Source organism: Dendrobates tinctorius, unplaced genomic scaffold (assembly GCF_039654945.1).
Source record: "Dendrobates tinctorius isolate UK_male_01 unplaced genomic scaffold, ASM3965494v1 ptg000103l, whole genome shotgun sequence".
Lineage (NCBI taxonomy): Eukaryota > Metazoa > Chordata > Amphibia > Anura > Dendrobatidae > Dendrobates > Dendrobates tinctorius.
Window position 1 is genome coordinate 5,353,937 of NW_027361771.1, and position 144,179 is coordinate 5,498,115.

The 144,179-nt window shown below is 43.9% G+C and overlaps 1 protein-coding gene across 1 annotated transcript; it reads left to right on the top strand.

Annotated features, from left to right (window-relative positions):
- Positions 1-30,127: 30,127 nt before the first annotated feature.
- On the top strand, positions 30,128-89,532 carry FDXR (ferredoxin reductase). The gene is made up of 12 exons (XM_073587987.1): positions 30,128-30,546; positions 30,786-30,883; positions 42,086-42,181; positions 62,668-62,790; positions 64,135-64,248; positions 65,353-65,454; positions 67,830-67,937; positions 84,930-85,014; positions 87,408-87,607; positions 87,683-87,854; positions 87,931-88,104; positions 88,813-89,532. The coding sequence occupies exons 1-12, from the start codon at positions 30,306-30,308 to the stop codon at positions 88,941-88,943; spliced, it is 1,644 nt and encodes a 547-aa protein (XP_073444088.1). The 5' UTR covers positions 30,128-30,305; the 3' UTR covers positions 88,944-89,532.
- The last annotated feature ends 54,647 nt before the right edge of the window (positions 89,533-144,179 follow it).

Consider the following 144,179-nt stretch of genomic DNA (forward strand, 5'->3'; position numbering starts at 1 on the left):
GATGCAGTAACTGATGCAAAAGGAGCCCCGACCAAGTATTGAGTGCATTTACTGAACATACATTTCAGTAGGCCAACATTTCGGATTGTAAGCTGGTGTTATAAAGTATTCTATCTTACTGAGATAATGACTTTTGGGTTTTCATTAACATCATCAACAATCATCAACATTAACAGAAATAAACACTAGAAATAGATCACTCTGTTTGTAATGACTCTATATATGAGTTTCACTTTTTGTATTGAAGAACTGAAATAAATTAACTTTTCGATGATATTCTAATTTTGTGAGAATCGCCTGTAATTCCATGTCAATCAATTTGTATCCTATTTGGCATGTGATTATAAAAAACCCATCATTGTGCAGTTGTAACAGAACAACAAGCAGCAGGAGGGGGGGTTGATAGTCAAAGGTCTGTGAGTGACAGAACTCACGCCTTGAACAGCTCAGAGCAGAACAAAGGGCTTGCTGCCATATGTAGACCATGCATTCAAAATTGATTTGTTAAGTCAGCTATGTTTCCATAATGAGTTAAGGAGATACTATACATTCTAGCCGTATATCGTGCATATTTTCATGATCTCTGTACCGGACTGAATGCCTTCCATTGTCTCAATATGTTCTCGCACCCAGGGGTATGGAGATACATAGAACAGCTACTAGAAGCCAGGTTGTAAAGTTGTGTTTGGTCTTAATGCATAGCAGGAGCCTGGCCAGATTCCATGGTGCCAGAACCGCCGCCCTAGGACCTTCCAGAAAGGAGTTATGATCTTTTATAGGTTTGGACAGTTAGCTTCAATCTTTCAATGGAAGGGCATAATGACCATCCTGTGGGTGGAAAAGAGTGTGACCAACCAAGGTATTAAATCCTTCTGCAAAGCATGAACTAGTGTTTTTTCTCTGGGAAGGTCATGACGACATATCATGTGGGGAGAAGTCAAGCAACAGATGGGACCATAAGCCTCCCATGTGGTAGCCCACTTCCTCGCAAGCCAGGCCTTTCATCTGACTGGTAACTGACTCTTAATATCTGCTTATATCTATTTTACTTCACCTGTATTTGCATATTTGACCATTATATATGTACCAGCTGAAGAGCCGGCGTTGCCCGGGCATAGTAACTAACTGTGGTTAGTTATAACAAATTACAATTTTAAATACTGCCCCTGCACATTTAATATTGTGGTCTTCAAAAAAGAAAAATTTTGCTTCAACAAAACGGTGCTGGCACATGAGCAATAACATCTGTACATGCGCAGCCCACTGTGTTCCGAGGACCTGTATGGGAACAGGCACAAGAAAAAGAAATGTTGCTGAGGAACATAGCAATGCTCCCACACTGATACAGGAAACACAACCAGCGCCATTTTGTTGAAGCAAAATTTTTTTTAACACAATATTAACAACTGCCGATAGAACTTTAAAAGGTGGTAGTTAAGGGGCCTTATTCCTCCTGCACCTCAGGCGCCTTCTTTTTACACAACATGCATTTTTCTGCAGCACAGCTTTTCTCCTTTATAGTCGCCTCCTCTGGCAGCACCTCACACTCCTCTTCCATATACAATTGGAAACAATTGATCCTGAGAGAAATTGCACTAATTGCAATAAAGCATATCGTATAGACAGCCTACTTCTGCTGCACCACACTTTTCTCCTTTAGACCTCTTTCACACATTATTTGGGCAGTAATTTTACCTCAGTATTTGCAAGTTAAAACTTGTAATAAAACAATCATAGGAAAAGTATATTAGAAACACGTCACCACTTCTGTATTTTTCTCCCACTCGTGGTTTTGGCTTATAAATACAGAGGTAAAATACTGACCAATACTGAACGTGTGAATGTGGCCTTATACACAGCCTCCACCTGCAGTGCCTCACTCTTCTGTATACAGTCTCATATAGCAGCAGCACCTCACTTCTCTCATTTTCCCATCACATCTCTCATTTTCCCCCTCACAGCTCTCATTTTCCCATCACTCCTCTCACTTTCCCCCTCACACCTCTCATTGTCTCCCTCACTCCTCTCTTTTTCCCCCCTAACACCTGTCATTTTGACCTCACACCTGTCATTTTCCGATCACTCCACTATTTTCTCCTCACTCATCTCTTCCCCTCACATGTGCACAGCAACTTCCTGTTATGAGCACAGAGGTGTAATCCATGAGGCTCCTCCCTTTCCATTGACGTCATGCTTCACAGGAGCAACTCCATTCTAGACACGATGGAGCTAGATGTGGCCTGTGCACTAATACTCTGAAGGCGACAGTCCTGATTGTAGCTCGCAGTGGCTGGGACGTCACAGCCGGTGAGTTTTGCCTGGTAGCTTTCGAGGTGAAAGTGTCTCCGCCCGTGTGTGCTAACAACGTGGACCGTGTGGACAGAGCTTTGCGTGTGGAGTGAGTGTGGTAAGGGGAGTGGGAGTGGCTTGATGCACGCACACACACACACACACACACACACACACACACACACACACACACACACACACACACACACACACACACACACACACACACACACACACACACACACACACACACACACACCTTTATATATATATAGATAACCATTTGTGAATATAGTGTATTGTCTAGTGTGCCCTTAAGGTGATTAAATATATAACTTAAATTTGTGCTGCTCTTGTATCTCTATCCAAGAATCCACATGTCCGTTTCTCTGATTAATTCTCCATGCTACTGGGGCTGGTTTCTGGCCTGATATTATCTTATATGGAACGAGGAACTGGTGGCAGTTCTATCGGGCTGATAAGGATCTGTTTCACTGGGGCTAGTAAAATGGGCCTCTCAGCCTGTCAGGGTTGTAAGTGAGTATAATACCACGTCAGTGACTATGTGGGCCACCTCCTCTCGCTCCCTGCACCTTTCTGAGCCTGTGTGGACAGGGTGTGTCTGTGTAAAACTGTACCAATCTGACCTTACTTGCCAGGAGGTAAGAAGAAAGTTTTTATTTTTGAAAGGGGCAATATGTATCCCTGGCACAATGGAGACACGGGGGCAGGATTAGAGACAGGGGGCAGGATTGGAGTCACACAGGGGCAAATATGGAGACAGGGGGCAGGATTGGAGTCACACAGGGGCAAATATGGAGACGGGGCAGGATTGGAGTCACACAGGGGCAAATATGGAGACGGGGCAGGATTGGAGTCACACAGGGGCAAATGTGGAGACGGGGCAGGATTGGAGTCACACAGGGGCAAATGTGGAGACGGGGCAGGATTGGAGTCACACAGGGGCAAATGTGGAGAAGGGGCAGGATTGGAGTCACACAGGGGCAAGTGTGGAGATGGGGCAGGATTGGAGACACACAGGGGCAAATATGGAGACAGGGGGCAGGATTGGAGACATACAGGGGCAAATATGGAGACAGGGGGCAGGATTGGAGACATACAGGGGCAAATATGGAGACGGGGCAGGATTGGAGTCACACAGGGGCAAATGTGGAGACGGGGCTGGATTGGAGTCACACGGGGCAAATGTGGAGACAGGGGGCAGGATTGGAGTCACACAGGGGCAAATGTGGAGACGGGGCAGGATTGGAGTCACACAGGGGCAAATGTGGAGACAGGGGGCAGGATTGGAGATACACAGGGGCAAATATGGAGACAGGGCGCAGGATTGGAGGCACACAGGGGCAAATATGGAGACGGGGCAGGATTAGAGACACACATGGCCAAATATGTAGACACAGGGGCAGAATGCAAGACATGGAGGCAGAATGCAAGACATGGAGGCAGAATGCAAGACATGGAGGCAGAATGCAAGACATGGGGGCAGAATGCAGACATGGGGGCAGAATACAGACATGGGTGCAGAATGCACACATGATGGGAGCAGAATGCAAGACATGGGGGCAGAATGCAAGACATGGCAGAATGCAGACATGGGTGCAGAATGCACACATGATGGGGGCAGAATGCAGACATGGGGGCAGAATGCAAGACATGGGGGCAGGCAGAATATGACAGTGAGACACAGGAGGGGGCTGAATGTGATAGTGAGACATGGGGGCAGAATGTGAGACATGGGGGCAGAATGTGAGACATGGGGGCAGAATGCAGACATGGGGGCAGAATGTGACAGTAAGACACTGGAGGGGCAGAATGTGAGACATGGGGCAGAATGTGACAGTGAGACACAGGAGGGGCAGAATGTGACAGCGAGACACAGGAGGGGCAGAATGTGACAGTGAGACACAGAAGGGGGCAGAATGACCATGGGGCAGAATGTGAGACACGGGGTCAGAATGGACATGGGGGCATAATGTGACAGTGAGACACAGGAGGGTGCAGAATGTGACAGTGAAACACAGGAGGGGACAGAATGTGAGGCACGGGGGCAGAATGTGACAGAGACACAGGAGGGGGCAGAATGTGACAGTGAGACACAGGAGGGGGCAGAATGTGACAGTGAGACACAGGAGGGGCAGAATGTGAGACACATGGTGCAGGATCATGGGGCAGGATGGATACGATGTAGACAGATGGGGCAGGATCTGGAGATCATGTGGGGGCAGAATGGATACTCATGAGGGCAGGATGAAAGAAAATATGGCTGGAGCCAGGATGGGGGATATTATTACCATAGGGGCTAATTAAGGGATATTATTACTGCAGTGATGTATTTATTTTATTTTTTTGAGGATACTGTTTTAAATGGGGGGAGGTCCTGTTACTGTGCAGAGCGACAATATGTCGCCTTTTTTTCTTCATCTGGTGTAGTGTAGAAGTTGGAAAAAAATTAAATGTGTTCTGCAAGTGGAGCTCTAGATAACTGTGTTATTTCCTGTAGAGACAAGCCCTGGCTGGAAGACGTGATGGCGATCTGTGCTGGATGAAAGATGAAAAGCAAAGATGAAGGACTTCACCTAGAGACATCACTGGTGAGTTTGTGTTACCTGTACAATGACACTATACACTATATACAGAGTGCCTTTGTACAATGTCACCAGTGATCACTGTATTACCTGTACACTGACACTATATACAGAGGTCCTGTGCATAATGTCACCAGTGATCACTGTATTACCTGTACTGTACACTGACACTATATACAGAGTTCCTGTGTATAATGTCACTGGTGATCACTGTATTACCTGTACACAGACACTACATACTAAGTACAGATCTCCTGTGTATAATGGCACTTATGGTGATAGTAATATGTTTTTTTATTAATGATCAGTATTGTAGTATTCAGTCACCATGTGCTGGTAATATGTGGTCTGGTCATGGTGCGGTGGTATTTCTCCCTTGTATGTGCTATTATTCTGTCACTGGTGGTAATATGTGGCCTGGACATGGTATGGCTGTATTTGTTCCCTGTATGTGGTAATATTGGTCACCATGTGGTGGTAATATGGTGTCTGGGCATGGTGTGGTGGTATTTGTCCCTTTGGATGTGATATTATTGGTCATTTTAAAAATTGAAAAATAAATAAAAAAACATACCTAAATTGTATTGGATATTTTAGCAAATGTTTAATAGGTTAGAGTAGAATAGGGCTCAGCCAAAAGAGTCTACCTAGTGGTGGCAGATTTAAAAAATCTTTTGGTCATAACAAGAGCTGCTGGCTATGTGTGTGATCTGGAGATGGGAACTGTTAATGTGGGATTGGTGAGAAGTGGAATTTTTCTAAGAGAGAGCGGTGGGGCTGTGGACAGTTTGAGGGGTGGAGGGCGGGTGTTGTGAGTTCATTTTCCCCTTCGTCACTGGGGTCTGGTGAACTCCCTATTCTGGTAAAGGAAGGTAATGAGCCTGATTATCAGGCACCTGAGTCTAATGAGGATGACTGGCTGAGTGGAGTCACGGACTGGATATAAGGCTGCCGACGCCCTTCTGCCCTGCGGGTGGTTTCTCTGTGGACTTCTAGGACACCAGTCTGATTCCTGCTCCTCTAAAGCTAAGTTTCTGTTTTGCCTGTTAGCTTTTTGTTTTGTTTTTTTGTTTTCCTTGCTTTTCAGTATTCTGCCATTCCCTGCTGGGGTGAGCTGAATCTCCTTTTGCCTGTAGCTCTGTCTTCAGTATATTCCTGAGTACTGACATAGCTTTTTTGAAGCCTAGCGTCTTCAGGGCCTTTTTCACTGTCAGTCTGTTGGCTCTTATTTTCATAGGGTTTTTCACGGATTGCAGACAGCAGCCTTCCTGTCCTTTTCTATTTAGTTAGCTTGGGCCCCTCTTTGCTCAGTCTATCTTTCTGTCTGTGTTAGTATTTTCATCTTGCTTCACCGTCATTATATGTTGGGGGCTGCCTATTGCTTTGGGGTCTGCTCTGGGGCAGTTTAGATTTCCCCTTTCTTTCTTTAGGCCTATTTATTTCTCCGGCTGTAATTGAGGGGTCTAGGGCATCGTAGGAACCCCCCACGGCTACTGCTAGTTGTGTTGATAGGTTCAGGGGTCTGCAATCCGATAGCTGCCAACTTCTCTGGTTTTCTGGACTTAGCTAGCATTTCTGTTTTTGCCTCCTACGGTGACTCAATCATAACAGAATCACCCGCCATACCGCAGATCCTAGGGTACTCAATAGCAGGAAAGAATTGTGTTTAAAAAAAAAAAAAAAAGGTGTGTGTATATTCTTTCCTCTATATCTCTGAGGCCGTAGGGGGAATTTTGGAATTTTTTTTTCTCTCTCAATGGAGATAAAGCAATTGTCTGATCGTGTGGAGCAGCTCGCTGCGGAAGTGCGGGGAATTTTCGCCTACCTTGCTCGTTCGCATGCTGTTGAACCAAAGATCCCTACACATGATATGTTTTTTGGGGATCGATCTAAATTTTTGAGTTTCAAAAATAATTGTAAATTATTTTTTGCCTTGAAGCCTAACTCGTCAGGGAGCTCCGCGCAGCAGGTTAAAATTGTCATCTCTTTGCTGCGTGGCGATCCCCAGGATTGGGCGTTTTCTTTGAAACCAGATGATCCTATTCTGACTAATATGAACGCATTCTTTCAAGCTTTGGGGTTGTTGTATGACGAACCTAATGCTATTGATCAGGCTGAAAAGACCCTGTTAGCATTGAACCAGGGTCGAGATTCTGCAGAGTTGTACTGTCAAAAGTTCCGAAAGTGGGCGGTCCTTACTACCTGGAATGATAATGCCTTGGCTGCTCTCTTTCGGAAGGGTTTGTCAGAAGCCGTAAAAGATACCATGGTGGGATTTCCTGTTCCCTCTGGTCTGGACGATTCTATGTCATTAGCCATTCAGGTTGATCGGCGTTTACGTGAACGCAGGATTGCACGAGAGGTGTTGCCACCGGTTGAACAGACGTCTGAACCTATGCAATGTGATAGAGTTTTGTCTAAGGCGCAACGTCAGGAGTTCAGAAGGCGTAATAAGCTGTGTTTTTTCTGTGGAGATGCCTCGCATATTATTTGTTTGTCCTAAACGAGAGAAACGCTTTGCACACACGTTTTCTGTTGGTGGTGTTCAACCTAAGTTTCTTCTGGCAATTACTCTGATCTGCTCCCTGTCCACATTTTCCGCCAAGGCTTTTGTGGATTCGGGAGCAGCGCTAAACCTAATGGACTTGGATTTTGCTAAACGTTGTGGATTTCCGATGACACCTCTGCAGACGCCTATCCCTTTGAGGGGGATTGATGCTACTCCTTTGGCTAAAAATAAACCTCAGTTTTGGACCCAGGTGGTCATGCGGGTCGCCCCAGACCATCAAGAAAATTGCAGATTTTTGGTATTGCATGGTCTGCATGATGCCGTTGTTCTGGGGTTTCCCTGGTTGCAAATTCATAATCCAGTTTTGGATTGGAAATCTGTGTCTGTGGTGAGTTGGGGTTGTCGGTGTGCCTTTAGTGAGGCTCCGGTTTTTTCCACCTCTCCTCAGTCGCATGATGTTCCTGACTATTTGGCGGACTTTTATGATGTATTTAGTGAGAATGAGTCTGCGTCCTTGCCTCCTCATAGGAGTTATGACTGTGCAATTGAACTAAGCTCGGGGTGTAAATTTCCCAAGGGTCGGCTCTTCAATTTATCTGTACCCGAGCACGAGGCTATGCGGTCCTATATTAAGGAGGCGTTGGAGAAGGGTCATATTAGACCATCCTCTTCACCCTTAGGTGCCGGTTTTTTTTTGTGGCCAAAAAGGATGGTTCTTTAAGGCCTTGTATTGATTATCGTGCCCTCAATAAAATTACTATTAAATATCAGTATCCGTTACCCCTGATTTCGGATCTATTCTCTAGAGTTAGAGGTGCTTGCTGGTTTACCAAGCTTGACCTCAGGGGGGTGTATAATCTTATCCGCATTAAGCAGGGGGATGAATGGAAGACGGCGTTTAATACTCCAGAGGGACATTTTGAGTACCTGGTGATGCCTTTTGGGATCACTAATGCCCCTTCTGATTTCCAGTGCTTCATGAACGATATTTTCCGAGACTTTGTCGATAAATTTTTGATTATCTATCTGGATGATATTTTGATCTTCTCCAAAGATTGGGATTCTCATGTGGAACATATTCGGACTGTGTTCCGGATCTTGAGGGAGAATTCCCTGTATTTCAAAGGATCGAAATGCCTTTTTGGAGTACAGAGGATTTCATTTTTGGGATTTATTTTGTCTCCGTCAACTATTGAAATGGACCCGGCCAAGGTACAGGCCATTTATGATTGGGTTCAGCCCACTTCTTTGAAGGCCCTCCAGAAGTATTTGGGTTTTGCTAATTTTTATCGGAAATTTATAGCAAAATTTTCTAGTATTGCCAAGCCATTGACTGATCTGACTAAGAAGGGTGCTGATGTGTTGAATTGGTCTCCTCAGGCTGTTGCTTCCTTTCAGGAGCTGAAGCAAAGATTTACCTCCGCCCCGGTTTTGCGGCAACCTGATGTCTCACTCCCGTTCCAGGTAGAGGTGGATGCTTCTGAGATTGGTGCAGGAGCTGTTTTGTCCCAAAAGGATACTGTAACATCTAAAATGAATCCCTGTGCTTTCTTTTCCCGAAAGTTCTCTCCATCTGAACGTAACTATGATGTGGGGAATCGGGAACTGTTGGCCATGAAATGGGCATTTGAGGAGTGGAGACATTGGTTGGAGGGAGCTAAACATCAAGTTGTGGTCCTCACTGACCACAAGAATTTGATTTACCTAGAGTCGGCTAAACGCTTGAACCCTAGACAGGCTAGGTGGGCCTTGTTTTTTACACGTTTTGATTTTGTGGTCTCTTTTCTTCCTGGAATTAAGAATGTCAAGGCAAACGCCCTCTCTATTAGTTTCTTTGCTGATTCTCCTGTGGTGACCAAGCCTGCTACCATCTTAGGTGAAGGGGTAGTTCTTTCTGCCATCTCGCCCGATTTGAGACTTGCTCTGCAAGAGTTCCAGGAGGACAAACCTGAGCGTTGTCCCAGTGGAAAGTTGTATGTTCCTGACCAGTGGAAGAAGAGAGTGATGTCTGAAGTTCATTGCTCTGCATTGGCTGGTCATCCAGGTATTTTTGGTACTAGAGATCTGGTGAGTCACTCTTTTTGGTGGCCCACCTTGTCTCATGATGTCAGGAATTTTGTGCAGTCCTGTGGGACTTGCTCCCGGTCTAAATCTTGTTCTCGCTCTAGTGGGTTGTTGATGCCTTTGCCGGTCCCCAGGAGGCCATGGACCCATATTTCAATGGATTTCATCTCTGATATGCCGGTCTCTCAAAGAATGACTGTTATTTGGGTGATTTGTGATAGGTTCTCTAAGATGGTTCATCTTGTACCACTCCCTAAGTTGCCATCTTCCTCTGAGTTGGTGCCCCTGTTTTTGCAACAGGTGGTTCGCTTACATGGGATTCCTGAGAGCATTGTATCTGACAGAGGAGTTCAGTTTGTGTCTAGATTTTGGAGGACTTTCTGTTCCAAGCTGGGAATTCAGTTGTCCTTCTCCTCTGCTTTTCACCCTCAGACCAATGGGCAGACAGAGAGAACAAACCAGACCTTGGAGTCGTATTTGAGATGTTTTATTTCCGCTGACCAGGATGATTGGGTTTCATTTTTGCCCTTGGCCGAATTTGCTTTAAATAATAGAGCTAGTTCTGCCACTTTGATGTCACCTTTTTTTTGCAACTTTGGGTTTCATCCTCGATTTTCTTCAGGGCAGGTGGAGCCTTCTGCCTGCCCAGGTGTTGACACTGTGGTGGAGAGAATGCACCAGATCTGGGACCAAGTGGTGGATAAGTTATCTCTCTCCCAGGAAAAGGCCCAGCGGTTTTCCAATCGACATAGGACCATTGGTCCCCAGTTTAAGATTGGTGATATGGTGTGGTTATCATCAAAAAATATTGCTATGAAGGTGGCTTCTCCTAAGTTTAAGCCTAGATTTATTGGACCTTACAAGATTTTGGAGATTATTAATCCGGTCTCTTTTCGTTTGGCTCTTCCTGTCACATTTAAAATCCATAATGTGTTCCATAAGTCCTTGTTGAAGAGGTTTGTTGAACCAGTTGTTCCTGGGGTGGCACCTCCAGACCCTGTATTGGTTGAAGGTAACATGGAATATGAGGTAGAGAAAATTCTGGATTCCCGTCTGGCTAGACGGAGACTCCAGTATTTGGTTAAGTGGAAGGGTTATGGTCAGGAGGATAATTCCTGGGTCTCTGCCTCTGATATTCATGCCAAAAGATTGGTGCGTGCCTTTCATCGGGCTCACCCTGATCGCCCTGGTGGCGTGGTTGAGGGTTCGGTGACCCCTCCTCAAGGGGGAGGTACTGTTGTGAGTTCATTTTCCCCTTCGTCACTGGGGTCTGGTGAACTCCCTATTCTGGTAAAGGAAGGTAATGAGCCTGATTATCAGGCACCTGAGTCTAATGAGGATGACTGGCTGAGTGGAGTCACGGACTGGATATAAGGCTGCTGACGCCCTTCTGCCCTGCGGGTGGTTTCTCTGTGGACTTCTAGGACACCAGTCTGATTCCTGCTCCTCTAAAGCTAAGTTTCTGTTTTGCCTGTTAGCTTTTTGTTTTGTTTTTTGTTTTCCTTGCTTTTCAGTATTCTGCCATTCCCTGCTGGGGTGAGCTGAATCTCCTTTTGCCTGTAGCTCTGTCTTCAGTATATTCCTGAGTACTGACATAGCTTTTTTGAAGCCTAGCGTCTTCAGGGCCTTTTTCACTGTCAGTCTGTTGGCTCTTATTTTCATAGGGTTTTTCACGGATTGCAGACAGCAGCCTTCCTGTCCTTTTCTATTTAGCTAGCTTGGGCCCCTCTTTGCTCAGTCTATCTTTCTGTCTGTGTTAGTATTTTCATCTTGCTTCACCGTCATTATATGTTGGGGGCTGCCTATTGCTTTGGGGTCTGCTCTGGGGCAGTTTAGATTTCCCCTTTCTTTCTTTAGGCCTATTTATTTCTCCGGCTGTGATCGAGGGGTCTAGGGCATCGTAGGAACCCCCCACGGCTACTGCTAGTTGTGTTGATAGGTTCAGGGGTCTGCAATCCGATAGCTGCCAACTTCTCTGGTTTTCTGGACTTAGCTAGCATTTCTGTTTTTGCCTCCTACGGTGACTCAATCATAACAGGCGGGGCTGGGGTGGAGCCTGGGTGGAGTCTCAAGGGGGCCCAAAAAATTTTGCCAGTATGGGGCCCCAAAATTCCTAGTGGCAGCCCTGCATAATATTGACGTCAGGCGGGATGGTAAGGTACAGATCCTTTACAAGTGGTGGCAGCAATGGGATTCTGTGTGATCTTTCTGGTGTCATCCTTCACACCACCTTTAGTGCCATCTGTGTGTTAAACAGGCTTTTAAGCAACTGTTGATAGGTAAATAATTACCAGTTGGTGCTCCTTTAGTTCCGAAGGTCCATTCATGTAACTTGATCTATTTTCCATGCTGCTGGACACTGGAACCAGTTATCTGTATCAGTAGGATGTGGCTGTCATATCAGCCATGTCTTTCTGAAATATCTAGACAAAAACTGAACTTGACCTATGTACGGTATATACCAATGGTAAGAGCCACACAGAGTGACATTACAAGATGAAGATTTTACATCACTGATTTACATCCTGTTGCAATAAAGGGCTCTCCTACATAGACAACATCTTTCTTTATGTTCAAGAGCCATCTCTATAAACCAGAGATTAAATCTGCTTACAAAGATTGGTTCTTGCTCTGATTGATGAACCTACCACATTTTACATTATTAACTGTCTAGCCACTTTGTCTGATTGAGACATGTTACATAATCTCTTTTTTATAATAATAATAATAATAATAATAATGTATTTATAGAACAGTAGAAAATGGGAAATTTTACCATTTTTATAATTTCTTTCTTTTTGAATAATCCGTGGGGTCACTTACATTTAGAGGTCAATGATCTCCCCCCCTCTCATTCCCACATTTAATTCTGTGTTTTAGATTGATTGGGTTTGGTTATCTCATAACCCTCGGGGCACGCTTTGTTACATATACTGGAAATTACTTTGACCTTAATTAAACACTGGAGTCAAAATACACTTTAATATTGATATAGCACAAAGCGCAGCATACAGTGTAGCACATTACATTACTACATAGCTGCAGTCAGTATTTAATTGGAACATAAGATGAATTGCTCCGGATAAGAACTAGAATATAGCCTTCAATAGCTGACAAACCATTCTACCATTCTCCTGCCCAAGTCATACTTTTTGAAAGGTCATTTGCCTCTAAATTTGGTTTGATCCCAGGCAAAACAGCAGTCCTAGTATAGAGAGAGGGGTGCCTAATCTGGCTATTAGGATTGGACCTCCTGCAACCCTGTTTATGCTGGGATTACTTGTTTACCTGCTAGCACTGAATTAACTCAATGATAATTTCATGAGCAGCGGACCAGTAGCAAAAGAAGGTAACCTGTCAGCAGGATTGTGCTTAGTAACCTACAGACATTGTCAGGTCGGTGCCATTATACTGATTAAAATGATTCTTTGGTTGATGAAATCCATCTTGTGGTTGTTGTTTAATCTTTATTTTCAGTAACCGAAAGGTTGTCTGAGTTCAAGCCACTGGGTCTCACAGTAGCTCCAGTGCTGGACTGTTGGATTCTGGAGTGCTGTTCATCCATCTGGCACTGGTATCTGCAGAGCAAGAGAAACAGCTGCTATAAACTCAGGTGACCTTACAGTTCTTGTTGACAATTAAAAAAGAAATTGAAATAAAAAATGTGTGGGGGTTCCCCTGTACTTTATCTGCAGAGGGAAAGCCGAGGGCTGGGGGCTGATGTTAATATACTGGGGAAGACACAATATTCATAAAGGTTCCCAGGCTATTAATATCAGCCCACAGCTGTCATGATCCATGCTGGATCATGACAGATAAAATGCACTAGTAACCTTTTTTTTCTTGCACTGTGGTGGTTTCAGTTCTAGTTTTGCCCCCGGTGGCCATTAGGGTCATTGCACTTGATGTTTTCTTTGCTTTGCCTTTTGCCCCCGGTGGTCACTGGGATTATAGCAACCTTTAGCTCCTGATTAGAGTTGAGCGAAACGGGTCGAAAAAATTCAAAAGTCGCCGACTTTTGGCAAAGTCGGGTTTCATGAAACGAAACCCGACCCTAGGATGAGGTCGGCCACGAGGTCGGCGACTTACGCGCCAAAGTCGCGTTTCAAAAGTTTGTTTTGCGCTCTTTTTCAGCCAATCAGGATCCACGGACACTGTGGGCAACGTGATGACATAGGCACGGGTCACCACCATCTTTCAGAAGGGCATGCAAGTGATTGGCTTGCTTTGGTGGGCATCACAGGGGGTATAAAAGGGCGTGCACGCCGACCGCCATCTTACCTCTGCCGATCTTAGTATAGGGAGAGGTTGCTGCTGATTCTGTAGGGAGAGCGTTAGGCAGGGAAGAAGACAAAAAAACTGCTTCTGCTGCTAGCGATTTGGCCTGCACAACACACAAGTCACTGTGTGTGCAGTGCAAGGGGAGGCTATATTGTGGTGTATCAGTGGTGTTGGTTGTTGGGCTGCCTTTTAAGGCTTCCTGACACGCTGGCATTGCTGTTTACCCACTGCTCCGCAAACTGCTTTTTTAAAAGCAATCCAATCTCCCTTATCCTCTCGTCACTTTGGTCACAGGCAGCTGTGCCATCGAGCGTGTCACATAGCGCTCAGATATCAGTGGGCCTCACACCATCCACAAGTGTCCCGTGTCCAAAAGTGTACGCAGAGATTCAAAATCTCCATTATCCTCTCGTCACTTTGGTCACAGGCAGCTGTGCCATCGAGCGTGTCACATAGCGCTCAGATATCAGTGGGCCTCACACCATCCACAAGTGTCCAGTGTCCAAAAGTGTACGCAGAGATTCAAAATCTCCATTATCCTCTCGTCACTTTGGTCACAGGCAGCTGTGCCATCGAGTGTGTCACATAGCGCTCAGATATCAGTGGGCCTCACACCATCCACAAGTGTCCAGTGTCCAAAAGTGTACGCAGAGATTCAAAATCTCCATTATCCTCTCGTCACTTTGGTCACAGGCAGCTGTGCCATCGAGCGTGTCACATAGCGCTCAGATATCAGTGGGCCTCACACCATCCACAAGTGTCCAGTGTCCAAAAGTGTACGCAGAGATTCAAAATCTCCATTATCCTCTCGTCACTTTGGTCACAGGCAGCTGTGCCATCGAGCGTGTCACATAGCGCTCAGATATCAGTGGGCCTCACACAATCCACAAGTGTCCAAAAGTGTATGCAGAGATTCAAAATCTCCATTATCCTCTCGTCACTTTGGTCACAGGCAGCTGTGCCATCGAGCGTGTCACATAGCGCTCAGATATCAGTGGGCCTCACACAATCCACAAGTGTCCACTGTCCACAAGTGTGTGCAGAAATTCTAAAACTCCCCTGTCCTATAGACACCTTGTACCTTGTTTTACATTACTATATAGTTTGTTGGATTTTGTCTACATTTCTACCAAAAATGAGGAAGGCTGGTGGAATTGGGCGGGGGTTGGCAGCTGGTAATGATGGTGTTGGTGGTGGATCTGATGGTAGTGGCAAGAGCAAAATAGGACCGAATGCAGGAGGTGCTGACCCTGCGTCATCGTCTGGCTACATAAGGCCTCGAACGCTTAGTTTTCTAGGAGTTGGCAAACCGCTTTTAAAGGCAGAGCATCAGGAAAAAGTTTTGTCTTACATTGCTGACTCAGCCTCCAGCTCTATCGCCTCCTCTTCTTCAGTTGTAAAAAGTAAAAGCACTGAGTCGTCATTGGAGGCTCATGTTCATGAACCACACCTTTCCTTGTGTCCTTCACCCCAACCAAGATTGAAGGATGACGCAGGCCATACTACTGATTACTCCATGGAGCTGTTTTCACATACCATGCCTGGATTATCAAGTGAAATGGTGAATTACCCAGGCCAAGATGAATCTGACATGGAGTGCACTGATGCACAGCCGCTGATGGATGATTCTGCTGGTACATTCACTCAGAGCACTACATTGTCCTCGCAGTGTACAGAGCCAGATTCTGACCCTGATGAGACTCAGGTGCCCCTTCCCGCACACTATACCACCATACACGGTGACACAGAGGAAGGTGCACATGACATAGAAGAGGAGGTGATGGATGACCCAGTTGTTGACCCAGATTGGCATCCATTGGGGGAAGAGGGTGCTGCTTCCAATAGCTCAGATGAGGAGCATCCACAGCAGACATCGACATCGCAACAGCTGTTATCTGGCAGGCCCGGAGCACTCCAAAGACAGGTTCCAAACATCAAAAGAGTTGCTGGACAGCTTGTCCAGAGGGTCAAAAGATCACAGCGTGCTAGGCCGCAAAATGTCTGCCAAAGTAGGAAGAGTGCAGTGTGGCACTTTTTTGACCAAAATCCTCATGATCAGGCCAAGGTTATCTGTAAGAAGTGTGCAAAGACCTTTAGCCGAGGGAAAAATCTGAAAAATTTGAATACCAGTTGCATGCTTAGACATTTAACCAGCATGCACTTGCAAGCGTGGACACAACACCAAACCTCAAGTGCCACATGTGCAACTGATCACAACGAAGGTAGTCAGCAACGCTACATTGTTTCCCCCACTGTAAGCCCACCGGTTAGCACAGCAGCAAATGTTGAGGTGTCGTTGCAAGGCCACAGCAGTCAGGGAATCCCACTGTTATATCAACGAAAGACTGATTCTAGGCCATCAGAAAGAACACCAACTCCATCACCATCATCAACCCTCTCTCAGTCCGCCCTGTCCACCGCTACTTCCACCATATGCAGCTCTCAAGTCCAGCTCACCCTCCCAGACACTATGAGTAGGTCAAGAAAGTACTCAGTCTCTCATCCGCGTACACTGGGTTTGAACGCCCACATTGCCAAACTAATCTCGTTTGAGATGATGCCCTTTCGGTTGGTGGAAAGCACAGCTTTCCGCGAACTCATGGCCTATGCAGTACCACGCTATGACCTACCCAGTCGCCACTTCTTCTCTCGCAAAGCCATCCCAGCCCTCCACCATCATGTGAAAGACCGCATTGTCCATGCACTCAAGCAGTCAGTGAGCGGAAAGGTGCACCTCACAACTGATGCATGGTCCAGTCGGCATGGCCAGGGCCGTTACGTGTCCATCACTGCGCACTGGGTTAATGTGGTGGATGCAGGGTCCACAGGGGACATCGGTGGTGGGACAGTGCTGCCTAGCCCACGGTATAGGAAACAGTTGGCTGTAGGCGTTCGACCCTCCTCCTCCTCCTCCAGAAGCGAAAGCTCGTCCACAGAGCGCAGTCGTACGAGCACTCCATCTGCAGCTGCCACTGTTGCACACGATGTGTCCCCCTATCGAGCAGCTAGTGGAAAGCGTCAGCAGGCTGTGTTGCAGATGATGTGTTTGGGCGACAGACACACCGCCGAGGTGCTGGCCGAGTTCTTGAAGCGACAAACTGAGTCATGGCTGGGCAGTGTACATCTTGAGGCAGGCAAGGTAGTTAGTGATAACGGCCGTAATTTTGTGGCAGCCATAGCCCTTTCAAAACTCAGCCACATACCTTGCTTGGCTCACACCTTGAACCTGGTGGTGCAGTGCTTCCTCAGAAATTATCCGGAGTTAACAGCCCTGCTCCAGAAGGTGCGAAGACTGTGCGCGCACATCCGCCGGTCGCCTGTACACTCCGTTCGTATGCAGAAGCTGCAGCGATTGCTCCACCTTCCTAACCACCGCCTCATTATCGACATTGCAACAAGGTGGAACTCCACCCTGCACATGGTGGAGCGGCTGTGCGAGCAGAGGCAGGCCATAATGCATTTGTGGGAGGATACACGGCCAGGCACTTTGAGAGCAGACATGGAGTTGACAGGCGTGCAGTGGTCGAAGCTGAAAGACCTTTGTAAAGTCCTTCAGTGTTTTGAGGAATGCACACGGCTGGTAAGCGCAGACGACGCCATCCTAAGCATGAGCATCCCACTTATGCGTCTGCTCATGCAAACTTTGACGCACCTTAAGGAGCAGGCGTCTGCAGCCAATGTTGATGAGGAGGAAGAGGAGGAGGGAATCCTTGATGACATTCAGCCATTGTCTGCTCAGGGACCTCTCCTGGACGAGGTGGAGGAGGAGGAGGAGGAGGATGATGGGGATGATTACTTAGGGGAGGAGGATGCATCTCGTGGGGCAAGTGAAAATGTTGGCGTGGCAAGGTCTGGTACAGGGTTTGTGCGTGACTGGAGGGATGTGGATTTGCAGAAAGTGCTCCTCCACCCAGCACTCGCAGTGCATCATTGATACCGGGAACATTGGCCCATATGTCAGATTATGCCTTGCGGATCCTAAAAAGGGACCCCCGCATTGCCAAAATGATGAACGATGACGACTACTGGTTGGCCAGCATCCTGGATCCACGCTATAAAGGCAAATTACAAAACATCATGCCACAGGAGAACCTTGACCTAATATTGGCTAATAAACAAGCAACTCTGGTAAATCGGTTGCTTGAGGCATTCCCAGCACACAGCAGCGGTGATGGTTCTCACAAGAGCCGTACGGGCCGGGGGCAGCTTGGCAGAGGTGTTCGTGGTGCACACAGCAGAAGTGGCGTTGGAGACAGGGGTTTCATGACAATGTTGTGGACTGATTTTTCAAATACCGCTCACACAACTGGTAATACTGCATCGATGGAAAGTGACAGACAGCAGTTGTCAACTATGGTTACAAACTACTTTTCCTCCCATATCGATGTTCTCCCACACAGGTCATTCCCCTTTGACTATTGGGCCGCTAAACTGGACACCTGGCCTGAATTGGCCCAATATGCCTTACAGGAGCTCGCTTGCCCAGCTGCAAGTGTGCTATCGGAAAGAGTCTTCAGTGCAGCTGGATCAATCCTGACAGAAAAAAGGACCCGTCTGTCAACCCAAAATGTGGATGATCTAACCTTCATTAAAATGAACCACGCATGGGTTTCCAAGGATTTTGTCCCACCTTCCCCTGATGACACATAGGGTGACAGAAAAATGGCTTGCTTTGGTCCACCTCTTCCTGGTACTTCACCTATTTCGCCTTTTGCATCAGCTGAATGTCCAACATCAACATATGCCACTTTCTAAAACTCCATAACTGTGCTGCCTCCCCCCCCCATGGCCGGGGTCACCACCTACCGCACGACACCGTGCGAGTGCCGTTGCCCTGGACAGGTGGGTAGGCCGACTCTTGGGCGCGGGCACTGGCACAGGGTTCCTCATAGTGCAATCAAGTGTCTCTGACGGTGGTGGTGCACACCCGCCGTCAGACACACCGCTGTACTATGAGGGGCCCAGTGCCAGTACCGACGCCCACGAGTGGGCCCCCCTTGCTTGGCCAGGGCCCCAGCATTTGCAATCTTTACCTCTCCCTGCTCCTCCGCTGTGTAATCTGGGCCGTCAAATCCATACTGTGCCTGACACCGTCTGAGCCTGCCTCCTGAGACATATATTTTGAATGTGTACGCTATCCATACATGTTATCCAGGGATACGGTACCCTTTCTAACCTTTGTGCAATGACGTGCAATCCATACTGGGCCTAACACCATCTGAGCCTGCCTCATGCTGTATAGACATATATTTTGAATGTGTACGCTATCCATACATGTTATCCGGGGATACGGTACCCCTTCTAACCTTTGTGCAATGACGTGCAATCCATACTGGGCCTAACACCGTCTGAGCCTGCCTCATGCTGTATAGACATATATTTTGAATGTGTACGCTATCCATACATGTTATCCGGGGATACGGTACCCTTTCTAACCTTTGTGCAATGACGTGCAATCCATACTGGGCCTAACACCGTCTGAGCCTGCCTCATGCTGTATAGACATATATTTTGAATGTGTACGCTATCCATACATGTTATCCGGGGATACGGTACCCCTTCTAACCTTTGTGCAATGACGTGCAATCCATACTGGGCCTAACACCGTCTGAGCCTGCCTCATGCTGTATAGACATATATTTTGAATGTGTACGCTATCCATACATGTTATCCGGGGATACGGTACCCCTTCTAACCTTTGTGCAATGACGTGCAATCCATACTGGGCCTAACACCGTCTGAGCCTGCCTCATGCTGTATAGACATATATTTTGAATGTGTACGCTATCCATACATGTTATCCGGGGATACGGTACCCTTTCTAACCTTTGTGCAATGACGTGCAATCCATACTGGGCCTAACACCGTCTGAGCCTGCCTCATGCTGTATAGACATATATTTTGAATGTGTACGCTATCCATACATGTTATCCGGGGATACGGTACCCTTTCAACCTTTGTGCAATGACGTGCAATCCATACTGGGCCTAACACCGTCTGAGCCTGCCTCATGCTGTATAGACATATATTTTGAATGTGTACGCTATACATACATGTTATCCGGGGATACTGTACCCTTTCTAACCTTTGTGCAATGACGTGCAATCCATACTGGGCCTAACACCGTCTGAGCCTGCCTCATGCTGTATAGACATATATTTTGAATGTGTACGCCATCCATACATGTTATCCAGGGATACGGTACCCTTTCTAACCTTTGTGCAATCACGTGCAATCCATACTGGGCGTCAGAACGGCTGGCGAGCTGTTAAGCAAGCTACAGCACCTGTCCAGACAAGTACAGGGATTCCCTAGCGAGGAGACTTATTTGATTGTTTTCAATGTTGGGACAGCAATTTTTGGGGAGCACTATACTCTGGAGAATGATAGATGGGGCCCACCATACACTGGAACATTCCAAAGGTGGACATCAGACACTGGAGCAGCATTTACAGGGCCCATTATACACTAGAGCATTAGAAATGGGGCCCATTATGTTTGGAGCATTATTTGGGCCCATAAGACAGTGGAGCTTCATCCATGGGGACCAACATATACTGTAGCATTATGTGGAGCTCATCATATACTGTTTCAAACATTATATGGGACCAATGATTTTGTATGGAGAAATAGATGGGCCTCGTCATGAGATGTAAAAAGTGAGGTATTTTTCATTGTACTATACCGCTATTTCTCTGCCGTATCGGAGCATGATGAGTTGTGGTATGTGTTAAAGGGGCGCTCTTTCGCCCAGGGCACATTAAAACCTGCAGCCAGCCCTCCCCCCCACAAATTTAGCCAAATAACCCCCATTTTTCAGTGCGTAACTTGTATTATGAAGTTAATTAAGGTTGACAAGCTTAAGTAAGAAGAATTGATGCTTTTGGCATTCAAATGGGCACTGTAGGTGTGTTTCCTGTCCTCCTCTCACTGCCGACTTTTATTCCCCATTGACTTACATTGGGTTTCGTGTTTCGGGACGACCCCGACTTTTCCCTATAATCGGATGATCTTGCTCGACCCGACTTTTGGAAAAGGCGGGTTTCGCGAAACGAAACGCGACCCTAAAAAACCAAAAGTCGCTCAACTCTACTCCTGATCATTTGACCATTCCCTTTTCCTATATAGGGTCACATGGTCAATGAGCAGCTGTTGGTGATATTATTAGTCTTTTCCAACCATCCTGGTGAAGAAAGGAGCTGGAGGAGAGTCTCGGGCAGCTCAGTCTGTGTCCTGGAGTGGCAGCTATGGTGTCAGTGAGGATGTCTTGCAAAGCTTGGTGGAGTGGCAGCTATGGTGTAGAGCTGCACTCAGTTGCTGGAAAGCTTCACTCAGGTGCTGGACTCTGTTGCTGGACAGCTGCACTCAGGTGCTGGACTCTGTTGCTCCAAGGCGGTACTCGGGTTCTGGACGCTGTTGCTGTAAAGCTGCACTCAGGTGTTGGACACGGTCGGAGGAAGATGCTCTCAGGTGTTGGACTCTGTTGCTGGGAGCATTAGCAACAGAGCTAAGCTAAGTGGTGTTTCCCTGTTTGTCACTTTCCCTTATGTGTGTTTCAGTGGAGTGGTGGGATTAGTGTCTGCACCGTCCACTTCACTAGAAAGGGCTAGGTGCAGGGCGAGCTAGGGATATTAGGTATCCTGATCGGCGCCCGGTGCGGAACCGGCCTAGGAGTTAGGAGTGGAGGGACACTGACTCAGGGGAGTGCAGGAGGTCTCCACATCCCCGTTCCCTATCGCAGGGCCCACTGTTGTAACTGTTGCCCCTTTCTCCTTGTCTTGTTGTTTTAGTTACCTACCTACGGGTCGCGTCACACAGGACGGGGACCATGACCTTATCACCAACCATACATTTTTCTCTTGTGAGCCATGGGCCAAGTTCAGACCAGTGAGCAGTTGCTGCTGGCCCTCACTGAGGTTAGTGAGGATCTGTATGATGTGTTTCAGCAGCACCTGCAGCGGAATTATGGGTCTGAGGCTTATCTTCTGCCTCAACTAGAGGGGCCATATACGGCTTTGGTGAGGATGTGCCATCGAGTCCCTGCTGGGGAGCAGGACTTGATTATACAGGCGGACATACCCAGGCAGGTGGGTGGAGTCGGTGTCCCCATGGTGCTGCCTGGTGTTCCCCAAGCTGAAGTGGTACGTCCCTGTAGTGAGCAGACTAATGATTTAGTCCTTGGCACTGACGCCAAAACTTCTGTACTGTCAGAGAAACCGTGTTCCCCTGGTTGTGTGGAGGAAGATGACCTGGGAGTGTATATTTCCTCCTCGCCCTCAGAAGGTACTATGACAACAGAGGTGATGGTTGACAAGGTACCTGAGGGCATACCGGTGCTTGTGGACAGTGGAGCAGAAGTCAGTCTGGTGGATGCTCAGGTTGTCCAGACTCATATTCTGAGGTGTAAGACGCTGGACAAACCCATAAGCGTCCAGGCCATTAACTCTGTGTCATGTCCGCCATGTCTGTTATGTGCCATGTCCGCCATGTCTGTTATGCTGCAAGTTGCCTGGAGCAGTGTGCACGCGCGCCTTACCTCATGGCTGCACGCTGTTGCTGGGTAACCATCCGTCTCTGTCTGACTCTGCGATCCGCTGTATTCCTGGAAACCCCTGATCATGTGACCTTTCCTATGTTTCAGCTCTGCTCTGGTTCTGCAATCCGTTGTATTCCTGGAAACCCCTGATCATGTGACCTTTCCTATGTTCCAGCCCAGCTCTGGTTCTGCAATCCGCTGTGTTCTTGGAAACCCCTGATCATGTGACATTCTCTATGGTTCTACCCAGGCTGTTCTAGCGATGCTCTCTATGATCCTGGTGGATCTGAACCGGAAGTTCTTCCATGATCCTGACCTGGAACTACAGGTGCTATATCAGACCGCCCCTCCCTATGGTCAGGGCCTGATTACTGTGTTGCTTCCCTGCATGGAAATTGGTCTGCTCGGTCGCTCCCTGTATTCTGTGCCCCTGCACTCTGCCCTTTTGTGCGTCTCTGCACACGCTCTGTGCTTGTACTCTGCCTCTTGTCTCATGCCATGTCTTGTGTTGTCTCTCGTGCCATGTTTGTCCTTGCCTTGCCTTGTAGTACTTCCGCTGTTCTCTGCCTTAGCCTGTTTTGCTATGTCTCGCCTTAGCTATTCTTTGACTTGTAGTCCTTCTTCTGTTCTCTGCCTTGCCTGTTTTGCCATGTCTGGCCTTTGCTATTAATAATAATAATAATAATAATAATAATAATAATAATAATAATAATAATAATAATAATAATAATAATAATAATAATTATTATTATTTGTATTTATATAGCGCCAACATATTCCGCAGCACTTTACAATTAAGCGGGGACATGTACAGACAATAAATTCAATACAAGTTAAGACAATTCAAACAGTGACATTAGGAGTGAGGTCCCTGCTCGCAAGCTTACAATCTACAAGGAAATGGGGGGACACAGTAGGTGAGAAGTGCTTGTTAATTCAGGTCTGGCAATTATAATAAATAGGGATTTTCATATAAAGCTGCATGATCCGGTCATCAGCCCATGTGTTTAAGTGCAATAGACAAGTATCAAGTGCAGTTATCGTGTGCATGGAGGGTGTGGAGACAGATGAATAGTAGGGTGCAGATTCAGAATAATATTTGGAAGGAGGGAACAGGGCAAAGTTAGTTTGCTGAGTAGTTGATGTGGTAGGCTTGTTTGAAGAGATGGGTTTTCAAAGCGCGCTTGAATAGGTCAGGGCTAGGTATCAGTCTGATCGTCTGGGGAAGTGCATTCCAGAGAGCTGGAGCAGCACGAGAGAAGTCTTGGAGACGGAGGTGCGAGGTTCGGATTACGGGGGATGTTAGTCTTAGGTCATTTGTAGAACGGAGGGCACGTGTAGGGCGATAGACAGAGATGAGAGAGGAGATATAAGGCGGTGCAGAACAGTGGAGAGCTTTGTGGGTGAGAGAGATGAGTTTATACTGGACCCTGTAGCGAATAGGTAGCCAGTGTAATGACTGGCACAAGATGGAGGCATCGGTGAAGCGGCTGGACAGAAATATGACCCTGGCTGCCGCGTTCAAGATGGATTGGAGAGGAGAAAGTTTGGTAAGAGGGAGACCGATCAGAAGAGAGTTGCAGTAGTCCAGACAAGAATGAATAAGAGCGACAGTAAGAGTCTTAGCAGTTTCAAAGGTGAGAAAAGGTCGGATTCTGGAGATCTTTTTAAGATGCAGGTTACATGAGCGACTCTGAGCCTTGTAGTACTTCCACGTTCTTTGTCTCTGCCTGGTTTTCCGTACTCTGTCCTCTGGTGCTCTCTAGCACACTCCTGACTAGTCCCAAGGCTCTGCCTTGGCCCGGCTCTGGGCTTCGGCCTACGCTCCGCTGCTAGCTCTGTTCTCTCTCTGACCTGACTCTGTGTTTCTGTCTATGTTCCTTTTCAGGTTCCGCTCCTTGCTTTGTCTTTTCCTTGCCCTGTTGGTTTTCCTTCCCTCTTGTCTTGTTGTTTCAGTACCGACCTGTTGGTCGTGTCACACAGGACAGGGTCACTAGTCAGTCCTGTTGTTTTAGTTACCGACCTTTGAGTCGTGTCACACAGGACAGGCATACGTGACAAATTGCTCTTGCCCGCCTCCTGTGCCTTAGTCGTGTCGCGTGCTTGTCTCAGCCGTGTGCGCTGGCCAGTGAGGCGTGTCTCCTGCCTTGAACCCTGGCGTGGCTCCTAGCACGCACCCTGCCTCGAACGCTGGCGTGGCTCCCAGCACGCACCCTGCCTCGAATGCTGGCGTGGCTCCTAGCACGCACCCTGCCTTGAACCCTGGCGTGGCTCCTAGCACGCACCCTGTCTTGAACCCTGGTGTGGCTCCTGGCACACACCCTGCTTTGAACCCTGGCTTGGCTCCTAGCACGCACCCTGCCTTGAACCCTGGCGTGGCTCCTAGCACGCACCCTGCCTTGAACCCTGACCCTGGCGTGCCCCTCTGCATGCGCAGGACCCTGTCTTGTATGTTGAACCTGACTCTGTCTTGTATGTTGAACCTGACCCTGGCGTGCCCCTTGGCGCGCGCAGGACTCTGCCTTGTACCTTGTGCCTCGGCGTGTCTCTATACACGCACCCTGTCTTGCTTGTTGAACTTTGTGCCTAGGCGTGTCTCTACACATGCACCCTGTCTAGTTTGTTGCTGTGAACCCTGGCGTGTCCCCTACACACGCACCTTGCCTTGCACCTTGCTTTGAACCCTGGCGTGTCCCCTACACACGCACCTTGCCCTGGACCCTGGTGTGCCCCTAGCACGCACCCTGCCTGGAATCCTGCTTGGACCTCGGCGTGTTCCCTAACACGCACCATGCCTGGATATCTGTTGTGCCACCTTGCCTGAACCCTGGTTTGCCTGCCGGATGCCCGGAACCTGCCGATCGCTGCTAGAGATCGTAAGCCTGATGACTGTGGCCTAATGTCCGGAGCTAATGTCCGCAGCCTGATGCCCTGATCATGTCGATTGTTGCCAGCTGTCCGGAGTCCGATGCCATTGTGCTTTTGCCTGTACCCAGGCGTGCCTCCTGGCACGTACTATGCTATGGACCTTGGCGTGCCCACGCACGCACCTTACCGTGTTTGCTTGTTCTCACGTTTTTGCACTGAATGTTCCTGCAGTTGTCTAAATGAAGATACCTTGAACTTGCGTCTTGTCTTGTTTCCTGCTTGTCCCTGGTCGTCAGACACTCAGTGTCCCCCTGAGCCGGCCGTCTGGTCCCAGCAGTCGTGGTGGCTCATCCCCTTGTTCTTGCCCCTGACACTCCCTGTATAGGAGGTGGTTCCTCACAAAGTCATCTCACCCTCGGTGGGTGGGTGCCACAACCCAGAGGGTCCACTCAAAAAATGGGCTCAGCAGAAGCTGAGTCCATCACACTCTGTCCTACTGAGCCATGGGGGGTTAAACCAAGTCATAGAAGACATTGAGCTGCATAGCGGACATCAGGATGTGTCCCAGCCATACTACGTCTTGGAGTGAAATCCAGCACCTATCGTTGTGGGCCCCCCTTGGTCTAAAAAACACAATCCGGTCTTAGATTGGCGGACTAGGGAAGTAGTCAGCTGGGAGCAGTCGTGTGAGGGCTGCTGCCTAGGGGCTACTGTCTCTGCCGTCTCTACAAACATCCCCTTTCTCTTCAGTGGTAGCAGCTGAGGTGCTGCAGGAGTGTAGGGGCAAGGCTCAACCCTCGCCATTATCCAACCCTGAGAGGCGCAGACCTCGTAGTTGGAGGGTGGTGTTTCCCTCTGTGAATTGCGGGGGGTGTGAGTGTGGTGACACAGGGGGACGCCTCTGTTGTCAGTTCCAGAGAGAGTTCACCGTGTTGTGACAGACGAATGTGTGGCGGTGGACGTTCAGGTCCGGACCTGTGTGTAAGTGAGCGTGTATGTGTGGCCACCGAAGGAAGGCATCCAGTGGAGGTGTGTTGTGGGGGTCTGGAATTCTCAGGTGATCGGGCCGTATCTTATGTCGGCTATCCAGGGCCCGGAGACTTACCAGCTGGAGTTGCCCATACATCTCTCGTTCCCCAGATCGTCGCTTTGGAGATGGGTGGTGCCTCTGGAGCATACATTGCCAATACCAGCGGTGCTCGTTTGTCGTAAACCTGAGGTGCAAGTAGTTGCTGGGGTGAACTCTGGACCTGGGCGTCCCCGCTGTAGGTGGTTCCCTGATGAAGAGCGGTCTTGAGGGTCCAGAGGCCCCTCATTAAGGGGAGGGTACTGTCATGATGCTGGATCATGACAGATAAAATGCACTAGTAACCTTTTTTTTCTTGCACTGTGGTGGTTTCAGTTCTAGTTTTGCCCCCGGTGGCCATTTGAGTCATTGCACTTGATGTTTTCTTTGCTTTGCCTTTTGGCCCCGGTGGTCACTGGGATTATAGCAGCCTTTAGCCCCTGATCATTTGACCATTCCCTTTTCCTATATAGGGTCACATGGTCTATGAGCAGCTGTTGGTGATATTATTGGTCTTTTCCAACCATCCTTGGTGAAGAAAGGAGCTGGAGGAGAGTCCCGGGCAGCTCAGTCAGAGTCCTGGAGTGGCAGCTATGGTGTCAGTGAGGAGGTCTTGCATAGCTTGGTGGAGTGGCAGCTATGGTGTCAGTGAGGAGTTCCTGCAAAGCTTGGTGGAGTGGCAGCTATGATGTAGAGCTGCATTCAGTTGCTGGACAGCTGCACTCAGGTGCTGGACTCTGTTGCTCCAAGGCGGCACTCGGGTGCTGGACGCTGTTGCTGTAAAGCTGCACTCAGGTGTTGGACACGGTCGGAGGAAGATGCACTCAGGTGTTGGACTCTGTTGCTGGGAGCATTAGCAACAGAGCTAAGCTAAGTGGTGTTTCCATGTTTGTCACTTTCCCTTATGTGTGTTTCAGTGCAGTGGTGGGATTGGTGTCTGCACCGTCCACTTCACTAGAAAGGGCTAGGTGCAGGGCAAGCTAGGGATATTAGGTATCCTGATCGACGCCAGGTGCGGAACCGGCCTAGGGATTGTTAGGAGTGGAGGGACACTGACTCAGGGGTGTGCAGGAGGTCTCCCCGTCCCCGTTCCCTATCGCAGGGCCCACCGTTGTAACTGTTGCCCCTTTCCCCGTGTCTTGCTGTTTCAGTTACCGGCCTGCAGGTCGCGTCACACAGGACAGTTACACGTTCCTTGTCTTGTTGTTTTAGTACCGGCCTGCGGGCCGTGTCACACAGGATGGGTCCACGTGACAACAGCTTTATACTTAGCCTTTCCTGAATATTAAAATGGAGGACCCCCCAAAAAAATGGTGTGGGGTTCTTCTGTATTTTTGATAACCAGCCAGGCAAAACTGACAGCTGCCGGCTGCAACCCTCAGCTGTCAGTATTAGCAAGGTTGGTTGTCAATAATAAAGGGGTCAGCATGCCGTATTTATAAATTATTTAAAAAAATAATTTCGAAAAATGGCATGGGATCCCCCCATTTTTGACAACCAGCCAAGCTAAAGCTGACAGCTGGGCGCTGGTACTCGCAGGCTGGTAATGAGTCATGGATATTGGTCCCCCAGCCCAAAAATAGCAGCCCACAGCCAATTCTGGTGCTTTTCCCATCTCTTCCCACTTGCCCTGGGGCGGAGGCAAGTGGGGTTCATATTTGTGGGTTCGATGTCACCTTTGTATTGTCCTGTGACACCAAGTGCACAACTTAGTAACGGAGAGGCATCTATAAGACGCTTATCCATTGCTAATCCTATAGTTATATTGTAAGTAAACACACAGCCAAAAACAAGTCCTTTAATTGAAAGAATGACACAGCCTCCTTTAATGAATCTAAATTAAACAATACTCACGTCATCGCCCATTCCACGGAAGCCATGAAATAACCATATCCCTCACCTGTTTGTGATTCTGTCCCACGCCATAATCTATGTTTGGGGATAAACAGTTTTCTACCAGGACAGTGCCAACATGCAACCGTCCAGGCTGAGAACCACTGAGGGATGAGCTGCTGCGAGTGCAGCATCAGTGAATAGTGGTGACATCATTGAGGTTTCCGCCAGTCACTGGGGTCGGGTCGCTATGGACGCGGGGATACCAAATATGTGTACTTTTATTGTTTTGAAACTGGACAGATTCGTAGTGGAAAAACCCGCGCTGCTGTACAAATCACGATCCAACAGTAAAGATGAAAATGATGGTTTATTTTCTTCCTCAACGCGTTTCAAAGTCTCAAGGACTTCTTCAGGAGATACCTTTTATTGTTTAGAATTTTATTTAATTCAAATATTTATTTATTGCTGGAATAAATATTGATTTTTTTAATATTTTTACAATTATTAAATTTTTTTTTGTCTTTCTTTCTTACTTTTACACTGTGTCCCACTATGGGACACTCATTTTGTGCACGCTGATCGCTTCTATAGCATGCATAACTGCATGCTATAGAAGATGTCAGCGCTGCAGCTTCTGTGCACTGACCTAGTGACCTGTGAGACTTCCTGACATGCACTGCGCATGACAGGAAGTCTCTGAGCTCTGGTAATCTTGATGTTGTCATGACGACATCAGATTACCATGGGAACGCGATCGGGACCCTGCGTCATGCCACAGGGTTTTTGATCCAAAGGCAGAGGGGCTGTCACAGCCGACAGCCCTTCTGCCTGCTCCCGGAGCACCAAGATCATGTTTGACGTACTATTCCGACCATGGGAATTAAGTCCCAGGGCACATGGACAGAGTTTGTCTAATGGCAGAAAGGGGGTAAAAAGGTTCAAGGAAGGACCTTCTGTTTGGTCGATTGAAAGGGCTTTGGTGCTGAGGAGAGATCTTGGTAGGCTGCTAAGAACATCTGCGCCTTCATCATTCTTGAAAGGTTTCTTTGTCGGTCTGGTCAAAAAAGGAGAGGGCTGAGTCGCATCTTGCAGTACTCTCAGCATCTTCCTGCTGTCGCCACCTGGCTGTAATTAGGTGCAGCCAGACTCTGCAGGAATTTAACCCGCTGTGTCCAGCAGAGTTTTCATTCTCTGGATATGTTAGGCAGCTCCTCCCTCCAATCCCGGCCAGAATTTAGGTTCCTTGTTGCATTTGGTTCTCTTGTATACCATATAGTTGCATCACAGTTTCTGTCTCTACTGTTACTGACCCGGCTTGTTTTTGTCTTACCTATCCGCTCCTGACCCCATCTTCGTATATTGATCCTGTGCTTCCTGACCACGTCACGGTCTGTATACCCTGTGCTTGGCATCTGTGCCACTGACCCTTCGGTCAGCTGCTGCCTGGGTGGCTTCCCTAATGGCCAAAGCCTATCCTCACCGACCTCTAGTGAAGACCAGATAGCCACTTAGTCACACCCCTTCAGGGTAAGCCTGGCTCCACAACCACCGCCATCACAAAAGCTGGTGGCCTGTACTGAGGTATCCAGGTGTATGGGACATCAATCATCCACATAGTGCACGTTTTGGGACCAGTCAGCAGGTGAGTAGCACGACCTCTAATTGTTGGTAATTTCCCTGCAGCATGTTGGTTGTACCGCCTTATTTACTGCCTTTCTACGAGCTATGCAATAATTCAGGGACACAACTACAGCCATAGAAACCATAGCAGGCAGAGGGACAGCAGAAAATTAATTTTTGGAGTCTGATCTGTGATATCAAATAATTTAGGGGTCTGGGATAATATTGGTGTTTGTTCAGGGAAATTATTGTTGCTGGGTCTCGCTTCTTTATGTGGTCTGGAATTCATTATTGCGGCCTTATCTGCACAGTATAGCAGGCACATATGGCAACACATGGTGGTCACAGTATGGCGGGGGGGGATTTGTGCCCGATCCTTTCACATGGAGCTACTACTGTACGTGATTTAGACTCCAGCCATAAATGTCAGTTTGGGAGGAGCCCCACCTATGGCACCCCCAGCCCCCTCCTCTTCTGCGCATGTGTGGGGAGTTCACTTTAGTCTGGCTGCTGGAGCTTCAGAAACATTGCGCATTAAATGTGACAGGATATGGCACACGTCCACGCGAGACTCCCTGCACGCTGGTAACATTGCAGGGGTGACACTAGAGTTCCGGGCCATAGGAACTAATGTCCAAGGCCGCCGGCACTGCACATGCGCCCAGAAGACTGGGGAGAGCCGTCTCCATGGAAACTGAACGCCATCTGTCAGCGTTCAGCCTTGCCGGCAGGGAGGAGAGTGGGCGGGGCGGAACTTCTACCACAGTCCCTGGCTGCAGTGTGGCCTGGCTGGCAGTCGGCATGGCTCCCCCGTGCAGCTGGATGTGGCGCCTTCCTCGCTGCCCGCTGCTTGGCACAACTAGACGTCTGGGTAAGACTCTTGTATTGATAATGAAGCAGCTAGGTGTAGGAACAGCAGGGGATGGCACTACAAGTGCCAGCATGTTCAGTAAAAGCAGTATGTGCCAGGCTCACACTGTGTATTGTGGCAATGCCCCTCGTTGGCATGGATGGTACAGTGCACCAGGGCCATGTGATTATGTACCTTTCTGCCCGGATCTACATGTTGTGCACACAGAACTGGTGTAATCTGATGTCTCTGATGTTCAGGTGCAGAACGAAGCCTTTCTACCAGGTGCCAGCCTCCCCGGATCTGTATCGTGGGCAGCGGCCCTGCAGGATTCTACACGGCTCAGCACCTGCTAAAGGTAAATCCCACTCTCCCCTCCCCATCACCCACCTGAGGACACAGCACCTAGTGAGAGTCCAGCACCATGTACTCATCGGGGAGATGTGGCGGAGCGTCTCGTCATTCTCTGTGGGGCTGTCGGTAATCCAGTATATCCGTGAGTCCTGTGGTTTGAGTACAGCAGTGTGTGACCACCAAGCCACAGATCACCCCCAACTCTCATGATCGGTGCTAGTATGGGTGGCGGATTGTCCTAAATGCAGTGATTACATGGAGCAGCACCAACCTATGTGAGTTGGAAGGAGTAAGTGCAAACGGCAACATGTCTGCCATTCGGCGGGCGTTAAATACCCTGTTTCGTATTAGGTCGCTCAGTACACATAAGCTGCGTTTGTTCTCAGCAGCACATATCATGTTTATACAGGACAATGTGCTGCCGAGAACGATGATTTTTTATATAAGCAATAAGTCATTTCACCTGACGCGAGCGTTTTGCTCATTCATTGGGCAAACTGCAGCCGCTGATACTCCCCTGATTATCGGGAAATGAGTGTGTCTATTATACTTTTCCTCTGATCATCCCACTCCTGGTTTTCACTTACAAATACTGATGTAAAAAACTCACTAAATACTCAATATGTGCATGTGGCCTTAGGGTATGTGCACACGCTGCGGTTTCCGCAGCGTTTTTGGCCGCTGCGGACCCGCAGCAGTTTTAGCTGCGGTGTACAGTACCATTCAAATGAATGGTAAAAAAAAACGCTGTGTAGACGATGCGGAAAAATCCGCGCGGATTTGCTGCGGTTTTGAAACCGCAGAAAGAAGTGACATGTCAATTCTTTCTGCGGAATCCGCAGCGGGTTCCTATCTCCACCATTGTGGAGATGGTGAATCCGCAGGACAAAACCGCAGATAATCCGCAGGTCTTTTGACCTGCGGTTTATCGCAAAATCCGTGCGGATTAATCCGCAGCGGATTCCGCAGCGTCTGCACACACCCTTAGGGTGTTAAGGGGGCTTCCTAGTTTACTTTCAGAAGCATGCCCCCTGGCATAGCACAAGGGCAAATCGATTAGACTGACGATAGCCACAGGTAACTGGATATCAAGGGGGAAAATCTAATTAAAATAGGAAGCGTGATGAAGTTTTTATATTTTATGGCTATTAAAATTTTTAAAAAATTGGTGTTTTTTTTCACACAATTAAGTCACCTTTTTATTCAATTTTTTTGTAATGTGGCTAAAAAAAGCAATTTTTTTTTTTTTTTAAAGCATTCGCTAAATGCAGTAATTTTTCATTACAAAGAACATTTTTAAGGATGCGACAAACCTAAATATACTTGTTTTTTTTTTTTTAAATGGAAATCAAGGTGATTTGAAATCCTAGATTTTTAAAAACAAATTTTTCAAAATATATGAATGTTTTTCCAAATTTTAATTTTGTGTAATTTCCCCTCCTCATCCAGAAACCTGTGGTTGGCCGAGATCACACATGCAAGAAACATGGCCGAGTCTCGCATGTTAATACTCGGATCGGAGCGTGAGGCCACATAGCAATACATGCATCTGAACGCTCTGCTCCTGAGTGCCGGTGGCAGTTCCGGGTATTTACATGCGAGACTCGGCCGTGTTTCTCGCATGTGTGATCCAGCCGTTGTGTGATATTTGATGAATCTCGTCCACAGGCAGGGCGTCATAGGTGTATCATTATTCAAGCCATATGGGTCTTCAGTAATCCGCCCCCACTGCCATGACCACACATCCACTAACTAGCTCTGACAACCATTGTTGGAGGCTGTGTAAGGCAGCCTGAGGGCTCCTGTTGTGGAGTGTGTCCAGCCCAGTATACTTGCACCTAGCATGCTAGGAAAGGGTTAAAAATCAGCAGCTGGCCCTGAATTCTACAGAATGTCCCGCTACTTATGGATTTGATTTTAAAAACTCCGTTCCCATACAATGTACTGCACGTTCAGTACGTAATCTGCTACCGATATCAACAACAATGCCCCCATGTCTGCACCCACCCTAAGGCTGGGGTCAGTAGGGCATATTTAATGGTCTGTATAGAGAACACAGTGCACCCTTCACATAGTCCCATTTTCACAACAACATGCCTAGGGTATCATCAGGTGTGAGGTGCGCTACTCCCAACGCGTTTCCTCTGTGAAAAGATTGTTCAGGGGAGTCTTATTCACTCAGTGGGAATTTCTCCCACCATCACAGCACCATGTCACCGCTGGTCATTACCTCAATACCAACATGTGGTGGTAACCGGCATCGCGCTGTGTTATCTTGAAACCACCACGCTTTATGCCTGCATAATTTCGGTGAATGGACCACATCACCCGGCGGTGACACTCAAACGTGGCGCATCCATGCTCACAACATTGTGTGAGGTAAACATATGAGGCGAGGCTATTTTAATGCCATACCGCCCCTTGTCAGTGCTCCTATGCCGCAACACTCAAAATTATGCGTTCTTTTTGCTAACTCCTTACATCATAGGACCATGAGGGGCGTCCCCATCCATGGACTCCCTTACATTCAAAAAGGCCCCAGAAAGGGGCGAGGCAGGAAAATAGTTGCGGTAAGAACAGGTGCTTCTCACTAAATTAGAATATCATCAAAAATGTAAGTTATTTCAGTTCTTTAACACAAATAATGAAACTCGTATATTAGATAGATCACTTTGTTTGTAATGACTCTATTTCAAGTGTTTATTTCTGTTAATGTTGATGATTATGGCTTACAGCCAATGCAAACACAAAAGTCATTATCTCAGTAAATTAGAATACTTTATAACACCAGCTTGAAAAATGATTTTAAAATCCGAAATGTTGGCCTACTGAAATGTATGTTCAGTAAATGCACTCAGTACTTGGTCGGGCTCCTTTGGCATCAATTACTGCATCAATGCGGCGTGGCATGGAGGTGATCAGCCTGTGGCACTGCTGAGGTGTAATGGAAGCCCAGGTTGCTTTGGTAGCAGCCTTCAGCTCATCTGCATTGTGGGGTCTGGTGTCTCTCATCTTCCGCTTGACAATACCCCATAGATTCTTTATGGGGTTAAGGTCAGGCGAGTTTGCTGGCCAATCAAGCACAGCGATGCTGTTGTTTGGAAATCAGGTATTGGTACTTTTGGCAGTGTGGACAGGGGCCAAGTCCTGCTGGAGAATGAAATTCCCATCTCCAAAAAGCTTGTTGGCAGAGGGAACCATGAAGTGCTCTAAAATTTCCTGGTAGACGGCTGCGCTGACTTTGGTCTTGATAAAACACAGTGGACCTACACCAGCAGATGACATGGCTCCCCAGCCATCACTTATTGTGGAATTTTCACACAAGACCTCAGTCAGCTTGGATTGTGCCTCTCCACTCTTCCTCCAGACTCTGGGATCTTGATTTCCAAATGAAATGGAAAATTTACTCTCCTCTGAAAACATCACCTTGGACCACTGAGTAAGGCTAGTTTCACACTAGTGTATGGCAGAGCTGCGGAGGGATGCGGACTTCCTCCATGAAGCTCTGCCCACTGCCGAGCCTCCTCCGTTCAGCTCCACCTACTTTGGCATGCGGCCTGCGTACAATATCTTTAGCATTGGGTATGCAGGCCATGCCGATGTATGCGGATGCCTCCGCATGCGTTGTTTTGACGGTGCAACGACTGCAACAACATCCAACACGTTGCGTTTGGCGCAGGTCGCCGTACCGTCAAAACAACGCATATGGAGGCATCTGCATACATCAGCATGGCCTGCGTACCCATAGGGTATGCATGCCGACGTAGGCGGAGCTGAACAGAGGAGGCATGGCAGTGGGCGGAACTTCATGGAGGAAGTCCACGTCCCTCCGCAGCTCTGCCATACGCTAGTGTGAAACTAGCCTAACAGTCCAATTCTTTTTCTCCTTGACGCTTCTGGGGTTGTCTATTGGTCATGAGTGGCTTGACACAAGGAATGAGACACTTGTAGCTCATATCCTCGATATGTCTGTGTGTGGTGGCTCTTGAAGCAATGACTCCAGCAGCAGTCCACTCCTTGTGAATCTCCCCCCAAGTTTTTAAATGGCCTTTTCTTAACAATCCTTTCAAGGCTGCGGTTATCTCGTGTGCTTGTGCACCTTTTTCTACAACATTTTTTCCTTCCACCCAACTTTCCATTAATATGCTTGAATACAGCACTCAGAACAGCCAGCTTCTTTAACAATGACCTTTTGTGGCTTACCCTCCTTGTGGAGTGTGTCAGTGACTGCCTTCTGGACATCTGTCAAGTCAGCAGTCTTCCCCCATGATTGTGGAGCCTACTGAAACAGACTAAGGGACCTTTGTAAACACGTAGAAAGCCTTTGCAGCTGTTTTTGTTAATTATTTTAATTTACTGTGATAATGACTTTTGACTTTTCATAGAATCGTAGAGTTGGAAGGGACCTCCTGGGCCATCTGGTCCAACCCCCTGCTCAAAGCAGAATTCGCTCAGTCATTCCCAGTCAGATATCTGTCCAGCCTCTGTTTGAAGACTTCCATTGAAGGAGAACTCACCACTTCTCGTGGCAGCCTGTTCCACTCATTGATCACTCTGTCAAAAAATTTTTTCTAATATCTAATCTGTGTCTCCTCCCATTCAGTTTCATCCCATTGCTTCTAGTCTTTCCTTGTGCAAATGAGAATAAAGTTGATCCTTCTACAATGTGACAGCCCTTTAGATATTTGTAGACAGCTATTAAGTCTCCTCTTAGTCTTCTCTTTTGCAAACTAAACATTCCCAAATCCTGCAACCTTTCCTCATAAGACAGGGTTTGCAGACCGGTCACCATTCTGGTCGCTCTTTTCTGAACTTGCTCCAGTTTGTTGATGTCTTTTTTAAAATGTGGTGCCCAAAACTGGACACAATATTCCAGATGAGGTCTGACCAAAGAGGAGTAGAGGGAAATAATGACTTCACGTGATCTAGACTGTATGCTTCTGTTAATACATCCTAGAATTGCATTTGCCTTTTTTGCTGCTGCATCACACTGACTCATATTCAGGCTGTGATCTATTAGTATACCCAAGTCTTTTTCACATGTGCTGTCACTTAGCCCTATTCCTCCCATTCTGTATATGCTTTTTTCATTTTTATTGCCCAGATGTAGTACTTTGCATTTCTCCCTGTTAAAAACCATTCTGTTAGTTGCTGCCCACTTCTCCAGTTTATTTATATCTTTTTGAATCCTCTCTCTCCTCTCTAGTATTAGCTATCCCTCCTAGCTTTGTGTCATCAGCAAATTTAATCAGTTTATCCTCAATTCCTTCATCTAAATCGTTGATAAAGATGTTGAACAATACAGGGCCCAGGACAGAGCCCTGTGGTACCCCACTTGAGACATTCTTCCAACTGGATGTGCAGCCATTTACGACCACTCTTTGGGTCCGATCACTAAGCCAGTTATGAATCCACCTAACAGTTGCCTTGTCCATTCCATACTTAGTCATTTTTTCAATAAGGATTGTATGAGAGACTTTGTCAAATGCTTTGCTGAAGTCAAGATATACTATATCTACAGCATTTCCTTGATCCACCCAATCAGTGATTCCGTCATAGAAGGAAATTAAGTTAGTCTGACATGACTTATTAGTTAAAAACCCATGCTGACTCTGTTTAATCACTTCATTCTTATCCAGGTACTGACATACATGTTTAATAATTTGTTCAAAGATCTTTCCTGGTATAGAAGTCAGACTCACCGGCCTATAGTTGCCTGGGTCCACCTTCTTCCCCTTTTTGAAGATAGGAACAACATTTGCTCTTCTCCAGTCTTCTGGCACTTCTCCTGTTCTCCAAGAATTTTCAAAGATTATGGAGAGGGGTTCAAAAATTTCTTCTGCTATCTCCTTCAGTACTCTGGGGTGTAATTCATCTGGACCTGGAGACTTGAATTCATTTAGGTTAGCTAGGTGTTTCCTCACTATCTTTCTGTTTATAGATATCCTGGATTCTTCTATTCCCTTAATAGGACAGTGAATAACAGTTGATGTTACATTTCCTTTCTGAGAAAACAGATGCAAAATAGGAATTTAAAAGTTCAGCCTTCTCAACATCCTGTCTTACCATTTCATAATTTTCATCCTGTAAAAATCCTATAGCATCTTTGACTTTTCTTTTACTTTTGACATATCCCCAAAATCCTTTATTATTGCTTTTGACATCTCTTGCAAGCCTCAATTCATTTTCAGCTTTAGCTAATCTGATTTGTGCCCTGCAGGTTCTGCAGACAGCATTATATTCTTCTTTAGATATGCCTCCCACTTTCCATTTTATAAACATTTTTTCTTCCTTTTTAGCATGTGCTTAGGTTCTGTGTTCATCCAACCTGGTTTCCTTAAATGCTTCCTATTCTTCCCTCTTTTCGGAATTGTTAACAACTGTACTTTGAGAATTTCATTTTTCAAGATTTCTCATCCTTCCTGGACATTTTTGTCTTTAAGGATATCCAGCCATTGGATCCCTCCAAATCTCTTTCTGAATCCCTTAAAATCTGCCTTTCTGAAATCTAACCTTGACGTCTGAGTCTTCACAGGTCTTCCTCCTCTAGTTATCCAAAATTCTAAAATAGCATGGTCGCTACCTCCTAGGGTCCCAGCCACTTTTACCTCCTCAACCATTTCCTCCCTGTTTATAAGGATTAGATCCAAGGTAGCAGTTCCCCTTGTTTTCTCCCTTACCTTTTGGAAGATAAAGTTGTCAGCAAGAGAGGATAAGAATTTCCTTGACCTGTTAGTTTTGCCTGAGAGAGATTCCCAACAAATGTCTGGATAGTTGAAATCTCCCATGACAACTATGTCATATTTTTTGGAGAACTTGGCCATTTGATGCATAAAGAGTTCATCCATGTCTTCAGCTTGCACAGGCAGCCTGTAGTAAATGCCTACAATGGTGTCCTTTCCATTGTTCTGTCCTTGTATTCTTACCCAAACAGTTTCCACAGAACTCCCAGTCTCTGAAGCTTCAATCTCTGTGCAGATATACGCGTTTCTAACATACAATGCGACACCTCCTCCTCGTTTATCAAGTCTGTTTCTTGCAAATAAGTTGTATCCTTCTAGTCTTGTATTCCAATCATGTGTAGAGTTGAGCGATACCGTCCGATACTTCAAAGTATCGTATCGGATGGTATCGGCCGATCTTTAAAAAAAGTATCGGTATCGCCGATTCCGATACCGGAAGTCCCATTCAAGTCTATGGGACTTCCGGTATCGGAATAAGAAAAACCCTTTCCTGCCCTTGTACAGCCTTTCGGGGGTCTGTACGGGCCTTTCGGGGGTCTGTGCCGGCCTGCCAGGGGGTCTGTGCCGGCCTGCCGGTGGTCTGTGCCGGCCTGCCGGTGGTCTGTGCCGGCCTGCCGGTGGTCTGTGCAGGCTCCGGCGGGGCTGTGCCGGCCTGCCGGGGGGGCTGTGCCGGCCTGCCGGGGGGGCTGTGCCGGCCTGCCGGGGGGCTGTGCCGGCCTGCCGGTGGTCTGTGCAGGCTCCGGGGGTCTGTGCAGGCATCGTCCGATGGGACTACAAGTCCCATCGGGCGATGCCTGCTACCATGACAGTGATTGACACATTAGCCAATGATGGGACAGTAGTAGTCCCATCATCCAGCTAATGTGTTAAATGTAAAAAAAAAAAATAAATAAAAAAAATACTACATACATACTACATGCATGCTACATACATACTACATGCTACATACATACTACATACATACTACATGCTACATACATACTACATACATACTACATGCTACATACATACTACATATATACTACATACATACTACATACATACTACATGCATGCTACATACATACCACATACATAACACATATATGCTACATGCATGCTACATACATACTACATGCTACATACATACCATATACATACTACATGCATGCTACATACATACTACATGCTACATACATACTACATATATACTACATGCATGCTACATACATACTACATATATACTACATGCATGCTACATACATACTACATGCTACATACTACATATATACTACATGCATGCTACATACATACTACATATATGCTACATGCATGCTACATACATACTACATGCATGCTACATACATACTACATGCTACATACATACCACATACATACTACATATATACTACATGCATGCTACATACATACTGCATGCTACATGCATGCTACATACATACTACATACATACTACATGCTACATACATACCACATATATACTACATACATACAATACATTCATACAATACATACATAGACATACAGTACATATAACATAGAGTAACATACTTACCAATACTTGTCACATTGTTCCCCGAAGCCATTGTCTTTTCCGGAATAAATATTAACATAACAAACCACAAAAATACTCACCCACGATCCGAAGCAGTCCACGAGTGTGTCCCACGACGATCTTGGGTAGAGAACTGCAGCATCAGCTGATGCTGCCGTTCTCTACGGGCTGCAGGAATCCAATGACGGAAGGTAGGTATCCTTCCGCACTGTATTCCTCCGCCACTTAAAAAAAAAAAAAAAGTCCCTAGTCTCACTTTATGCCATTGCTGTGTGGGAAATTCCCACGCAGCAATGGCATAAAGTGAGACTAGGGACTTTTTTTTTTTTAAGTGGCGGAGGAATACAGTGCGGAAGGATACCTACCTTCCGTCATTGGATTCCTGCAGCCCGTAGAGAACGGCAGCATCATCTGATGCTGCAGTTCTCTACCCAAGATCGTCGTGGGACACACTCGTGGACTGCTTCGGATCGTGGGTGAGTATTTTTGTGGTTTGTTATGTTAATATTTATTCCGGAAAAGACAATGGCTTCGGGGAACAATGTGACAAGTATTGGTAAGTATGTTACTCTATGTTATATGTACTGTATGTCTATGTATGTATTGTATGAATGTATTGTATGTATGTAGTATATATGTGGTATGTATGTAGCATGTAGTATGTATGTAGTATGCATGTAGCATGTAGCATGCATGTAGTATGTATGTAGCATGCATGTGGTATGTATGTATGTAGTATGTATGTAGTATGTATGTGGTATGTATGTGGTATGTATGTAGCATGTAGTATGTATGTAGCATGCATGTAGTATGTATGTAGCATGCAGCATGCATGTAGCATGCATGTAGCATGCATGTAGTATATATGTAGTATGTATGTAGCATGTAGTATGTATGTAGCATGCATGTAGCATGTATGTAGTATATATGTAGTATGTATGTAGCATGTAGTATGTATGTAGCATGCATGTAGTATGTATGTATTATATATTTTTTTTTTTTTTAACATTTAACACATTAGCCGGATGATGGGACTACTACTGTCCCATCATTGGCTAATGTGTCAATCACTGTCATGGTAGCAGGCATCGCCCGATGGGACTTGTAGTCCCATCGGACGATGCTTGCACAGACCCCCGGACATCAGCACAGCCCCCCGGCAGGCCGGTACAGACCCCCACAGGGTGCACAGCCCCCCGGCAGGCCGGTACAGACCCCGGGCAGTCCACACAGCCCCCCGGCAGGCCGGCAGAGACCCCCGGAAGGCCCGAAATGACGGCGCATCATGATGCGCACACACCGCGCATCATGATGACGTCAGGCCGTCAATCAACTAAACTTCCGATTCCGATGCCGAATTCCGATATTGAAAAAATATCGGAAGTCGGTATCGGAATTCCGATACAGCAAGTATCGGCCGATACCCGATACTTGCGGTATCGGAATGCTCAACACTAATCATGTGTATTGTCCCACCAAGTTTCAGTGATTCCAATGACATCATATTTCTTTTCCTGTGTTAGTAGTTCCAATTCTCCTTGTTTGTTGCCCATGCTTTGTGCATTAGTATAGAAACATTTTAGTTTGTGATTGGTTTCTCTTTCTCCAATATTTTTATTAATTAGATTCTTTTGTCTTTGTTCTTCCTTTCCACTTCTAATAGCAGAGTTCTCAATAGCATTTGTCAGGTGTATGGCTTTTTCTGGTCTTTTGCTTCCCTTCCCATGTTGTTCTAGTTTAAAGCTCTCCTTACAAGTGTAGCAAGGCGACTTCCAAATACATGTTTTCCAGTCTTCGTAAGGTGCACCCCATCTCTAGCAAGTAGTCCATCGTATAGGTAATTCACTCCGTGATCCAGAAATCCAAATCTTTGCTGACGGCACCATCGACGTAGCCAGTTGTTCACCTGCAGAATCTAATTTTCATTGGATGTAAGCCAAAATCATCAACATAAGCAGAAATAAAGTTGAATGCCACTTTTGATTTGGTGCACTTAGTGCCTGTATGTCATCATTTTTCACATATACTTACCGTAACTATTTTCCTGCCTTGCCCCTTTCTTGGGCCTTTTTGACCATGAGGGAGTCCACAGATGAGGATATGTTTGCTAGCCTTTATGGTGCTATGGTTTAAGGAGACCTCAAGTAAGGGCTGGCAAAAAAAAAGCACACTCAGTTGAGTAGGAGCATTGACAAGGAGTGGTATCACATTAAAATATTTACCTCACACAATGTTGTGAGTATGGATGCGCCATCCGGAAATGACATTTGCGTATCACAGCGCTCCATTCACCAGATATGATGCAGGTATTCCCGGAAGTGACGCCGCTGCAGGCATAAAGCGCGGCTGTTTCAAGATAAGACAGCACGTTGCCTGATACCACCACATAATGGTCTTCAGGTAATGACCAATGGTGACATGGTGCTGTGATGGTGCGAGGACTTCCCAATGAATGAATAAGACTCCCCTGAAGAATCTCTTTACAGAGGAAACGCATTGGGAGTAGCGCACCTCACACTTGATGATACCCTAGGCATGTCATTGTGAAAATGGGTCTATGTGAAGGGCTAAATCAGACCCAGTAATCTGATTCCTGAGCCTCATTTCGGGTGAGAGTGTTCCAATCTAGTACTGGCAGATAGAATCCTTCCTAAATGTTGGTCAGTGTAAGAGACGTGGCATTTATGTTTTGATGTGTGTTTTGTTTTTTGTTTTTTTTTTTTTTTTTTTGCACTGTTTTTGCACTTTAGGTCCAGCTGGACTAACTTTATATACATGTTTTATTTGAATGTAGATTAAAACCTTAAGTTTTAGGCTCCCAAACATTGCTACAGCGTATTCGCGTTCAGTGGTTTCAGAACATGATCCATGCTATTACTACAGCCATAGTGAGGAGCTTTTTATCTCCGCAGCACCACACACAAGCTGTCGTTGATATTTATGAGAAACTGCCGGTACCCTTCGGCTTGGTCCGTTTTGGTGTGGCACCAGATCATCCCGAAGTAAAAGTAAGTGTTTATAAGGATGATAATTTATACTACTAATGTCCATCTTTTGGTTGCATTTACCTATGTTCTTCAAGCTTATTAACAGTTTCCTGCTGCAGCCAATTTTAGATTTGCACTTTTTTTCTCCTCTGTTCTGAGCTATAACTTTTTAAATATTCTGTGGGGGACTTGTGTTTGTTTGTTTTTTCAGGACATAGAGAACTTTTGAATGATACCCAAAAGGTTACCATACAATACACTGAAATACGGGATCACGGCGAAATTGTGAAAAAAGCACAATTCTGCCATTGTAATTAGAGATTTATTTCTATGGCCTCTAGTGTGTGGTCAAATAACCAGACGTCCTTACTCTCCAGGTCATTATGATTATGGCGATGCCAAGCACGTATAGTTTATTTTATGTTTTAGTGGTTTAAAAAAAAAAAGTTGCCATTTTCTGAGGCTCGTAACTTTTTTTTTTTCTATCAATAGTTTTGTACGGGCTTCATTTTTGTGTAGTAAGCTGATGTTTTTATTGCTATCATTTTGGGGTACGTACAATTTTATGATCGCTCTCTATTATTTATTTTTTTTGGATAGGAGCAGCATCCATAAGGCTATATGCACGTTGTGGATTTGTTGCGGATCCGCAGCGGTTTTTCTGCTCGGAATTGCATCAAATCTGCAAATGATTGCTTAAGCAAAGTTAATCAATGGGAATCCAAAATTGCTGTGCACATGCTGCGGAAAATTCCGTTCTGATTTGCAGCGTTTTATTTTCCGCAGCATGTCAATTGTTTGTGCGGACCTGCAGCGTTTCTGCACCCATTGACTTCCATGGAGGCACTCAAATCCACAACAAATCTGCAGGTGTAAAAATGTTTGCGGATTTGCTGCAAATTTCATGCGGATTTGGCTAAAAAATCACAGTGAATTTTTAAAATGCAAATATATCAGAAGGAGGGCAAGTGTGTGGGTGGAGAATCAAAAATAAAGCCACTCTTGATTGAAACAAATCAACAATGTAGGTAGGACTTGAAAAAGGCAATTTTGCAAATATATATATTTTTTTTTTTTTTACAGTAGTACAACTTTATTGAGCTAAGAAATCCGCAGACAAAGCCATATCCAAATCCGCATCAAAACCGCATGAAATTCGCACAAAAAACACGCGGAATTTACACTGCGTTTTCTGCCTAGAGATGCAGAATCCACCCAGAAATTTCCATAGGCAAATCCACAATATGTACACATAGCCTAAAAGTGCAATTTTGATATATTGATTTTGTATACTTTACTCCCCCTGGAGGTCCTTTACCTATAATTTGCAATGGATCACTATAAGGGCTCAATCAGGCGACCGAGATCAGAACGCAATGCATGGACTGGCCGGCGGTTCTCCCGACCTGAGTGTGACAGCTTCGGGTATTTCTATATGCTCGATTCGTGAGACCCATTGAGCATTGCGTTAAGATTGTGGTATGATTTATACGACCGTCTGACTGCATGCACCCTTACACTGCGTAGTGAAATTAACAAACTCCTGTTAAGCACTGCCATAGACTGGGCTTTATAAGTATACAAAATGGGGACAATCGGGGCTTTCAGTACACCCCCTCGCTGTCATTGCAACATATCGGCACCTCATGATCTGGCTGTGGCGGGGGCAGATGGGAACCGGAACGTACCCCTGCTCCGGATAGGGGAACTTATTGGCCACTGTCAGAAATTCCAGGGTCACTTTGGTCAAACAGCAGAAAACAGAGCCAGCTCCGATCACTGCTGTATCACGGTATCGCTGCTGCTGTCACCTGCCATGTATGGTATGGACTCCGCTACTAAGACCACTCCATACAAACACACTGGATATCTGCCGTGCATGTTAGGAAGGGGTTAAACCCAGTTAATGTGGTTTCATCATTGTTTTGCGAGGCGCTATCACAATTCTGTTTTCCCAAGTAACTCTAGGAACGTTTTCCCAGATCTGCAGGGAACACAAGGTTCTCTCTGTGACTACATCAGGTCACACAGGATAATGAAGAAAACCAGTCAAAACAACTCAGACATTGTTTTCAGGGCAGAGTGCTGATGACCAGCATCTCCTTTTATTATGTTGGAAAGTGTAAGTTAACCCTTTTATATATCATGACTTCAAATGTTTGCTGCGAGAAGAATATAAGCAATAACATTTTGAGGATAATGTGGTATGGAATTAAAGGGACCCAGACAGCAGGATTTTCCCCTCTAATGTATTAGGTGAGCTTCTTCAGTCTCCTAATATCATGTTAATTATCAGTGTTGTGCCTAAATGTTAAGTGTATGTTTAAAAACTCTCCTTGCCTGTGGTTAGTGGACTAGTCAACGACTGGCGTCAAACCTTGCAACAGCGACGAGACAGAGATCCCGGCATATTCAGTGTGCAAGAAGGAAAAGAGAGACTGTGAGCCTGATCCCAGAGCGCAGGAGCAATTATTGACAGCAGTCCCTGTCTAGTGCACTAAGACCAGGCAGGGAGCAAGAAGGACTTAACATAGCTTCTTTTTTTTTTTTTTTTTTTTTTAAACACACATTACAGCATTTCTTAGGAGACTAATGATATGGTAATTCTTATATTTCCTTAGGGGTGAATTCTGCTGCTGGGAGCTTTTTAAAGAGATTATACCAATTTTGTAAGTCCCTATTGATCGAGGATAACCTACTGATTCCTGGGTGTCCCGACTGCTTGGACCTCATCAATCTCGAGAACGGTGCCCTGTAGAGCTCCATCTGCATAGACTGGAGGTTGAGCGTGTGCTCCTCCACTCCATTCATTATCTATGGAGGCAGATGAGCTGCAGTTCCATAGGAAATGAATAGAACAAAGGTGCACATGCTCAACCTTTACTCTATTCAGATGGGGCTCTACAAAGCACTGTTCTCGAGATTGATGGGAGTCTGCAATGATGAGCATAGATATGCCCTGTGCACAGGACTAATCTATAATATAACTCTGGATGTGTCCTTCTGTCCAAAGCCAGTATAGTCTGCGCATTGTGGCCGGAGTCAGGAGGACGCATTCAGCGTTAATACACTGACGGTCCAGTGTCTCGAGGAGTGTGGTGCCAGAGTCAGCGCCTGTGCGTACCGCAATCTCTGGTAACATTTTATTGAAGACAAATTCGCACACAGTGTCTTCAACAAAATTTTATTTAAATACTTAATGCAGGCGACACACTGCAGGGAAGTGGGGGAAAGGTGCGTAGGAGTGCTTTTTTATTATTTATTTGTGTGTATGCATTGAACAACAGCAGCACAAGCAGGCTGGGGAGCATATTGTAATATGGGGGAACCAGGGTGGGGGAGCATATAATAGGATGGGGGACCAGGCTGGGGAGGCATATACCAGGCTGGGGGAGCATATAGTGATATTGGGGACCAGGGTGAGGGAGCATATAATAGGATGGGGGACCAGGCTGGGGAGGCATATACCAGGCTAGGGGAGCATATAGTTATATGGGGGACCAGGGTGGGGGAGCATATACCAGGATGAGGGAGCATATAATAGGATGGGGGACCAGGCTGGGGAGGCATATACCAGGCTGGGGGAGCATATGGTGATATTGGGGACCAGGGTGAGGGAGCATATAGTAATTCTAGCTGCTGGTCCGATTCTAAAGCATCAGGTACTCTAGAATATGGCCAGCAGGAGATTAAAATAGAAAAAGTGATATGCTCACCATCCGACGGCCCCCGGACTGTGTCCCTCCTCTCCACAATCCGGGCATCTTCTGTTCCCAGTAATGCTTTGCACCAAAGACCGCTGCTGACGTCACTCTCGCGAGAGCGCGGCGTCATCAGCGGTCTTTGGCGCAAAGCCTTACTGGGAACGGAAAATGCCGGGAGCGTGGAGAGGAGAGAAAAAGTCCGGAGGCCGTCGGAAGATGAGTATATCACTCTTTTTTTTATTGTAATTCTATTTTTTTACACGTTTATGGTGCCCAGGGTCCGGAGGAGTCTCCTCTCCTCTGGACCCTGGGTACCGCTAGCCGGTCATCTCCCGGCTGCGTCGCTGCTGACTCTCGTGCGCACGGAGATGACCCGCGGCAACCGTCAGGAGATCAGCTGCTAGTGCCACTGATCTCCCGACGGTAGCGGTGGCATGGGTCCTTCTAATTGAGGCCTGCACCTGTTGCTAATTGGTCGTGGCCTAGTGGCCGCGACCAATCAGCAACGCAGGATTTCGGTTACAGACAGACACCATAAGACGAATGAATATATATATATATATATATATATATATATATATATATATATATATATATATATATATATTATGACCAGGGTGGGGGAACATATACCAAGAGGAGGGAGCATATAATAGGATGGGGGACCAGGCTGGGGGAGCATATAGTAATATGGGGGACCAGGGTGGGGGAGCATATAGTAATATGGGGGACCAGGGTGGGGGAGCATATAGTAATATGGGGGACCAGGGTGGGGGAGCATATAGTAATATGGGGGACCAGGGTGGGGGAGCATATACCGAGATGAGCAAGCATATAATAGGATGGGGGATCAGGCTGGGGAGGCATATACCAGTCTGGGGGAGCATATAATAATATGGAGGACCAGGGTGAGGGAGCATATAGTAGGATGGGGGAGCTTATAATAGGATGGGGAATCAGCCTGGGTGAGCATATACAAGGCTGGGGGATCATATACCAGGACTAGCTATTGAATTTGTTCTACTCCCGGGTGGCGAGCATTTTTATTGGTACATTTTTGTGCAATGTAATAGGGAACCTGTCACAAGAAATAACGATATTAACTTGCAGATATGCAGTTAATCTGCAGATAAACAGCATTATTATGCTGCTTGGCACCTGCACGCAGCCGAATGCAGTGGGAAGAAAATTAACTTTATTCTCCCCGCCAGCATTCAGCTTCAGTCATGAGGTCAGGGCTCATGGGTGGGCTTACTCATTGTTGTGAGAATACAGACCCCCAACTGTAACAATGCCCCCAACCTGACTGACAGTCGGACTCAATGTAGAGGGAGTGTGAGTCAGGGCCGGGGGCGAGGTTACAGTGGCTGCTCTGTATATTGAGAGGGGTGAGAATGCTAGCGGGAAGAATAAAGTTAATTTTAAGTGTTATTTCAGGTGACCGGTTCCCTTTAATTTTGGAGTATAATATTTCAGTATAAGTATCCGACCCCATTTAGTGAAAACACTGTATGTGTGAATTCACTGACACAGTGTCTTTGCCAGAAATGTACCAATAAAAATGCTTGCCACCTGGGCGTATAACTGGTTCAATAGCTAGTAACTTAAGCTATGTTGATGGGATGAGATTTCTATAAATTCTATCCACTTTGCTGGAACTTTAAGATTCTGCGTTTTTGACACAGCAGATATACGCAGCATCAAAAACTCATCGGGGAAGACAGCCTTAAAGTCCATAATGTTCTCTTTTGAAATCTTATTAGAATCTAGTTCTACATACAGTCTTTGTGGTGCAACAGTTGTGTGAAGTTGGGGCGAATAATACAAAGTTTTAACATGTAGGGAAGTGGGTGACAGGAATCTACAAGTGACATTAACAGGACAGATTGTCACAGGACAGATTCTAGATTTGTTTATTAGGCTGTGTGCTGTTGTTTCAATAAAATCAGTGTTATACCAGAGGGAGATTATCACTTCATGACTAGGAGTCTCTTGCCTACTCATGTACAGCTCTGTATAAAGCCCCCGTTACACACTGCGATATCGCTGTAAAGTCACCGATTTTGTGACGTTATAGCGATATTGCTAGCGATATCGCTGTGTGTGATACTTACCTCCGACCGGCTCCCCCGCTGGTTATCGCTGATCGCGCGAGAAGCTCCTGGACCATTCCTCGTCGGTCACTTCCTGCGGCGCTTCCTGTGGCGCCGACGAGCGACGCGTGGAACCGGACGGGAGGACGCAGGATCGCAGCGTCTGACAGGTAAGTAGCGATCCCCGACGACTTCAATGTCGCTGGTGAGATCTGCCTGTGTGGCAGCTCACTAGCGACGCACCAGCGATCCTGACCGCGTCATATCGCTAGTCGGGATCGCTGGTGCATCGCTAGGTGTAACGGTACCCTAACTCTGCCCCCACCATTGATTAGCAGTTATGTGGCCGCTTTCTGTGTGCACTGTATATTGACAATCAGTGGTGTGGGCAGAGTTATACCCAGCTCAGCATTCTGAGCAGATAAAACTGTGATTTATCACAAATGCTGCATCCAGTAAGCGAAGTGACACATTGCTGGAATCAGGGTCTCTCCTTTACATCATGCTGCTCTCAGGTAGCAAAAACCTGCTGACAGATTCCCTTTAAATTAAAGATTGCTGACAACTTCATTGGAAACAGACGACCATACAATGACTTGATTCGACAGATGATGTCAATGAAGACAATGATCTGAGAGTTCATATACAAATGTCCCATCCTTTTATTCTCCCAGTAAATAAGCAGCTGCCGGAGGTTTCTGGTTAATGTGTAATCCACTCTACCCATAGAGAACACAAACACTCCGCCGATCCCAGAAATCCATAACTAACCATTGCTCGACATATATCTCTAACTGAAATCGCTCTCCTTTTTGAGGGTGTCACTAGTGGTGTTTGCGGATAACAGTGCTGTTCATTTCATCATTTAGGGTGTGTGCACACGCTGCTGATTCTGCTGCGGATTGATCCGCTCGGATTTTGCAAAATCCGCGGGTAAATCCGCAGGTCAAAAGACCTGCGGATTAGCCTGCGGTTTTGCCCTGCGGTTTATCACCTCTACAATGGAGGAGATGGTAAACCGCAGCGGAATCCGCTTTCTGCGGATTTGAAACCGCAGTAAATGCGCGCGGAAATATCCGCACCGTCTGCACTGCGGTTTCCATTTCCCATAGGATATTATGGTACGGTTCCGCAGGGCCAAAACCGCTGCGGATCCGCAGCAGAATCCGCAGCGTGTGCACACTTATATTCATCTCATTTCATTCTTACACTAAAAAGATGTTGAGAAATGTCCTAATGCACATGACATAATGACGGGGCACAGAGAGCTGCCTGAAGAACTGTGTGAAATTTGCATGATATGTACATCAAATCTCCAGCAGAACTGGTGTGGTGTGTATCACCTTGAGCTGTCCAGAGATCTGATCTGATTCCTCTCGGGTATTTTGGGAGCTGGAGGGTTTGAAGCTGATATGAAAGGCTGTATGTGTGAGATAAGAGGAGCCCTTGAACAGCCTGTGGAGATAGACCGGCCTTGCAGATAACAGACCTCTCGCAAGGACTCACGTGTGGTACCGAGGTGTCTCATTATGTCATACAGCCCACTCGGGGACTATGTCCTGAAGGTTGAGCAAATTTTAGGCAGACATGTCAATGTTACGCATACATCTGCTAGATTAAAAAATTCCATGTGTCAAATTATTATTTTTGTGATCTCTGGATGTTATTGATGGCCTTTTACCAATTCCACTGTTATCTACAATGTATGAATTTACACAAAGTGCTTTAAAAGTAGCAAAAAGCTCACTTCACTGACAAAAAGCTGCTAATCAGTGGTGTGGGCGGGGTTGAAGGTTGGACCAAGAGGCACAGTACATCTAGTCCGGTAGTGATAATCTCTTGCTGATAAAACACTGATTTTATTGAAACAGCAACGCACAGCCTAAAAAGTGACAAATTGCTGGAAAATCAGCTTTTCAGGCCCTACATCATTCTTTTCTCAGATTGCATAGTAAAAGCCTGCTGATCGATTCCCTTTAAAGGGTTATTCCAGTCTTCTTAGATGGGTAAACTTGCAGAGTATACCTTTCGTTTAAGTTTTGGCATGTCAAATATTGGGGAAGGTTTATTTTGACTCCTTTATTCTAGCGATGAGTTGGGGTCTCATCATACAATCAGTGACTGTGTGGCCAAATAGAAAGCCTTTAGATGCAATCTTAAAGGAGGCATCCCCTCTTAGAAAGTCCTGGTTGCAGTTTGTTATTAAAAAAACAAACATACCGTATCTTACTCACTCTGCTCAGATCCAGCTCTGAGTCTGCACTGCTGTTGCTGGTGTCACTTATTGGCTGTAGAACTGACATCACGTTGATAACGTGGCGGCTAAATCAGTTAGCTCTGCCTCTTCGCCCGTGTAGCCGAGCCCTTGAGCTCACAGATTGGCTGTTGACATGACATGAATGCTGCAGCTAATGACAAACACTGGGAGCAGAGGAGACTGATGAACCTGGGAATGGTGAGTACATTACAGTGTTTTTTCTTTGTTTTTTTGTTTATAATAACAAACCGTGCCCGGTAATTTGGACTTTCTGAAAGGGTGCAACCCCTTTAACTATCGAATATGGCCTAAAGGGCTGCCTGTCAGAATAACAATGGTAGTCATAACACAAGGCTGAACAGATAATCCATACATGGTCGAGTAGGATTAAAACTTTCTCATGGTAAATAGCATAAAAAAACAACAATCATGCCAGACATGGGTTTGTCTTGTCTTTTTTTCTGTCCCCTCTCCCCAAAAAGTGATATAAAGTTGTATGCACCAAAAAATGTTCCAATGAGAATGTCAAATCTTCCTGCAAATAATAAGCCCACTGAAGGCTATGGTGATAAATTCTCCCTCAAAAATAATACAATTTATACAGTACTTTGTGTGCCAAAAATGGTGCCAACTCGTCCTGCAAAGAACAAGTGCCCATATAGCTCTGATTTGACTTTTGAAGTGAAAGCGACATGAAAAACTAAAATTCCTGCATCCTCATTGTACAATTTATGCTGTTTCTCCAAGGGTTTATTGCAAACAATAAAATCTTGGTATAGTTGTTTGACGGTTTTAATAAAATTAGGATTCTCACTTCGAAAAAATAAACGCTTGCATATTGTATTTTCCTTTGTCTGGTTGAGTTAATGATGTTTACCTGATCCATGAAAATTCTCTCACCTTCTATGCGGTGTCAGGATGGAAGGACATTTTTTTTCCCCCTATGAAGCTATGTTCACAAGTTGTGTTTTTGTTATTCAAATTTTAAGCTGTGTCTTAAGCCCCCTTCTCACATAGAGATCTCTCTTTGTGTGACACGTACCTGCGACCGGATCAAATCCCCCCCCCCCCCCGCGTTGGATATCGCTGATCGCGCTCGAACATCCTGGGCCATTTCTTCCTTGTTGGCGTCCCGCTGGCGCCGACTAGCGGCGCATGGACGCAGGCGGAAGTCATCATCGCTGCCGTGTGACAGGTAAGAGAGACCGCCAATGGATCGCTTATCGCTGCTGCGTCGCTCGTGAGATCTTCCTATGTGGCAGCTCACTAGCGACCATTTAGCGATGCACCAGCGATCCTGACCGGGTCGTATCGTTGTCGGGATTGCTGGTGCATCGCTAAATGTAGCAGGACCCTTACAGTACCAACAAAAGCTCTGAGATTTCAGAAATCTCATGCACACACTATTTTTTTTTTCTTCTGACTGAATTGAAAAACTCCTGCATTTTTGAAAACTGCAGCATGTCCCTTTGTTTCAGCATTTTCACAGCGTTTTTTCACTCATAGAAAGCAGTGAGTAAGTGCAAAAACGCAGGAATCAGGTTTTGCTGCGTTTTTACTGGAAAAAAAAAATAGCAGGTACAGCAGTATGTGAAACCTATCTATTTTTGTGATTTTCTCCCCCCCCCCCCCCCACCATAATGTCTTGGTCTCCTCGCCTGAGAATGCTAGTTAGGATTAGTACAGTTTAATTAAATTATTGATGTGTGTAAAATAAACATTGGTGGACCAAGGTGTGAGATTGAATAATGCCTGACCAACTCAAGCACTGACCAAAGTGTAAAAGTAAACTGTGCCCTACAAACGCAATACTTTGCCAATGTCTTAGGCCTGTTTCACACATCCGTTTTTTGACGTCCGCCAAAGTGTGAAAAAACGGATCCGTTTCAGTTTTGCCACAAACGGATGCTACCGGATCCGTTTTTTGGACGGATCCGCTTTAGCCACTAGTGCAAGTCTATGGGAAAAAAAACGGATCTGCCAAAAAAAATGGCGGATCCGTTTTTTTTCTAAAATGGCGGGTTTTGATTGACGTCAAAAAACGGTTGTGTGAAACAGGCCTTAGGTAAACTATTCCCTACCAATTCAATTCCCTCCTATGTGATTGTGTATTTTTTAATGAACTCATATGAGCTTTTTTGTTCAGAATAGTCACTATTTTTTCAGGCATGAAAATCTTTTTCCACTAAATGATTTGATTAAATTGCCCTTTTTTCCCACAATGGTTTTATGGTATCATATATGTCTTGCATTGGTGACCTGACACTTTGTATTGTTCATGCATCTATGTTGGAAGCAGAGCTGAACTTTGGAATCCTGAAAAACGCAGCAAAAAAAAATGCATCGAACGCAGCAAAATCTGCTTTTTTTGTAAGCAGCTTCTTTACTGGCAAGACAGCAGATTTTGCCTGAAGAAAAAAAGCACAACATGTGAACTTTGCCTAAAGCACAGTTATGTAAATTTGACTGGCGGGATAGTTTTACCTTCCTCCGGATACATATAATATTATTATTATTATTATTTATTATTATAGCACCGTTTATTCCATGGCGCTTTACATGTGAGGAGGGATATACATAATAAAAACAAGTACAATAATCTTAATACAAGTCACGACTGGTACAGGAGGAGAGAGATATGAGTATACAGATTTGGACAGTGAGGAAAAACCCACAATGGTTGCTGAAATCACTTGAAATAGACAAAAGCAATATTCAATTTAAATTTACTGAATATCTACTAGTGATAATATAATCAGACATTGCTTTTAAATCGTGGTGCTAGCTGCGGGTGGCGCTTTATCAGATTGATCTCGCAGTGGGTTCAGTAAATTAGCTCCGGCAGATTGAGACCTCGGCTCGTCATTTAGATGTGATCTTAAACTGCACGTGCACCAGTGCCATTTTCATGAAGACTTGCAACATCAATCATTCTGCGCAAGCGCCTTCCACAGCAAGGATGGCGCCGGTGCAAAATTTTAAATAAGGAAGAGGATAAAGACACTGGAGGCAGTGGAGTAGCCTGGCAGAGCTGAAGACACTACCCACAGGGCCACCCCACAAGCTCCCCTTCATAAATGGAGACCAAAACTTCGAATGATTTTTAAAACAACCAACCTGCGAATTTCTTCACTGAATGTATGTATCACTCTAACAGCACCATTATGAACATACCTTCAGTTTTATATGACTAACCCAGATCAGAGGTTCTCTTTAACAGGAAAAAAAACCCTAGTGAAAATGTAATGTGCCAAAACAGTTGCCCTTAACGTAATATTTTATTGCACAACCTTTTGATGCAATCACTGCATACAAACAATTTCTGTAACTCTCAATGAGACTTCTGCACCTGTCCACAGACTTAGTAGCTAAGTGCTCCTGCTGCCTCAGGTATAAAGGTTCCTTCTCAAGACTGCATGTTTCATCTCCTTCCACGGATATTCAATAGGAGTTAGGTTAGGGCTCATTAAAGGCACTTCACAATAGTCCAATGCTTTGCTCTTAGCCATTTTTGCATGTTTTTATCTGTGTGCTTTTGGGTCATTATCCTGTTGGAGAAGCCATGGCCTGCAACTCTGACCAAGCTTTTTGTCACAGGGCGACACATTTCGCTCCATGATGCCTTGATAGTCTTGATATTTCAATGTACTATGCACAGATTCAAGGCACTGTGTATAGCAGGGTGGGCACCACATAATATCAAAGATATTATGATAGTGCTGAATGTCTATGGAGAAAGACCCGCACACCAGAAGACTTCATCCACTTCAAATTTATGTTAAAAACCTATAACACTGCCCTTCACCTCGCCAAACAGACCTACTTCACCACCCTGATCTCCTCACTAGCCAACAACCCCAAGAAACTTTTCAACACTTTTCACTCCCTCCTCAGGCCAAAAGCACAAGCCCCTATCACAGACATTTGTGCTGATGACCTGGCCTCCCACTTCACAGAAAAAATAGATAATATCCGTCAGGAAATCTGCTCCCAACCACCAAGTGCTGTGACTCCCATCCCTTCCTGCATCTCCCATGGCTCACTTTCCACATTTGATCCCATCACAGAAGAAGTCTCCAGACTCCTCTCTTCTCGTCCGACCACATGCACTACCGACCCCATTCCCTCACATCTTCCCCAGTCTCTCTCTCCAGTCGTCACAACTCACCTAACTACAATCTTTAATCTCTCCCTCTCGGGCATTTTCTCATCCTCCTTCAAACACGGCATCGTTACTCCATTACTAAAGAAACCCACTCTCGACCCATCCTGCGCAAACAACTACAGACCAGTCTTCAATCTCCCCTTCATCTCTAAACTTTTGGAGCGCCTAGTTTACGCCCGCCTTACCCGTTACCTCTCTACTCACTCCCTTCTAGACCCTTGACAGACCGGCTTCCGCCCCCTACATTCGACTGAAACTGCACTGACTAAAGTGACCAATGACCACCTGACAGCAAAACGTAACGGTGACCACTCTCTGCTCTTTCTTCTTGACCTATCTGCAGCTTTCGACACTGTTGACCACCATCTCCTACTCTCTAGGCTCCAGTCACTAGGCATTAAGGACACTGCTCTCTCCTGGTTCTCTTCCTATCTTTCCGACCGCTCCTTCAGTGTTTTGTTCTCTGGCTCCACGTCATCTCCTCTTCCTCTCGCTGTCGGGGTACCTCAGGGCTCAGTCCTTGGCCCCCTTCTCTTCTCTCTCTACATGGCCCCAATTGGACAGACCATCAGCAGATTTGGCTTTCAGTACATCTCTCTATCTGAAACTCAACCTCTCCAAAACTGAACTTCTGCTCCTGCCGTCTACTAACCTCCCTAAATCTGACATTTCCCTCTCCGTAGGTGGCACTAAACTGTGTTCCAAATTATTATGCAAAAAGAGTTTAGGAGTGATAAGGTTAGAATTTTTTTTTGTTTGTCATTTAAACTCATTGATGGTGATGTGTGTCAGGGCTCTTTACTGAAAGCAATTGCAGATACCTGTGCAAATTAGTTTGGCAGGTGTGTCCAAATAAAGGCAAGACTACTTAAGAAGGCTGTTCCACATTATTAAGCATCCTACATTTTTTGCCGAAATGGGAAAGAAAAGGGATGTGTCGGCTGCTGAGAAGCAACAAATTGTCGAGTATTTAGGTCAAGGCATGACTACAATCAACATTGCCAAGACACTTCATCGTGATCATCGAACAATCAAGAAGTATGTAGCTGATTCCCAGCACACACGTGTGCGTGCTGATAAGGAAAAATTGAGGACTCTTTCCAACAGGCAATTGCGTCAGGTTAAAAGAGCAGCTGCAAAAATGCCTTGACATAGCAGCAGACAAGTTTTTGTAGCTGCTGGTGCCGCCAATGTCCCCCGAACAACAAGATGCAGGGTCCTTCAGAGGTTTGCAGCTGTGCGTAAGCCATCCTGTCGACAACCTCTATCCACTGCACACAAGCAGAAACGGCTCAAGTGGGCCAAACGATACATGAAATACATGAAGACTGACTTCCAAACTGTTTTGTTCACCGATGAGTGCCATGCAACGCTTGATGGTCCAGATGGATGGAGTGGAGGATGGCTGGTTGATGGACACCCCATGAAAACACGGCTAAGGCGCCAACAAGGAGGAGGTGGAGTAATGTTTTCGGGTGGAATCATGGGAGAGAGATTGTCGGCCCCTTTAGGATCCCTGAAGGGGTAAAGATGAACTCCATAATCTATGTGGAGTTTCTAAAACAGCACTTCCTGCCATGGTTCAAGAGGAAGAACCGTGCTTTCCACAGCAAGATCATTTTCATGCATGATAGTGCACCGTCTCATGCTGCAAATAACACATCTGCATCTCTGGCTGCTATGGGCATAAAAGAGGACAAACTTATGGTGTGGCCACCATCTTCCCCTGACCTCAACCCCATTGAGAACCTCTGGAGCATCATCTAAAGGAGTGTCTATGATGGTGGGAGGCAGTTCACATCTAAGCAACAGCTCTGTGAGGGTATTCTGTCCACATGCAAAACAATTGAAGCACAAACCATCCAAAAACTGACAAATTCAATGGACGAGAGAGTTCAGAAGCTTCTTTCGAACAAGGGGTCCTATGTGCAAATGTAACATCACCTAGAATAAAGTTTTGACTTGAACTGTTTGATTTAATTTTGTAATAAGCTGATAATGCTTATAATTTCACAATTGACCATTTTTTTTGATCAAAATAAAATTAAAAAGGTTGAAAACTGCTGTGCATAATAATTTGGAACATGCATTTTGAGAGTTTATTTTTAAAAATATACTGTTTTCATAGGCAGTTTGTTCAAAAACATTGCAATTTTCCTAGAATATTAGATGACTGGAAAATAACAATGACTGCAATTCATATTGGTAATTTAGAGAAAATATGAGGAAATATTTTTTGCATAATAATTTGGAACAGAGTGTATAATAACACCCTTGCAGCAGGCGTGCTGTCTGGGTGTTACAGTATATTTGACACTAATCTCTCCTTCACATCCCATATACAATCTCTTGCCCGCTCTTGCCGCTTACACCTAAAGAACATCTCTGGAATCCGCCCTTTTCTCACCATGGAAACAACAAAAACCCTCACTGTAGCATTGATCCACTCCCGCCTGAATTACTGCAACGCTCGATTAATTGGCCTCCCCGTTACTTGACTATCCCCTTTCCAGTCCATACTTAATGCAGCAGCCAGGGTCATCTATCTGGCTAATCGGTACTCGGACGCGTCCGCTCTTCGCCAGTCCTTACACTGGCTGCCCATTCATTATAGGATCCAATTCAAAGTACTTGTTCTCACCCACAAAGCTCTCCACAGTGCAGCACCCCCCTACATTTCCTCCCTCATTTCTGTCTATCGGCTAACCGACCGCTGCGCTCTGCAAACGACTTTCGACTAACCTCTGCACTAATCCGTACCTCCCACTCCCGACGCCAAGACTTCTCCTACGCTGCGCCAATCCTCTGGAATGCTCTACCCCAAGAAATTAGGACTATCCACAATTTGCATAGTTTTCGGCGCTCCCTCAAAACACATTTGTTCAGAGCGGCCTATCACGTTCATTAATCAAAATCATTCTATGTGTAAGTGTGCATGAGTAGCCCATCCATCCCTCACTCCCTCAAGATGGCTGGACCATTATTGTAAATACACCATTGTAAATACACACCTGTACTTTGTATCTCCCCCACCTCATTGTAGATTGTAAGCTCTCACAAGCAGGGTCATCTTATTTTGTGTTAATTATTGTATTGTTAATGTTGTTACTTATGACTTGTGTTTTGAAACTGTTAAACTGTAAAGCGCTGCGGAATATGTTTGCGCTATATAAATAAATATTATTATTATTAAAGATAATAAATCACATAGCCGGGTGCAACTTAATGCGCTAGCAAGAATGTGAACTGGAACCAAGAAAAAAAGAGCGCAAATGATAGTGCACATACCATGAATAAACATTATTCATGATATATGCTATGTGTGCACTATCATTTGTGTCCTTTTTTTCTTGGTTCCAGTTCAGATTCAAGGCACCTTGTGTCAGATGCAGCAAAGCAGCCCAAAAAAACCTCTTCCATGTTTCACAGTAGGTACAATGCTCTTTTATTTGTACACTTCATTTTTGCTTCTGTGAACGTAGAGCTGAAGTGACTTGACAAAAAATTCTAGTTTTGTCTCATCTGTTCAAAGGACATTCTCATTCTCCCAGAAGCTTTGTGGCTTGTCAATATGCATTTTGGAAAATTCCAGTCTCCTTTTTTGAACCAAAAAAGCTGTAGGAGAGATCGACGCAAATAGGGTCTTATCTGAGAAATACAGTGAGCTTTACGATCAAATTAAACTTGCCTGTTTAATCTGTGAAAACAGCATATAAAGTGAGGTCATCTGCAGCAGATCCACGGGTCAGCAAGTGACCGTCAGACATCAAAAGGTAATGAGAGTTAGTGGATAACCTCCACGTTGCCAACAAGATTAAGACATACAGTATATCCCAGTGTAGTAAAGTAAGATGATGGTTTATTTAAACGCGTTTTGAAGTACAAAGTTACTTCTTCAGGAAAAACCATCTATACATGGTTTTTCCTGAAGAAGTAACTTTGTACTTCGAAACGCATTACTTTACTACACTGGGATATATGTCTTAATCTTGTCGGCAGTGCGGAGATTATCCACAAACTCCTTTTACCTTCTAAAGTCTCCCTTTTTGTGATTTGCTTTCATCAGTGGTTTCCTCTGTCGTCCTCCATGAAATCCCCCCAACTGCTGCACTCAGAAACCCCTCTAATCTTATTAACGTTCCCTGCATGCCATTTGTCTCTCTTAATTGTGCCCTTTGGAATTCTCGCTCAGTGTGTAACAAACTCTCCTTCATCCATGACTTCTTCCTTTCTAATTCTCTTAACCTTCTGGCTCTTACTGAAACCTGGATCTAGCAGTCAGACACTACCGCTGCTGCTGCTCTTTCATATGGTGGACTACACTTCTCTCATACCCCAAGATCTGACAATAGAGCAGGTGGAGGCGTTGGTCTGCTCCTATCACCCAAATGTACCTTTCAGGTTATCCCTCAAGTACTCTCATTTGTTTTCCCTTCTTTTGAGGTCCAAGCCGCCAGACTCTACACCCCCTTCTCCATGCGAGTGGCAGTGGTATATCGTCCTCCCGGCCCCTCCCATCAGTTCCTGGATCATTTTGCCACTTGGCTTCCACATTTTCTCTTCTGTGACATCCCTACCCTCATCATGGGCGATTTCAACATCCCCATTGCTCTTCCCTCCTCCCCATCTGCTACTCACCTTTTATCTCTAACCTCCTCGTTTGGCCTTTCGCAGCTTACTAATTCTCCAAAGCATGAAGACGGAAACTCCCTCGACTTGGTCTTCTCTCGGCTTTGTGCAGTGGATGATTTTGCAAATTCCCCTCTCCCGCTCTCTGACCACAACCTTCTTTCATTTTCTATCAAGAACTGCCAGGCTGCTCAGTTCACCCCCACTGTCCATATTTATAGAAACATACAGGCCATTAACACCCAGAAACTTATGAAGAACTTGCAGTCTTCATTGGCCCCTATCTCCTCCCTCTTATGTCCTCATTCTGCATTGAAGCATTACAATGAAACACTTCAAAGTGCCTTGGATGAATTTGCACCTCCTATAGATAGAACACTACAACACAGACAGCGACAACCCTGGCACACCCTGCAAATATGTTTCCTGCAGCGGTGCTCCAAGTGCGCCGAACGTCTGTGGAGAAAATCCAACCTACCCGAAGATTTCATCCATTATAAGGTTATGCTTCGAACATACAACACTTCCCTTCACCTCTCAAAACAAACCTATTTCAACACCCTCATCACCTCACTGTCCAATAACCCTAAATGTCTCTTTGACACTTTTCATTCTCTACTCAACCCAAGAGTACAGACCCCAACCACGGAGCTTCGAGCTGACGATCTGGCCAATTACTTCAAAGAAAAAATTGACCAGATCCGACAAGAAATTATTTACCAATCACCTCATACTATGCACTGTCCTCCCTCCCTCACTGCATCTAGCTCACTCTCTGATTTTGAACCAGTCACAGAAGAAGCAGGCTCCTTGCATCTTCTTGCCCAACTGCCCAACCACTTGCACCAGTGACCCATTTCCGTCACATCTCCTCCAGTCCCTTTCCCCTGCTATAACCACTCACCTAACTAGAATATTTAACCTCTCTCTCTCTTCTGGTATCTTTCCCTCCTCATTCAAGCATGCCATCATACATCCACTACTTAAAAACCATCCCTCGACCAAAACTGCCGCTAACTATAGACCTGTCTCTAATCTTCCCTTCATCTCTAAACTTCTGGAATGCCTGGTCCACTCCCGTCTTATCCGCTATCTCTTTGATAACTCTCTTCTCGACCCTCTCAAATCCGGTTTCCGCTCTTTACACTCTACTGAAACTGCCCTCACTAAAGTCTCTATTGATCTAACCGCTAAATCAAATGGTCATTACTCCATGTTAATTCTCTTGGATCTCTCTGCAGCATTCGACACTGTGGATCATCAGCTCCTCCTCACTATGCTCCGTTCCATTGGCCTCAAGGACACCGTACTCTCCTGGTTCTCCTATCTCTCTGACCACTCCTTTACTGTATCTTTTGCTGGTTTCTCCTCTCATCTTCCCCTTACTGTTGGGGTTCCACAAGGATCAGTCCTAGGCCCCCTCCTCTTCTCTTTGTACACTGCCCCTATTGGTCAAACAATCAGTACATTTGGTTTCCAGTACCATCTCTATCCAGATGACACCCAATTATACGCTTCTTCTCCTGACTTCACGCCAGCCTTTCTAGAAAACACCAGCGATTGTCTAAACGCTGTGTCTAACATCATGTCCTCACTATATCTGAAACTGAACCTGTCAAAGACTGAACTCCTTGTGTTTCCTCCCGCTACTAATGTACCTATACCCGACATTGCCATTTCCGTGTGTGGTTCCACTATTACTCCCCAGCAACATGCCCGCTGTCTTGGGGTCATACTTGACTCCGAGCTTTCCTTTGCCCCCCACATCCGATCACTGGCTGGCTGGCACCTCAAAAACATTTCTAGAATTAGACCTTTTCTTACATTTTACTCTGCAAAAACTCTTACTGTTTCTCTTATTCATTCTCATCTCGACTATTGTAACTCTCTTCTAATCGGTCTCCCTCTTACCAAACTCTCCCCCCTCCAATCTGTCTTGAATGCTGCAGCCAGGATCATATTCCTCGCCAATCGTTACACAGATGCCTCTACCTTGTGCCAGTCATTACACTGGCTACCCATCCACTCCAGAATCCAGTGCAAACTTATTACCCTCACCCACAAAGCGCTCAATGGCTCAGCACCACCCTACATCTCCCTTGTTTCAGTATACCACCCTACCCATGCCCTCCGTTCTGCTGATGACCTGAGGTTGGCATCCTCAATAATCAGAACCTCCCATTCCCGTCTCCAAGACTGTACAGGTGCTGCGCCAATTCTTTGGAATGAACTTCCCAGGTCAATACGATTAGTCTCCAATTCCTACAATTTTAAGCGTGTCCTGAAAATGCATTCATTCAGACTGGCCTACCGCCTCAACACATTAACCTAATCTATCCCTGTGTGGCACAGTCAAAAGTTTTACCATAACCAGGTTACCCGCATCATGTTCCCACATGCTTTATGCATCCATTAGCCCTCTGTGTCTGTACTGTTACACACTTAACATTATGGCTGGTCCAAACAGGGCAATTGTTACCACCCACCTTTCGTGTCTACCTTTTTCCTTATAGATTGTAAGCTTGTGAGCAGGGCCATCATTCCTCTTGGTACTTGTTATAATCTATGTGATTGTTATGCTGTAATGTCTATTGTCTGTACAAATCCCCGCTGAAATGTAAAGTGCTGCGGAATATGTCGGCACTATAGAAATAAAATTTATTAATATTTATTTATATAGCACCATTGATTCCATGGTACTGTACATGAGAAGGGGTTACATACAAATTACAGATATCACTTACAGTAAACAAACTAACAATCACAGACTGATACAGAGGGGAGAGGACCCTGCCATTTCGGGATTACATTCTACAAGATGGTGGGGAAGGAGACAGTAGGTTGGGGGGTTGCAGTAGGTCCGGTGTTGGTGAGGCGGTAGCGGGGTCATTGCAGGCTGTAAGCTTTCTTGAAGAGATGGGTTTTCAGGTTCCGTCAGAAAGCTCCGAATGTGGTTGATAATTGGACGTGTTGGGGCACAGAATTCCAGAGGATGGGAGAAGTCTTGGAAGCGATTAGGTGAGAAGAGAAGGAGGTCTTGGGAGGACCGGAGATTACGTGAGAGAAGATATCGGGAGATTAGTTCAGAGAGATATGGGGGAGACAGGTTATGAATGGCTTTGTGAGTATTAGTAATTTGAATTGGATACCCTGTGGGAATGGGAGCCAGTGAAGAGATTTGCAGAGAGGTAAAGCTGAGGAGTAGCGAGGAGAGAGATGAATTAGTCGGGCAGCAGAGTTAAGGATGGACTGGAGAGGTGCGAGAGTGTTAGCAGGGAGATCACAAAGGAGGATGTTGCAGTAGTCGAGTTGGGAGATGATGAGGGCAGGCACAAGCATTTTAGTAGATTGAGGGTTGAGGAAAGGACGGATTCTGGAAATATTTTTGAGCTGAAGGCGACAAGAGGTGGAAAGAGCTTGGATGTGCGGTTTGAAGGACAGGGCAGAGTCAAAGGTTACTCCAAGGCAGAAGACTTTTGGTACGGGGGAAGGCGTGATGTAATTTACTGTAATAGATAGATCAGGTAAGGAAGATCTGTGAGATGGAGAAAAGATGATGATTTAATCCATATTGTAAGAGAGAAAAGATTATTGGGAAAGAATACATCATCAGTACTAAATGCATTAATACCGTCACATTTCTTTTTCTCTCCATACAGAATGTTATCAACACTTTTACACAAACTGCCCTCTCTGAACGCTGCAGCTTCTTTGGAAATGTGACTGTGGGGAGAGATGTTACTGTAGAGGAGCTGCAAGAAGCCTATCATGCTGTAGTGTTGGTAAGTGCTGAAGGACCATAAAAGGGTACCTCAAATGCTGTTTGGTCTCTCATTAGAGGTTTAAAGGCAGAAGACATGGTTGACACATCATTCACTACCGATGCCAGTCCAAATGTACCATGCTTCTCCTGAAAAGATCACATCTTGTAAGTTGCCGTCAAACAGGAGATGAGCTTGGCAGCACCATTCTCTAAGAAGCATCTGTCACCAGAGAACTGAAGGCGTAGATGCACCTGTTTGGGGTGAAGGGGGCATATGGTTACCTGTGCAGAAGCCGCGTGAGCTATTCTTGATGACAAATAACCTGCTTTTATATATGACTTATAAAACAACATTCTGCTTTTAGTGGCCTCACTCTGCCTGCTAATTGCCTTGGCATCAGTGTCTTTGATTTGTGGGATCTAGCATACAGCCTAAGTGACTGCTGGTAATCAAGAGTAATAAAGGAAAATCTCATACTGTGACGTGTATACCTTCGGCAATTCTCGTAGACTGTCAGAACTGTAGGACAATGCAAGAGTCTCTCAGGACCAGAGGTTGAAGTCTGTTGAGCTAGATGGCGCTTCTGATATAGTGATGGCGGCTTACTTTATTATTTTTTAGGTTCCCTGGAGCATCTCTGTCTTATTTGAGCTTCACAGTCCAGGATTCTTTAAAATCCAGTACTGTTGAGTGTCATTGTTATTGGGGTCAGGAGAATGATACACTACTAGTCTCTCAACTAAGTAACATATTTACAGATATCTAAGTTAATTCTGAAAAGGCAATGGTGATTAGTAAAAGACTGCAACCTTTGCAGATGTCACTTATTTATTTACATAGGTAACATGAAATTAGAAAAAACGTCTTCCCCTTTCTTACAGAATCAGCATCATTGACCAATTTAAACTCCGTTGTGTGACCGTAAATTGAATCAGTAAGGATAGGACATAATTATTCTGTTAGTGGTGTGAATAGTGTCTCTTCATTATGTTAGAGCAGCCCTAACTTCAACTTAGTGTATCGCCGGTGAGAATAAAAATACACAGGCTTGTGATTTCCAACAATCTCCAAGGAGGAGTGTTTGCTATTTTATACCTTTTGTGAATGTAGGTGTTTTGTTAAAAAATGTCAGCTTTTTATGTATAATAGCAAATGGTAGAATTCGTAGTTGCATAATAAGTAAAAGACACTCCCTGTGTCCACCCAGCGTAGTCGCTCCCCTGAATAGTTCTTTGTTCTAAATTCTTGTATGAACGTCCACAGTCTGTGAGATTTGATAGAACTGAAGACATTAACCACTTTTTTAGGCTTACTACTATATAAAATGCAGGTTTACAGTAATTTGACATCATTTTCCTACAGAGCTACGGAGCAGAAGAAAAGCGGGAACTAGGGATACCGGGAGAACAGCTTCCAGGCGTATATTCCGCCAGAGACTTTGTGGGCTGGTACAATGGACTTCCAGACAATAGATATGTGAGTTTCTTTCATGTAGAGCAGCACAGGAGAAATAATCTACGGGGCCTTCTTTTTTTTTTTGCTTACTTACTAGAGGACATCATTTACAAACCAAACTGTGGGATGTAAATAAGGCTACTTTTACACTAACCGCATTTTTTGCGGGCCGTATCGTCGCAATTTTTACATGCCACCGCAATAACGGGCCGCAAAAAAGCTTGCAGATCACCGTTTTTTATTTTTCCAATACTTTTGAAATAGTATTGGGAAAAAAAAAAAAATGGCGTTCTGCAAAACCGGAAGTGATTGTTTTTCAATGGGAGCCGTGTCCGTATGCTGTATAAAAAAATCGAGCAGGCTCTATCTTTATCACGGCCACAAATATGGCCATACGGCGCATCGTGCCGTTTTTGCCGGCGATTTTGCAGCCCCATAGGAATCTATTGGGGCCGCAAAATTGGCCCGCAAAAACACGGTAAGTGTAAAAGCAGCCTTAATGTAGTCATTTCTTCTGGGCTATCTGAGTGTTGTGGAGTTGGGTGCATGAATGTAGTGTGATGTAGAAGGTGTCAGTAAATTCTGAAGATTTTAATACCGTTAAGTTTCACATCAATTATATCATCCTTCGAGTAGATTTATATGTGCGCTCTCTTATCAACATGAATGTTGCAAAGGAAATCTAAGGTCATGTAAAATCCAAGGTCTTTAAATGGAAATTTGCCTGGGCTATTATGGGCTTTTGTGAATATATGTTAGTGCTTGCTAATCCAGACCATATTATAATGATTAATATCTGATATAATAAAGTTGATGCCAAGCACTGATCTCAGGATGCCCAAACTATTACATATGCTCTTTATTACAGTGGAATATATCAATAAGGGTGTGCTGTGTGTACAGATCCTGTGCCTATAGAAGCTAATGTAAGCTAACTGCCTCATCCCTGCAGCAGTGGCACCTGATATTGGAGTCTGGGGACTATTTTGCACACTCCTATATCCTGTTAGTTTAGCTTATTTTTGTAACATACAGGATCTTTATAACTTAAACCCTCCAGCCTTTACACATATTGCAAAAGATCATACAGCCTGCAGAAAATCTGAGTGATGTTCTTTGTTCCAGTTATCGCCAGACCTGAGCAGTGAGACGGCTGTCATCTTAGGACAAGGAAATGTTGCTCTGGACATTGCCAGAATGCTGCTTTCCCCACTTGAGCTGTTAAAGGTCAGTGAGCTCTTAGAAAGAAGCGGGTCATTCCCCAAACTAAAATTGAACTATATGGAGAGCTTGGGTCCTGTAAAAGTCATACATGTACTGTGGATTTAGTAAATGTATGTTAAGAGAAAAATAGTTTAGTTACATATGGAAATGAGGAGGCTTTGGTGCACCCTAGGTGTGGCCAAGGGTTCTCTGCACCTTTCCACCCCTTTCTGTATGGGGATTAGCAGTGCTCAATTTTGAGCACTACCTGATCTAAATCCCCATCCCTGCACATACCGACAATGACAATGTTCGTGCCCACAGAGTTCTCATTCCCCTCTCCTGTGTATAGCAACAGCTAGCTATACATAGGATAACAAAGCCTTGGCGGCTGATTCTGACAGTAGAGTGCGGTGAGAACGTGCACATTGACAGTGTACAGTATGCGGACTCCTATTTCCCTCTGCTGTGTGTAGCGGCCACATGCTGCTTTGTGATCCTGTGTGCACACTTAGGGGCCTCTTTCACACTTCAGTTGTTTTGAAGTCAGTTGAAATCTGCCTGTTGTATAAAAAACGGATCCGCCGTTTTTTCCCATAGACTTACATTAGCGGCGGATTGCGACGGATGGTCGTCCGCTGCATCTGGTTTTTGACGGATTCGTTGTAATTTTAGCATCCACCGTCTGAAGTGGACTGACAAAGGAACGTTTTTTTTTAGCGGCGGACCCGCCTTTTTTAAACAGAACATGCCCGGAAAATTTTACCATGCAAGCAACTTAACCCTAAATGCCGTTCTGGAACAGACCAAAAAATCCTCCTCCTTCCTTTCGTCCTCCTCTTTCTCCTCCTCCTCCATTTTTTACATAGCGGAAACGGATCCATTTTTTCACACTTTGACGGTTTGCAACTGATGTCAAAACACTGAAGTGTGAAAGAGGCCTTAGTGACATTGTGTTAGTTCTCACCCCTTTCCTGTTTGCATCGGCCACTGCAGCTTTAGTGAGCAGCCACAATACACAGGAGAGGGGGATGAGAACTCTGCCCTTGCACCTACTGATAATGTGAAATATCATTACTAGAACAGAAACCATATAAGTATATAACCATGCAACAGGACCCTGTGCCTATTTAAGGGACCTATTGAATCACAGAATAAGGACACTCCTAAACTGGATTAAAAACTGAAGACAAAGAGTAGATGTCTGAAAAATGTATATGAAAACAATCTTTTATTACACTCACAATAGGCATGTACAAACATATAACAAACATCTAGATCAGTTGCAGGTCTGTATAAACAGTCGTGTACCTAAATCACTTACTGGGGGAAGGGGAGTGTTGGTTTAATGAAAAGTGCTTAGTCCTTATGTAAACTTTATAGTCACTCAGAGGATGTGGGGCAATTATGGTTTCACTATATAGTATAAAGCTAATTCATTTAACGCATGTGCTGTATGATGACACCATCCCAACATACATAGAGAGGCTCTTACTCATAGTCAGTTGTGTCTGATGACATGCGAACAGCCAAATCTATTTGTGAGAGGGTTCATTAGTGTACAGCTAACATAGAGGAACCCCAATAATTGACTGACATAAAATATAACTTTTAATTGTTTACTTTAAAAGGGACAAACGACATGAACAAACACCATACTAAAAAGTGCACACTGCGTTCACCCTATAGATACACCCTGACCTGAACACCTATCTGACTGCAGAGGTTGGCACCCTATAAACAACGTATATCAGAATGGCGCCCCTGGTGACTGACCCTACTGTTCTATAATGCCCTAATGACAAGTGATGGTTTACCAACTTTCATACCATTGAAGGACAATACTAAATAGTGACAGTCAGAAAAAAGGAAGTAAACAATTAAAAATTATATTTTATATCGGTCAATTATTGGGGTTCCTCTGTTAGACATGCGAACAGCCCCAACTCACGTTTTACGTTGTCTTCCATTATACATTTTTACATGCCTTTTGTGAGTTTAATAAAAGATTGTTTTTATTTACATTTTTTCAGACATTTACTTCTTGTTTTCGGTTTTTAACTCACTGATAATGTGTACGCAGGCGCTGGGTCCCTCAGTGTCAGTATGTGCAGGAATTAGATGAGACATTGCAGTCACCAAGGGGCAGAGTATTTTATTTGAGTGGGCGGAAAGGTACCCCGAAGCGTCCTCCTTTACATATGTAATAAACAACATTTACTAAAATCTACAGTACATGTATGATTTTTATAGGGGATAAGTTCCCTATACAAAGTTCTAAATAGTTCAATTTCAGTTTCAGTGGTGACAGACTCCCTTTAAAGGAATCATAAAAATGGCTGCTTTATATAAGCTGAAGCATTGACCTAAACACTGTTGCATATTTTTGTCTTTTACAGAAAACCGATATCACACAACCTGCTCTTGAAGCCCTATCTCAAAGTCAAGTCAAGAAAGTCTGGCTGATTGGACGCCGTGGACCCCTACAAGTGGCATTTACGATAAAGGTACAATTTAGATTTGGTATATTTCGTTATAACAGTAACAAATTTCTGTTCAGAACTTGTAATAATTCACTCAAGTCACAATCTGATTTTAGGACACATTAAAACCAATGTCACCCAGTATAGAGCAGTCTTCAGTATATCGCTCCTTTCCGGTTTCCCTTCAGATACAGAGGAAAGAGGAAGTTTGGGTTCGAGCAGTTAGATAGGGCTGCCTGCTTTGTGTTGAACATGATATACATCTTGTAAAAATTCAAGCTTCTCATCTATCTCTATATATAAAAATTATTAGTATTATTTATTTATTTATATAGCACCATTGATTCCATGGTGCTGTACATGAGAAGGGGTTACATACAAATTACAGATATCACTTACAATAACCAAACTAACAATGACAGACTGATACAGAGTGGAGAGAGGACCCTGCCCTTTCGGGCTTACATGCTACAGTATGGTGGGGAAGGAGACAGTAGGTTGGTGGGTTGCAGCAGTTCCAGTGTTGGTTGAGGTGATATCACCAGTAGTGGTGAGAGAGAAGGAGGTAGCGGGGTCATTGCAGGCTGTAGGCTTTCTTAAAGAGGTGGGTTTTCAGATTCCGTCTGAAGGATCCAAATGTGGTTGATAGTCGGACTTGTTGGGGCACAGAATTCCAGAGAATAGGGGCTATTCGGGAGAAGTCTTGGAGGCGGTTGGGTGATGAGCGAATAAGTGTGGAGGAGAGAAGGAGGTCTTGGGAGGACCGGAGATTACGTGAGGGAAGGTATCGGGAGATTAGTTCAGAGACATATGGGGGAGACAGGTTATAGATGGCCTTGTAGGTCAGAATTAGTAATTTGAACTGGATACGCTGAGGGAATGGGAGCCAGTGAAGAGATTTGCAGAGGGGAGAAGCGGAGGAGTAGTGAGGAGAGAGATGAATTAGTCGGGCGGCAGAGTTAAGGATGGACTGGAGAGGTGCGAGGGTGTTAACAGGGAGACCACAGAAAAGGATGTTGCAGTAGTCGAGGCGGGAGATGATGAGGGCATGCACAAGCACGTTAGTAGATTGAGGGTTGAGGAAAAGACGGATTCTGGAAATATTTTTGAGCTGGAGGCGACAGGAGGTTGAAAGAGCTTGGATGTGCGGTTTGAAGGACAGGGCAGAGTCAATATGTGTGTGTGTGTATCACCAGCCAATCACGAAGCATCTTTCATTTCACCAGAGCTGTTCAAAAGAAGCTAAGCTGTGATTGGTTGCTATGACCAACAGTTTTCCTTGCAACCAATCACTAAGCATCTCTCATTTCACTAGAGCTGGTTAAAAGTAGCTGAGCTGTGATTCGTTGCTATGCGCAAGTTTTCCCACTTGACAACACCCCAGCAGACACTGACATAGTGGGAGAAATCTAGCATCCCCAGGAACATAAGCTCCAGCCATCGTCTGTCCCCCAGAAAGGAGCAGTGAGTACATGACAGAAATGAATCCCCCCTCCCGTGTGGTATCATTAAGTGACACACATGAATGTAGAAAAGTGCACATATTAAATGTCATGTGGATTTAATATTTTCTCACAGACACTTTCATGCATTATTGATGTGTTACTGTGCTCTGATGCTGTCAGTTTTTTTAAAGTGCTACTTTCCCCATAATTCACCTGAATATACCACGTAATGCTTTTCCCATAACAACCCATTAAATATGATACTATACTGCATACAGATGCTGTACATCCATGAGCAACTCAGCCGGACAAATTACAAGTTGACCTGGGATCTTAGTGAACCATGTTTCTGTGCAATTTCACTATTCTACTTTTACTGGCTTTGATGGGATGATGTGGGATATTATGGTGAATGTGGCTATCCGGAGTGGGCGGGGCTCTACACTCAGCTTTATATATATAACGATGTGGGATATTAGGGGTAGTAGTCCGGTGGCTCTGGCTGACTGCTGTGACCTGGAGATACCCTATACCATCATGTACTGTCAAGCAATCTCCAGGTCACAGCAGTGGAGCTGCAGACTGCACATGCTCATAGACTCCTGTCCTATTAATATTCTAGGACATATCTTGTCCAGTGTAACAAGACTGAAGCCATTTTAACCCCTTCATGACATGTTACGTATAGTTACCATATATACTTGAGTATAAGCCCACCCCCCCCCCCCCCTAATTTTGCCACAAAAAACTGGGAAAACTTATTGACTCAAGTATAAGCCTAGGGTGGAAAATGCAACAGCTACTGGTAAATTTAAAAATAAAAATAGATACCAATAAAAGTAAAATGAATTGAGACATCAGTAGGTTAAATGTTTTTGAATATCCATATTGAATCAGGAGCCCCACATAATGCTCCATACAGTTCATGATAGCCCCATAAGATGCTCCATACAAAATACACCCCATATAATGCTGTACAAAGGTTAATAATGGCCCCATAAGATGCTCCACAGAATAATGTGCCCCATATGCTGCTCCATAAAGGTTATGCCCCCATAAGATGTTCCATAGATTATGCCACCATAAGATGCTCCATAGATTATGCCCTCATAAGATGCTCCATAGATTATGCCCCCATATGCTGCCCCCATAAGATGTTCCATAGATTATGCCCCCATAAGATGCTCCATAGATTATGCCCCCATATGCTGCCCCCATAAGATGCTCCATAGATTATGCCTCCATGTGTTGCCGCTGCTGCATTTAAAAATAAAAAAATGACATACTCACCTCTCCATCGCTGAGTGTCAGGTGCCGGTGTCACTGCTGGCACCTGAGATATTCACCTGTCCCCCGGTCCATCGCTGCTTGCTGCTGTCTGGCACGTCATCTGTCAGTGACGTTGAGACTGCAGGGGGCGCTTCGCGCACTAACCACGTCACCGTGCCCTCTGCTGACAGATGAAGTGCCAGACAGCAGCAAGCAGCGATGGACCAGGGGACAGGTGAATATCGCTATACTTACCCGTCCTGGCACGGTCTCTGCAGCCCCCAGCTTCTCCGCGATCTCCCTTCCTGCCTTCAGCGGTCACGTGGTACCGCTCATTAAACTCATGAATATGCGCATATTCATGCGTTTAATGAGCGGTACCATGTGACCGCTGAAGGAAGGGAGATCGCAGAGAAGGTGGGTGCTGCACAGACCGTGCCAGGACGGGTAAGTATGACCTGACACCCCCGCTCCCCCTCCGACCCCCTGGCGTATATGACTCGAATATTAGCCGAGAGGGGGACTTTCAGCCCAAAAAAATGGCCTGAAAATCTCAGCTTATATTCGAGTATATAGGGTATGTCATGTGTCGTGTCCCTTCCTCTGAAGGCTCACACGCTGAGCCCGCATCTTTTCTCACACGACATCTGATTTAAATCGGCCATCATATATCTGCAGGTGGAGCGGTGTTCCGCCCATGACTGATAACCTATTAAACCTGCTGTCAGTCTCTCATTCCATTCTCCCGTGACGTGACATGACAGCCAGAGGTCTGCTAATGACGCCTGTCATTATGATCCTTCCTGTGAACAGCCAGTCCATAGAAAGCATTCATCGGATATCATGGTTATCTCTATACTACATAGGCGTGCTGAAGCAATGTTAAGTATAGCACAAGCGATCGGACGATTACAGCTTCAAGTCCCCTAAGGGGACTATTAAATACAGTGGAAAGTAAAAAATGTAAGTATTAAAAAAAGAAAAAGTTCAAATCACCCCCATTTTGCCCATTGAAAATAAAACAATTAAATATACACATTTGGTATCGCTGCATTCAGAAATGTCTGATCTATCAAAATAAATTAATCCAATCGATAAATGGCGTAACAAGAAAAAAAAATTAAAATGCCAAATTTTCATTTTTGGGCCACCGCAACATTGCAATAATATGCAGTAAGAGGCGATCAATACATCTTAACTACCCCCAAATGGTAGCCGTAAAAATTTCAGCTCAGGGCTCAAGAAATAAGCCATCACACAGCTGTATATCCCTAAAAATAACGCTATGTGTCTCAGAATATGGTGACAAAAGCAAAAATGTTTATTCATACAAATTTTCATGTTTTTTCCACCACTTAAATAAAAAAAACACTATATACAGGTGCTTCTCACAAAATTAGAATATCATCAAAAAGGTAATTTTTTTCAGTTCTTCAATACAAAAAGTGAAACTCATATATAGAGTCATTACAAACAGAGTGATCTATTTCAAGTGTTTATTTCTGTTAATGTTGATGATTATTGCTTACAGCCAATGGAAACCGAAACGTCATTATCTCAGTAAATTAGTATAATCAACAAAAAAACACCTACAAAAGCATCCTAAGTATTTAAAAAGTTCCCTTAGTCTGTTTCAGTAGGCTCCACAATCATGGGGAAGACTGCTGACTTGACAGATGTCCAGAAGGCAGTCATTGACACACTCTACAAGGAGGGAAAGCCACAAAAGGTCATTGATAAAGAAGCTGGCTGTTCACAGAGTGATGTATCCAAGCATATTAATGGAAAGTTGAGTGGAAGGAAAAAGTTTGGTAGAAAACGGTGCACAAGCAACCGGGATAACCGCAGCCTTGAAAGGATTGTTAAGAAAAGGCCATTCAAAAATTTGGGTTAGATTCACAATGCGTTGTATGCTGCTGGAGTCATTGCTTCAAGAGCCACTACACACAGACGTATCCAGGACATGGGCTACAAGTGTCACATTCCTTGCATCAAGCCACTCATGACCAATAGACAACCCCAGAAGCATCTTATCTGGGCCAAAGAGAAAAAGAACTGGACTGTTGCTCAGTGGTCCAAGGTGTTCCAGGTGAAAATAAATTTTGCATTTCATTTGGAGATCAAGGTCCCAGAGTCTGGAGGAAGAGTGGATAGGCACACAATCCAAGCTGCTTGAGGTCTAGTGTGAAGTATCCACAATCAGTGATGGTTTGGTGAGCTATGTCATCTGCTGGTGTAGGCCCACTTTGTTTTATCAAGACCAAAGTCGGCGCAGCCGTCTACCAAGAAATTTTAGAGCACTTCATGCTTCCCTCTGCTGATAATCTTTTTGGAGATGGAAATTCCATTCTCCAGCAGGACTTGGCACCTGTCCACACTGCCAAAAGAACCAATACCTGGTTTAAAAACAGTATCACTGTGATTGATTGGCCAGCAAACTCGCCTGACCTTACCTCATAGATTCTCTATGGGGTTATCGTCAAGAGTAAGATGAGCGACACCAGACCCAACAATGCAGACGAGCTGAAGGCTGCTATCAAAGCAGCTTGGGCTTCCATAACACCTCAGCAGTGCCACAGGCTGATCGCCACGTCGCATTGATGCAGTAATTGATGCAAAAGGATCCCAGACCAAGTATTGAGTGCATTTACTGAACATACAATTCAGTAGGCCAACATTTCGGATTTTAAAATCATTTTTCAAGCTGGTGTTATAAAGTATTCTAATTTACTGAGATAATGACTTGTTTTCATTGGCTGTAAGCCATGATCATCAACATTAATACTGTCAAAATTTGAGTCAAACAGGAAATGACATGCATTTTTTGTGTAGGTATAGGAATTTTGTGAAGCCCTGTGATTACAGCAGCACTGGCAGTAATTCATGCAGACAGCCTCTCTCTTTTTATGTTATGAGAGATTTGCAACCCGGAGTGTACAGATGGGATAGAGGTGTAATGTACAGCTCTGGCAAAAAATAATCAGATTCACTACATGTCTGACAGCCAGTCCTTTCCAGTGTCAGTTGAATTCCAACTAGAATACACCTCATTCGACTTAATGTGCTTCTGATTAGGTGATCACCTGAACCAAATCTTATTTAACAAAGGAAAGTATAAAAAAAAAATACCCTGCTGTTGTTTTCACAGTCCTCTTGCAATATGACAAGCTGGATGGCAAAACAAGTGCTAGTAATATCCCAAAAGTAATAAGAATGAAAAAATAACTTTTAACCATGCCAAAGGAGTTGAAAAGAAAATTCTTGAGTGTGGAAAAGTGCTCAATTGTGGCTTTACTAGCAGAGGGATACAGTGAGCATCGTGTTGCTTCCATCCTTAAAATTTCTAAGACGGCAGTCCATTACAACAAGGTCAAGCAACAGACTTGGGGACAACAAAGCTACAGACCGGCAGAGGGCGAAAACGACTCTCCACTGACCGCGGGTTGACCGTCACCTTATTCGAAAGTCACTCAGCAACCGCAGGATGACATCAATTAGCCTACAAAAGGAATGGCAAATGGCAGCTGGGGTGAAGTGCACGGCAAGAACAGTTCGCAACAGGCTCCTAGAGGTAGGGCTCGTCATGTAAAGGTGGAAAAAAGCCTTTCATCAATGAGAAGCAAAGGAGAGCCAGGCTGAAGTTTGCCAAAGACCATAAGGATTGGACCGTAGAGGACTGAAGTAAGGTAATCTTCTCTGATGAGTCTAATTTTCTGCTTTGCCCAACACCTGGTCGTCTAATGGTTAGACGGAGACCTGGAGAGGCGTACAAGCCACATTGTCTTGCACCCACTGTGAAATTTGGTGGAGGATCAGTGATGATCTGGGGATGCTTCAGCAAGGCTGGAATTGGGCAGGTTAATTTTTGCAAAGGACGTATGGATCAAGCCGCATATAAGGTTATTCTGGAAAAACAGTTGATTCTTTCTGCTCAGGCAATGTTCCCCAACTCTGAGCACTGTTTTTTCCAGCAGGACAATGTGCCGTGCCACACAGATAGGTCAATCAATGTGTAGAAGAAGGACCACCACATCAAATCCCTGTCATGGGCAGCCCAATCTCCAGACCTGAACCCCATTGAAAACCTCTGGAATGTAATCAAGAGGAAGAAGGATAGTCACAAGCCATCAAACAAAGAAGAACTGCTTAATTTTTTGTACCAGGAGTGGCATAAGGTCACCCAAAACCAGTGTGAAAGACTGGTGGAAAGCATGCCAAGACGCATGAAAACTGTGATTAAAAATCATGGTTATTCCACAAAATATTGATTTCTGAACTCTTCCTGAGTTAAAACATTAGTATTGTTGTTTCTAAATGATTATGAACTTATTTTCTTAGCATTATTTGGGGTCTGCAAGCACTGCATTTTTTGTTATTTTTCCCATTTCTCATTTTCTGAAAATAAATACAAAATGTAGTGCTTGGAAATTCGAAGACATGTTGTCAGTAGTTTATAGAATAAAAGCGCAATTTACATTTTACTCAAATATACCTATAAAGAGAAAAATCAGACAAACTGAAAATTTTGCAGTGGTCTCCTAATTTTTGCCAGAGCTCTATATTGTAATGCCAGCTTGCAGGCTTGTTAGTGGCTAATAATGGGACATTTGGGTTTTTATTTGTTTGTACACTTCTTTATTTGTAAAGTTTAAAGGGTACTTTTAATGTCCTAACATGATATAAGGAAAGTTCAAGCTTGGAAAGTATAAACAATAAAGAACCAATGTAGTTAGAGATCGGGGGGTGCGACTAGAGCAAGCTTGTGGCATTGAACATAGTGCCAAAATAAAAAAAAAAAGAAATGCATGGAGTAGGGGGGATATTGAAGGGGAAGGGAAAGTAGCACAAACAGCCTTCTGAAGGGGAAGATTTCACAAAAATAATGTACATGAGCACCTAAGAGCACTGTAAAGATTTTTTTTTTCTTCCGGACTTATGTTTTAAGTGCTTATTAGTAATACTTGATCCCAGTCAGCAAACTCTGTGTGTATCCTGACCTCCTACTGGTAAGGAGACTTATCCTGAATCATAATGCTGACTTTTTTTTTTATAGCAGAAAGTTGCACTTTTCTAACTTTAGTTTTTGTCAATCCTAGCTGTTGTAATGGCAGCTGCTGAGAGAATTACCATAGTTTTTCTACCGTATAGGTATAGTAGTCTTTAAGATCTCTTTGAAGATAATACATGGTGCAGAATATCACAACATTTAGAGTTTTACTTGTACCATTGGTGCTCAAAGCCCTGGGCTGCAACTTCCTAGGTATGGTGGTGCATACTTGATGACGGCTGTAATCGCGAGCCCCACTTTTGCCGCACATTATCCAGGTTTGTCAGGTAACCCATTTAATGATATGACTAAACCTGATTCCAGTACTCTTATAGTCGTGATCCCGATTTTTGGAAACATTGAGACACCTTGGAAATAGATAAAGCTCCAAAGAACTATGGGCCTGATTAGTCAAAACCGGCGTTGTTCACGTCAGTCTTTATGTGGGGGTGTGATGGAGTCATATGCTCCTGATTCTTGTTGTGCCTTGCAACTACGATCGCTGTGATTGACTGCTAAATTCTGAACAGCGAATAGCAACAGTGATTTCAGTGTTTTAGGCAATTTAATTGCCTGAAACGCCACAGCCCAGCTATGTTCGGTGCTGTAACAGCACCGATCATAGGCTGGTGCTAGGCAGTGGCAGCGTCACCAGAGCTGTTTGAAGCGATCGAACTATGACGTCCCATAGCACCAATCAGTGAGCAGATGCAGTCTGACCTCATTGACTGCTCTGCATCGCCACATTCCAGCTTGGAGATGTTGCAGTGTGGTCACTGTGTCATTCTGCTGCAGATTTGCTGGGCTTTGTGGTTCCACATACTTTGGAAGCCTGTGCCATCACTGCTGTTGCTGAAGAAGAAAGATGTTCCTGTCTTATGATTTTTCCTAATCCACCCCAATCCCCCTTCTGCCGCCAAGCACCAATCAGTACTTTATCGCTGATCAGTACTTAATCACTTGTTTTTGGACAGTTTTTTTTTTTTTTTTTGTTCATCCTGCAATCGCCGAACACTAATCAGTGAATTGCATCACTCATCAGTGTCTATGCTTGCTTTTGGCCAAGACTTTTTTTTTCCCCTGTCCACTTTTTTTCTCCCCACCTTTACCCTCTTTGCACCACCTCTGTGCGTTCCTGCAGCCACTGAGTCACAGACATCACTGATTAGCATCTGCTCGCTTTTGGCCAGGACACTTTTTCTGTCCATTTTTTTTCTCCCTCCCCCTTGGCACCATGTCCATGCGTACGTCATGAGCCACTGATCAGTGTCTGTGATACCTTTTAGTCAGGACTTTTTTTTTCTTGTCCATTTTTTCCCACCTTTTGCATCACATTCGTGCATACAGCCGCCAAGCGCTGATCAGTGACGCGCATCACTGATTGGCATCCAGTTTTAGGTTTTGAGGTTTTGTGCTAAATCAAATAAAAAAATATATTTAGTTGATAGGGCTAGATTAGAGACTGTAAAAAATAAACCGTAGTAATCGGCATCTACTACAGTATTATTTTTTTTTTTTTGTGTCAGATAGTTGCACGTGGGTTTAGTAAGGTTGTTTTTTATTTTAATATACATTTTTTATATTTTTATTTAATATCTAGCTTTTTCTTTCTAGATTATTTACTTCTGTTCTTTTTTTCTCTTTTTTCTATTCTAATAAATAAAAAATCACACACACACCCTAAAAGTTGAGGAGACAAACACGTTCCTGACCTCCTCAAGTGATACCGAACCGTCAAACAGACGCCCCAGCATAACAAAGCCAGTGCCCACTGTTGGTGACCCCCCCCCCCCCCCTATGGATCTCACTCTCAAGAAGATTGAGACACAGACTCCTGATATTTGTGGTGTAATTCCAACTTGACACTACTGTCATCACAGAAATTGACATTTTTAAAGCCTTTTTCTCTGGGGATTTTGTAAACCTCATGGAGGCTGAGACAAATTAGTGCACCCAACAATTTTTGGCTCAAAACTCCACTTCATCATTTTCTAACTGGGCTCCCATAAATGCAGTAGAAATGATGAAGTTTTGGAGCCTTGACCTTCACATGAGGATAATGAAGAAGCCAGAACTTCGGCAATATTGAAGTCTTGCCGTTTTAACCCCTTAACGACCGCCGATACGCCTTTTCACTGCTGCAGTTAAGAGTACTTATACCACAGCGCCGCTTTTTAGCGGTGCTGAGGTTTAAGGTTATAGTGCCTCCAGCATCGGAATTTTTCCGAGGTCTCGGCTGCCGGGGGAATATGATTTGGATCGGTTTTTACTGACCCCGGTGTTGCGAGCGCCGTAATTAACGGCGACCGCAAAAAACAAAGTCAGATTTTCCATTTAATTTCTCTCTCTTCTGTTGTGATCGCAAATGGGCCGCCGGATTCTTCTTCCAGGAGAAAATGGCGGGCGCATGCACAGTACGCCCGCCGAGATCTGCCGGCTGGGACCCGTCAACAATAGGAGATTTTTTTTCCTATTGGTTCATTTTGATCACTGTGATAGTCCCTATCACATTGATCAAAATTTAAAAAAAAAAAAAAAAAAAGTATCACCCCCCCCTTAGGGAAAAATAATAAAATAAAAAAAAAAAGTATTTTTATTTTCCCATTAGGGTTAGAGTTGGGCTAAAGTTAGGGTTGGAGCTAATATTAGGGTAATGTTAGGGTTGAGGCTAAAGTTAGGATTAAGGTTGGTGCTAGAGTTGGGGTTAGGTTTTGTATTACGTTACGGTTGGGATTAGAGTTAGGGTGTGTTGGGGTTAGTGTTGGAATTAGAATTGGGAGGTTTCCACTGTTTAGGCACATTAGGGGCTCTCCAAATGCGACATGGCCTTCGATCTCAATTCCAGCCAATACTGCGTTGAAAAATTCAAATGGTGCTCCTTTCCTTCCGAGCTCTGCCATGCACCCAAACAGTGGTTTAGGCTATGTGCCCACGTAGCGATTTTTAAGCGTTTTTGCTGCGATTTTCGGCGCGTAAACGCTTAAAAATCGTGTACAGAACGCCCCCCATGCATTCCTATGGCATTCCGCACATGCTGTGCTAATGCTGCGCTTTTTTCCGCGGCGGAATCGCATCGCAGAAAAAAAAAAACGCAGCATGCTCATTCTTTTGTGCGGAATCGCAAAGAATTGCGGCGATTCCGCACCCATAGGAATGCATGAGAGTCACTTACTTCCCGCATGTGGCTATGCCCACCATGCGGGACATTAAGCGTCTCATGTGCGGTTGGTACCCACGGTGTGGAGGAGAGGAGACTGTCCTCCAGGCCCTGGGCACCATACCCCTGTAAAAAAAAATAAAAAATAAAAAATCTGGGTATATTTACCTTCTGATGTCCCGCGCTGCATTCCCGGCCTAGCGTTCCCAGTAATGCCTTGCGGCAAGGCCCTGTAATGACGTAGTCTCGCGTGACTCCAGCGGTCTCGCAAGATCGCTATAGCAACGCGAGACTACGTCATCACAGGTCTCGCAAGGCATTACTGGGAACGCTGAGGCCTGGGAATGCAGCGCGGGACGCCGGAAGGTAAATATACCCCGATTTTTTTATTTTTTTTTATTTTTTTTTTAGCATTTTAACATCCTATCTTTTACTATTGACGCTGCATAGGCGGCCTCAATAGTAAAAACCTGGTCACACTTGTCAAACACTATGTTTGACGAGTGTGACCAACCTGTCAATCACTTTCCAAGCGATGCTTCAAATCGCTTGGAAAGTGCTTGAATATCGCACGTGAAAATCGCGGCAAAATTGCGATCATAATCGCGGTAAAATCGTGGTGAAATCGCACGGAAAAAAACGCGCGATTTCTGTGAAGGAGTCCGGTTTTTAGTGAGCGTTTTAAAACGCTACGTGGGCCCACAGCCTTACACCCATATCTGGGGTATTGGCCTACTCCGGACAAATTGGACAACTATTGGGGTCCAATTTCTCTTGTTACCCTTGTGAAAATAAAAAATTGGGGGCTAAAAAAATCATTTTTGTGGAAAAAATGTTTTTATTTTCATGGTTCTGCACACTTTGGGGATCAAAGTTCTCAAAACACATCTAGATAAGTTCCTTTGGGGGGTCTAGTTTCCAAAATAGGGTCATTTATTTGGGGGGTTTCTACTGTTTAGGCACATCAGGGGCTCTGCAAACGAAACATGACGCCCGCCAACCATTCCATCAAAGTCTGCATTCCAAAACGTCACTACTTCCCTTCCAAGCCCCGACATGTGCCCAAACAGTAGTTTTCTCCCACATATGGGGTATCGGCGTATTCAGGACAAATTGCACAACAACTCTTGGGGTCCAATTTCCCCTGTTACCCCTGTGAAAATAAAAAATTGCTGCCTAAAAGATCATTTATGTGGAAAAAAAATTATTTTATTTTCATCTACATTATAAACTTCTGTGAAGCACTTGGGGGTTCAAAGTGCTCACCACACATCTAGATAAGTTCCTTGGGGGGTCTAGTTTCCAAAATGGGGTCACTTGTGGGGGGTTTCCACTGTTTAGGCACATCAAGGGCTCTCCAAACGCGACATGGCGTCCGATCTCAATTCCAGCCAGTTTTGCATTGAAAAAGTCAAGCGATGCTCCTTCCCTTCCAAGCTCTGCCGTGCGCCCAAACAGTGGTTTACCCCAACATATCGGGTATTGGCGTATTCAGGAGAAATTGCACAACAAATTTTGTGGTTCATTTTCCCTTTTTACATTTGTGAAAATAAAAAAACTGGTTCTGAAGTAAAATGTTTGTGAAAAAAAGTTAAATTTTCATTTTTTTCCTTCCACATTGCTTCAGTTTCGTGAAGCACGTAAAGAGTTAACTAACGTCTTGAATGTGGTTTTGAGTACCTTGAGAGGTGCAATTTTTAGAATGGTGTCACTTTTGAGTATTTTCTGTCATGTACACCCCTCAAAGTGACTTCAAATGTGAGGTGGTCCCTAGAAAAAAATGGTTTTGTAAATTTTGTTGTAAAAATGAGAAATCGCTGGTTAACATTTAACCCTTATAACTTCCTAACAAAAAAATTTTTGTTTCCAAAATTGTGCTGATGTAAAGTAGACATGTGGGAAATGTTATTTATTAACTATTTTGTTTGACTTATCTCTCCGATTTAAGGGGATAAAAATTAAGTTTGAGAAATGTGAAATTTTAAAAATTTTCACCATATTTCCATTTTTTCATAAATAAACGCAAGTCATTTTGAAGAAATTTTACCACTAACATGAAGTACAATTTGTCACGAAAAACATTCTCAGAATCAGTGGGATCCGTTAAAGCGTTCCAGAGTTATAACCTCATAAACTGACAGTGGTCAGAATTTTAAAAATTGGCCTGGTCATTAAGCTGAAAATTGGCTGTGTTACTAAGGGGATAAATAACACTCCAGTGTTCCAAATGGCTATGACCCATAAAAGATTTGAAGCCATTCACATATTTTTGTTTTACAGTGTCCTCCCCAAGATGACCTAAACTTTGTTAGCCTTTTCAAAGTTGGGTCAGTCATAGATCACTTCAGTAAGAAGTCTGCTGAAGTGTATGTTCCACAAAGAGACATCTGCGTGGATGAGTCTCTAATACATTTCAAGGGGAGACTCCAATTCCGACAATACCTGCTCAGTGAGAGGGCCATGTACGAAATTAAACTCTACTAGCTGTGCGAGAGTACCTCAGGGAACACCTACAGCTGTAGGGTTCATGAAGGTAAGGACACATGGATTCAGCCCCTTCAATGCCCTCCCTGTTATGAATGGGTCACCGAGGAGGAAAACTAAACAAGCTAAGTCACAGAAAACCAGAGAGGTTGGTAACTATGCAGATTGCAGACCCCTGATCCTAACCACACAACTAGCAGCAGCCGTGGAGCGTTCCTACGATGAATCTAGATGCCTCGACACAGCCGGAGGACTAAATAAGCCTAAAGCAAGAAAAGGGGAAAACTAACTGCCCCAGAGCAGACCCCAAAGGAATAGACAGCCCCCACACATGTATTAACGGTGAAACAAGATGAAAACACAAACACAGGCAGGAAAATAGGCTGAGCAAATGATGGGGCCCAAACTAACTAGAAAGGACAGGAAAGGAAAGACACGGTCTGCAATCTGCCCAAAAAACCCTGCAAAAATAAGGTCCAACACTTCTGATAACAAAATTAAACTATATCAGCACTCTGAAATATTCTGAGACAGAGCAAAAAAGAGGCCAATCTAATAAGGGACAAAAAGCAAATTGGCAAATACAGATAAATAAGAGTGCAAATTCAGCACAGCCGCAGCCGGGGCTGGCTGACCACACAAAAAACTGAATAGACCAACAAAATCAAGTGTGAACATTAGCAGAAACACTTAGCTTGAGATGACTGGAACAGAGCTGAAAACCAAGACCTGAAAAGCCAGAAGGAATCACCAGCACCAGAATAGGGCGTCGGCTGTCTTAAATCCAGTCTGAGATTCCAGAGATCCAATCGTTATCCTCATCATCAGGGGGTAGATCTCTACTAATTAAATTACCCTCACTATCTCCTGTTACCACCAGAGGGAGCCCGGAAGGAGAACTCACAACTGGTAGACCAGAAAATGAGTTCATAACATCTCCCCTATCCTGGGTGTGAGTGGGAAAATTGTGTGGGATTTGGTTCACCCACTACTGAGTCAAGCTTATCACCTCTGCGTAGACAACTTTTATACCAATCCCACTCTTCAAGTCACTCTCTGCCAGAGCTACCACAGCCTGAGGTACTGTGTGCAAAAATCAAAGCAAACTCCCTAGGACACTAATTGGGTAGCTGCTCAGCCCAGTGAAGCGACAATAAGTTGATGGTCAAGGACAAGAGGAATGTCGTTTTCCTTGACTACCATGCATGGTGATGGCAGCACCCCCACCACTGTACTAGGTACCACAACATAGATCCATAAACCAGACTGTGTCATGGGGTTCAATAAAAAATATATTGGGGGAGGGATTGTTGATCCCTTACCTATGCCAACCTGATGCACCCTACACAACTCACATATAACAACCGGATGTACTTTACACAACTCGCATATGCTAACCTGATGCACTCTACACAACTTGCGTATGCGACCACATTATAAAATTCACATCCCAGGAAAACACTACATCAATTCCAAAATAGGGTCACTTGTGTGGGGTTTCCACTGCTTAGGTACATTAGGGGCTCTCCAATTGCTACATGATGCCCACAGACCATTCCATCAAAGTCTGCGTTCCAAAACATCACTCCTTCCTTTCTGAGCCCTGCCTTGCACCCAAACAGTACTTTTCCCCACATATGGAGTTGATCAGTGTACTCAGGAGAAATTGTACCACAAATTTAGGGTTTTTTTTTCTGCTGTTACTCCTGTTAAAAACACAAATTTTTGGACTAAAACAACCTTCAATGTTAAAATGTGTTTTCTTTTTTGTTTTGTTTTTTTCACAGCTCTATGTTATTAACCCCTATGAAGCACCTGGAGGTTCAAGGTGCTCACCACACAAGTAGATAAAGTGCAGTTTTAAGAATGGTGTCACTTTTGGGTATTTTCTGTCATATGGGCCCCCCAAAGTCATTTCAAATATGATGTGGTTTTGTAAATTTTGTTGGAAAAAATTAGAAATTGCTGATCAACTTTTAACCCTTCTAACTTCCTAACAAAAGAGAATGTCTAAAAAAATGATGCAGATATTAATTAAACTTGTGGTAAAGGTTTTTTATTAACTATTTTGTAAGACCTAACTCTCTGGTTTAGAAGCATAAGAATTAAAAAGTTTGAAAATTGCAAAAATTTTCCCCAAATTTCCAATATTTATTCACAAATTAAACACAAGTCATAGCAACAAATTTTACCACTGTCATGAAATATAATATTTCACGAAAAAGCATTCTCAGAATCAGTGGGATCCATTGAAGCGTTCCAGATTTATTACCCCATAAAGTAACACTGGTCAGAATTGTAAAATTTGTAACAAAGAATAAAAAGAGCAGGGGGGCGCTCATAGAATAATACCTGGTGGTCTAATGAGGTATCTATTAAAACAGTGATCCACTCACCTATCTGGGTGGTGCACCCTTGCACAACCTCGGACGAAGCCTGTAGTTAGTAAGTAGCCAGCCGTCGGGCTGTGGAGCGTGGAGTCCAAGCTGACGTGACTGAAACACATGACCGAAGGTCCTGCAGATCTCCTATTGATGATGCCTGTGCTGCTACATTCGCAGCTCTCAAGGGGAGTGTGAATGAATGAAGAAAAAAGTGCGGTCAAGCGGAGCGCTGGGCATACAGAAAAGGGCCTAATGAAGGCGGCATTCAGCTGCCGAAACGCTTTGTGTGTTTAGCATTCCGGATAAAGGTCTGTATATTTATATTAACCCTTTGCCCTTTTCTGTATGCCCAGCGCTCCGCTTGACTGCACTTTTTCCTTCATTCAGAATTTTAAAATTTGGCCTGGTCTTTTTTTTTTTTTTTTTTTTTTTTTTTTGCATATTCGCGTGTGACAAGTGTATCAATGTTAGCATTTTATTTAATGGCACTCTTTTGACACTTTTATGTTTTACTATTGGCCTATAGAGACACTATTTAAAATACCTTTTTGTGTCCTCATATTAGAGAGCCAAATACTTCTTTTTTTTTTAATTGGTACCTTTTTAGGATAATATGACTTCTTGGTTGCTTTTATTGCACTTTTTGGGAGGCAAGATAAAAAAAAATAATTTTGCTATTGCTTAATTTTTTATCCTATGGAAAGAAGTCATTTGAACTTTCATTCAATGTCCGCTGATCTCAAAACCATCTTTTGCTGAAGGGATAGTCTCAGAAATGTTGTTGTCATTTGCCCAGGGTCACTAAAGACTTGTGACCAGGCTGAACAACTATAAAAGCCAAGGTGGACTACAATGTGTTTGGCTGCATCTTAAGTAACAGTCGTTAACTCAACATTCAGTTTAGTTGTTGTTCAGCCATCAAATTACTATCTAATGTGTTTTGCAGCTTTTTGTCAAGACCTTACCTGGCAGACCCAGGGTAAATTATTAGATCCTTAACTTCCTTAGCTATCATTGACTTCCCACAGTTGCATTATGGAGGTGCGAAACCACTTAAGGGTTTAAAGGACTGGTGCCAGCCACCATTAGAGGTCACTTCAGTGTGTAAATATACTGGGTAATAAATGTATTCAGTAAGCTAAGAAGTTTAACACCTCTTCAGCTATAATTGCCAAACTGTAACAGCAAATGTACAGCTGAGAATTTTTTATTATTATTATTATCATTAAGGAATTACGAGAGATGATCAATCTACCAGGAACTCGCCCTATCAGTGATCCTTCTGATTTTCAAGGCCTGGTGAATATTTTAAAAGGTAAACTATAGAACTAAAAACATTTTCAGCTATGCATATAGACCCCAACTTGCAGAGTAAACACACGTTAATATACTCGCCTACCTCCGCTTTCTCCGGGATCCAGTGCCGTTCTGCTCCTTTTCTCAGTGACGTCATCGCTCTTCAGACCTTCCGGGTTATTCTGTGATCTGTGTGTGGGCCGGAAGTCTCTTTTACAATATAAGCCTATGGAGCCTTGTTCTCACTCTCCATAGATGACTCTTACATTATAAAAAACACTTCTGGGGTCGCATAGACCTGGAGAGTCTGCAGAGCGGTGACGTCACTGAGAAAAGGAGCAGAATGGCGCTGGATCCCTGAGAAGACGGGGGTAGATGAGTTTATTAGCACACTCACACATTACATGCACATATACACAGATTTATAAAAAAAAAAAAAAGTTAATGGAAGTGCTTATTTAATAGTGCACTTCTAAGCGCCTCCTAGTGGTGATTGCAGTTAGACTTTAAATTTGCAAGAGAGTAACATTTGGAATTCTAACCATGTGTAATATACATAATTTCAGGATTCGCTCTGTTTGACAGTTCGAGCGGCCGTCATGTGACCGGTCATCTCCCATTTGAATACTTGCGGTCCTTTGTCGATCAGTTCCTTTACCTGCTTCACTGAATTGAACATTGAAAGAATGGAAGAGAAGCTGGTTGGCCGGCACTAGCCTCTAACAGAGACTGGAGCTAGCTCATACCGCTGCGGTTTAATCATTTAGATGCTGCTATCAGTAGCGATCTATGACTTACAGGGCTGATTGCTGTAGATTTGATAATCATAGTTTTAGCACCATGAGATTAACATTAGAGAATTTCTAAACATGCTGCCATGTAGTCCTTTATAGTCATGAGCTCCGTATGATCCTGCCCCCTCCCATGATTGGCAGATTTGTGCCTATGCACAATGTACTCAGAAGGCTGCCATTCGGTGTTGGAGAACTGGCAGATCTGCAGCAGATGAAGCAGTCATTTTATGAAAACTGTAGGAAGCAGCCCAGTAAGTGACACATCGTTGGAAGAGTTTCTGACCTCACATCATGCAACTCTCAGATATGGTAGTAAAAAGCTGGTGACTATAGCTGAGCAAATCGCTTCACAGGATTCCAGTCATTCGGCCAGAATAGTAGTCGGGCTTCTGTGTGGGAGCCTCCTGAATCTCTTACTTTCTGGGATTCCTGGAGCAGCTTTTTATTAGCAGGGTTAGAACTATGTCATCTGTGCGTCATATGAATCTCCCATCCAGCGGCCAGAGACTATGGAGTTGTACACATTGATCCTTCCAATTCTACTGATGACAGTCCCTTTAAGGCCTTTGCTGCTGCCATCTATGTACTCCCATGAAGCCCTGTAGCTGGACATCAGAGGTGATCATTAATTCCCTGTTATACTGCAATACTATCTAATTGCTGTAGTTTTACAGTATATAGTACAAGCGATTAAATGATCGCAAGTTCTAGTCCCCATGAGGGTTTGGGGGGGGGGGGGGAGATACTAAAAATTAAAATGAATTGCATTTTTTAAATCCTTAAAAAACAGAATTTTCCCCAATTCAAAAATAAAATAAAAAAATAAGCAAATTAGTATCTTTCTGTCAATCAAAGGCTGACATATCGGGGTATAAAATGAATTATCCCATAAGGTCAAAAAGTGTAAAGATAAAAAGTTTGAAATGCCAGAATTGCTGTTTTTTTGGTTACGTTACCTATCCCAAAAAATTCAGCATACCAAAACACCAAATGTACCCAAAAATGGTATCCATAACAATAGGAAGCTCACTGTACCAAAATTCAAACTCCCCACGTTGGAACAATAAGTCTTCACAGGTCTCAGAACTTGACGCCACAAAGCAATTTTTTTTTTTATGAAGTTTTTAATTTTTTTAAAATTAAACAATACAAGTTTGGTATGGTTTTTAATAGCACTAACCTGTAGAATTATGATGTCAGGTCATTTTCTACTGCCCAATTAATGTGGTTAAGAAAAATCCCCCATAACATTGGTGGAATTGTTTATTTGTTTTCATTCTTTAATCCCACATGGATTTTGGTTTTCAATGCATTATATTGTAAAATGAATGGTGTCCTCCAAAACTACAATTCGTTCCACAAAGAAGTGGCCCTAGTGTGGCTATGGCTATGCTGTCACAAAAATGAAAAAGTTAGTCTGCCTCCTATTAAGTATTATCACTAAATTGATAGAAATATTGTAACCCCTCATCCTGCCTTTCATGTTTAATTATTCAGTAATCCTTACCATAGTATTGCAGATATTTGCCTCTGCTATGCATAGTATAAGAATATTATATTTAGTATGACCCATCAATTGAAATTTAGGTGATACTTTTTCTTTCCCCATAATTTTTAGACCTCCCTAGACCAAGGAAACGACTGACGGAACTGCTAGTAAAGTCAGCACTGGAGGCACCAGGAGAGAAGGAGGCTGCTCGTCAGACCCACTGTAATAGAGAATGGGGTCTGCGTTTTTTCCGCAGTCCTGTAGCAGTGCTTCCCAGTGAAGATGGGAAAAGAGCAGCGGGGGTCCGGTTAGCAGTCACTCAACTTGAGGTATGGAATGGCATTTGCAATATAGTCTAAATATGTTGTTCTCCATGATTTTGGGTAATATTTCCTGTTCTTCAGGGATCTGTTGAGAGTGCAGTAGCGGTTCCTACAGATAAAACAGAGGATCTACCTTGTGGCCTTATTCTCAGCAGTATTGGGTATAGAAGTGTTCCGATTGCACCAGGCGTGCCTTTCATTCCAAAGCAGGGTATCATCCCAAATATTATGGGCAGAGTTCAAGAGACTACAGGTAAGTGTTTCTAACCATTCATCACCAGAATGCTGACAACAACGTCTCTAGCAATTTATTCTGACTTTATTGGCAGGACTGTATTGCAGCGGTTGGGTAAAAAGAGGTCCCACTGGTGTCATCACAACTACAATGATGGACAGCTTTGACACAGCTCAAGCTTTGTTGGAGGACATAAAATTGGGGACGTTGAACTTTTCAATTCCTCGAGCAGGAGCCTCAGCAATTAGAGAGCTGCTTCTTCTTAGAGGTGGGTTTTAGGTTGTGTTTGTGGTTTCTCTACATCATGTACCTTTTTTTCAGATACATCTACCTAACTGCATTATAGGCGCAAAGGATCATATATTGTTCTCCATGATTGTCCAAAATCAACATTTGCAAATATTGTTGATATTTCAGCTTGAAACCTTAAAAGGGTTGTCCCGGTTTTGGATGATAGTCTGCAGTCTCTCCGTGTGCACGCTGTCGTGATTCTCCAATATTGCTGGTGAGACACGTGATTGCAAGTGTGTAGTAAGTAAGGACAAATATGTCTAGTCAGAATATGAGGTGAAGTATATAAATCATATATATGCATTCATGTGACCGGCGCTCGCACCATCAGTACTGGAGAATCCTGACTACATACGCACCACACACTGTAAGGATTCTGATGTCTGCTGTCACAGAGCGGCTGCATACCCCAGCTGTTGGGTCTGTAAGCCAAACTGCCAACTACAACGCCTCTATTTCCCTGACTTGCATAATATTCCCAAATTCTTATGAAAAAATATTCATCACATCCTCCATTGAACTATGGTACCCAATTTGATTATATATTTTAGGAGTTGGACCCATTTTATACCGACTCCCTCAAAATGAACACCAACTCCATAACTTCCGACTCCACAGCCGTGCTGCAAACTTTAATCACAAGCCCCAACAAGCCTTTTAAAGAACATTTTATTTTCCATTACAGGAGTTCAAACTGTGTCATTCTCTGACTGGGAAAAAATAGATGCAGTGGAAACAGCACAAGGATTGGAAGCAGGAAAACCTCGAGAAAAAATTTTGGGCATAGAAGAGATGCTGCAGTTAGTTTCTCGATGATAAATTCATGTACATTGAGCCATCATGGACTCTGACATCTTGGACGTGTAAAAAGGAGATAAATAATTATTTTTTTTTTTCCCAGGTTCGTCAAATGCCAGTTTATATATTGGTAAATGCACTTTTTTTTAGCTATTAAATGTATATAATTTATGGTATTATACAGTCATTTTTGTGTATTTTTGAGAAAGCAAATTTGTTCTCCACCAGAAGAATGAAATCTGCTTCTCTACTGACACCAGTAGGTGGCTGTGCCCTATTAGTCAGTGTCCAACCCTTAAGGAGGATCTGGTCAAAAATGGACAGTTTTTGCTCTTATTTTATTCCCACTGCTCCCCTGATTATTCCAATTTTTATTGTTTTATCTACTAAACTGTTTCAGAGCTGTGGGCTTTTAATTTGCTGCAAATTTTTATAGTCTTTATCAAGGCTATATAGCTTACACGGTGAAAATGCAAAGCAGCCTAAACGCATATCCCCAGAAAATCCTCTAGCCACCTCCGGGTCCTGCACTTGTCTCCAGAATAAGTGTTCCCTGAATCTTGTTCCGTATGATGCAGATGCAAATAAATGGAGAAATGGCTGTGCACTTGACTCCAATATCCGTTAATGGCGAGAGACAGGACCTGCTCAACAGGTGGATTTGTGCAGCCCCTCGTTTTGTTCATGAGTGCGGAATCTTGAGCTGGTGCCCCCACTTCATAGTAGAAAGGCCGATTTGCTTTGTTTACAACTTCTGCCCTTGTATTTTAGCCATTTATGTGGGCCCAAGTCCTAATACCTACACCAATCAAAACATTTGATGTGTCATCATATTCTTCATTGGAACACTAAGGGTTCATTTCTATCATCCAAAAAACACAATATTTATATAGGCGCACATCTCTTCAGACGCGGACTGAACAATCTGTAATCGATTGCTCATATGCTGCCATTGCTCTTAGCAGCATAAGTCTTGTTTACATGGGAGGATGATGATACGTGCGGCACAAAAGATCATATCACCCAAAGTATGAGTCTTTTGCTTGTTTGTCAGGTGATCAGAACCCCCTGTAAGATTATCAAGAAGGAGAGTTCCCAAGGAACACTCTTTCACGATAATCTTGCAGTGTAAATGGACCTTAACTTGAGATTAACTGGAAATATACAGGTGCATTTCACAAAATTAGAATATCATCAACAGATGGTACTGTTGTTTTTAAACCTGGAATTTGTACTTTTGGCAGTGTGGACAGGTGCCAATTCCTGCTGGAGAATGAAATTTCCATCTCCAATAAGCTTGTCGGCAGAGGGAAGCGTGAAGTGCTCTAAAATTTCCTGGTAGACGTCTGCGCTGAATTTGGTCTTGATAAAACACAGTGTACCTACACTAGAAGATGACACAGCACCCAAAACCATCATTGATTGTGGAAACTTCTCACTAGACCTCAACCAGCTTAGATTGTCTGTCTCTCCGCTCTTCCTACAAAATCTGGAACCTTGATTTCCAAGGACTAGTGTGAAGTATCCACAATCAATGATGGTTTCGGGAGCCATGTCTTCTGCTGGTGTAGGTCCACTGTGTTTGATCAAGACCAAAGTCAGTGCAGCCGTCTACCAGGAAATTTGAGAGCACTTCATGCTTCCCTCTGCCAACAAGCTTATTGGAGTCGTCTGACTTTAACCCCATAGAGAATCTGTGGGGTATTGTCAAGAAGAATATGAGAAACACCAGACCCAACAATGCAGACGAGCTGAAGGCTGCTATAAAAGCAACCTGGGCTTCCATAACACCTCAGCAGTGCGGCAGATTCATCGCTTTCATGCCACACTGCATTGATGCAGTAATTGATGCAAAAGGAGCATTGACCAAGTATTGAGTGCATGTACTGAACATACATTTCAGTAGGCAAATATTTCGGATTTTAAAATAATTTTTTCAAGCTGGTATTATAAAGTATTCTAATTTACTGAGATAATGAGTTTTGGGTTTTCATTGGCTGTCATGGTATCTGGAATTTCGGTCTGACAAGCGAAGGGTTAATGGTTAGAGCCTCTCTTTGGCCTCAGGGAGGGTATTTATGGCCACAGGCGAGCAACCTTCCCTGTCGTTTATACTTCATACTTGAGTGTGTCCGACCCTGTATTTGCTAAGTGCCTCTCGCCTGTTTCCGTGTCTATGGTGTGTATGATGTGGTCTGGTTTCTGGTTTTTGTTTCTTGGCTTTCTGATTTGGTACCGTCCTGCTCAACCCGTGTTCTGACCTTTGGCTTCCCTCGACTACCTTCTCGCTTTCTGATTTTTTTTTTACCGTGCAGCCCTACCCGTGCCTGATCTCCTGCTTCCCTGACCATTCTTGCTCTGCCTGATTCTGTACTGCATTGCTCCTCCTGTGTATGACTTCTGGATTGCCCGACCATCGCTACTGTATAAACCCCTGGCTCTCTGAGCCCCCTGCCCATCACCTCAGCGTCCCTGCGATAAGCTCCGCCCCCTCTGACGTCACAGGTCACAAGGTGCTAGGTCCTGCAGTCTCTGAGTGCTTCTACCAGCGCTCCGCCCCTTCCACAGGTCCTGCGACCTCCCAAACTGTGTTCCTACACGGGCCCCTCTGACAGCCGCGCGGGCAGAGTTTCTACACTGACGCCGGGACCGCTGACCGGTCACGCTACCCTCCTGCAGATAAGGGTAAGCCTGATAGCTGTAAGCCATAATCATCAACATTAAATGAAATAAAAACTTGAAAACATCACTCTGTAATGGCTATCTAATATATGCGTTTCACCTTTTGCATTGAAGAACTGAAATAAATTAACTTTTTGATGATATTCTAATTTTGTGAGATGCACCTGTATGTACTAACTATATGAACCAAATGTGTCCCTAACAGAAACTGCAGTCAGCTCAAAGTTATAATTTTATCAAAGTAAACCGGATTTGTAGCTGTGTATTAGAAAAATTGGACTTCAACATCTCCGAAGGTGTATTTTAAAATAAATCCGTTCAGAATAGCCTGCTCGCTTGCTTCTATATGGACAAAAAGTATTGGGAAACCTCCATATTACACCTTCAAGAGCTTTTATGACATCCAACTCTAAATCTATATGCATTAATATGGAGTTCCCCCATTTTTGCAGCTAAAACAACTTCCACTCTTCTGTGAATGCTTCCTACAAGTTCTTGGAGTGTGTCTGTGGGAATTTTGCCTATTTATCCATTGGAGTAATGGTGAGTTTAGACAATGAATGTTGGAGGAGAGGGCATAGCTTGCAATCTCTATTCTAGTTTATCATAAATGTGCTTGTTAGGGTTGAGGTCAGGGCTCTGTGCAACCTGTCCTGTCCTTTACACCAAATCTTGCTTTTGTGCATCTTGCTTTGTGCACTGACTGTCAAGAAGGTGCAGAAAACGGCTTTCCCCAAACTGTTCCCTCAAAGTTAGAAGCTTACAATTGTCCAAAATTTCTTGGCTTGCTGAATCATTAAGATTTCCGAGTGGTCTAGACAACCCCTGAGAAACACCGCCATAGTATTATTCCTCCTCAGTCAAACTGTACTGTTGGATCAGATAGTGAAGAGTGATATAATATTCTACAGAAGATGTTTTCACTCCTCCAGAGCCCAGGGGTGTCGTACTTTACAGCCATCTATCTAACTCTTGCAAGAGCTTGATAATGTAAAGGGGGTTTTACACATAGCGATATTGCTAGCAATATCACTAAAACGTCACCGATTTTGTGACGTTATAGCGATATTGCTAGCGATATCGCTATGTGTGATACTTACCTCCGACCGGCTCCCCCGCTGTCCATCGCTGATCACGCGAGAATGTCCGGCTCCATTTCTCGTCGTCAGCTTCCTGCTGTGACGATGAGCGACGCGTGGAGGCGGGCGGGAGGACGTCTTCATCGCTGTGTGTGTGAAAGGTAAGTATCGTGCGCTGCGTCGCTGCTGCATCGCTGTGAGATCTTTCTGCATCGCTAGCGATCATTTAGCGATGCACCAGCGATCCTGACCGGGTCGGATCGCCGGTGCATCGCTAAATGTAAAAGGGCCTTAAGGCTTGCGTGGAGCTAATCATCCATGGAGACCCATACCATGAAGTTCCTAGTGCACATATTTTGTGCTGATGTCAATGTCAGAGGAGGTTTATAAATCTGCATTTAATGAGTCATCAGAATATTGTCCACTTTTATCAACTATGTGCCTCCATACTTCACACCCTCTCTCTGCTGTAACTTTTTGTGGTTACCACTTCATGTCTGAATTCCTGTTGTTCCTGAATGCTTCCACTATTCAATAATGCCACTCACAAGTGATAGTGGAATGTTTAGGAGAGAACAAATTAATGGAGTGACTTGTTATACAGGACCTTGCTGGTATCAGTGATCTCTTTAGAACAAACCAATCTTTCACAAATGTTAATAAAACCAGACTGCAGGGCAAGGGGCTGGAATTTATATACATTATATGTTAACTGCTGTGGCCCAATGTTTTTGTCCATATGGTGTGTGTGTGTATATGTTGTAGCAGAGCCAGGTACGACAGGGTTAAGTCCTAGGTCGGCAGGATTTGATTAGATGCACCTGCTTAGCTTTTTACCAGAACCAGGGCCAGTGTTCACTAGGTGTGTCAGCCTGCTGGATAGGGCATAGTCGAGTGTGCTGATGGTGAGTGATCAGCCAAGTTGTGAGCTGTAGCTAAGAGAGAGATGTGCCGGGATCTCTCTCTGAATGGAAACTGCGCGGGTCAGCTAGGAAGGCTGAGCTGTGCGCGGAGTTGAACACTTCTGTTTGGCCCTGGAAGCTGCTGGAGCTAAGGCTGGAGGGGATATCGAGATTGGTAAGATTGCGCCTCTTCTGTGTATGAAGTGTGCTCCAGGAGAAAGGACTGTAATCTGTTCAGGTCTGCCCGTACTAACATACAGTATATGTGTCTGCCGAATGAACTGTTTATTTACTGTTATACCTTTGTGCCTAGAAGAGGCTATTTTTGGTTTGAATCCCTTGGAGTTTTATGAATGCAATACAACTGCACATTTGGACCAAACCGCATTTCCTGTGTGAACACTACCTAATGCCTACCTGAGAGCATGAATACCCACAATGTGTATAATACATGTCGCACTTCTCAACATTGTGATACAGGAAAAATTATATATATTTTTTCCGTTTTAGCCAGTAGATACAGAAATATTAAGATTTGAGAGTCCTCAGTGGCAGATAGCTTTTAGTGGCTAACCGAAAATATGTAATAAATTGCAAGCTTTCTAGACTATGCAGGTCTCTTCATCAGGCATAGATTAACACAAAATCTGAAGAGTCACATATTTATGCACAGCAGTATACAGGAATAATGCAATAGATAAGACAAGTGACGTTAAGCAGAACTATCAGTATGTGAAGGGGAGAAACATTTGTGCTCCTAAATATTTTAAAAATTCGTAGATGTGATGTCCCCATATGGTCTGAAGATCACATTCCTTAGTTGATGTAGCAAGACATAAATCAATGCCACACATTCTTTTCTCCACTCACTATGTCAAAGGTTGTCATAAATTTTTACTCCCAAATTTTGCTGTCTCTTTTGAAGATTTGAAGCCACCTTTCTAATACCAGTAATTTAATGTCCATGATGATGTGAACAGGGATACGCAAATGCTTTGCCACAGGTAGATCTATTCTTTTTTTCTTTTATTGTGTGGCAATGAGAATTAATTCTGGTTCTAAGTTTTTGCCCTGTCTTCCCTACATACAGACCCCCAGTTGGACATTTGGTACCTAATTTGGTACACAATAAAAGAAAAAAAGAATAGATCTACCTGTTGACAAACATTTTGTATCCCTGATCACAGCATCATGGACATGAAATTACTGGTAATAAAAGATCATTTCAAATCTCAGAGAGACAAAAAATTTGGGAGTACAAACTTATGAAAACTTTTGACAGACTCAGAGCAGGAATGAATGTGTGTATGTTTTTCTACATCAACTAAGGAATGTGCTCTTCAGACCATTTGGGGGCATCACAACCATTAACCAGACCTCAAAGGACAATAAAACTTTCACACTACTTATCTGTGAACCGTTCCAGTATTTACAGTCACACCTGTTTCTCCCCTTCCCATACTGCTAGTTCTGCTTAACATCACTTGTCTTATCTATTGCATTATTCATGTGTCCTCTTGTGCATAAATGTGACTTCAGATTTTGTGTTATTCTATGCCTGATGAAGAGACTTGAGTAATCTCAAAAGCTTGCAATTTGTTACCATCTTTTCAGTTAGCCATTAAAAAGACCAATTACTGAGGACTCTCAAATCGTAATATTTTTATCAGCATTGAAATTTCAGCACCAAGAAAGTGTCATGGAAAAAGTTGTGGCATTACGGGAATCAAACAGGAAATTTAATTATGCAAATTAAGGAGATGCTGAAGACCAAAGTAGCACATTTAGGCCATTCAGGCTGCTTACAGTAGAATGAACAACATGTGGCCTATTGTTGTGTTGAAAAATAGCTCCTAGGACACTTTGGAGAAATGGCTGATTTAGTTATGGAACAGGTGGTACAATGTGACATTAGGCTATTAGTGTACCTGGAGTGAAGACTAGAGGGGCTATTGTACAGTGGAGAAAAAAGTATTTAGTCAGCCACCAATTCTGCAAGTTCTCCCACTTAAAAAGATGAGAGGTCTGTAACATGCATCATAGGTAGACCACAACTATGAGAGTCAAAATGAGAAAACAAATCCAGAAAATCACCTTGTTTGATTTGGCAAGATTTATTTTTCAAATTATGGTGGAAAATAAGTATTTGGTCACCTAAAAACATGGAATATTTCTGTCTCTCACAGACCTCTAACTTCTTCTTTAAGAGGCTCCTCTGTCCTCCACTCATTACCTGTAGTAATGGCGCCTACTGTATTTGAACTTATCAGTATAAAAGCCACCTGTCCACAACTTTGTGGGCCAAACTGCAGGGTCCAGGAACGGTGTCTGTGGGTGACACCACTGCTTCTTCTGCTGTTGTGCGTGCAAGCCAATCCCCTATCTATTGTGCATGCGAAGATACCTCCTGCCCTGCACCTGTCGTTGCACACGCTCAACTAGCACCATCAGCAAGCACGTCCTTGTCCCCTCGCAGCATTCAATTGTCCATACCCCAGTCCTTGGAACGCAAGCGCAAATACGCAGCCAAAGCCCCACAGGCCACACTACTAAATTCCCACATTTTGTGACTGCTTGCGCTCGAAATGTTGCCTCTTAGTCTCTGTTCACACACAGCGTTTTTTAGCGGTATTTTTAGCGTTTTTGCCAATAAAACCGCTAAAAATAAGCTTCCCATTAATTTCTATGCATTTTGCACTTTTTGTGCATATTGATGCGTTTTTTACCGCGAATAAAGCGCATCGCGGTAAAAAACGCAGCATGCTCATTAATTTTGCGGATTTTTCCGTGTTTCTGGCTAGTTCTATGTGTTTTTTGAAAACTCACCGGAAAAAACGCATCAAAACCGCAACGAAAACGCGCAGGCAAAAAAGGTGCGGTTTCTGGGAAGGGAGTCAGGTTTTTGAGCAGAAATTTTCTGCTACGTGTGCACTTAGCCTTAGGGTCGTGGAGACGGAAGCTTTCCGCAACCTGATTGCGGCGGCCGTCCCTCGGTACTTGGTCCCCTGCTGCCACTATTTCTCCCGGTCTGCCGTCCCCGCATTACACAAGCACGTGTCCCTCAACATTACTCGTTCCCTCAACCATGCAGTTACTGGGAAAGTCCACCTAACCACAAACACGTGGGACAAGTGCTTGTGGACAGGAATGGTACATCTCGCTGATGACACACTGGGTTAACCTAGTGGAAGCCGGGACCCAGTTGAACCTGGTATGGAACACGTCCTCCTGACTCCGAGTATTGCGGGCCCTAGGTCAATCAGGGTTGCCCCCCCCACTGTCTACAGCTCCTGCACCTCCTCCTCCTCTTCAGCCTCTATCTCTGAAATGACCACATCAGTCACAAGCTGGAAGCACTGCCTCAGCCAAGCGGTAACAGGCTGTGCTGAAGCTAATATGCTTAGCTGACAAACCGCACAATGCTGAAGAGTTGTGGACAGCTCTAAAACAGCAGGCAGATCTGTGGCTGACACCGCTGAACCTACAGCCAGGCATGGTCGTGTGTGACAATGGCCGGAACCTGGTGGCGGCTCTGATGCGAGGCGAGCTCACACACATACCATGCCTGGCCCATGTGCTTAACCTCGTCGTTCAGCGGTTCCTCAAAACCTACACGGATATGCCTGTCAAAGTACGCCGCCTGTATACCCATTTTAGAAAGTCAGCTACAGCTTCCACCGCCCTTGTCGTGCGTCAGCAACTTTTCCAGCTTCTGGCTCACCGACTGGTGGGGACTAGTGTGTGATGTCCCCACGCGATGGAACTGTACACTAGATGTTGGGAAGGATTTGTGAGCAGAAGAGTATTCAGTTCTCTGTGTTCTGAAACGCTCTCTGCTCACAATCAAAGAGGATACATTGCAGGCGGAGCACGATGAGATGGAGTAAGGAACCATACAGGGTGATTACACACAGCCCAGCCTCATCTCATCCCAGCATAGATTGGGTCACAAAGAGGAGGAGGAACAGGAGCTAGATTCATGCGGTATAGACGGTACTACCTGCACAACTGTCATACCATCTGTTCAGCATGGATAGCCTGAGGACATGGAGGAGGAGGAGAGCATGGTCAGTCATTCTCCTGATTCGGACACGTAAGTCTTACCTGTTAGCAGTCTGGCATGCATGGCTGAGTTTGTTGCGCTGCGTTTCCTGTGACCCTCGCATTCTCAAAATTTTGGGTGACAGTTATTACTGGTTGGTGACACTTCTAGACCCACGCTACATGGAGACCTTTCTATCTCTTATTCCTGAGGCAGACAGGTCTACAGAAATGGGGCAGTAACAGAAGGCCCTTGTGGAATTATTAAAAAAATTCCCATCTGAAAACGCTGGCGGCAGAGGTCACAGTTCGTTAGACAACCAAGGAGTACTGGCGAGAGAGACACAACTCCAATCCATCAGAGGCAGGGGAACACTGTCAAAGTTCTTGGAGAGTTTTCTCAGACCCTCCTATCACACAGGCCCTGAGGCAAGAGGAACTCTCACAAGGAGTGCAAAGTTTGGGAAGATGCTGAGGAAGTACCTTGCTCACCGTACCAATGGTGCCTTATAATTATTGGGTATCCAAGCTGGACAAGTGGCATGAACTGGCTCTCTACGCCTTGGAGTTCCTGGCCTGCCCTGCTGCTAGTGTTTTGTCAGAGCGGATTTTTAGTGCCGCTGGTGGAATAATAACTGATAAGTGCATCCGCCTGTCAACTGAAAATGCTGACAGGCTGACTCATAAAAATGAACAAGGGCTGGATTGGGCCAGACTTCTCAACACCACCGAATGATAGCAGTGTAACATCAATTCAAATCCAATGTCTTTTTTTGGGAGGTCTATTCCCATGCAACGCAATTTCTAGTCCCTCTGCAGACCGCCGGGGGGGCCGCCAGAAAAATGCTCGAGTTTCCCATAGACTTACATTGGGCTCATTGCTCGGGTCAAGCACCCAAGCATTCCAATTTGCTAGACACGAGCACGCGAGCATTTTAGTGTTCGCCCATCACTAGTCTTTATATAATGTATGTAAACTTCTGGTTTCAACTGTATATCTTTTTAGGATGGTCTATATACTTTGGAAATCCATGTCAGAATGGCTGTTTTCATTTTTATGAAAGCTTAAAGGGGTATTTTCAAGTTTGAAAGTTATCCCCAACCATGAGATAGGGGATACCTTCCTGATTGTTGGGCTAGGGGTGACTGCTGAGACCTTCACTGGTCCCAAGACCCAGGTCTCTGAAGAGCCCCATATTAATGGAGCAAAGGTGACTCATGCCTACTACTGCTCAGTTCACTCTTATGGAAGTGCTTAAGATCCGCCTGTGACGGCACACATACAAACCAAGCAACAGTGACAGATAACTCCTTCAACTCTTCTCATATGAACACCTCTCCCTCCATTAGCCATTCAGCAAATGCTATCTCTGACAAGGATTTGCAACAGAGCACAGATTATAAAGGGGAAAGTAGTGGCTAATTGAACTCCGCTGCAAGCACAGAAATTTCCAACATGGCCGATTAACCTCTGTTCTGTCAGAAGGAATAAACACCATTAAAATGAAGAAGTGCTTCTTTCTCAGTGCCGGAGTAGACGCCATCAGATGCAGTGGTCATCTGGCTCCACACTGTCGCCTTAACCCCGTGATACCGCTCAGCTCAGCACTCTATAAACCCTGGTGGACCAATTAAGAATGGATAGAGTGACAGTCTGCGTGATCAGCCTCCGCTTCATTCATACAGGGCTCAGAGCCGTAATTCTCGGGATCGGTGGGTGTCCCAGAAAAATTTTCAAATTTGAGAATAACCCTTTAACTCAATCTCCACCTACCTGATTGACAGTATATCATTGTCCCTGTTTCCTGCTGCTGAAATCTCACATTGCTCAGTAAAAGCCGCAGCTGTCAGGCAAACTGATGAGTCATTTCATTCTAAAATATGACTCACAAAATGGTAACCTTAATATCACAATTAGATTGCCATTCTGACATGGATTTTCCTAGTAATACACCAGCCTCATCAGGTCTGATCAATGTAATAATGTGTACCGTTTGTATTGCAAAATCTGGTGACACCAGCCGAATATCAAGGCCTGAATAAAACATTTGTTACCTTCCTTATTTGCTTCCAGCAGTTATGTTCCATTATTGGATCTAGCCAACGTGGTTGGAAATTCTTTTTCATTAGGGGTTAATTGTCTTGAAGAGATTAAGAAACATTGCAGTAGAGGTTCTGAATCCCACTATGTTGAGTCTGTGTACAGGACTTTGCCTGTACCATAAATTGGTATCATGGAAGTAAGTTAATATGTGAAGGTTATTTGCTTTCATCTCATAGGTATAAAAAGAGCAATTAGAATTACAAAAATAAATTGAGATACCTTATTAACATTCATTAAGAGTTATGCAACTAAACACATACTAGTGTGAACACATCTTAACACCTTGTGCAGATAATGCTATTTTGCTTATTATGGACAAAGAAACTTGATGGGACTGAAAAGAATTTTGGGAAGTATTGTATAGTCAAGAAATAGTTAATTATATTAGCACCTGAATGCTGACTGATTGCAAAGAGATGCACTGCAATGAGAACCTCAAGTGCTACTGGAAAACTTAATGAGACATTCTCCACTTTACATATTTTAGTTTGCATTTTAAAGTCAAAGCATACCTGTCCTTTTGTAAGGAGGAAGACCGGGCTGCGGATACCTGCATTGAGCCGGGTCCAGAACTGTCGAGGCTGCATACCCTGTTGCCTGGGGGAAGGAATATGGGAACAAACAGGTCCCATGACCCGGGAAGAGAGGGCGTGTTTAAGCCAGAAGCAGAGCTGAAAGTGCAAAGCGGGAGAGGGTTTCCCGCCGTCAGGGACAGTGCAGCAGGGTGAGCAGCGCGCTACGCATCCAGCGCAGCAGAGCCAAGATGGGCCGCGACCAGGCTTACCCACATGCTCCAGTGGGACTGTGACTAAGGAGGGTGCCGTACACCTGGATAAACCTCAGGCAGCGCTCGTACGTAGAAGTGTGGGCTGTCTACAGGACACTGAGGCGTGTTTTCTTCTGCTGACCAGCGCGCATCAGCCCACGTTTGTTAGAGGGACTCCTGCAGCTTCCCTCACTTTGTCTGCTCAGGCTTATGGACTAAGGGCTCAGTGGTTAAAACCAGAGACCACCCGCTGCCGCCAGAAGTTGGACCTTTGCAAGAGGACCCCATTGGACTGCATAACGAGGATGACCAGCAGGAGTCACGATAAGTGTTGTTTAAACCTCCGACTGCCGCATTAATTCCTACTATTCCTTTAATACTTGTTCACTGTTTACTAACTTCCTGAACGGAGATTACTTTGATCTTTACTGTTAAATTTAATAATAATGTTATACCGTATTGCTCTGCAATCCCAGCGTACTGCATCCTAGCACCTCCTACACTTTCATGACCTGTCCTCTTCATAAGTCCAAGAGCTGTCCCAATTCTCCTGCTCTGTAACTTGTCATTCACTCTTTTTTTTAACCCCTTAGTGACAGAGCCAATTTGGTACTTAATGACCAGGCCAATTTTTACAATTCTGACCACTGTCACTTTATGAAGTTATAGCTCTGGAACGCTTCAATGGATCTCGCTGATTCTGAGATTATTTCGTGACATATTGTACTTCATTTTAGTGGTAAAATTTCTTCTATATGATTTGCGATAATTTATTTTAAAAAAAATGGAAATGTGGCAAAAATTTTGAAAGTTGCAATTTTCAAACTTTTAATTTTTGTGCCCTTAAATCAGAGAGTCATATTGCACAGAATAGTTAATAAATAACATTTCCCACATGTCTACTTTACATCAGCACAATTTTGGAAAGGTTATAAGGGTTAAAAGTTGACCAGCGATTTCTCATTTTTCCCCAAAAATTTACAAAACCATTTTTTTTTTTAGGGGCCACCTCACATGTGAAGTGAATTTGGGGGGTCAATATGACAGAAAATACCCAAAAGTGATACTATTCTCTAAAAACTGCACCCCTCAGACTATGTGCACACATCCGGAATTTCCGCGGATTTTATGCGTTTTTGCCACTTTTTTTGCAGCAAAAACGCATAAAATAAGCAACCCATTGAATTCATTGTAATTCTGCACATGCTCTGCTAATGTTGCGTATTTTTCTGCTTCGGAATCGCATCACTGAAAAATACGCAGCGTGCTCATTCTTTGTGTGGAATCGCGGGAATTCCGCACACATAGGAAGGCATTGTTCCTCTTACTCTCCGCATGTGGCTATGCCCACCATGCGCAAAGTAAGCGGATCATGTGCGGATGGTACCCAGGGTCTGGAGGAGAGGAGAATCGTGTTATTCTCACCTTCCGGCATCCCACGCAGCATCCCATGCACTGTCCTCAGGCCTCAGCGATGCTCCCGCCAAGTCCCATTCCCAACGATGCCTTGCGACAATGACCTTTGAGGACGTAGCGGTCTCGTGAGACCGCTACGTCCTCAAAGGTCATTGTTGCAAGGCATCGCTGGGAACGGGACTTGGCGGGAGCATCGCTGAGGCCTGGGGACGCTGTGTGGGATGCCGGAAGGTGAGAATAACACCATTTTTTATTATTTTTAACATTAGATCATTTTACTACTGATGCTGCATAGGCAGCCTCAATAGTAAAAAGTTGATTACACTTATCAAACACCATGTTTGACGAGTGTGACCAACCTGTCAATCAGTTTTCCAAGCGATGCTACAGATCGCTTGGAAAACGCTAGTATTCTGCAAGCTAATTACGCTTGCAAAACGCTAGTTTTTCGCAGGAAATACGCGGGAATTACGCATGCGGAATTCTAGCGTCTTTCTCGCAGCAGGGAGTTGCGGAAATTTCCGCAGCAATTCCTCATGTGTGCACATAGCCTCAAGCTACGCAAAATCACATTCAAGAAGTTTATTAACCCTTCAGGTGCTTCACAGGAACTTAAGCAATCTAGAAGGAAAAAATGAACATTTTACTTTTTTCACAAAAAATTTACTTTGAAACCAAACTTTATTTTCACAAGGGTGTCAGGAGAAAATGGACCACATAATTTGTTGTGCAATTTCTCAAGAGTACGCCGATATCCCGTATGTGGGGGGAAAGCCACTGTTTGGGCGCATGGAAGGGCGCAGAAGGGAGGGAGCACCGTTTGACTAATTGAACACAAAATTGTCTGGAATCAATGGTGGGCGCCATGTCGCGTTTGGAGACCCCCTGATGTACCTAAACAGTGGAAACCCCCCAATTCTAAATCCAATCCTAACACAGCCCTAACCCCAACCCTACAACAACAGATATCATCTCCTGAAGAAGTTCTTGAGACTTTGAAACGCTTAGAGAAAGAAAATACACCATCACTTTCATCTTTACTGTTGGATCATGATTTGTACAGCAGCGTGGGTTTTTCACCATGAATATGTCCAGTTTGAATACTATTGTTTGGTCATTTGCCTGACCAGTGGTCCTGCTGCAGCTGTCTGCTCTGATGAGCTATTACACACCCGAATACTTTGAAAAGAAGGTGAGTGCAATCTGATTTTATATCTTGTCTTCACCACCGGATAAAACCCTATTTGCGCTTTTATCTCTCTAGCATCTTATAATACGTTAAAAGGCTGAGACCTGTGCCATATCCGAGTATAGCGAAGAGAATCTTGCTAGGGGATTTATCCGGAAAAATTCCTCCCCGTCTGGAGCAGGTTTATTTTTTGTGAAGAAAAAGGACGGTTCTCTGTAACCCTGTATCAATTACAGAGTCTCAACCAAATTACTATCAAGAATAAATACCCTCTGCCTCTCATCTTTGATTTGTTTGATCGTCTTAAAGGTTAGAGTTTTCGAAAAGCTCGACCTTCGCGGGTATACAACCTGATCTGAATACATCAATGAGATGAATGGAAGACTGCCTTTAATACCAGAGATGGCCATTATGAGTATCGGGTTATGCCCTTTGGACTCTGTAATGACCCTGCCGTCTTTCAAGAACTGGAGAATGACATCTTCCTAGACCTTCTCTATACGTGTGTGGTAGCATAACTAGACAACATCTTGGTGTTCTCTCCCAACTTGGCTTCACACCGAAGGGATGTTTGCCAGGTCCTGCAGATATTAAGGAAGAGCCGACGGTATGCCAAATATGAAAAGCGCATCTTCGAGCAGACCTCCCTTCCTTTTCCTAGGTACATTATCTCCGAGACTGGTTTCAAAATGGATCCTGAGAAAGTATCCGCCGTCTTAAAGTGGCCCCGTTCAGATGGACTGAAAGCCATCCAGCGGTTTCTCGGATTTGCAAACTATTACCGCCAGTTTATTCCACACTTCTCCTCTTGGATTGCTCCTATGTCTGCCTTGACCCACAAGGGGGCCAATTTTAAGATATGGACTCCAGAAGCAGAGAACACCTTTGTATCTTTAAGACAGGCCTTCTCCTCAGCTCCTAGGCTGCATCAACAACAATAATGAGCAATTCTATCTGTAAATGAATACTTCTTCAGGGGCCTGAGCCGTTCTTACTCAGACGTCTTCTTCCGGTCGCATGATAACCTGCAGCTTCTTTTCCAAGATCTTTTCTGCTTCAGAACACAATTACTCTGTAAGTGATTGAGAACTGTTAGCGATTAAACTGGCTCTGGAGGAGTGGCGCTTCTTGCTAGTAGGAGCTATGCATCCGGTGGTTATATACACTGACCACAAGAATCTACCATATCTGCAAGCCGCACAGCGAGTTAACCCACGACAAGCCAGGTGGTCTCTGTTCTTAGCATGCTTCAACTTTACACACTATTTTCGGACGGTAGGTAACAACGTCAAGGCGGACACTCTCTTTATATCCTTCCAGTCTTCCGACCAGGAGGGGGAGCCCACCACATCATTGAGCCCTCCAAAATTTTTATGGTTGCTCTATTGGATTTTTTTTGGCTACCTTCCAGAAAGTCTTTTGTGGCTGAACCAGATAGGAAGTGGGTTCTAATGTGCGGTCAATTGTCTAAGGTGGTTGGCCATATCGGTCAGAAAAAAATGGCTCTTTTCATCTCCCAACATTATTAGTGGCGACCCTTCCGGAGGATATTGTGGATTTCGCCTCTGCCTGTCCTTCTTGTGCCCAAAACAAAATCCCTAAACAGCTTCCTACCGATCGTTTACTTCCTTTGCTTGTTCCAGCTGCTCCCTTGCAGCATATTGCAATGGATTTCATCACCGATCTTCCACTATTGGATGGATATACCTGGGTGGTTGTGAATCGCTTCTCCAAGATGACCCATTTCACTCCACTCCTCCCTCGGCAGGGGTGCCAACTCATTGCCGCAGCCCTGCACTCCCTCCTCCTGCTGCTCGTGGTATGCGCGTGGCTCACAGATTTCCGGGCACCGTCCTTAGGCCCTAAAGTGTCCACAGTTAATGGCTGGGAGAGACTTATTATTTAAGGCATCTCCACCTGATGGGAGGTGCCTGCGCAACGTTGTTTCTAAAACACACTTGCTATGTCTATCACCCGTGCATGCCTGCTTGCCTATCAGTCATGCCCGCCTGCCTGTCTGACATCTGTGTCTCTTGTGCCAGCCAGTACTTGCCAAGTCTACCGTTCCTGGCCATTCCTGCCTCCTGTCCCTTGGGGGGTCAGCTGCTCTCCACCCGATGTTAGTCCTGGTGTTGCACCTGGCCTCGCTTTCCTCATCCATCCTTAGATCTCGATATCGTCAACAGTCATGCATCAGAGGTCGGACTTGGTGAAGCACCTAGTCACTCCCCTCCAAGCTCTGCTCGGACCAATGCACAGTAGTTCCACCACCCGGTTCGTTACACTGCACTTCAAATTTTAGAGGAGAGAAAGATCCGCTGCCTTAATCCCATCACCATAACTATTAGGTTATACATTTTCCTGTTTGCATGTAATTGTGGTCTCAACAGGTGCTGCAAAGTATCACTATCCATTATAAAAAATACCTAAAAAAGCTGTCCCAAAAGATCTCCGTAATAACATGACAGCAGGTTGATCCCAGCTCCAGTAGCCTGGACGGAAAGAGCCACAATCATCAGGTAAGTAAGTGCATAGATCTGGTCTATGGCCATGTTTGTATGTGATCCCTGCTACTTAGCAGCAGTGGATCACTTGCGTTCCACGTGCGTAGGAGGAAGTGCCTCATGTGGTGCGTCCGTGCATGCGCCATCTATTGACCTTACGTTACCAAGTGGCAGACACACCTGATTAGTGAGAATGCACCAAATATACTAGCTCATGTACGGCTTCAGACCACACCTTCTGACGAAGACATGGCGAAACGCACGTAGGGGTGGCAGGTTGGGGTCCACTTCTACATTACCATGTAAGTTATAGCTCGGCACATTCACTTTCCTACTTTTTCTTTGCCTCTTTGAACAGCAAGCACCTCTGCACTTTTAGTAGCATTTCCTAATGATTGTTCAAACCCACAAAAACTCCTCTCTTGAGTATGGTACCCTCTAGAGGACACTTGGAGTAAAAGCATCTTTTGATCTTACTAGGATTCTATTTGGTGTTTATTCTACACCTCCTTTTGCTGCACAAATTGTAATAAATAGTGCTATTAAGCATATCAATTAATTTATTTCTATGCCCTAGCTATACTTATGTTCATTATCCCCTTACATTTTCCTGCGTTGTTAGTGTTACTTTGTAAACTATTAATTTTTAATGTATTTAGTAAAATTTGATTCTATGGTTTAAAGATACTCTTTGAACTCCTTGTTTAATTATGTTCAGTGGGTTTTTTGTGTTATCTAACCTCCAGGATTAGCAGATAATTTGAAAGTGAAATTTGAGTCTGGTGTTTTCAATAAACGGGCTGACAATCGTGTGTGTGTGTGTATGTATATGTGTGTGTGTATATATGTGTATATATATATATAATATAGTGTGTGTGTGTGTGTGTGTGTGTATGTGTATATATATATATATATATATACACACACACATACACAGTGCTGGTGTCAGCACCCGAGGAAGCGCCGAAGCCCGAGCAGGCGGGGGAAGCCTCTCGCCGTCGGGGACACTGGCATGCTATATGCGCCTGGTGACAGCGCCCCCGAGTGGGATCCCCGCCGCTTGGTCAGGGCCCCAGTACTTGCAATACTTATCACTCTCCCTGTTTCTGCGCTGTGGCATCTTCCGCATCTCCTGACTCTGACATTTCAGGACAGAGGGCGTGATGACGTCACGTCTGTGTGCCCTCTGCCTGAACAGTCACAGTGCAGAAATCCAGAAGATGGCGATGCTGAGGAGTCCAGAGCAAAGTAGGATAGGTGAGTATGTTTTTATATATATATATATATATATATATATATATATATATATATATATATATATATATATATAATTTATGTTTGAAGCATTATATGGGGCCCATCATATGGGGCCCAGTATATATGGAGCATCATATGGGGCCCATTATATACTGGATCATCATATGGGGCCCATTATATATGGAGCATTATATGGGCCCATCATACACTGGAGCATCATATGGGGATCATTCTGTATGGAGCAATATGTGGCACCTATCATATACTGTATGGAGCATTACAAGGGTCCCATTATGTATGGAGCAATATATGGGGCTCATTATGTATGGAGCAATATATGTAGTCCATTATATACTGTGTGGAGCATTATAAGATTATGGGAGCATTATATGGGGTCTATTATGTATTGAGCAGTATATGGGGCTCATACCGTATGGAGCATTATATGGGGTCGATTATTCTGTATGAAGCAATATATGGGGCTCATTTTGTATGGAGCACTATATGGTGCCCATAATTCTGTATGAAGCATTATCACTCATGTAATGTAAGAAGTAATTTCAATTTTGCCACCTTCCCAGCTGGATAAAATGAGCCCACAGCTGTCTTCTTTTGATTGGCTTGTTATCAATAATAGGGGAGAGCTTACATCTTTTTTTATTTATTAGCTAAATACAAGTACAGTAAACTACACCCACAAAGCATTAATTCTATATTTCACAGATATCTATCTCTATCTTTGCAAATCTAACACTTAAAACATCTGTCATTTTTCTTCTGTATTTTATTCCAGTTCGTGTCACGTGGATGGTCCACATGGATGCCACATGGATTGTACACACGATCACTGACAGTACTGTTTTTTTCCAGTACTGTAAATATCAAGACATGTGTAGCAGGCCTAATAGTGTAAATCTGCTCTGAGATATCTAATGGATACAGTTACTCAACAAATCTCATTTACTTGGATACAGTGGGGGAAATAAGTATTTGATGCACTTCCAATTTTGCAAGAAAGATTGGAGAGGTCTGTAATTTTTATCGTAGGTACACTTCCTTGAACTGAGACAGAATTTTTTTTAAAAATCCAGAAAATAACATTGTATGATTTTTACATAATTAATTTGCATTTCATTGCATGAAATGAGTATTTGATACAAAAAAACCTTAATATTTGGTACAGAAACCTTTGCTTGCAGTTACAGAGGTCAGCCATTTCCTGTAGTTCTTGACCAAGCTTGTACACACTTATGCTTGGATTTTGGTACACTCCTCCATAAAGTTCCCTAGATCTTTCACGTTTTGGAGCTATCTCTGGGCAACATTGAGATTGACTAGGCCACACCAGTACCTTGAAATGCTTCTTACGGAGCCACTCTTTAGTTGCCCTGGCTTTGTAATTCAGGTCATTGCTTTCCTTGAAGACTCAGCCATGACCAATCTTCAATGCTCTCACTGAGGGAAGGAGGTTGTTGGCCAAAATCTCACGATACATGACCCATCCATCCTTGGGGTTGTACTCCTCCTTTTTCTTCCTACAAACGCGGCAAGTGGGGTTGATACCAAAAAAGTTTAATTTTGATCTCAACTGACCACATGACCTTCTCCCATGCCTCCTCTGTATAATTCAGATGTCCATTGGTGAACTTCAAATGAACCTGGACATGTGCTGGCATGAGCAGGGAGATCTTGCTTGCCCTGCAGGATTTTAATCCATGAGAGCGCAGTGTGTTACTAACAGTAATGTTTGAGACAATGGTCCCAGCACTCTTAGGGTCATTGACCAGGCCCTCTCGTGTAGTGTTGGGCTGATGCCTGACTTTTCTTAGAGTAGTGATACAGACAAGGCGTGCACTCTGTGGATATGAGGTAGGTGCAAGCTGAACCTGGAACATAGTCCAGACAGTCACCCAGAGAAGAGAAAACAGCTGCACTCTGGGAAATTTTGATTTTCAATGCAAAAAATTTTTTTTATTGAAGACACCACAGGGGAATAGTGCGTTGAGGTAACATTTCGAACCTATGTCGGGTCTTTTTCAAACCTCACTTAAAACACAAGAGAAAAAGAAGCAATCACGGCAATATGAATGTGCAGGAGGGGCTGAAAAAAGATCGAGTCTGGCAGGGACCAGGCAGAGGTCCTAAGATGAGCTGGAAGCATGGGGCAGCTAGCTACACCACAGACGGCGCTAGCTGCCCCACACTTCCAGCTCATCTTAGGACCTCTGCCTGGTCCCTGCCAGACTGGATCTTTTTTCAGCCCCTCCTGCACATTCATACTGCCGTGATTGCTTCTTTTTCTCTTGTGCTTTAAGTGACTTTTTTTAGAATCATCCTTAGCCCACAAGGCAAGATCTTGCATGGATCCCTAGCCCGAGGAAGATTGACAGTCATTTTGTATTTCTTCCATTTTCTAATAATTGTGCCAGCAGTTGTTGCCTTCTCACCAAGCTGCTTGTGGAGGTCTACAATTTTGTCCCTGGTATCCTTAGACAACTCTTTGGTCTTGACCATGGCGGAGAGGTTGGAGTGTGATTGATTGACTGTGTGGACTGGTGTCTTTTATGCAGGTAACAAGTTCAAACAGGTCCAAAAAATACAGGTAATGAGTGCAGAGTAGGAGGGCATCTTAAAGAAAAACTAACATGTCTGTGAGAGCCAGAATTCTTGCTGGTTGGTAGGTGATCAAATACTTATTTCATGCAATAAAATGCAATGTAATTATTTAAAAATCATACAATATGATTTTCTGTTGTTTTTTTATTTTCTTTATCATGTGACTGCAAGGGGGCGGGGCTTAGCATCCTGCTTTTAGAGATGGCAGGATACTATACAGAAATACTCAGAGTCAGGCAAAACGGAGGTCATACACAGAGATAACAGTAAAGTACCAGGGATGAGACAGGACGGATAGTCAGGGCCAAGCAGAAGTCAAAACCAAACAGACATAGAAGGTACCAAGCAGAATCCAAAGCAATATCCAGAGAACAGACCGAGTCGTACACAGAGAATCAAGCAACCAGAACACAGCACAAACACACTCAGGGGTCACCACACAATGCCAAGGGCAAAAGTATAACTGACGGGGATGGGAGCATCCTGAGGCTATAAGAAGCCTCTCCCAGAACCAGGGAGAGGCCACAATCAAAGCCCCAGGTGTGCAGGTAAGCATGCACTGGGATCACAACCTGTAACCCCAGAAATGCCAGTCATCAGCACTGGTTCCAGACATTAACCCCACGTGTGTGAGTCAAACCCGCACTGAGATCATGACAGTACCCCCCTCAACGGGGGGGCCTCTGGACCCCCAGGCTTGCCCGGGTCCTTAGCATGGAAAGCCCGCACCAGGCGATCAGCATGCATCAACCGGGCCGGTACCCAGGACCTGTCTTCCGGTCCATACCCCTTCCAATTAACCAGGTACTGTACCGACCGCCGTACCAACCTGGAATCTACGATATGACCAACCTCGTATTCCACCTGCCCCTCGACCAAAACAGCAGTGGACTCGGAGTCTCCCCGGACTGCTTCAAAAGGTTTCAGTAGAGATTTGTGGAAGACGTTAGAGATCTTGAAAGAGGGTGGAAGGCACAGCCTATACATCACTGGATTGATTTTTTCCACAATCTTGTATGGGCCAATGAATTTGGGCCCTAACTTGGCTGAAGAAATCTTCAACTTAATGTTTCGCGTGGAGAGCCAAACCTTGTCTCCAACCTGAAACGTGGGCCCTGGTGTTCGTTTCCTGTCCGCGAAAAACTTATACCTGCCCTGAGACCTAGATATACTCCGCTGAACTTCTGCCCACGTATTCTGTAATCGCTGAACAGAGCCCTCAGCCCCAGGACACCCCGAGTCCAGACGAGAAAATTCACCAAAATGAGGACTGAACCCATAATTGATCAAAAAAGGAGTCATACCCGTGAATTGACTCACCCAACTATTGAAGGCAAATTCAGCCAACGGCAGTGCATCGCACCAGACATTCTGTCTAACAGAGGTTAGACACCTGAGGATCTGTTCCAGGGACTGGTTAGTGCGTCTGACCATTGCTCTCAGGATGGTATGCAGAAGAAAAGGACAGAGACATCCCTAATTTTTTGCAGAAAGGACGCCAAAACTTAGCCACAAACTGCACACCACGATCAGACACCACATTCAGGGGTACCCCATGCAACCGGATCACATGCTGCACAAACAACCTGGATAACGTGTCAGCTGACGGTAGTGCGGACAGGGGTACAAAATGAGCCTGCTTCGAAAACCTGTCCACCACTACCCATACCACTGTATTACCCTTATATGGAGGGAGATTGGTAACAAAATCCATGGATAAGTGAGTCCATGGTCTTTCGGGCACTGCCAAGGGCATCAGCTCCCCTGCCGGCCGGCTATGAGAGCTTTTAGAACGAGCGCAGACCCCACAACCAGCAATGAATTTTTTTATGTCCGAACCAAGGGTAGGCCACCAAAAGATCCTAGCCACCGCCAGATGCGTGGCTGAAATACCAGGGTGAGCACTCAGCTTGGATTCATGGAACTCCTGCAAGAGTTTCAGGAGAAGTTGCTCTGGGACAAACAACTTCCCCTCCGGCTTAGCCACAGGGGCCCGCTACTGGGCCCCCTGAATCTCCCGTTCCAATTCAGACGAGACCTCTGCTATCACAACCCCAGGGTGAAGAATGGAGGACGGTGGCTCAGGAGGCGACGCCGGCTGAAAACTGCGCAATAAGGCATCAGCCTTGACATTCTTAGACCTGGACGAAATGTAATCGTAAACTGAAAACGGGAAAAAAAAAAGTGACCAACGGGCCTGTCTGGGCGTCAGTCTTTTAGCAGACTCAATGTATGACAAATTTTTGTGATCCGTGATCACCGTAACCGGGTGACTGGACCCCTCCAAAAAGTGCCTCCATTCTTTAAACGCCAATTTGACCGCAAGAAGCTCTCTATTGCCTACGTCGTAATTTCTTTCCGCAGCAGAGAACTTCTTGGAAAAGAAAGCACATGGCCTGAGGTTGGTTAGAGTGGCAGGCCCTTGGGACAATACCGCCCCCATCCCCACCTCAGAGGCGTCCACTTCCACGACGAATGGTTTGGACGGATCTGGCTGTACTAACACGGGAGCAGACATAAAGCTTCTTTTCAGGGTCGCAAAGGCCTCTTTTGCGAGCGAGGACCAGTTTCTCACATCAGCACCTTTACAAGTAAGATCTGTGAGTGGTTTGACCACCTGTGAAAACCCCCGAATAAATTTGCAGTAATAATTGGCAAACCCCAAGAAGCACTGAAGACCCTTAAGGTCTCGGGGTTACACCCAATCCGCAATGGCCTGCACCTTCTTGGGGTCCATGCGAAAACCCTCACAGGACACAATCCCAAAAAAGACAATTCTTGAACAAAAAACACACATTTCTCCAATTTGGCATACATATGATTTTCCCTCAGTCTTTGGAGAACGGTTCGTACATGATTCAGGTGAGATTGACTGTCGGGATAGCTCAGGGGTAGCTGAGACCACGGAAAACATGATTTGGGTTGGTTTTTATCGTCCCCAGTGTTGTGATTGCCGTTATTCATTTCTCTCTCCTCTGATATGATCTAGCATACCAGAGGAGAGAGAAATGGGGTCCCGCGAGCCCCCTCTGCGCCATTCCTGGACCCTCCGACTCTGTCTCCCGTCCTTTTCCAGGAAGAAAATGCGGGTGCATACGCAGTGTGCCCGTCACAGTGATAAATAAAAAAAAAATCAAACACCCCTTTGTCACCCCCTTAGCTAGGTAAAAGTAATAAAATAAAAAAAATGTATTTTTTTCCATTCTTTGCAGTTAGGGTTAGGGTTGGGGCTCGGGTTAGGATTATTGTTTGGGCTAGTGTTAGGGTTGGGGCTAGTGTTCGGGTTGGGGCTAGGGTTAGAGTTGTGTTGGGGTTACAGATATGTTGGGGTTGCGGTTGTGCTGGAGTTACAGTTTGTGTTGGGGTTACAGTTGGGGTTATGGTTGTGGTTAGGGTTTCGATTAGGGTTAGAGGTAGGGCTGTGTTAGGGTTGAGTTGGAATTGGGAGGTTTCTACTTTTTAAGTACATTAGGGGGTCTCCAAACATGACATGGCGCCCACCATTGATTACAGTCAATTTTACATTAAAGTCAAACAGTGCTCCCTCCCTTCTGAGCCCTGCCTTGCACCCAAACAGTGGTTTTCCCCCACATATTGGGTATCGGCATACTCTGGAGAAATTCCACAACAAATTTTGTGTACATTTTCTCCCATTACCCTAATGAAAATAAAAAAGTTTGCGTCTTAAGTAAATTTTTTGTGAAAAAAGTAAAATGTTCATTTTTTCCTTCCATATTGCTTTAGTTTTTGTGAAGCACCTGAAGGGTTAATAAACTTATTGAATGTGGTTTTGAGCACATTGAGGGGGTGCAGTTTATAGAATGTTGTCACTTTTAGGTATTTTCTTCACGTTGACCCTCCAAACTCACTTCAAATGTGAGATGGTCCCCAAAAAAATGGTTTTGCAAATTTTGTTGGAAAAATGAGAAATCGCTGGTCAACTTTTAACCCTTATAACTTTGTAACAAAAAACTGTAGTTTTATAGTATATAGTATATACTGTATATACTCTTGTATAAGCCGAGTTTTTCAGCACATTTTTTTGTGCTGAAAATGTCCCCCTCAGCTTATACATGAGTCAATTGTCCCAGAAAGCCGGCAGGGGAGGGGGAGCGGCGGGTGACAGAGGCAGGAGCCGGCGGCTGTGGCTAAAGCCTGTGCTGCTAAAGAGAAATGAATATTCATTTGTTTTATAGTGTGCACAGTGACACCCGCAGCTGCCGGCTTACAGAAGACATCCTACTCACCCTTCTGCGTGCCCTCGCAGCATCTCGTTGGTCCCGGGGCCAGCAGCCCTTCCTGTGCTGAGCGATCACGTGGCCCCGCTCATTAACGTAATGAATATGCACGCCTCTCCAGTCCCATAGGCGAGGAGGGAATATTCATTACCTTAATGAACGAGGCCACGTGATCGCTCGGCACAGGAAGAGCTGCCGGCGCCGGGACCAACAAGATGCTGCGAGGGCGCGTGGAAGGTGAGTAGGATGTTTTTTTTTTTAATAGGAACCATTCTTACAAGGAAAGGGGATAAAGAGCCATGCATACCAGGACAGCAACGGGGAGCCATGCATACCAGGACAGGATGGGGGAGCCATGCATACCATGACAGGGACAGGGGGAGCTATACATACCAGGCCAGAGACGGGAATGACATGAACACAATGACAGAGACGGGGGAGCCATGCATACAATGACATGGATGAGGGAGCCATGCATACCAGGACAGGGATGAGGGGACAATACATACCGGCTTATACTTGAGTCAATAAGCTTACCCAGTTTTCCATGGCAAAATTAGGTGCCTCGGCTTATACTTGATGTAAAGTAGACGTGTGGGAAATGTTATTTATTAACTATTTTGTGCAACATGACTCTCTTATTTAAGGGCATAAAAATTAAAAGCTTGAAAATTGCAAAATTTTTGCTAAATTTCCGTTTTTTCATAAATAGACGCAAGACATATTGAAGAAATGTTACCACTATCATGAAGTACAATTTGTCATGTAAAAACAATCTCAGAAACAATGAATTCCGTGAAGTGTTGCAGAACTATAACTTCATAAAGTGACAGTGGTCAGAATTGTAAAAATTGGCTTGGTCATTAAGTACAAAATTGGCTTTGTCACTAAGGGATTAAAGGGGTGTTCTAGAGTGTGAACGTTACCACCTAGCCAAAGGAGAAGGCTTTTGCTCACATTTCCATCACCTGTTATCCCCCTGCTTTTACAGTGATTAAATAATGAAGATTTTAACACATTTGGAGATGGCGACTAAAATCTTTCTTCTCCTGATATGAACATATTTCTACTTAGGCAGACAAGCCTTTACACTTTACACATAAGCAGCCATGATTTTACACCAGTTTTCCTATACATGGAGGCACGCTTTCACAAACATACTTCTATGGCTCGAGATAGTCGCTCCTCATAAACACACATATGACAGCTTCTTCTGAAAAGTCACATTAGCACAGGTATGAAAATACACATGACACCATTAAAGGTTAGTGTGTTTTTATTTGTGAATTGTAAGTAAAAGTTGAGTTTTATCTTCAACTTGTTTTTCATGTTATCTGCTTATTATTCCAGAGTGTATGTTCTGTGACTTTTCTAAGAAAAAACACATTATTTTACTATGCTTTAAAGGGAACCTGTCATCTACAAAAACACTATTTACTTGCAGATTAGGGTTAATTTGCTTGTGAATAGCATTAAAAATCCTGCTGCCTGGCTGTCACAATAGAAGAGCAGCTACAGGGAGAAAATTAAGTTAGATCACCCTTGTAGCCACTTGCTTCCAGTCATAGGGGTGGTGCAGGGAGCGAGTACAGTCTCCTCTCACTACACAGTGAGTGCGCTGTGATCACTCTCCAGTAGAGTTGCGCGAAACAGGTCGGTCAGATTCAAAAGTCGCCGACTTTCACCACAGTGTGAAGTTGGCCATGCGGTCCGTGACCCAAGCGCCAAAGTCGGGTTTCGCCGAATGCTTGCACGGGACTTTTTTCAGCCAATGAGAGAAGCGGAGCGTAGCGTAGCGGGAGAGAGAGGAGAGATTTTGCCGCCTCTAGGGTTAAAATTCATGCCAGGTGTGTTTACAGTCCTTCACTCACTGCCGACTTTTCCCCCATTGACTTGCATTGGGTTTCGTGTTTCATGACCTTTCCCGACTTTTCCCTATAGTCGGCCGATTTCATTCGACTCGACTTTTGAGAAAGTCGGGTTTCATGAAACCCGACTCGACCCTAAAAAAGGCAAAGTCGCTCATCTCTACTCTCCAGTACTTTGCCAGCCTTCTGTGCAGAATGTGTGCAAAGCAAGCTGTCAATCAAACTGCAGGGGAGTAATCACAGGGTGCTCATTCTGTAGTGAGTGGTGACTCTGACTGCTCCCTGCACCTTCACTAACTAACTGAAAGTGAGAGTATGTGAATTGTCTGGAGGCGGGGAGAGTAAAGCGACTGCTGATTGGCCACAGGTATGGCATTACAATGTTGCACAATCTCCATGAGAAGTTGTTTTCTCATCAATCCTCCCAGTCGATGGCCATGTCATCAGAAGATGGAATAGGATACTAGAGGTGAACAACTGGCTATGACGGTGGTGCAGGCAGCAAGGATTTGAATTCTTGGACCATGACGTGAATTACCTCTACGATGGACTTCTCGCAAGAGATGGGATACACCTCACAAAACCTGGGAAACACACATTCGCCAGAAGACTTGCCACACTCATCAGGTGGGCTTTAAACTAGAAGAAGAGGGGATGGGAGCAGACAAGAACATTCAGCAGAAGGACAAACTAATCAAGGATGCTAGATGCAGTAAAGAGGACCCAAGACAGGGTACTCAGAAAGAAGCTAAGAAAAATGAAGTAAAACTTCTTTCCTGCATGCTGACCAACGCAAGAAGCCTGACCTATAAAATTGAAGATCTGGAGTTGGCAATGTATGAGGAAAAATACGACATAGTAGGAATAACTGAGACATGGTTAGACGACAGCTATGATTGGGCGGCTAACTTGCAAGGATATGCTTTGTTTAGGAGGGATCGTAAAAAAAAGGAAAGGGGGTGGAGTCTGTCTATATATAAAGTCCACTTTAAAGCCCACACTAAGAGAAGATATACTGTACAAGAGGGAAATGAAGAGGTGGAGTCTCTATGGGTAGAGATACAAGTAGGGAAAAGTAATAAAATCCTCATAGGGGTTTGTTATAAGTCACCAAATATAACAGAAACCACTGAAAATGTATTATTGAAACAAATAGACAAAGCAGCAAATCACAATGAGGTGATTATTATGGGGGACTTCAACTACCCCGACATAGACTGGGAAACTGAAACCTGCGTATCTCAGAAAGGAAACCAATTTCTGTCAGTGACCAAGGATAATTATCTGTCACAACTTGTGCAAGGCCCAACTAGAGGGACAACCCTTCTGGACTTAATTTTAGGCAACAAGCCAGATAGAATAACAGAAGTACGAATCGATGGGCACCTAGGGAACAGTGACCACAATATAATACAATTCCACTTGTCCTTCAGTAAGGTGCCCTGGAAGGGGGTTACAAAAACGCTGAATTTCAGGAAAGCAAAGTTTGATCAGCTTAGAGAGGACCTTCGCCGAATTGATTGGGACAATGTCCTCAAAAATAGGAGCACAGAAAATAAATGGGAAATATTTAAATCACTTTTACACACCCACTGCGAGCTAGCCATACCGTACAGAAATAAAAAGGCTAGGAACAGGAGAACACCAATGTGGCTAAGTAAGGATGTAAAAAGGGCAATAAATAACAAGAACAAGGCATTTAAGAAGCAAAAACAAGAAGGCAATGAAGAAGCATTAAAAAGTTAAAGAGAAAAAAATAAAATGTGTAAAAAAAAAAAACAAATACATTTAGCAAAAGTGGAAACTGAGAGACTCATTGCTAAGGAAAGTAAAACAAACCCCAAACTATTCTTTAATTATATAAACAGTAAAATGATTAAAATTGATGGGGTCGGCCCTTTAAAGAACAATAAGGGTGAAATCATAGAGAGCGATGTGGGAAAAGCAAATGTTTTAAATACTTTTTTTTCTCAACAGTGTTCACACAGGAAAAGGATTTGCCAGGGGAAATGCAGAGTGATAATGTAAACTCCCCATTAAGTATTACCTGCCTAACCAAGGAAGAAGTGCAGAACCGCCTTAGTAAGATTAAAATTGACAAATCACCAGGCCCTGAGGGAATTCACCCTTGGGTATTAAGGGAGTTAAGTAATGTGATAGACAGGCCTCTATTACTTATATTTAAAGACTCAATAGAAACAGAGTCTGTTCCTTTTGATTGGCGGCAAGCAAGTGTGGTACCAATATTCAAAAAGGGGTGTAAAAGGGAACCTGGAAACTATAGGCCGGTAAGCTTAACATCTGTTGTGGGTAAAATTTTTGAAGGGTTTCTAAGGGATACCATTATGGAATATCTCAATGTTAATAAATGTTTAACTCCATATCAACATGGATTTATGAAGGATCGCTCCTGTCATACTAACCTGATCAGCTTCTATGAGGATGTAAGCTCTCAAATGGACCAAGGAGAATCATTGGATGTCATTTATCTCGACTTCTCTAAAGCATTCGACACTGTCCCACATAAAAGATTGGTACCGTATTTTTCGCTTTATAAGACGCTCCGGATTATAAGATGCACCCCAAATTTTGAGAAGAAAAATTGGAAAAAACATTTTTTTAATAAAATGGTGGTGCTTCTTATAATCCAGGCGTCTTATTGCTTACCGCTCTGTCAGCTGGTACTGTCGCCCACTCTGTCCCCGCGGTGCTGTCGCCCACTCTGTCCCCTTCTCTGTCCCCGGGGTGCTGTCACCTACTCTGTACCTGGTGCTGCCGCCGCGCTGGGTCCCTCGGGTGCTGGCGCCGCCACGCTGTGTCCCCTGGTGCCTGCCGCCGCCAGGCTCTGCCCTGTGCTGCGTGGGGGGCTCTGCCGTTCCATCCATGCCTGTGCGGTGGCTTGCTTCCTGGAAAATCTCATCTCCCTAGATTTCAGTGCCGAGATCTCCATCTGCGCTTATTACTGAACTTGAAAGGGTTCAAAGGCGGGCTACTAAAATGATAAATGGAGTTGGTTCACTACAATACCCAGAAAGGTTATCAAAATTAGGTCTATTTTCTCTAGAAAAGAGAAGACTTAGGGGAGACCTAATATATATGTACAAGTATATCACAGGGCTATACAGAGATCTCTCCAATGAACTGTTTGTACCAAGGACTGTCACAAGAACAAGGGGGCATTCTCTTCGTTTGGAGGAAAGACAATTTCTGCACCAGCATAGAAGAGGGTTCTTCACGGTAAGAGCAGTGAGGCTCTGGAATTCTCTTCCTGAGGAAGTGGTGATGGCCAACTCACTGAATGAATTTAAGAAAGGAATGATGCTTTTCTTGTGAGTAACAGTATAGAAGGTTACGAATAACAGAATATTATAGGTAGATGGTTGACCCAGCTTAGGGGAAGGAATTTTTTTTTTCCTATGCAGAAAATTGGCTTCTATTCTGTGGGTTTTTTGCCTTCCCCAGGATCAACAATGCAGAACAGTTGCACTAAAAATAGGCTGAACTAGATGGACATAAGGTCTTCCTTCAGCCTTCAAAACTATGTTACTATGTAGAGACAGCACCATCACCGCTGAAATGGCGCCAGCACTGGACACTGGAGGGGAGTATAGGTGTTATTAAATACTAGGGACAAACATATGGATTGAAAAGGGGTTGTCTGAGTAGTGAACAATCCCTTTAAGAATCGTCCTTAACACGCGGAGGGTCCCTTTAAATATGAAATCAGTTATTTAACCTTGTAAGCAGTATTCCTTATTGTGTATATGAAGCTGAAAATTTTCATCTAGAAAATCGCTGCAGTCATCTAGAAAATCCTGCTTGGAACTGTTCTTCAAATGAAAGCTAAATCGCTGTTTTCAGTTTGTATTAGGTTTAGATGGCGCCTGCAGAAACCACGCCAGGAGACAATAGGTTATCGAAATATCGCCATGAGGTGTCATATTGATGAGATTCTATATTTATACATCTACTCATTTCCATAAAATGTGAATACTATAACAAGATACTGTGACCTTATCCCGAGGGACACAAATCAATAACATACTGAAAAGCAAGAGATGCTTGATGGAAACTGCAAGACGGAGCACTAAGTGAAATGACGTTAGACTTTCCTGGCCCGCAAGAAAGGCAACCAAGCCATCCATTTCTAAATTAATGCCGATTTCAATTAAACATACAATAGAGTCTCTTTTTTTTATGGACACGTATTTTGTAGACATTTTAGTCTGATCTTGTGTCTCTGCCTCAGACATGCTACAAGCTGTTTTTTCCTTTATTTCTTGATTCGGAGTGCATGTAGTCTGTAATGTGATTCCACTCGAACACAGTATCTTAGATCTCTGCCATCAGATGATATTCCTTTTGTTTATGGTGTCGTCCCTGCATATGTCAATGCTGATAATGCAAACATTGTAGGGATATGCTTTAGGGCTTATTCAGAATTACGATTTTTACGTACAAGTGCCATCCGTCATTTTCTGTGATGGTCTATCGGGCCATTTGCATGTCCAAGTTTTCCTCAGACCAAGAGGTCCGCAGAGACTTGTGGAGATATTTCTAACTTTGATCCAAGTGTTAGATCAAAGTTGGCAATGCAAGTCAATAGGTCCGTGAAAATATCGGACCGTACTCAGATGACATTTGAGCTTGGTCAGATTTTCACAGTCTGTCAGAATTGAGGAGGTGTAGAATTTTTTTTTTAATTTCTCCATGTACAATACAATCGATTAACACTCATTGCACACTCTGCTCAAACTCTAGTAAGAGTCTTATTAGATTAATCAGTCCGATTTGAAAAAGTCAGACATCTGAATGAGCCCTTATTGATAGTGAATGACATCATTACTAGGTGTAATGATACATCTCCAGGAGGAGTAACACAGGAATAGGACATTGCAAGGTTCTTAGGGTATGTTTCCACAGGGCATATTGGCAGCGCTTTGCACGCAGCTCCGCCCAAAGCGCTGCCCCCTTTTGTACGCACGATGATTCCGCATGTGTTCATTGAACACTTGCGGAATCACCGCATCCTATACATAGAACAGTGCTATTTATCTTGCAGAGACTGCAAGATAAATGGTCAAGCTGTGGTCTATAAAGACGCGCCGCATGTGCGTATATATGGGTGTGCCACCTGCGTGTTTGAACGCATAGTGGAGCTGGGATTTCATAAAATCCCCTCCACTATGCTGTAACATCTGGACGCTGCGGATTCGACATTGCGGCTGTACGCAGCATCCAGTCTGCAGTGTTTACTGACTGTGGAAACATACCCTTAAAGGGAACCGGTCAGCAGGATTGTGCTGAGTAACATAAAGATGTAAGGGGAGGCTAGGACTGTAGTCATGGCCAGAGACACTGAAGCATCTGTGTATCGACCTTCCCGCACAGAAAACTGTATTCCATTTTTCAGCACATTTCTGTATTTCATTTCTCCAATTTCAGGTCCCCCCAGGCACTTCCCAGGCGGCAACGGCCCCTCTTCCAGGCGACCCCCAGTAATGGAGACACAGTCCTGGATAACTTGAAGATTCTCTTTACTTTTTACTTTACAAGTTACATCCACAGTTGGCACATCATGAAATTCACTTGTTTCCTCATCTTTCCCTGCTTTGCTGAGGCTTCTGTGCGGCACACGTCCGGACCAGACCGTCTTAGACTGCTCCCCAGTTCCTTCCTGGCCTAACCTCACCATGATGACAACTCCTTCTGCCTGTTTCACTCGAGACTTGAAATCATCAGCCACCTGGTTTGGTTGCCTGTGGTAAAGCATCCTGCCCATCTGTACTGTCCCCGTCGAAGCTCCAACTTCCTTCAATTCCTCACGCCAACCGACTCCCGCCCTAAAGGTGTCCGCCCAGGCTATGAGTCGCCACATCTTTCTTCTCCTGTACTGGCCCACTGCTATGATGATAAACATTGTGTGGCTGCCAAGCCATCCTGGGCCTATAGCCCATGTGGACACTTCGGGCACCCTGGCCCCGTCTTATCTAACCTTCTAAAATTCCTGGCTTACAACCTGGCAGCCCCTCCTGTCTTCAACCTCCAATAAACTAGCTATAACCTATCCTAATCGTGCACACTAGTATGCCCCCATCTAGTGGCCCACAAAGAAACTATACTTACCCTTATCTATACGAACTATAATACTAAGGTGCCCCCTATAATGTCCGAAGGGTGCACTTCACTTTCCCTAAACTGTACATGAGCCACAGTGAACATTATTACATTATATACAGTGAAGAACATGACAACACAGTAATGGTAATACCCTGAAGGGGTAGCAGTACCATAACATGACTTAGGTAGTACATAAAACATGTAGCAATACCCAATAAGCAAGTAGACATAAATAAAGCAATGAACATTATTAAACCAACCCCTCTACACAAACAGTGTCAGGTCGGCACTGTTATACTTATTAAAATGGTACCTTGGTTGATGATATCCAGCTTATGGTTGTTTATTTTCAGTTAATGAGATTCTCGTGTTTTGGGGCGACCTGTGGGGGGATGTCTTCATGTTGTGCTCTGCTTACATATGCATCTATATGGCTTCTGATGGGTCACTGATCCCTCACTGACGTGCCCCCTATTTTACATACTGAATATAATATGGTTTGAAAAAAGAAAAAAAAAATCACCTGCACTGCAGCATGATCGCATCTATAATTTACATTAAATTATTTTGTTTAGTGGTATGAAATGGCATCATTTTGCTAGAGAAAAAAAAAAATGTCTCCACCAAGATGGCACTGGCGGCGCCTGCACAGTAGCATCTATCGGATTGCTACTGCGCAGGCATGGCCAGCGCTATTTTGAGACAGATTTTTTGGAGAATAAATGTATATCACTAAATAAAATAATTAAATGCATATTATAGATGTGATCATGCTGAAAAAACGGACAAGACAAGTATAATGCGATTTCCGTGCGATTTTTCCACTGAACATCCGTATGACATGCGTATGCAAACCGTATGCATTGCGATTTTAACAAGCTTTTACATACAGTTCTCTGTATTTACACATAATTTAAAAAACAAATAATCCATATATATATATATATATATATATACATATACAGTATCTATATATAGATAGCTTAAAAGTCGGTAGATGCCGGGTACAGTATAGAATATAATAGAATAGATATGTACACTTAGAATAGGTGTGTGTGTGTATATATATTTCATGCAGAAGTAGATAGCAGAATAGCCAATAATTCAATTGTCGGCTTCTGTAAAATCATTACAGAACTCAATTGGATTTGAGATATGGTATACATACAGTAAACCATTGCATATCCGTTAGATTTATATATTTGTCCCTCACTAATAATGTTAGTAGAGTGTGTAAAATGTTGGCGCTGAAGGTGTTAAAGGATTAATTTACAGAAAAAACTTGCGTGGGCTCCAGCGTAATTTTCTTTGCCAGAGAGGGCAAGCCAGTGACTGAAGGCAGAAATTAATAGCCTGGAGAAGGACCATTGTTTTTGGCCCTCCCTGACTACCGCTAACGTCACTGAGCCTGTGCAGACTACCTGCCTTTCCTACGCTAATCAGTTCATCTCTGATCAGGTGGGGAGGCTGCGCAGGCAGCTTTTCCTTCATTCCTCCGTGGTTTACAGCCGGGCCGGTCGCATTAGCACTGCTCCTGGTTGTAAACTATTTAACCCCTTCAGATAGATTGCAGCATGGGACTTGACTATACAGCGGATAGGTATGGAATATTGTTGCTTTTTTATTTTTATGTTTTACAGGAGAACGCTTGGATTGGGAGTTAAATAAAGATGGAAAAAATATGTGTTTATTTCATTAAAAGTCTTTATTCTTGTGTGTGTGTGTGTGTGTGTGTGTGTGTGTGTGTGTGTGTGTTTTTGACCCTTTTAGACTAGTGGATTAATAATGGATAGGTGTCTTATTGACATTTCTCTATTATCAACCAGGCTTAATGTCACCTTACAATAGCAAGGTGACATTAACCTCTTATTACTCCATATGCCACCCTCTACAGGGCAATGGGAAGAGAGAGGGTAAGTGCCAGAATTGGCACATCTTACAGATGTGCCTTTTCTGGGGTGGCAGGGGGCAGATTTTTTTTTAGCCGGGGGGGGCAATAACAATTGTCCCTCTCTAGGCTATTAATATCTACCCTCAGTCACTGGCTTTCCCTCTCTGGCAAAGAAAATTGCCCGGGAGCCCACACAATTTTTTTTACGTGAATTAATCCTTTAATTTAACACCTACAGCTCCAATATTTTACACACATACTGTACACTACTAACATTATTAGTTAGGGACATTTATACTGTATGTAAACCATGTGTCATATCCTGTCGGGTTCTGTAATGATTTTACAAAAGCTGTCAAATGAATTATCACCTTTTCTACTATGTATCTCTCTATGAAATATAAAGATATATATGAGTGTCACTGACATATACAGTACAGACCAAAAGTTTGGATGCACCTTCTCATTCAAAGAGTTTTCTTTATTTTCCTGACTATGAAAATTGTAGATTCACTCTGAAGGCATCAAAACTATGAATTAACACATGTGGAATTATATAATTAACAAAAAAGTGTGAAACAACTAAAAATATGTCTTATATTCTAGGTTCTTCAAAGTAGCCACCTTTTGCTTTGATTACTGCTTTGCACACTCTTGGCATTCTCTTGATGAGCTTCAAGAGGTGGTCACCGGAAATGGTCTTCCAACAGTCTTGAAGGAGTTCCCAGAGATGCTTAGCACTTGGTGGCCCTTTTGCCTTCACTCTGCGGTCCAGCTCACCCCAAACCATCTCTATTGGGTTTAGGTCTGGTGACTGTGGAGGTCAGGTCATCTGGCGTAGCACCCCATTACTCTCCTTCTTGGTCAAATAGCCCTTACACAGCCTGGAGGTGTGTTTGTGGTCATTATCCTGTTGAAAAATAAATGATGGTGCAACTAAATGCAAACCGGATGGAATAGCATGCCACTGCAAGATGCTGTGGTAGCCATACTGGTTCAGTATGCCTTCAATTTTGAATAAATCCCCAACAGTGTCACCAGCAAAGCACCCCCACTCCATCACACCTCCTCCTCCATGCTTCACGGTGGGAACCAGGCATGTAGAGTCCATCCGTTCACCTTTTCTGCGTCGCACAACAACACGGTGGTTGGATCCAAAGATCTCAAATTTGGACTCATCAGACCAAAGCCCAGATTTCCACTGGTCTAATGTCCATTCCTTGTGTTCTTTAGCCCAAACAAGTCTCTTCTGCTTGTTGCCTGTCCTTAGCAGTGGTTTCCTAGCAGCAATTTTACCATGAAGGCCTGCTGCACAAAGTCTCCTCTTAACAGATGTTGTAGAGATGTGTCTGCTGCTAGAACTCTGTGTGACTGTCATGTCGGACACGGTTCGCACCAGGTTGTCTGGCAGACAGCGGTAATACCCCATCCTACCACTTTGTTCTCAGCGGCGCCGGTTGGTCTTCTGATCCGGCTTGGATTGGGTTAACCAGGTTGTTAGGTTGGGTGAGGGCTTAGCCACGCCCCCTGCCTTTAAATTGTCCTGCGTGACTATGGGCGTCGCCGTCTATAGCTCTTGCCTTGTGCTAGCGTTACCGGTCTGAAGGGGGCGTCTTAGGAGCATACAATATCTGGTGTAGTATATTCTGTTGTTGCCATTATTTCCTCCCTGCGTGGTATTATTTGGTTGCCCTTGCACCTTATTGTTTTCTTTTGCGTGTACGCGGTGTGGTGCGTTTCCCTTACCCTTGTCCACACTTATTTGTGGGGTCTGATGTTTGGTCTCTTCACTGGGTGGAGGGTGGTGGGTTCAGCTTAGGGCTGGACAGGAGACAAGGACAGGGTGGAGGCCCAGGCAGGCACACCTTCAGTGTAAACCCTGGGTTGAGGGAAAGTCAGGGTTTCCTCTAGTCTGAGGGACACCACAGGGGCCCAGGGGTTCAGCCTAGAGTTACCTAAGCTTCCCGTGACATTATAGTCGGCCCAAGAATTAGTTACCATGGATCCTATAGTCTCCTTAACCAAACAGCTGGGGGCTCTGTCCTTACAGGTCACTGAACTGAGGGGGGCGGTCCAGCAACAAGGCCTATCAGTTCCTGCTCTACAAACTGAGGCAGCAGTCAGGGCAGCTGAACCCAAGTTACCTCTCCCTGAACGATTTTCTGGGGATCGCTGTAAGTTTGTTGTATTTCATGAATCCAGCAAATTGTATTTTCGTATGCGTCCACTCTCAGGAAATGAGGCTCAGTGTGTGGGCTTGGTAATTTCCTTGCTGAGTGGTGATCCACAAGCATGGGCTTTTTCACTACCTTCTGACTCACCTGCAATTGAGTCTGTAGACCTTTTTTTTTTCTGCTCTTGGTTTAATCTATGACGATCCTGACAGACTGGCGTTAGCAGAATCTAAAATACGCTCTCTGCTCCAGGGGGAGCGACTGGCGGAGGATTACTGTACTGAATTTCGTCGCTGGGCTGTGGACACTCAGTGGAATGACCCTGCACTAAGGAGTCAATTTTTGCATGCGGTTTCTGGAAGGGTTAAACAGGCTCTGTTAATGTATTAGACTCCCGCCTCTCTGGAGGCTGCTATGGTGCTTGTAGTATGCATTGATCGCCGCTTTCATCAGAGTTCGCAGGAGACTTTTCCTGTGGGGGGGCAGTTTTTGGTGAGGCTACTTTGGGTGAATCCGTTGAGCCTATGAAGATCGCTGGTATATCACATTCACAAAGTAACAAGCATAAATGTCCCTTGCCCAGAAAGCAAGGGGTTTGTTTTTTTTGCGGCAAGAAAGGACATTTTATTAATGCCTGCCGGCTGGTACCTAGGAAGTGTGCGCCAGCAGAAAACTGCTAGGCTCAGAGGGTTTGGAGGAGTCTAATCTGAGCCTTTGCATATCCTCCATGCTGGTCTCCCAGTGTATGCTCCCTGCCAAGGTAGTAGTCGGGGGCCAAGAGCTGTCGATTACTGTATTATTATTATTATTATTTATTGTTATAGCGCCATTTATTCCATGGCGCTTTACATGTAGGGAGGGGTATACATAAAAACAAGTACAATAATGTTGAACAATACAAGTCATAACTGGTACAGGAGGAGAGAGGACCCTGCCCGCGAAGGCTCACAATCTACAAGGGATGGGTGAAAATACAGTAGGCAAGGGTAGAGCTGGTCATGCAGCGGTTTGGTCGATCGGTGGTTACTGCAGGTTATAGGCTTGTCGGAAGAGGTGGGTCTTCAGGCTCTTTTTGAAGGTTTCGATGGTAGGTGAGAGTCTGATATGTTGTGGTAGAGAGTTCCAGAGTAGGGGTGATGCGCGAGAGAAATCTTGTATGCGATTGTGGGAAGAGGAGATAAGAGGGGAGTAGAGAAGGAGATCTTGTGAGGATCGGAGGTTGCGTGCAGGAAAGTACCGGGAGACAAGGTCACAAATGTATGGAGGAGACAGGTTGTGGATGGCTTTGTATGTCATGGTTAGGGTTTTGTACTGGAGTCTCTGGGCAATGGGGAGCCAGTGAAGGGATTGACAGAGGGGAGAAGCTGGGGAATAGCGGGGGGACAGGTGTATTAGTCGGGCAGCGGAGTTTAGAATAGATTGGAGGGGTGCGAGAGTGTTCAAGGGGAGGCCACTGTGCAGGAGGTTGCAGTAGTCAAGGCGAGAGATGAGGGCATGGACTAGGGTTTTTGCAGATTCTTGGTTGAGGAATGAACGGATTCGTGAAATATTTTTGATTTTTGATATTTTTGATATTTTGTATTTGTTGATAGTGGTTCAGCAGCTAATCTCATTGATGAGAGATTTGCGCGGACAGCGGGATTGAAGGTGGAGAAGCTGCCTAATCCTATACGGGTGGTTACCATTAATGCCTCCCCACTCTCACAAGGGGAGATGAAATAGTTTGTGGCTGATGTACAACTCGACATTGGGGTCTTACACTCTGAGCGGGTAACATGTAAGGTGCTCAGTAATTTACCTGCTCAGGTAGTTCTGGGGTTTCCATGGTTGTCTATGCACAATCCGGTGATTGATTGGAAAACCCAGGACATAATTCAGTGGAGCAGAGATTGCCAGGAGAGTTGTCTGGCCACTTGTATTTCCGCGGTGACTCCCAGCATCCCGGAGCCACTGCTGGACTTTGCTGATGTATTTTCTGAAAAGGGTTGTTCAGAGCTGCCACCGCACCGACCCTATGACTGTGCTATTAGGTTAAAACCGGGAGCCAAGTTACCAAAAACCCGGATGTTTAATATCTCAGGTCCGGAGAGGCAAGCTCTCAAAGAATACATTGCAGAAAGTCTAAGCAAAGGGCACATTAGGCCTTCATCATCTCCATTGGCGGCGGGGTTCTTCTTTGTCAAGAAGAAAGATGGCGGATTACGCCCGTGTCTGGATTTTAGGGAACTCAACCAGATTAGGTTCGTGACCCATACCCGATGCCACTCATACCTGATTTGTTCAACCAGGTGTCTGGTGCCAAATGGTTTTCCATACTTGACCTCAGGGGGGCGTACAATCTCATAAGATTCCGTCAAGGGGATGAATGGAAGACGGCATTTAATACCCCTGAGGGTCATTTTGAGAATTTGGTGATGCCATTTGGGTTGACTAGCGCGCCAGCAGTATTTCAACGTTTCATAAATGATGTCTTTTCTCTTCTTTTGGGGAAATTTGTTATCATATACCTTGATGACATTCTTGTTTACTCACGCGACCGTGATACACACACAGAGCATGTTAGGCAGGTATTTCAGTTGCTCAGAGAGAACAAGCTCTATGCCAAGCTTGAGAAATGTGTATTTGTCGTCCAAGAATTACCTTTTTTGGGTTATGTTATTTCCGCCTCAGGGTTTAAAATGGACACTGCTAAGGTGCAAGCGGTGCTGCATTGGGATAGGCCTGATAATCTCAAGGCGCTTCAGCGGTTTCTAGGCTTTTCCAACTATTATAGGAAATTTATTAAGAATTTTTCTATAATTGCTAAACCGCTCACCAACATGACTAAAAGAGGTACTAATTTTTCTGACTGGTCTGAGGCGGTGGTGCGTGCGTTTGAATTCCTCAAAAACAGTTTTGCTTCAGCTCCCATCCTGGTTCAGCCTGATGTCTCCCTACCATTTACCGTGGAGGTCGATGCATCTGAAGTGGGAGTGGGGGCGGTACGATTGATAATCTGTCAAATGCCGCTGTCAATCTCTGACAGAAGTATTTAACAAGTACGAGTGTCAATACTTCCGCCCATCAGTGCACTGTGAAGCGATTATGGGTCACCGATGGGTTGTCATGACAGCCGGGGGTAAGCTGATGACTTCCATGTTTGTCATTAAGGAATTCCTTTGAAACCCTGCCTGGGTTTCAAAGTAGACTGTGATTTCTGATATGTGCAGTGATATTGAGGCATCGCTCCATATAGCACAAGCGACTGATCACATTTTCAAGCTTGTGGGCTAACAAAATCAGTAAAAAGTTAAAAAAAAGTTTAACCCCTTTCCAAAATTGGGCGCAATAGTACTCTGATGTCGGAATACCTACCTTTGATGTGGGCACTGGCGCTGAGCCCACATCTTTCCCAGCACATGTCAGCTGTTTTGTGCATGTTCTGTCTATGGTTGTCATAACCAGATTGCTATGAGCTCTGCCCAGTGGTCAGCGCTCATAGCAAGTGAGTAATTATACTGTGATGACACTAATGGTGTCACTGGCACTGCTTAGGGGGTGCTATCAGGGGGCACGTGAACGAGCGCAGGGAGTGCAGGAACAAGGCATGCTGTGCGCAAGGACCTGATACTAAGCAGTGAGCACAGGACCTGGCACTAAGCAGTCACGTGAACAGGGGGTGGAGTCACCGCACGTGAGTACAGGGAAAGGAGACTGAGCATGCAGAGTGCAGGGCACAGACAGAAAATGTGGTCAAGGAGAGCCGAGGGTCAAAAGCCAGACGAGAGTGTAGTACCTAGGGATAAGACAAAGAGTAAATGGAGACAAGCCAAGGGGTCAGATAACCAGGAGGGACAGGGCAGTACAAAGAATGATGCAGAGGCAAAAGTCAGGGGACAAACCGGGTCATACACAGCAAAGCACAGAAGCACAGCATTTACGGATGAGTAACCTGGGTCAGCAACCACAAACCAAGTATGCGGAAGTATCACCTGACACCAAATCCAGGAACTGCCAACATTAAATAGCCGCCCCAGAACCAAAAAGAGGCAAACTAAATTTAACCCTGACATGACCAGGATAGAGGCGGAACCATCCTGTCCAGAGTCATGACATCTGCTACACTACATACAGGCGATCTGATCATTGCCTGTATATAGCAGAGCCGATCGGACAAGTGCAGCTTCTAGTCTTCCATGGAGACTATTGAAGCATGCCAAAAGTAAAAAAAAGTTTAAAAAATATTCAAAAAATAAACAAAATATAAAAGTTCAAATCACCCCCTTTCGCCCCATTCAAAATAAAACAATAAAAAAACAAATATACACATATTTAGTATCACCGCATTCAGAATCACCTGATCAATCAATATAAAAAAAGAATTAACCCGATCATTAAACGGCGTAACAAAAAAACAAGTCAAAACACCAGAATTACTTTTTTTTGGTCGCCGCTACATTGCAGTAAAATGCAATAACGGGAGATCAAAAGATTGTATCTGCACCAAAATGGTTTCATTAAAAACGACAGCTCGGCACACAAAAAATAAGCCCTCACCCAGCCCCAGATCATGAAAAACGGAGAGACTACGGGTATCAGAATATGGCGCAATTTATTTTTTTTTGCAAACTTTTTTTTACCACTTAAATAAAAAAAAAACCTAAACATGTTTGGTGTCTATGAACTCGTAATAACCTGGAGAATCGTAATGGCAGGTCAGTTTTAGCATTTAGTGAACATGGTAAAAAAACAACCCAAAACACAACCGTGGGATTGCACTTTTTTTGCAATTTCACCAAACTTGGAATTTTTTTCACATTTTCGAGTACATGACATGGTAAAATCAATGGTGTCATTCAAAAGTACAATTCGTCCCGCAAAACACAAGCCTTCACATGGCCATTTTGACCAAAAAATAAAGAGTTATGGCTCTGGGAGGAAGGGGAGCAAGAAATGAAAATGCAAAACCAAAAATATTTCTGGCCGTTATAGGGTTAAAAAAAACACCCCCTTTTCCCCCTTTTAGAAATAAAGGTATTAAAAAAAAAAAAAAAAAAATACACGTATGTAGTTCAGAAAAGTCCAATCTATCAAAGTATGAAAACAACCGGACTGGTAAACATCGTAACCTGCCTGTTAATTCTTAGGCGCATAGTAAAAAAATAAAATAGTCCTGGAAATTCCCTTTAAGACACTTTTAAAAGGTGTTCAAAATATGAAACAAACCTGGCACAAGGCTTGTACACCAATTTTTTGGACACATACAGTACATTATGCAGAAAAATATGTTTCGTCTTGAAAAAAGTCCAAACCATTTGGACTAAAACTTTGCGTGATGCGATAAAGCCTTCATGCTTTGCAATTGGAATTATTTTGGAGTGCTGCTTTCTTTTGTTTTTCTTTTGTGGAATTACAAAGTAAGGATTTATTACCCTAGATACTTAGGCATACTGTCATGATCAAGACCAGGGTTGGAGTCCTGTTTGCCCCTTTTCCCGTTCTGGTCAAGTAGGGGTTAACCTTTCTCAGCCTCAGTCTGGGTTCAGGTTGGCTATTTATTGCTGCTGCTTCCTGCAGGCTATGTTGGTTATAGTTTTGCCTAGGGCTGCTGTAGCTGACTCTGATTTGTCCTCCTGCGTTTGCTTTCTTTAGTTAACCCCTTTAGTGAACCCCTTAAAAAATAAAAATAAAAAACAAAACAAAAAATAATGATTTATCATACCGCCGAACAAAAAGTGCAATAACGCGTGATCAAAAAGACGCATATAAATATCCATGGTACCGCTGAAAACGTCATCTTGTCCCGCAAAAATCGAGTTGCCACACAGCATCATCAGTGAAAAAATAAAAAAGTTATAGCTCACACAATAAAGCAATGCAAAAATAATTATTTTTTATATAAAATTGTTTTCATTGCATAAAAGCGCCAAAACATAAAAAAACGACGTAAATGAGGTATCGCTGTAACCGTACTGACCCAAAGAATAAAACCGCTTTATCAATTTTACTGCAGGCGGAACGGTGTAAACGCACCCCCCAAAAGAAATTCATGAAACGCTGGTTTTTGCTCATTCTGCGTCCCAAAAATCGGAATAAAAAGCGATCAAAAGATGTCACATGCCCAAAAATGATACCAATAAAAACGTCAACTCATCCCACAAAAAATAAGACCTCACATGACTCAGTGGGTCAAAATATGGAAAAATTATAGCTCTCAATATGTGGTGCAAAAACTATTTTTACAATAAAAAGCGTCTTTTAGCGTGTGACAGCTGCCAAGCATAAAAACCGCCATAAAAAGTAAATCAAACCCCCCGTTATCACCCCCTTAGTTAGGGAAAAATAATAAACTTAAAAGAAAATGTATTTATTTCCATTTTCCCATTAGGGCTAGGGTTAGGGCTGAGATTAGGGTTAGGGGTGTGTTGGGGTTAGGGTTGGAGTTATAATTGGGGGTTTCCACTGTTTGGGCACATCAGGTGCTCTCCAAATGCAACATGGCGTCTGATCTCAATTCCAGCCAATTCTGCGTTGAAAAAATCAAATGGTGCTCCTTCCCTTCCAAGCTCTGCCATGCGCCCAAACAGTGGTTTACCCCCACATATGGGGTATCAGCCTACTCAGGACAAATTGCAAAACAACTTTTGGGGTCCAACTTCTCCTGTTACCCTTAGGAAAATAAAAAATTGGGGGCAAAAATATCATTTTTGTGGAAAAAAATGATTTTTTTATTTTCACGCCCTGGCGTTATAAACTTCTGTGAAGCACTTGGGGGTTCAAAGTGCTCACCACACATCTAGATAAGTTCCGTGAGGGGTCTAGTTTCCAAAATGGGGTCACTTGTGGGGAGTTTCAATAGTTTAGGTACATCAGGGGCTCTCCAAACGCACATGACACCCGCAGACCAGTCCATCAAAGTCTGCATTCCAAAATGTCACTACTTCCCTCCTGAGCCCCGACGTGTGCCCATACAGTAGTTTTCTCCCACATATGAGGTATCAGCGTACTCAGGACAAATTGGACAACAACTTTTGGGGTCCAATTTCTCCTGTTACCCTTGGGAAAATTAAAAAATTGGGGACTAAATGATCATGTTTGTGGAAAAACGATTTTTTTATTTTCATGCCCGGGCATTATAAACTTCTGTGAAGCCCTTGGGGGTTCAAAGTGCACATCTAGATAAGTTCCTTAGGGGGTCTAGTTTCCAAAATGGTGTCATTTGTGGGGGGTTTACACTGTTTTGGTACATCAGGGGTTTTCCAATCGTGACATGGTGTAAGATCTCAATTCCAGCCAAAAAAGTCAAACGGCGCTGCTTCCCTTCTGAGCTCTGCCATGCGCCCAAATTGTCGTTTACACCCACATATGGGGTATCAGCGTATTCAGGACAAATTGTACAATAACTTTTAGGTCCTGTTACCCTTGGGAAAATAAAAATTGGGGCGAAAAGATCATTTTTGTGGAAAAAATATGATTTTTTAATTGTACCGCTGTACGTTATAAACTTCTGTGAAGCCCTTGTGGGTTCAAAGTTCTCACCAAACATCTAGATAAGTTCCTTGGGGGGGTCTAGTTTCCAAAATGGGGTCACTTGTGGGGGGTTTCCACTGTTTAGGTACATCAGGGGCTCTCCAAACGTGACATGGCGTCTGAACTGAATTCCAGCCAATTTCTGCATTGAAAAAGTCAAACGGCGCTCCTTCCCTGCTGAGATCTGCCATGCGCCGAAACAGTGGTTCCCCCCACATATCAGGTAACAGCGTACTCAGGACAAACTGCACAATAACTTTTGCAGTCCAATTTCTCCTGTTACCCTTGATAAAATAAAAAAATTGAACCTGAAGTATTTTTTTTGTGAAAAAAAGTTAAATGTTCATTTTTTTAAAATATTCAAAAAAATTCCTGTGATGCATCTGAAGGGTTAATAAACTTCTTGAATGTGGTTTTGAGCACCTTAACGGGTGCAGTTTTTAGAATGGTGTCACTTTTGGGTATTTTCTATCATATAGACCCCTCAAAGTGGCTTCAAATGTGATGTGGTCCGTAAAAATAAAATGGTGTTGCAAAAATGAGATATCGCTGGTCAATTTTTAACCCTTATAACTTCCTAACAAAAAAAAATTTTGGTTCCAAAATTGTGCTGATGTAAAGTAAACATGTGGGAAATGTTATTTATTAAGTTTTTTGTGTGCTGTATCTCTGTGATTTAAGGGCATAAAAATTCAAAGTTGGAAAATCGCAAAATTTTAAATTTTTTTGCCAAATTTCCATTTTTTTCACAAATAAACGCAAGTTATATGAATGAAATTTTACCATTAACATGAAGTACAATATGTCACGAAAAAACAATGTCAGAATCACCGGGATCCATGGAAGCGTTTCAGAGTTATTACCTCATAAAGGGACAGTGGTCAGAATTGTAAAAATTGGCCCGGGAGTTAATGTGCAAACCACCCTTGGTAGTGAAGGGGTTAATTTACTATCCAGAAGCCTGCCATTTAGGTGAAGATTCATATTCACTGAGCCACAGTGCAGCAGTGATGTTAGCTGTCACTATGCTTGGATGGAGTTTAGTGACATATTATTCAGCATGTTCCAGGTATCTTGATTTAGCAGGCAAGAATAATCCCTTTGTTTTATTAATTGCTCAGTGACATTTAACACTTGGATTTGTATAGACATCAAATAAACTATTTGTAAAATAATATAATAAATGGATGGGTAGGGATTTGGAATATTTGGACAGATTGCTGCTACATCTAAAGGCAGGTCGGTAAGAAAGAGACTTGACACCAAAGAGGAGCAGAACAGGCTGGGTCAGAAAGAGCAGAGCTGTCTGTCTTGCACAACTGATAACGAAAAGCAATTTATCAGACAAAGGATGCCCTTCCCCAGACCCCCCTCCTTCTTCATTTCCAGAACTGACAGCTCATCCCATTCACATCCCAGAAACTAGCATAACATAGTACAGGACAAATCTAGGACTAGGTGTGTGACCTGTGTAGGCTTGTCCCAAGAATGTCCAGTTTACATAATCGATGGACTGCATATATTGAAGGTAGGAAAACCTAAATGGCAAATTTAGTTACGATGCAAAATGTAAGAATGAAAGTTTTCAGTGCAAAACTAGGCTTTAACCCCTTAACTTTCAGAGGTATTTTTGCTTTGCATTTTTATTTTTTGCTCTCCTTCTTCACAGAGCTATAACTTTTTTATTTTTTGGTGAAAATGGCCATGTGAGGGCTTGTTTTTTGTAGGACAAGTTGTACTTTTGAATGACACCACTGGTTTTAACATATCGTGTACTGAAAAACGGGAATAAAATTCCAAGTGCTATGAAATTGCAAAATAAAGTGCAATTCCACAGTTATTTTTGAGGGTTTTTTTTACCATTTTCACTATATGCTAAAACTGACCTGCCATTATGATTCTCCAGGCCATTACAAGTTCATAGATACTAAACATGTCTAGGTTCTTTTCTATTTAATTGGTGAAAAAAAATTCCAATGTAATGTTGCGATGACCAAAAAAACGTAATTCTGGCGTTATTTTTTTTCTCATTATGCCATTTATCGGGTTAACTCTTTTTTTTATATTGATGGATCAGGCGATTTTGAATGCAGCGATACCAACAATGTGCATGTTTGATTTTTTTTACTGTTTTATTTTGAATGGGGAGAAAGGGGGGTAATTTGAACTTCTATTTTTTTTATATTTTTAGAAACTTTTTTTTACTTTTTGTATGCTTCTAGTCTCCCATGGAGACTATTGAAGATGCAGTTGTCCGAACAGCTCTGCTACATACGGGCAATTATCATATCACCTGTATGTAGCAGAAATGCTCACTTGCTATGAGCACCGACCACCGCAGCTGGAGACCTCTGGTTGTCATGCCAACCCATTGGTGACCCGCGATCACATGACGGGGTCACTGATGGGTGGGATTTTCGGCACACTTGCTGGAAGCGCAAATTAAATGCCACTGTCAGAGATTGACGGCGGCATTTAACGGGTTAACAGCCACGGGTAGATCACAATTCCACGTGCGGATGTTAGAGGCACATTTCAGCTGTATAAATCTGCTGTCATGTGCCTCAAAAATTGTGGGCTCAGGGCCGAAGCCTGCACCAAATAGAGTGAGTCCGACCTTGGTGTACTATTGCACCCAGTGTCGGTAAGGGGTTAAAGGGAATTTTCACCATGTTTCTTTTACCATGTTAAGGGGAGAATATATGGCATATGAATATATACAAGAATCAAAAACTGTACCACTATATGGACGCTTTGCTGAAATATTAGCGTCTTATAGCTTTAAGATACTTCTGATTTTCTGAGAATTGTTTCTGTATTGTATAACCCACCTAGGCCTCATGCAATACTGGGTGGATTGGGTGGACTAGGGTGGATCGGGCTAGAAGACGATAATTATGTACATAATGATTATGTAGCGATATGGGAACATATGAGATCCCATGAGATCAATACTAATTTGCTATTTGGGGTAAACAGTAATTTGGAAATGCACCCATGATGTAACACAATGAGACAGTGCGATTTCTGTTATACAAACTGTATATCTCAGATTAAAGATAGAGAAGAATCATTTTGACATGATACACCTTGTCTTGTCTTGTGTATTCTTTTCTCCGTACACGTAAAATCTCTGCCACAGATCCAATTCGGCCACAGACAATTAAGACGTGCCACACCCTAGTGTGGCGACAATCCACAGGAATCCATTGGATCCAACAACCACACCTGAGACAAGCATGATGTGGGGATGGAGACCTTGATTCCAGCTAATTATCACTTAATGGGCTGCTGGCTGCAGTCTTGATAAAATTTGGCTGCTGCAAACTTACCAGTTTTCTAAATGCTGAGCTTGGTATAACTACGCCCCCACAACACTGATTGGCAGCTTTCTGTATACACTGTGCATAGGCATAAATATGCCAATCAGGGGAGGAGTTATATAGATCATGAATATGGATGGCTATATTGCAGCCAGTTTACTGGTTCTCTAGTTTTAATCTCTTGTTTATATAACAGTGCTTTTATCGAAATTACAGCATATAGCACTGTAAGTGACACATCACTGCATTCAGGCTCTCTGTCTCTACATTAAACTACTCTCAGATTAGGTAGTAAAAAGTAGTGTCTTGGCTTTTTGTCATTGGAGCTCCATGTTTAGACCAATGCAAGGCTGACACTGATGTAGGGGGTTGAGTCATGACATTATTGCGTGGTATGGCTATTAGTGATGAGCGAGCATGCAAGTCACTGCTCGATACTCGATCAAGCATCATGATGCTTGGATATGCTCATTACATGATGGAGTATCGTGGGTAGTCGAAAGCCATGCTCAAGTCCCCGCCCTGCTTGTTTTGTCGCTGTTACTGCCAATAAACATGCGGGGATTGCCTGCCATGTTGGCAACTGGCATTACTGTGATTGGCCGGCCGCATCACATCATTGGGTCTTATATAAATCTCAGTGACATGATGCTCAAGGACACTCTCCTTTGGAAGCAATTCAGGGAGAGTTGATCTAGGAGGGTGAGCTTACAATAGATCAGGCATATAGGCAGTATTCAATTGCTGTTGCAATACTTGTATGCCAAAAGTCCTTTTCAGGGCTGCATACATCCTCCACCATAGAAACAGGGTCATCATGCGGCCTGTTGTTAGTTCATTTTCCCCTTCACCATTGAGGTCTGATGAACTCCCTCTTCTGGTGAAGGAAGGTAGTGAGGCTGATTACAAAGCACCTGAGCTGAATGATGATGACTGGGTGACTGGAATTGCTGACTGGATATAAGGCAGCCGACGCCCTTCTGCCTTGCGGGTGATTACTCTGAGGGATTCTTGGAGACCAGTCTCATTCCTGCTCCTCTAAAGCTAAATTTTCTGCTCTACTTTTTGCATTTGTGTTTTGGTTTTGCTTTGCCTTGTTTTTCTGGATTTCTGCCTTTCCCTGCTGGGTGAGCTGAATTCCTTTTTGCTCTGTCTTCAGAAAATACCTGAGTACTGATATAGTCTTTTTGAAGCCTAGCGTCTTCAGGGCCTTTTTCCCTATCAGTCTGTTGGCTCTTGTTTTTGAGAGGGTTTTGACGGATTGCAGACAGCAGCTTTTCTATTCTGTCCTATTTAGTTAGCTTGGGCCCCATCATTTGCTCAGCCTATCTTTCTATCTCGCATATTACGATGACCAATGGAACCGGCCAAAAAAACAAATCCTAACATTATGTATATTAATGCTGTTAGCATTTGTAATATCACAGTACATGAATACTTCACTAGAACCACTAACGGTGCAGAAATACCTCACCAGAACCACCAACAGTACAGGAATTTGTCAAGAGAACTATTATCAGTACATGAATACATCACCAGAACATGAATATATCACTAAAACTGGCCAGCACTTGATGATGTTATGCATGTACGACGTGGGCACACTGATGTCTTGCAAGCCGCAGGCCTATAGTGGTCTACGGCTTACAAGACAGACAGTAATAGAGCAGGGAATTTGTGGCTCGCTGCTCTATCACGGGATTGAACGATGTCGTCATCATGTTGATGCTGGCACAGTGCAATGTGGCGATCGCAGGAGATCCAGGACTCTGGGCAAAAAGTCCAGGGCTGGAACCCTAGATCTTTGACTCTAGCAATGCCCTTGATCGTCACATAACAAGAAGAATAGGTAAAAACTGTAATGTGAACATGTGCAAAACTGATAACTAATTTATATTGCTGTAGTTTCTGTAAAGAAAGACTTAAAGGGCAATTTGCTATACATTCATTTATTCTTTTGTTTAATTTAAATGAATGTTGGTCAGTGTGTTCTCACACTGATTTTTGAAAATAAAGGGATATTCATATTTGTGGCAAGTCAACATAATATAAGATTGCCATAAACATATGTCTCTCTCTATTTATTTGTATGTATCGTTCAATTAATTTGCACAGATAGCTGTGCATGCGTGGAAAACTATCCATTCATGTGCAACAAGATCCTATCAAGAAAAATGCAGAAACTAATGTTCGGACCCACACATCTACCATCTAACATTTATGACATTTACTGTATATATGCAATAAATGTCACAGATGGGATAACCCCTTTAAATGTTTTCCCAAAATCACCAAAGGATAAGCGTACTTTTTATAACTGTTGAATACATACGTACAGTAATACACACTGGCATAAATTTATGCAGTAAAATGAAAGTCCCAAATGTTTTGCATAAATAAGAATGCTATAAGATAAAATTGGCCAGAAACACCTGAATACATGCATGTAGGAATACATGAATCTAGCACTGCAGTCTGGTATGAAAATCGGGGCTCCTTGAGGTTTTCAGAATTAGCATCTGAGCCTTTAAGGAAGCACTGTCAGGCCCTTTCACAAAATGATGGTAATAAGAGGAGAACAGTGATTTTGCTGAAAGGCCGTGGGCAAGAACCTCCACTAAACCAAGAAGAAGGACATGATTAAACAGGAACCTTGTTAACCTAAGTGCGACTGCAAAAGGGAAAGAGTGGCCCTTATTATTCAGAAATACACCAGCCATCTGTGCTTTATTTATATGGTAAGAAATCCTGTCAAAGTCACGATTCTCAAGGCACACTTTCTATTATAGCATTGTTATAATACTAGTAATAATACTAGTCATTCAGATTTATTCCTGCTGCTAGAAAAACTTCAAATGAGCTGCAGACCAGTACAGTATCAAAGTTTACTCTACCAAACCACATACGCCAATATAATGTAGATAAAATATCCTGCTTGATGTTACGCTATTGGTCTTCCCACTTTCAGAAACAGAATTCTTACCTCGTATACTTTATTCAAACCGAAGCCTGTTTTCACCTTCCTGACCGGGCCAATTTTTTCAATTCTGACCACTGTCCCTTTATGAGGTTATAACTCTAGAACGCTTCAGTGGATCCCACTAATTGTGAGATTGGGCTTTGTGACATATATTCATGATAGTGGTAAAATTTGTTTGATATGACGTTTATTTGTGAAAAAATCTAAAATTTGGCGTAAAACTTGAACATTTTTAATTTTCAACCTTTTAATTTTTATGCCTTTAAAATCAGAGAGAGTCATGTCACACAAAATAATTAAATAAATAACATTTTCCACGTCTACTTTACATCAACACAATTTTTAAAACATAATTTTTTTGTTGGGAACGTATAAGGATTAAAAATTGACCAGTGATTTCTCATTTGTACAACAAAATTTACAAAACCATTTTTTAGGGATCACAACACATTTGAAGTGACTTTGGGGAGCCTACAATAGGTATGGAAAGTATTCAGACCCCTATAAATTTTTCCATGCAGCCATTTGGTAAATTCAATAAAGTTCTTTTTTTTCTCTTTAATGTACACAGATGCACAGATGCAACCCATCTTGACTGAAAAAAAAGAAATGTAGAATTTTTTGCAAATTTATTTAAAAAGCAAAACTAAAATATCACATGGTCATAAGTATTCAGACCCTTTGCTCAGACACTCATATTTAAGTCACATGCTGTCCATTTACTTGTTATCCTCCTTGAGACGGTTCTACTTCTTCATTGGAATCCAGCTGTGTTTAGTTAAAATAATAGGACTTGATTTGGAAAGGCACACACCTGTCTATATAAGACCTCACAGTGCATGTCAGACCAAATGAGAATCATGAGGTCAAAGGAACTGGCCAAGGAGCTCAGAGACAGAATTGTGGCAAGGCACAGATCTGGCCAAGGTTACAAAAGAATTTCTGCAGTACTCAAGGTTCCTAAGAGTACAGTGGCCTCCATAATCCTTAAATTGAAGAAGTTTGGGACCACCAGAAGTCTTCCTAGACCTGGCCATCCAGCCAAACTGAGCAATCGTGGGAGAAGAGCCTTGGTGAGAGAGGTAAAGAAGAACCCCAAGATCACTGTGGCAGAGCTCCACAGATGCAGTAGGGAGATGGAGAAAGTTCCACAAAGTCAACTATCACTGCAGCTAAAAAACACATGAAGGACTCCTAGACTATGAGAAATAAGATTCTCTGGTCTGATGAGATGAAGATAGAGCTTTTTGGTCATAATTCTAAGCAGTATGTGTGGTGAAAACCAGGCACTGCTCATCACCTGCCCAATACAATCCCAACAGTGAAACATAGTGGTGGCAGCCTCATGCTATGGGGTGTTTTTCAGCTGCAGGGATAGGACGACTGGTTGCAATTGAAGGAGACATGAATGTGGCCAAGTTCAGAGATATCCTGGTTAAAACCTCTTCCAGAGTGCTCTGGACCTCAGGTTCACACTCCAACAAGACAATGACCCTAAGCACACAGCTAAAATAACAGTAGCTTCAGAACAAATCTGTGACCATTCTTGACTGGCCCAGCCAGAGCCCTGACCTAAACTCAATTGAGCATCTCTGGAGAGACCTGAGAATGGCTGTCCACCTACGTTCATCATCCAAACTGACAGAACTGGAGAGGATCTGCAAGGAAGAATGGCAGAGGATCCCCAAATCCAGGTGTGAAAAACTTGTTGCATCATTCCCAAGAAGACTCATGGCTGTACTAGCTCAAAAGGGTGCTTCTACTCAGTACTGAGCAAAGGTTCTGAATACTTATGACCATGTGATATTTCAGTTTGTATTTTTTAATAAATTTGCAAAAATTTCTACATTTCTGTTTTTTCTCAGTCAAGATGGGGTGCAAAGTGTACATTAATGAGAAAAAATGAACTTTTTTGAATTTACCAAATGGCTGCAATGAAACAGAGTGAAAAATTTAAAGGGGTCTGAATACTTTTCATACCCACTGTATATGACAGAAAGTACCCAAAAATGGCTCCATTCTAAAAACTGCACCCCTCAAGGTACTCAAAACCACATTCAAGAAATTTATTAACCCTTCAGGTGCTTTGCAGGAATTAATTGGATGTGGAAGGAAAAAATAGACATTTAGCTTATTTTCACAAAAAATTTCCTTTAGACCCAATTTTTTTATTTTGATAGGGGAAACTGGAAAAATTGCACTATATTTTGTTGTGCTATTTCTCCTCAGCATGCCAATACCCAATATTTGGAGGAAAACCACAGTTTGGGGGCACAGAAGGGCTGAGAAGCGAAGGATCACCATTTGACTTTTTGAATGTAAAATTTGCTGCAATAATTAGTGCGCGCATGTCGCATATGGAGAGCCCCTGATGTGCCTAAACAGTGGAATCCCCCCCACAAGTGACATCATTTTGGAAACTAGACCCCTCAGGGAACTTATCTAGATGTGTATTGAGCACCTTGAATCCCCAGGTTCTTCACTTAAGTTTATAATGTTGAGCTGTAAAAATTAAAAAATCACATCTTTCCCACAAAAATGATTTTTAGCTCCAAGCTTTGCATTTTCATAAGGGTAACTGTAGAAATTGCACCATACAATTTGTTGTGCAATTTTTCCTGAGAATGCCGATATCCCATATGAGGGAGAAAACTACAGTTTGGGTGCACGCCAGTGCTCGGAAGTGAAGGAGCGCCATTTAACTTTTTTGAATGGAAAATTTGCTGGAGTAATTAGCGGATGCCATGTCACGTTTAGAGAGCTCCTGATGCCCCTAAACAGTGGAAAACCCCACAAGTGACACCTCGTTAGAAACTAGACCCCTCAGGGATCTTATCTAGATGTGTATTGAGCACCTTAAAATTCCAGATCAACAAGTAAAAGTTTGGTTGTTTTTATGAACCTCGTGTTTCCTGAAATAATTGCTGCCCTACGTCTGGAAGAAGGATTCTTGAATTCAGAAGAAGAGGCCTGCAGCCCTAAAGTAAATGTGATACACTTCACACACAGCAGCACACAGAGACTGGCTGTAGGATGCCAAAGTGAGTGGGAACAGAAGTTCACACACGATTACCTCATTTGGGCATCTTACATAATTATCTACAAAATTATCAAAACTGATTGATAACTTCGTAAAAATTGTAAGGCTTTATTATAAATCAATGAAAAGAAACCTCATTACTGAGGAAATTGAACGTTGACGCATTTTCAACTCAACAGTCTTAATCGTAACATGACTGTGAGACGTGCCTGAGGTGCTAGAGAGCATGGCACAAGAGGGCAGCAGACTTGAGAAGTAGGCTGCAGAGTGTGTCTGTTTTCTGTGAACTTGCTTTGAGGCAGATTAATACTTATTTCACTTCTATAGGAGCCATTACCTTATAGAATGTTTTGTGACTGAATGAACATTTTGTGTTGTTAAGCCGAATTATGTAGGCCCCACTGCACAGACTAAAGTACTGCAAGCCTGAGAGTGAGTGATGAGATGATTGTACTGTGAGAAAAAAATACTGTAGTACTTCAGAACAACAAAAATTAAATAAATTTATGCCTTAATTTTATTAGGTATTGGGACCTGTAACCTAGTTAGAATGCTATAGGTGTGAAACTTTAGGAAACTCACTGACTTCTGCCATGGATCTTTCAGTTCAGCACATGTCCCTGTGGGGTGGTCACGGTGGTAGTCATGACAAGGGGCTGCTGTTGCAGCACACCCTGGCATCCCACAACGAAAATATTATGTCCTGGCTGTTGTATGATTTGTGCTAAGAGCATATCACTTGCTTTTGGATATCTTCTCAGGTTCTACGGTCCCTATTCCAGATGTCACCACACATTGACTGACAGACTCCAAGTCCATTTTTAACATATCAACTTTACTTAACAAGTTCAGTTCAGCCACATACATTGCACAAAAATTCTCACTGATCACAATTCCTTCCGGCTGTGCGGTCCCTTGCTCTCCTGGCAATCTTACTCTCTGAAATGTGTCATCTGGTACTGCAGCTTCCCGACTTCCCAATCTAGTTCTTGCTTGAAGATCCGTGCTCCTTTTTTGCCTCTGAGGGCAAAATAAAGGATGGCTCTTCCCTATCTTTTCCAGACCGTAGGTCTCAGATGTTCCGGGACATCCCCCTGAACCTAGTCACTTCCCTTCTCATGCCACGGCTGTTTCCTCGTACCAGCGAGACTTTCAGCCATACTGTCCTGAACTGTTGGTTCTTCATTAAACTCATTTCTGGATCAACCTCACAGATCTCCATCCAACTAACTGCACTAAACAAGGAAGCGTCCCAACTATACACACTACTACCCCTCCCAACTTGGAAAACCCCTATTTCCTGGACTACTTCTGTCTTGAACTTATCTAACTTCCAAATCTACAGTACCCCCCACTGTACTACACAAAATTCTAACCATTCTTACTACTCTAACTAAATCCTACACTTATGCTATAGTTTCCTAATTCTATCCCTAGACTTATAAAAATACACAACTATACATTACACATACAGCTCTGGCAAAAATTAGGAGACAACTGCAAAAGTTTATCTGATTTTTCTCTTTATAGGTATATTTTTGAGTAAAATGTAAAT

What these genes read in the sequence shown, in the direction of transcription:
- FDXR (XM_073587987.1), top strand. Translation starts at nt 30,306, where the DNA reads ATGTCCAAGGCCGCCGGCACTGCACATGCGCCCAGAAGACTGGGGAGA. An exon ending in GACTTCCAGACAATAGATAT is followed by an intron (nt 64,249 to 65,352) that starts GTGAGTTTCTTT and finishes TCTTTGTTCCAG; the next exon opens with TTATCGCCAGACCTGAGCAG. An exon ending in CAGAGTTCAAGAGACTACAG is followed by an intron (nt 87,855 to 87,930) that starts GTAAGTGTTTCT and finishes CTTTATTGGCAG; the next exon opens with GACTGTATTGCAGCGGTTGG.